Source organism: Lactuca saligna, chromosome 7 (assembly GCF_052625555.1).
Source record: "Lactuca saligna cultivar CGN05327 chromosome 7, ASM5262555v1, whole genome shotgun sequence".
Classification (NCBI taxonomy): Eukaryota; Viridiplantae; Streptophyta; class Magnoliopsida; order Asterales; family Asteraceae; genus Lactuca; species Lactuca saligna.
In genome coordinates, this window is record NC_136423.1 from 10,921,888 (window position 1) to 11,066,066 (window position 144,179).

Below are 144,179 nucleotides of genomic sequence, written 5' to 3' on the forward strand. Positions count from 1 at the left end.
GTTAGAAGTTTAACATCAAGGACAAATTACATACACCATTTTTTATAGACTCAGTTTACAATAAAGAGCCCAAATCTCCCAACACAACTGTCATTAATCAGAATCATTAATAAAACAAACAAATGATTAAAATGGAGTTATGAAAACAAATAAGTAGTTTCATTAGCAGAAAATGAACAAAATTAGATAAACAAAGTACCAAATCTACTGTCAAACCTACTGTAGATATTCGCACAACTTAAACGAAAACTGTCTGAATAAAGGGAATTGTTTGCTAAAACGTTATACACAAACTTTTTGAATTTGGACCTATCAAATTTCATTCCTCTGGAATAATCTATGTCGATAGATGGAATTAAAGTCCACAGATACCTCCATCGTGTCGACAAAATGCTGGTTCGAATTACTTCTTCGGTAGTTGGAAGACTTGAAAGAATCAAAGTGAAGGATGGGATCTGGTAAGTCACTGATCATATCAACACCATCTTCATGCTCTGATGCATTTGATTGCGTGGTCAGTTCCATGCCTCTTTTACTGAAAACTCATTTCGAAAAACAAACAAATTGTTAAAGCTTACACAGACATTTTATCAAACAGTTTGTGAACAACAAGAAGCTAAAGGCTTCTACATACAGTGAAAGAGTGTGCGTTTGTCATACAACATGTTTTTATGTTGCTTAACATCTATTTATCCAATCAATGAAACATAATAATACTTGTGTGTTTCATTTTCCTTGCAGTTCTAAAATTAGGGTTTCGCCGTCTTGCTGTATCTCACTTGTATTTAAAAAAAGTATATAACACACGAATAGAAACCGGAAGACAATCAGTTAATCCAAAATTCAGATCAGATGTAAAATCAATAAAAATCACATGATCCAGATATTCATTTTACCTGATTGAAATTGGGCAGTGGCTATTTTTGTGTATTTCAAGTTTTAAGAACAAAGTTCGCTGATTTCTTCCCATTGGACTTCTGGACGACATTCGTTGCTTCTGTAGGGACCTATTTGATATCCGAATGTATTTTGTTTCCCGCCTCTTTTTTTTTTTTTAATTATTAATATTAATAGCGCGTTCCTTCTTGATTTGCGTTTCGTTTTTTGTGAGTTTCAAACATATCAAATGTAAATTTAGTTAGGGGTGTTTGGATTGCTTATTTATTTATTAAGCAACCGAATTTAGTTAGGGGTGTTTGGATTGCTTATTTATTTATCAAGCAACCGGTTATAATCCACTTTTCCATTAAAAAAATATTATATCTCTTATACAAATATACAACCAAACAAATTTAAATTTTACCATTTAGCAGCATCTTAACATAACCAAAAATATATTTTTATATGAGAATTCAGAGATATTTGATAAATATATCGATATTAATTTGATCTCCAATAACTTTTTTTGCAAGATTAAAGTTAGCCTCAAATATGTTGCTATTCAGTATTGACCAGAATGTGCATTTAGCCTCAAACTTTTATACATCTCCCGACACAGTTGACCTTAATCAGAATCGTGACAACATCATAATAAAACAAACAAATGATTAAAATAGAGTTACGAAAACAAATAAGTAGTTTCATTAGCAGAAAATGAACAAAACTAGATAACCGAAGCACCAATCTAATACTTTCTACTTAATAAGTGAACATGAAGCAAAATAAAGTTGGGTGATGCAAAATTACAAATACAAAAGGCATCCAAGAAATCTAGTCATTCCATGACATATGAATAGGTAGGTACTATTTATGGTTTACCAGAAAACCGATAATAACTAATCTCATTAAGAGTAATGAGTTTGACATCTGAGGAAGCTTTGTGAAATTTTGACACCTCCTCCATTGTCTCCAATGACTTCTTATGGAACTTGGCTTCATCACAATCCCATCTAAAAATCATTTCCTCCAATGCATTTCCATGCTCAAGTAAACAACGTGCTAAATCTAGTATTAGCTTTTGTTTATAATAAATAAGAAACTCGACTCTTTTCAGATGGCGGGTCAAGATTCCCCTCGTTTCGGCTTCATCCAACTTCCAGTCTTCCCACCAAATATATTTCTAGATCATCAGAGTAAAAAAAAAAAAAAAAAAAAAAGTTTTCATGCTTAGGTGCAAAGATCCTAACTAAAGTGAGCTATGTGCTTCAAGATGCAGATGCATAAAAATACTATCTGCAATTTATATGAGAATACCTCTTCAATGATCAAATGGAGAGACTCCAAATGGGGAAGACGTGTGAGAAATCTGATGAATTTACTGATGACGGGAGTATCACTTCCTATGGTTAGCTCCAATGTCTTGAGATGAGGTAAAGATACAGGAACACCTGAATATTTAATCACATATTTTTAATTATATTTTTTTTGGCAAAAGTGCACAACTATAAAGGAATTGTTGGATAGAGCCTTTTCTGTAGAGGTGATGAATGCAATGGGGGTCTAGAATTTTCAACAAAGGCATGAACTATGACAAAACAGATATACTTTGGAAGATGCCAAAAAAAAAAATATGATAATTACACTGCATATACTTTTTCAACTAAAATTAAGATTTATATATGGAGATCGAGACTAAGCAACTACCTGATGGACATAGAGAGTAACAGAGGATGTAGATACTGGTGGACAAAGATTCTAAAGAACAATTTCCCTGAAACATGCAGTCCATACATTCAGATGGAAACTCTTCAGGATGAATCACAGCTTTCTTCACTAAACCCAGACTTCTAAAGATATACTTAAGAGCTAAAAAAGCTCTAAACTCAAAAAACAACAGTTTTGGGCAAACAATCTTTATGCAATCACAGAGAAAGTCAACATCATACAAGCCTTCAAAAGAGAAGAAATTCCTGTTATCGAGTCTGAGATTCTTGAGCTTCGGACATGATATATAAAGAATCTGGAGTTTGTTTATCGCACAGTCTATGAAACTCAGATCCTCAAGCAATGGCAAGCTTTCAAGGAAATTTTTTACTAAATAATCTTTGTATAACTCAACATTTTTCAACTCGAGAACCCTAAGTGCCTGAAACCCTGTAAACTTAGGCAAAATCAAACGCCTTTGTTCATACAAAAACACCCGCAATACCTGTAACGAATCACAGGTCACCAGACAATAGGGCAACTTGATGTGTTTAAACAAATCTTCAGAGCAAAACGACAAGTGAAGTTGTTTGATGTTTCTCGAAACGGCGGCTTGAATCCACTGATATACAGTAGATATACTGTAGAGATCCGAACAACTTATACGAAGACTGTCTAAATCAAGGGAACTGTTTGCTAAAACGCGATACACAAACTTTTTGAATTTGGTCCTATCAAATTTCATTCCTCTGGAAGAATCTATGTCTATAGATGGAATTAAATTCCACAGATACCTCCATCGTGTCGACAATATGCTGGTTCGAATTACTTCTTCAGTAGTTGGAAGACTTGAAACAATCAAGTGAAGAATGGGATCTGGTAAGTTACTGATCATATCAACACCATCTTCATGCTCTGGTGCCTTTGCTTGCTTGTACTTCTTCATGCCTCTTTGACTGAAAACTCATTCAGAATAACAAACAAATCATTAAAGCCTATACACTGAATTATCCAAACAACAAAATAACACTTGTGTGTTTTATTTTCCTTAGCAGTTCTTAAATTAGGGTTTCCATTCTGACCGCCTTGGCTGTATGATATCGCACTTGTGGTTGAAATTGGTATTTAACAAACAATAACACGAATAAGAATTCCATAGGATCACAAATAAATGATATAATCAATTAATCCAATTTTGAGATGTTAAATCAATAAAAATCACATAATCAAGATATTTATTTTACCTAATTGCAGCTGAAGTGATTCTTTTTGGTGTTATCAATTTTTAAGATCAAAATGCGCTGATTTCTGTTCGTTGGACCTCTGGATAATATGATTTCCCTAGAGCGTTCCTTCTTGATTGCGTTTTATTTGGGTAAATAAGTTATGAGGGTTTCAAAAACACCATCTAACGTTGTTATACAAAAAACACAACACACTATACAATTTTATTTAAGTTAATCGGGCTCTTTCAGATGAGCATATGAGTTAACATATTTTTGCTGAGTTGGCATATTTTTGTGGAGTTACCATATTTAGGTGGTGAGTTCGCAAATCTGCTCAACAAATGAAAAATCCGCCTTAATAAATAGATTTAGGGCACAATTGGTGCATACGGCTCCTGTTGATCGAATTCTTCAACTTTCTTAGGCTTCTCCCTGTAAATCGTTGAACTCCAGCTCAAGCTCACTCATTTCCAACACAAAGAGCTCAACACAACAATTGATCATGCAAATCATTGTTGTTGTGGGTAGCCTTCTCGAATATGGGCGTGATGATGCCTTCTATTGCTCTAGCAAGGTTCTGTGCTGGACAATTTTTCCCCTAATTGTGCATTGCTATTATTGACTTCCCTTACGTCAACAATAGTGGAGTCCATGGCATGTGGGCTTCCAACATTTGCCAACTGCCATGGTGGTCCGACTGAGATTATTGAATGTGTCGTGTCGGGTTTCCATATTGATCTGTATCATCCAGATAGTGTAGCAGTCACCATGGTTAATTTCTTTCAAAAATGCAAGGAGGACCCGAATTATTGGGTGAAGATATCTGAAGGTGGACTTAAAAGAATACATGAAAGGTAATATATATCTAATATAAAAAACTGATGCTTCTTCAAAACAGTTGACTAGTAGTAACACTTGACTTTAGAATTTTGTTAGGATATATTGCAGTGAAAGGGACTCTTAATGTCCCTAAATTAGCATCTAAAGTTCCATCTATCAAAAAAGAATCTTCAGCAAAAAAAAGCTACCAGAAGTTGCATTAGATTCACTGTTATAGCATTGTAAAATGGTCGTCATGGGCAATTTGGTCAACAGAATCAAAAGTACTTTGGTATTTCTTGCTAACTCTAAGAAAAAAGAATCAAAAAAAGATGGAATATATCAGCAAAAAAAAAACCTTGAGGTCTGTTGCTATTTTACCCTTAAGTTACCAGATCCAATGAAAATTGAATTTTCATTTATTTAGCATCGTTAGCTTCTGTGATGAATTGCTATTTTACTGATTGACAAATTTACTGAATTGCTACAAAGTACATTTTTATAACAAGTGCTTCTATAAAATGTGCATCAGAATTTTTACTGAATGAAAAAATTACTGAATTGCTACAACGTACATTGCTATAACATGTCTTTCAATAAACATAATTTTTATAACAGGGGCAATTTGGTCATGTGCTGCTATTTACATGGGCAATTTGGTCAGATTACAGCAGAACCCACAAACATGCTAAAAACATATAAATTCAACAAACAAATTAAATGGGCATAAAATCGATTTGAGCAGAGGAGGAATGATTGGTCGACTGGATGTAAAAATCGATTTGAGCAAAGGAGGGTTGATCGATCGAACCCTAGGGAGCTTATGTGCGCTTCTGTGCTTCACTCGCAATGTTAAGTCCTTCCCCTCACTCCACGTAAGAATGCCATGTCACTTTTTATTTTCCCTTAATTATTTTTTACAGGCAATATATTTTTTGGTCACATACATACATATGCCAGTTACTTGTTACTAGTAGGTGTGATTTGAACAAAACTTATAGTTTGTTGGTGTTTTTTGTACAAAGACCTTACTTGGATGATGTTTTTTGAACATACCAAACTTAAATGCTGGTTTTTAAATGATTTTGAAACATACTTTTACCATGATAAGTCATTTTCCCATTTGAGTTTAGTTTCAAAGCTGTCAGGTCGAGCAAAGTGGTTGTTTTTTGAACTCCAAAATGTTTTTAGGAAAAGTGTTTATTGACTTATAGTGATGGTAAATAAAGTTTTTAAAAAAGTGTTTGGATTAACTTTTATGGTGACAAAAGTCAATAAATATGATTTCTAAAAGTACATACAGATTTCGAAAGCAAAGCATGATAATTTTCTGAGAACTACGTGGGTGATTATGGTCTCTCCCTGAAACAGTTGAAGTTTATCATCAAGGACAAATTACATACACCATTTTGTAGACTTGGTTTACAATAAAGAACCAAAATCATCAATTACACAATAAACATTAAACAGTAAACGGGTACAAGTTAGAAAAACTTGATAGATGATTGGCCAATAAAGGATTATTACAAAATCCCAACATAGATTATTGCAAAATTCTAAACCATAACAGGATGTAAGTGACATGCTTAAGAATTCACTCACGTCCACCAAATTTGAAATAGGTTTTAAAGTCCTCGAGAAATTCAATAATAAAAGATAGCATCCACCCCTTTTTCTTTATTTTATGCTATTATCAATAAAATCATTACTAAACATCGCATACTTTTAAATCAGTGCTATCCCAAAACATAAATGCCATCAACATAGGAAAATTATCATTTTTCGTATTTATCACGACATGATATCAATTAAACTACAATAATAATTTTCTTATCAAATTGTAGATGTTTAAGAAATGGAAGTAGCAAGGATACAATATTCCCGCAAAAGTAAACAGCTTCATAGGTAGAACACTATATGTTTTATTTACCACACAGATGGATTTTGATATGTATTGATTCATCAGTTTAACAATTACAATTAGCAAAGTTCACAGATTTATTTCAAAATCAACTAGAAAGTTGTTGAAACAGATTATTTATCTATCTTGCTTGGATGCGAAAGATTTTAACATAATTATTAACCGGAGACCTAACATTACTAGTCAATGTGAATTACAATCTTGTATACACATGATTAAAGATTGTATTTTGAGGCAACTTAAATGAAGAGATGAGAAGGAAAAGAAAAAAGACAACATAAACATGTGATACCTAGTTATACCAAATGATGATGTTAGACATTACCATTCACAACAAAGTGTCAAAATATTGTGGACACCTAGTTCTACATACCATAACTCCATAACCATATCTGTAAATATTTATCGAGGTCAAGTAGTTGGATTGAGTAATGGGTCAGATTCATAATTTTTTTCACAAGATTAAAATCAGCCTCAAACATGTAGCTATTGACTAGTATGTGCATTTAACCCAAATTTTAATACATCTCCCAACACAATTGTCCTTAAAATGAAGCAACATGAAGTCATGTGGTACAAACATACAAATCACATGAGATCAAGAAATCTATTTACCTTGTAACATGAATAGGTAGGTACTACTTACGGTTTACCAGAAAGCTGATAATAACTGATCTCATTAAGAAAACCCAGTTTGACAGTTGAGGAAGCTTTGTGAAACTTTGAGACTTGATTCATAGTCTCCACTGACCTCTCATGGAACTCGGCTTCATCACAATCCCATCTAAAAACCATTTCCTCCAATGCAATTCCATGCTCTAGTAAACAACGCACTAAATCAAGTATTAGCTTTTCCTTATAGAAATTAAGAAACTCGACTCTTTTCAGATGACGTGTCAAGATTCCTCTTCTTTCAGCTTCATCCAACTTCCAGTCTTCCCAGAGAAAAACATTTCTAGATCATCATAGAAAAGAAGATTAAGTTTTCATGTTGAGGTGAATTCTTGGAAATTGTATTTAGTGGGCTCAATTGCTTTTTCATATTACTAGGATAATGCAAATGTCCCAAGTTGGAATCCTTTTCACTCCAAAAATAATAATAATAATAATAAATTTGCTTAAAACTTGTGTCTAGGGTTGATGAAATTTTGTCTAAAGTCTATCTGAGATTTGTGTATCTCCTATTAAATGCCTACGTGGCAAAATGGGTCAGATGATGAGACACATAATATAATGGGTTCAAAAATATAAATTTGATTGAAACGTGTCTTGTAAGAATAGGTCAACCTGGAAAAAAACTTCTTTGTCTAATTTTCTTATAACTGTAAAAACAATTAATACAGTTCAATATATTACAAATAAATAAAAAGATTTACAAGGTTGTAAGCCTTTAAGCACCTTAGGACACCAGATTATTTTATTTTACTGATTTGATAAGCTATAAGCAGATATTATATGAGAATAGTCAGAATACCTCTTCAATGATCAAATTGAGAGACTCCAATTGAGGAAGACGTGTGAGGAATCTGATGAGTTTACTGATTATGGGGATATCATGAATTCCTGTGGTTAGCTCCAATGTTTTGAGATTAGGTACAACTGCATGTTTTATCACAACTCAAGGATAATTAATATGTTATCACAATTTACAATGCATACACATTTTTAACTAAAATGAAGATTTATAAATAAAGAGAATAAGCAACTACCTGAGGGATATAATGAGAAACAGAAGATGTCAATACTGGTGGACAAAGATTCTAAAAGACCATTTCCCCGAAACTTGCGCTCCATATATTCATATGGAAAGTCTTCAGGATGAATCACAGCTTTCTTCAATGAAACCAGACTTTTGAAGATATACTTATAAGCTTTAAAAGCTCCAAACTCAAAAAACACCAATTTTGGGCAAACAATCTCTATGCAACCACAGATACTCTCAATATTATACAACTCTGAGATATTCCGGTTATCAAGTCTGAGATTCTTCAGATTCGGACATGAAATACAAAGAAACATGAGTTTCTTCATCATGCAGTCTATCAAACTCAATTCCTCAAGCAATGGCAACCCTTTGAGAAAATCATATACGTACACAGAGTCGTATGCTAACACAAAATTGTTCAACTCAAGAACCCTAAGTCCTGAAAACCCTGTCAACTTGAAAAAATTTAAACGCCGTTTGTACAAATACAACCTGAATACCTCTAATGAACCACAAGTCATAAGACAATCGGGCAAATGTATACTTTTAAGCCAATGCCCACAGCAAAACAACAAGTGAAGTTGTTTAATGTTTCTCTTAACAACAGCATGAATCCACTTTTGTACAATCTGCATACTGTAATGGTCCGAACAACATAAACGAACACTCTCCAAATCAAGGGAACCCTTTGCTAAAACCCCATCAACAAACTTTTTGAATTTGTTCCTTGAAAATTCCGATCATCTAGAACAATCTATGTCAATGGAGGGAATTGAAGTCCACACATACTTCCATCGTGTTGACAGAATGCTGGTTCGAAATACTTCTTCGGTAGTTGGAAGACCTGAAAGAATCAGCTGAAGAACAGGGTCTGGTAAGCTACTGATCTTATCAACACCATCTTCATGCTCTGATGCATTTACTTTCTTGGACAGCTCCATGCCTCTTTTACTGAAATTTCATTCAGAAATCAGAATAACAAACAAAATGTTAAGGCATACACAGACATTTTATCAAACAGTTTGCGAACAACAAGAAGGTACGGCTTCTACATACAGTGAAAGAGTGCGTTTTGGCAGAATACCAATTTCAATATGCAATTACAGTTACAATTGTAACAGAAGATGTTATTATGTTTCTTGAACATCTAATTATCCAAACAATGAAATAAAATAACACTTTGTGTGTTTCATTTTCCTTGCAGTTCTAAAATTAGGGTGCCCACTCTGGCGATCTTGGCTGTATCGCACTGGTGGTTGAAATTGATAATTAACAAACAAGAACACGAATAGAAATCAATAGGATCACGAATAAATGATATCATAATAACTTTAAAACCCGAGATAATCGATTAATCCAAATATGAGATGTCAGATCAATAAAAATCACTTAATCGAGACATTCATTTTACCTGATTGCAACTGAGAAGTGATTATGTTTGGTGTATTTCAAGTTTTAGAACAAAATTCACTGATTTCTGTCCATTGGACCTCTGGACGACCTTCGTTGCTTCCGTAGGGATCTATTTGAATGAAACTGGGAAGTAGTTGAAGTAGTTATTTTGTTTCCCGCCTTCATTTTGATTTTGATAGCGCGTTCTTGATTACCTCTATTTTTTATTTTATTTTATTTTTTTTGAGTTTTAAACCTGTTACCTGTCAATTGAATTAAAACGAAAATTATATAAAATAAAATAGCCAAATGACCTTTGTGCAAGTGGTATCACTTGGATCGAAAGAGGTTCGTAACAGACAAATGTGTAAATTAAGTAATAGGGTTAACGGGTGTAAGTCCTTTAAAAAATTGCAAAACATACATTACTATTATTATTATTTTATAATTATAATATTTATTTGTTTTTATAAATAAAACTTTGTGATCCAAGTAATATTAGTGTTTATTAAGAAATGTTTTTAGATTGTTATAATATTTATTACATTTGATACTTCTATATATAAATATAAGTATTCTATATATAAATATAAGTATTATGTGGCTTTCTAATTTTAAAACTTGAAAAAAAAAATCATAAATTGATATATGTATGTTATTTATTTAAAAAATATCACAAAATGATAAGTATCAAAACTCATTAGAGATTGACATGTGGCAAAATTATCTCTATTTATTATAGTAGACTATATGTAAAACTCGTGTATTAAAATGTAAATAATAAGTATTTTTCAAAATAAAATATTAAAATAAGGAATGAAGAAACATATTGTAATTTAATATAATATTTATTACATTTGATAATTTATATATGTAAATATAAGTATTTTGTGACTTTTTAATTTTAAAAATAAAATAAATAAACAAATAAATTGACATATGTATGTTATTATTAAAAAAATATTACAAAATAATAAGTGTTAAAAATTATTGAATATTGACATTTCGTTTGTTATAGGAAATTTTCTTAAATTTTGGTTAATTTCTAGAGTAAATTACTGAAATCGTTCCTGTGGTTTGGTCAAAATTGCACGTTTGATCCCTAATTTTTTTTTGCACTCGGATCGTCCTTGTTGTTTTATTTTGTTGCGTACATAAAGTTAGGGACCAAACATGCAATTTTTATCAAACCATAAGGATGAAAAACACAACAAAATCAAACCACAGGGACGATCCGAGTGCAAAAAAAAGTTAGGGACCAAACGTTCAATTTTGACCAAACCACAGGGACGGTTTCGGTAATTTACTCTAATTTCTATTAAAAAAAACAAATAACTATGATCATTTTTCTCGTACATTAATTGCCAAAAAAAAATGTTAGAGAAAACAATGAAAGGTGGCTTCTTTTTCTTCAAAACTTAATCATGGCGCCTCCATTCTTCCACCATCAATTCAACGCAAAATCCGCTCTGCTTTCGATTTCCTTCTTCTATGAATCTCTCGAAAATCTGTCTACAATTTATCAAAATCTTCTTTGACGACCCAGAAATTTTCAAGGGATTCTTCAGGAATTCGCAACAAGCATGAGCAAATTCATTGGCAAAAACCCAATCTGTGTATGTGTAGTGTGTTAATTCACGGATGTAATGCATCAAAAAATATCTGAAATTCAGATCGGAAAAGAAAGCAGCGGTGTCTCTTCCGATTTCAATCCCATTCCAGCATTCTCTTCTCCAATTTCCAACCATTCACCTCCATCACCATCTTCACCGTCTTCTTTATTAGTAGTCTTGCCATCACCCAATGATAACAATAATAATTTCAACAATTTCACGACAACGGTGACAAATGGAAACCCTAATCATCAACACGAAATCGTAATCAATGATGTTGATATCGATCTTACTCCAATTTCATCACCAGCTCCTAAATCAACACCACACAAACGGCCAATTTTCCCCCAAACCACTACCAATTTATCTTCGGATTCACCCTTTTCACCGGAAAAACATTACTCTAAGCGCGCTGTTGCGCTTCACCTCCTCGATCGTCTCCGCCACCTCCGCCGTCTTCAATCTCACATACGATTAATCCTTCTGTTATCTCTCCCGTTCTTCTACTTCTTAGTTTCTCACCCAAGCCAATCTTACGTGCTCGATTTCCTATCCGCTTTTGCATTCTCGGCTGCACTGTTATTCTCCCTCAATCTCGGCCTCCCTCAGCTCCCTTCCCTCCGAACACTACTCGCTAGATCCTTCCCAATTAAGCTATATTCCTCCACCCATTCTGCCAGAGCTCCATTGCCGGTGTTCTGGTCAATCGGATCAAAGCCAAAAGGGAACAAAAAAAGAGTGAATTCCGGGTGTTGGGTGCAAGCATACAGTAATGGCGATGTCTACGAAGGTGAGTTTCATAAGGGTAAGTGTTCTGGTTGTGGTGTTTATTATTATTACATGAGTGGGAGATATGAAGGCGATTGGGTTGACGGAATGTACGATGGTTATGGAGTCGAAACGTGGGTGAAGGGAAGCCGATACAGAGGCCAGTATAGACAAGGGTTAAGACACGGCCTCGGTGTATACAAGTTTTATACCGGAGATGTTTATTCCGGTGAATGGTCTAATGGTCGCAGCCATGGATGTGGTGTTCATTGCTGTGAAGATGGTGGTCGGTATGCAGGCGCGTTCAAATGGGGCGTTAAACATGGTCTTGGTTATTACCATTTCAGGTAACATCATCAATCACTTGGACCACCATACTTTTATATGCATTTGATTGTTCTTGTATGGGAATTTCAAGTTTCAAGTGGTCGTTTCCGTTTGTAGGAATCGGGATACATATGCTGGAGAGTATTTCGCTGACAAAATGCATGGATTTGGAGTGTATAATTTTGCAAATGGACATAGATACGAAGGATCATGGCATGAAGGAAGAAGGCAAGGATTCGGAGTGTACACTTTCAGAAATGGTGAAACGCAATCTGGGCACTGGCAAAATGGCGTTCTTGATGTTCCAAGCTCAAAGAATATAGTATGTCCTGTATCAACTGTCACTGAATATCGTTCAAAAGTTGTTAATGCTGTTCAGGTAATCTACAAAATCACACCCATCACCAATGGATTTATAGCGTGTGTTATCCTTATTGTTATCTACTTTATCAGGAAGCACGAAGGGCAGCAGAGAAAGCATATGAATATGATGCATCAGAAAAAATGGACCAAAAAGTGAACAATGTGGTGACATCCGCCAATCGGGCGGCTAATGCCGCTAGAGTAGCCGCCATAAAAGCGGTACAAAAACAAATGCACAAAAGCCGGAACAGTGACTGTGACAGTGACAAGCTTCCTATCCCTATCCCTGTTGTGCAAAACCTTCATCATCTACCCACGCAATTCACCATTTGAGTTTGACCCTGATTTTTTTACATCTTATATTTGCAGAAATCCGGGTTTCTTAATCTTATCATGATTTTTCTATCAGTTTAACGTCATGTAGCTGTACTTTGATGACTTTGACAAGTGCAAAATTAGGTAGATTAGAGCCTTGTATATACTAAATAGTGATCTGGAATCAGAATCATTTGTAAATCCTAAATCCTAAGTTTCCATGTACATTATATTTGGTTTTTAGTTGTAAATTTGTATACAAAACCATTCTTCTTCAGAGTTTTTGTTTTTTGCATCTACAATATCCATAAATTTATCTAATTTTTAAATGACTAAATAGGTAATATAATAAAAGTACACTGATTAGTTAGTTTAACCATGATATGATTATGAGCGGCTTCAAATATGAATGAATGCCCATTTCATTCTTTTGCAATTGCACTTGTTAATCTTTTCCAAAGTAACAACTAGATGGGTTTTTGTCATAAAAGCCCTCAATTTTACATGAAATGGTCGATTATGCCCAAAGTCGGATTTTTGTGCGATAATGCCTCAAAAACGTAAAGGGGCTGAGTCAGCGATGCTTCTTTGGAGGGAAAAACGCAACGAATAAACGAAATGGGGGCAGGAGGGATCGAACCTAGGTCTCCCAATCCATAAGGGAGAGCAACTTCCACTAATCTTGATGATTTCATCTTGCTTGTGTATCTTTTAAGTTTTAATGGTTTCATATTCTTTGTGGATCTTTTAACTTTTAGGAAGGTTTCATATTCTTTGTGGATCTTTTAACTTTTCGTTCCTAATAACAGACAGTTGATTAATAATTAGTTTTCAAATATAAAATGGTAATAACATTTGGGTCCTTCAAATCTGCAAAAGCTATGAATAGAGAATAAATAAAAAGTTGATGGAAATCGAATTTGAATGAAAGTTAAAAATATAAATTATAGCTTTGTGGTGCTTGTTTTTCTCCTTGTTTCTGTGACATTTGAGTTTCTGTAATGTTTATTTTTTTAGTTAATGAGTTCTACAGATAGATTTAATCTAGATGGATATACATAGATTTTTCTTTATTAGTCAATGAGTTATACATTTAATGGAAGAATAGATGTTTCTTTTATAGTCAATGAGTTAAACCCTTAACATGGACAGTTATACATCATTTTTTCTTCTTTTTTCTACCTATTGGATTAAGCAAAAAAAAAACTAGCTTAACGTTTTATAAACCATTTACCTATCTGTTCTTTTATTTTATTTTTTCCTTCCAACTTCTCCCGCATTAAAATTGATAAATATTGTCAAAGATGTTGAATATTATAAAATTTGTTTAATGCAAAAATAGCCTGGTCATTTAATCTAATTTATTAAAAAAAATTAAAATATAAAATTATATATAACACTTTATCCATAAACTGATAAAAGTACCATTACTCATTCAAATCATTATTCTTAATAATGGCTTCTAGTATAAGTGACATTTGAGTTTCTATCAAGATTTGCTTCTAGTAATAAGTTCATATGTTGAACACAAATAGATGCAAATATATGTTGAATAGAATAATGAAGTCAAATGACTCTGCAGTGTAGTTGACATCAACTATATAGCCCAGTCTACCATGACAATGGCATTCAGGTCTTTTATATAGACAAAAGAACAATAACAAATCCTCATTCCATGTTTCTTGGTTGGACAAAAAATTACAGTTTTTGTCACATTGACATTATTCGTTACTCCAATGCACACCACACATAGTAATCTATTGTGTGTCCAATCATGTCAAAGGTTAAAAAGTTATGTCATATTACTTTAAACCCTATTTGATCTATTACAGTATTACTTCATTATATAATCAAAATATCTCAACCACTAAATACCATTGAAAATTATTGTAACTTCAGGCAGTAAAAGGCTAGAAGCACATCAAATGATCATATACTACCTCTAGTAAAACATTTTATTAAAACTAATTATCTCATTATAATTGTTAAGTATCGCATAATCACTTTCAAAACACAACTCCAAACACCCTATTGTTTATGCTAGCAATATTGAATTAACATAATCTTGTTCTTTGTTCTATAAGAAGTCTTTGAAAGTGAGTAACACATATCTAATGAATTCACAGATCTTCACAAGTAAAGGTGAAAACATGATGAGAAATAAACAAGGATGACTAATCAACTTTTCTTTTTCTTTTTTTTTTTTTTTTGATAAGCTGCACATACCACACAACAAGATGGCCGACTCAAATAGCATATGGAGGTGCTCTGGAAGCCATTGTTGTAACTTGAGCTTGCATCTGAGCAGCCCTGACTTTTGCAGCCATTGCACGATGGAAGAACTGTTCTCTAGATAGTAATCTTACATTCCTCATATACAGATCAAATGGTATTGACCCTTCTTGAACAGCTTTATCCAATGCATAAACTACATCTTCTATAGCAAGATCAGATGAAGTTGACTCAAGCATCTGTTTTGATAAAGGATCTGATGGCTCAAAAGCTTCATCGCCATTAAGATTTGTTGTATTTCCTCCCAATTTCCCTTCATTCTCTCTCACCCACCCTTCTAACACGTCTGTATTCATCAAAACCATCTGTAACTGCTGCTCTAAAGCTTCCTTTTCGTATTGCATCTCTCTTAAACCTTTCAAAACCTCTTCTTCTCTCTGCCTCAACACCGCTTGAGCAGTAAACATCCCTTCCATTTCAACCTCCCTCTTCTTCCTCAACGCTTCAACATCAACATGAACAGTTTCCACCAATTTATTGATGGCATTCCGCTTGAAAACCTCGCCTGGATCCTCCGTTGTTGATCCTAACCGCTGTGGGGGAGACGGTGACGGAATTCTTCCACTGCCGGAGGCACTCCCATACGGTGACGGCGGATAAGACCTTGGTGGAATCGCTGGCCGTATAGAACCCGCTGAAATCGAACCAGAAGGCGATGCATTTGAAGATACAGATGGATTGTAATTAGGGTTTGGAGTAGGGTTTGTAGGGTTTGGTCGTCGTTGAGAGTATAAAGGGGGGTCGCTACCAAAATAATGACTCAAATTACGAGTTAATTCAACCAGATTAGAGCTTGGATAAACCCAATTTTGTAGGTAAGGGATGGAAACCAATCCCGATGGATTAACAAAAGAGTGTTGGGCTTTGATGATCATATCACGCGTGGGGTTCACGAAGACGAAAGGCGGATGACGAGGGTAAGTCTCCATGAGCCAGATCACGACGGGGATATTGTAGGTGATGTTCTGAAACACCATCGGAACTGTGCCTTCGGACTGGAGGAGGTTGACGGAGCGTCCGTCGTTGTGGGTGAAGATTGCGGTTTTGGGCTGGAGAGAGGGATAGGTTTCGGAGAGAGAGATGAGATGCTGACGGATGAGCCATTTGACATCTTCGGAGTAGGGAAGGGACGAAGGGCCGCGCTGGGAGAGGACAGAACTGAGGAATTGTTGGGTGTATTGAGCGGTGGAAGACGACGGAGACGGCGGCGGGTGTGCCATTTGATTGGAGAGACCGAGCGTTTGGATGTTTTGACTTTTGAGAGGAGACTTCTAGCTAGCACTAAATCAGATCATTTTTCTGTAAAAATCTCACAAAACCATTTACAATTCGAACGATACATTAAATCGATAAAATGAACCTTTATAAATTAGTTTTTGTTTTAAGACAAAATTGCAAAAATGTCGCTTTCCTATGTATTTTTTTCAAGGTTTTAGTAAAAACTTGATTTTTTTTTGATTTTGTAGTTCTTTCAAGCTAATTTCCTTAGACTTTTTGTCCTTTCAAATACTGAAATGATTGTAATGCCTTTAGGTATTTATTTTCCATTTTTCTTTAATTTCCTTTTAAATATAATACTAATTTATTTATTTTAATAATCAAAAGAATAAGAAAGGATTCACATCCTTTCTCTCTCTCTCTCTCTCCACAGCCAAAAGAAATTTGGCCTCAAATCAGAAATACATTCCTCTCATCCCTCTTCTCGACGGAAACCCATACACATAAAAAGCCGACAACATTCAACGCCTCCCAACTTCGCCACCATCACCTTCGTTTATACAGCTGGAGATGGAGGGGGGTCTGCATCTAATTCAACTCAGTGATGACAAATCCACCCATGACCTGTGCTTCTCCATCTACCTTATGCTCCCTACGCTACTCCCTCAAAATCCAATGGTGACTATAGACCAAGAAGCAAGTTTCTGACATCGAAAACTTTAGACCCAGATATGTGGAAATCGAATTATGATATGCATTTCAATGGCATGATAAAAATTCTGATTTTGTTTCGATTTGATGGAGTTGAAGTTCGGTTTGGCTGAATGAGATTAGAAAGAAGATGAAGATGATTGACTAATGTTTCAATCAGTGGATGGTTATACTACTTTGATTTTTGTGATGATCGTTCCTTATTTGTATTGATAATGTTTTGTATTGATAATGTTTTGAGCGAAATTGGATTCCATATGCTTTGATTTTGTTCCATCTCGTATCTGATTCGATGGGGAGATATTGGATCAAAGTCTTCTCAACTTTTAAGCTTTGAACACAATCTTGGTGTTAGAAATATGGTTTAGTGGTACTTGTAAATCTGAGAATCGTGATAATCACTTTCAAATCGAAGTATTTGGGTGGTACTCCCAAATCCTCAATTGGATAAGACTCAGATAAAATCAGAGAGAAAAGAAAAAGAAAATGAGATGGTGTAATTTCGTGAGTACCAGAAAAAGTGACTAAAATTGGTTATAAACCTTCCTTATCTGAAAAACTGTCAAAACTATCATATAATAGTTTTTCTCAACAGTAAAAACTGTTATAAATCCAGGTTTTATATAAGGATTATTACAAAGTCAAAATCGGGTCAAATATTCAAATTTTGAATTTTTTGATGCATTTTTAATACAACAATATAACCCACATAAAATTTTCCCGCACTAACCTAGCAGCTCGACCCCAGCCAGGGGCTCTGCCCCTTGGACCCTGCTCCCAGGGGCGTTGCCCCCGAACCCCCGTTCGTTCAGGGGCTTCGCCCCTAAATGACAATATACTTTAATACTTGATCAAACTTAAACAAGTGTGTACTCCACACCTTCCTTACTTGTTTAATAGTTATCAAGATCATTTTTAGTCAACAAAGTAATCCTATTACACTTAAATAGCATTGATGATAACAAATCACCAACAAACCTCCCCTATTTAAGTGTAATCTTGATTAACTTAAAATGAAACATAACACCAACAAAACTGATGCATAAATGAAATATCGTGACGATTGAATTTCACATTAGTATATTATATAATCCAAATATTCGAATATCAGGGTATCACTAAGGATTGAACCCTTTCTATCTATAGTGAATACATGAAGATAATACACACAACAGTTTACATTCTCATAAGTTCTAACTTGACACTATATTTTACTAGCTTGTGTCCCATCCTTCAATAAGCATATCAAAGTCAAGTCCTAACTTCTTGAAGCAGCTAAACTTCATGCTTATATATGTAGTTCTTTTATTCTTGCACCTACAAATATAATTTTTCAAAAGAACTATTAAGAATATAAATTCAACCTCCTTAACTTGTTGTACTGAACACCTACCTTGGGATGATGATAATAATGTGTTCCAATCTTCAAATATCAACTTTCCACATTGAATTCAGCATCTAATATTACATTAGATGGGAATTGGGTATCTCAATATGAAAGATTTTAAGTGGACTTTAAACCCATCCCTACAGCCGCCTTGTGCACAAGATCTCTTGCTAAACCTTTTGTTAGATGACCGACTAAATTAAATTGATTTCTTACAAACTCCACATGTAACGCCCGCAGATCCGGGCTAGTCAATTTAGAGGCAATATGGGTCAAAAATGACTTTTTGACAAAAGATTATTTAGAATAAATAATCTTAACCAAGTTGCAGAATATATCACGAGGTTTCCGTACATATAAAGAACGCCAAAATCCGAGTTATAACGAAGAAGTTATGGCCCGTCGAAGTTTCGCGACGGAACCGGCACGACACCGGGAAGCGTAAATAGTGAATTTACGATGGAGGACTTTTTAGCCTTAGTGATCTAAATGAAATTCGTAGAATATGTTAAACTAAGAGCGTCGATAAAAAGAACGCCCAAATCTGACTTCGTATGAGGAAGTTATGATTTTTCTAAGATTCAGCTTAGCAGTGTACAGTCCGAAACTTGAATTTTAATTCGAGCGGTTTTTGGATTATGCGACCTAAATGAGAGTTGAAGATCTCATTCATAGGAACTCAACGGTAAAAAGATAGACAAAAACGGAGTCCGTATGAAGGAGTTATGAACTCTTCGCGGTCATTTAACAGTCTAAACGCCTCCTACTGTTAAATTTGAGATCGGTCGAGAATTAGCCGATGGAGTCTAAACAAAAGTTGTAGATCTTGATTTTACCTACGTGTGGATATAAATAACGTAGAAAACGGAGCTCGTATGCGAAAGTTATGATTTTTCTAAGTTTGAGGGCTGATACGCGATAGGGGTGACGTGGCACCACCAGAATTGGACACGTGGCACCACCAGAAGGCCACCACATGGACCAACTCGGTGAGTAGGTCCCCCCTACTCGGCGAGTAGACCAGTCAGCACCCCTATAAATAGAGGTGTCGGGTTCCATTCATTCTCACACCTTCCAACTTCTCTTTCTCTCTCTAAACTCTCTTTCTAAGCCTCCCTAACCCCCTAAAGCCTAGGGTAACTCCCTAGCACGAGGCGGAAGCCCCGGAGCGCCCGACGGCTCCGAGAAAAGGGTCTTTCGGCTCGGAAACGCTGCTCCAGCGAAGCCCGGTTTTCGAGAAAACCCGCTGTAAGTGAGCTATGCCTACGCTATCTTTAGTATAGCTTATGTTTTAATATAGTAACATTATTAGGAACTTATAATGAGTATTTGGGCTATTATTATGAGTTATATTGAGTGTTATTTAACGCTTGTATAATAATAATAATAGTCAGACTATTAGTTTGTCGCGGTTATCGTTAGACTAAACCCTAGTGGTATTGATACTAGGTTTTATCGAAGGAATTTGCTTTGAGAGTATCGAAGCGCTGTCCGAGTGTTGAGTCACCACCTTTCAGGTGAGTGCATGGTCCCTTTCATCTTACACATAGATATGAAGTATTTATTATATAATTTACGTGTTGTGAGTGCATAGTCCCTTTCATCTTACACATAGATATGAAGTATTTTATATAAACTACGTGCTATGTGTGCATATTATCTGAATACTTGCTGTCTATGCTGGATGAACGTTTTATACATGTTTTAAAGGATTTAAACTGTATACGTATTTTATATATACGAATATGTTGGGTATGATGATGGGTAGATGAATGATGAGAGATAGAAGATGATGTGAGTATACATTGGCAGCTATAGACTTAGTGCCTATAGGACAAACACCGGTAGCTATGGACTTAGTACCTGTTAGACGTTGGTAGCTATGGATTTAGTACCTGTTGGGAATTGGTAGCTATGGACTTAGTACCTATTAGTTAGACGCTGGTAGCTAAGGATTTAGTACCTGTAGGAATTGGTAGCTATGGACTTAGTACTTGTTGAACATTGGTAGCTATGGACTTAGTACCTATTAGATAAAGACTGGTAGCTATGGATTTAGTACCCGGTGAATAGACTATAGCAGCTATGGAATTAGTGCTTTATGAACGAACATCGGCAGCTATGGATTTAGTGCCAGTCCTATAACCCTGGAAGTAAGGGACTCTGGAATAAACGAATGCAGGATAGATGACTCTTAGGAGTAAAGAAGATAACGGGGATGGGTAATTGGGTTAATTGTTTGCTGATTGAACATAACAATTATATTATTGTGGGTTGAAAACCCTATGTACTCACCAGGTTTCCCAACCTGACCCACTCAGTTTATTTACATCACAGGTGGCGATATGAAGTGACATTACACTGAGAGATTTAAAGAGATGTAGATCACTAGTGTAAATAATTGTAAGTTCTGTTTATGCTTATGTTTCTGTATTAACGATGGCATCCCAAACGTTTTAAGATGAATAAAAATACGTTTCTTCGAAAATGTTTTAATAACGTATTTATCGTGTTTTTCTGGGAACAAATTCCGCAACCTTTTTATAAAATGAAGTACTCTGATTTTCATAAAGCATAAACAAAATCGGTCTTTTCTGGCCGTGATTTTGGGGATGTCACACCACAGATATCACACCATTCATGATGAGCTCACGAATCATGCTATGTCTAACACCTAAATTTCTATATTTCCCATTGTACACTTGACTATAAGCCTTAGCCAAGGTAGCATCACTATCACATTTGATAGAAATGGTAGATATAGGTTTAGGCCATAATGGAATTTTATAAATCAAATTCCTTAGCCATTCAGCTTCTTTACCAACAGCAGACAATGCAACAAACTCATACTCCATGGTTGAGTTAGTAATACAATTCTGTTTCTTAGATGCCCAATAAATGGCACCTCCTCCAAGAAGAAACCCCCAACCACTTGTAGAGGAGTGATCCTTTAAGTTGTTAATCCAGCTGGCATCTGAATAACCTTCCAAAACAGAAGGATATCCACTATAAGTTAAACCATAATTTATGGTCCCTTTCAAGTACTTGAATACTCTACTCATAGCTTGCTAATGATGTGAACTAGGATTACTAGTATATCTACTAAGCCTTCCCACAACATATGCTATATCAATCCTAGTACTAATCATGGCATACATTAGACAACCAATAGCCCTTGAGTATTCAAGTTGAGACACTAGAGATCCTTTATTAGGTAGAAGCTTAAGACTAGGATCTATAGGAGTGCTAACAGGAGAACAATTCTCAAAGTTAAACTTTTTCAAGATCTTCTCAATATAATGAGACTGAGAAATTGAAATCCCATTGTTTCCTTTTCTAATTCTTATACCAAGAATTACCTCAGCCTCCCCCATATCTTTCATATCAAAACTAGATGATAAGAATTTATTGGTTTTATCAACTTCTTTTAAATCAGTACCAAAAATCAACATATCATCTACATATAAGCAAATCATGACTCCTTTACCAGAAGTATCAAATTTGCTATATACACACTTGTCAGCTTGGTTTAATGCAAAACCATTGGACAAGACAACATCATCAAACTTTTGATGCCATTTGTTTTGGTGCTTGTTTCAAACCATATAATGATTTCTTCAACTTGCACACTCTGTGTTCATTTCCAGGCATCGCAAACCCTTCAGGTTGTTTCGTGTATATTTCCTCATCCAAGTCACCATTCAAGAATGCAGTTTTCACATCCATTTGGTGAATCACAAGATTATGTATAGTTGCAAGAGCTAATAATAATATAATAGTAGAAATTCTTGCAACAGGAGTATAAGTATCAAAGAAATCAATGCCTTCCTTTTGTCTAAAGCCTTGGATAACCAATCTGGCTTTATACTTATCAATTGTGCCATCCACCTTCATTTTTCTTTTGAGGATCCATTTACATCCTAATGCCTTGCAACCAGGAGGTAAATCAGCCAATACCCAAGTATTGTTATGCATTATAGAATCAATCTCATCATGAATTGCCTCTTTCCATAAATGAATATCCCTAGAAGCCATAGTTTCACTGAAAGTCTTTGGATCCTCTTCAATATTAAAACAATATTGATGCTGAGAAATAGTCTCATTCCTTGTTCCTTCAACTAAATATAGTTGAAAATCAGATCCGAAAGACTTAACTTTTCTAGCTCTGGTGCTTTTCCTAGGTTCAGATACATAACTTGCACCACCAGAAACATCTTCAGCTTGAGTAGTACTCGTGCTGGAAGATTGATGAATCATGTCCCTTGGTCTAGGTATAGATGTAAATATTTCTTCATCAAAGATAGCATCTCTTAACTCCATCACTGTGTTTACAGACACAAAGTCATTAGATTCTAAAACATAGAATCTATATGCTTTGGAATGCTCAGCATATCCAATAAAGATACAATCTATACCTCTCTCACCTAATGTTTTCCTTTTGGGTTCAATGAGCCTTACAACTGCTCTACAACCCCAAACTATGAGATAACTCAGATTTGGTACCTTTTTATACCAAAGTTCATAAGGAGTATTCTTACTCCTTTTATTTGGAGTTCTATTCAAGATGTAACATGCAGTTAACATTGTATCACCCCAAAACCCCTCACTTAAACTAGAATATGACAACATGGAATTAACCATTTCTTTCAAAGTCCTATTCTTCCTTTCAGCTACACCATTTTTTTGTGGTGTATATGGAGCTGTCGTTTGATGTATTATTCCAGTTGATTCAAAATAAACTGGATCATAATACTCACCACCTCTATCAGTACGCAATACTTTTATTAATTCATTTTTATGAAGCTCAACTTGTTGTTTATAAATTTTAAATTTATCAAGTGCTTCATCATTAAAATGTAGTAAATAGATATAACAATAGCTAGATGCATCATCAATAAAAGTAATAACATACTTCTTGTTTCCAAGGGAAGGTGTTGCATGGAAATCACATAAATCACTATGTATAAGATCCAACACCTTGCTTTCCCTAACAACATCTTTGAAAGATTGTCTAGTAATTTTAGTTAGCATGCATGTTTTACATTTTTCATTATTTTGCATATCAAAAGCAGGAATTAAACTCATTTTAGACATGTCTTTTGATCTCTTGTAATGAATGTGTCCTAATCTAGCATGTCATAATTCAGATTTATGAAAATTATTGCTAGTACTACTAGAAGCCATGCAAACAGAATTATCAGTAAAATGATAATTAATATTAAGCCTAATCATTCCATTACACATATAGCCAAATCCCATAAAAAGAACCATGTCTTGACAATATATACTTGTCATTTTCTAATACTTGTTTGTCACTTTCTAATACTTGTTTGTAACCATAGTTATTTAAAGGATGACCATTTGCATTAAATACGTTTGGTTTCCTCGCGCCGGATGCGATGGAACTTCTCAATAAAGTACAACGGATCATACATAGCAATATTATATCCTTTAATCTATGGATGCAGTTTTCAAAAGAATTGATTTTACCATACAAAAAGGTTTAGCGATGTAGCTTTTTGCCCATTTTTACCCCACTCGTTGTACGATGATAACTAAGTTTTATTATATTAATATATTACGTTGTTGTGCATTTATTTATAATGACCAATCACATTGATATCCGATATCAACAAAACTTGTGATATGTTTTACATATAGTTCGAAATGACAAAAGTATATTGCCTATAATGAAAAAAAAACATATTTCTATTTTACATAGAAACTATACTACATAAAATAAAAACCGGTCTAAAGTACGTTGCTATTGTGTGCATTTAACACAAAATTTAATACATCTCCATAACACAGTTCTCCTAACCATCCGAGTAAAATAAAAAACCTTGTCCATAAACCGACAATTTGGATCTTTTTTTTTTAAACCAAAAATTTAGGCTCATTTGGGTTTATTTGTCATTAAATTGCCTCGTTTAGGTATATCATTTAACAATTATTAGTTTATATTGAGGGAGTTATAGTCCCAGTTACTAAAAACTACATTTAATTACAGAAAAGAACACATAGTTTCTAGTAATAATTGAAAATGAAACAACATGAAGCAGGGTACCACAAAACTCTAAATCCAAAAGGCATCCACATGAGAGATTAATAAAATCTAGTTAGTGCATAAGATGGATAGGTAAGTACTACTTATAGTTTAAGTATTTTAAAAGGAGGCCTTATAAAATTAATTAGTTTGACAGATGAAAAACCTTGTGAAAATTTGACACTTTCTTCATAATCTCCACCGAGTTTGAATTGTAACTGGCTTTGTTTTGCCAAATGAATACCATTTCCTCCAATGCATTTCCATGCTCCAGGAAGAAACAAGTTACTTCTAGTAGCCACTTAAATGAAAAGAATTCTGGAAATTCAACATTTCTCAGTTGACCAACCAAGTTTCTTATTGTTGCATCTTTAGCTAGATTCCAGTATTCCGGGTCAAACATATCCTAAGATCATCAAACAAAAGCATTACCTTTTTATGTTAAGGTGCAGAAATCAGAATAAATGTTTTTTTGTAATTCTTGAAATATTTACTTATTGGTTCAAGTTGTTAAAGCTTGAAGAGAATAATGTAAAAGACTCGAATTCAAAAAAAAAAAAAAAAAAAAAAATCACCAAAAAAGGGTTGTGTATAGGAGACATGAAAATTGAAAAATAATCTAAAGAGTATTTGTGATGTTTTACAATTGTGTTTTGTGTTATATGCGTATGTAAAGGTGGCAAAATGAATGGACGAGGCATGTGGTTAAAACTTATAAGTTAAAGCTGATATATATATATATATATATATATATATATATATATATATATATATATATATATATATATATATATATATATATATATATATATATATATATATATATATTACAATTACATTAAAAGGTAAAAAGCACTAAAAAAATTAAGTGTTATAGTTTGTGATTAATGTTCTAAGCTTAATACAACCTTCTTTTCACATCTTCACTTACACTTACATAAAGTGGTTAAGTAGGGTCAAGCATTAGAATTGATACCAGATGGGACTTCCAGATTTTGTGAGCGCTGTCCTAATGTTTAAATAAACAGTTTAAGACTTTTCGTGAATTTCATTTGGATTTGAGAATTTTTACATCAGGCAAGCATTACACAACCGATAAGGTTACTGGTTTCAAGTCATGTTGTATTTTTTCACAAACTATAAAGGAAAAAATAGTTGCATAGAGAGACTTTTCCATAGAGCTGATGAGTGTTGGTTGATGAACGCATGTCTCTCTTTTGTAGGCTAAGTCATATTTGAAAATGGGATAAATAATAATAGAATCCCTATCATAACACATGAGACATTGTAGACAATGATAATCCTGTCGGATCGACATCTTCAGCATGAATCACAACTTTCTTCAAGGAATTTAGACTTTTAAGGAGAAATCTATTAGCTATACGACCTACAAGCTCCAAAAACACCAGTTTTGGGCAAGAAATCCAAACGCCAAAACACATGTCCTCAACTTTGTCACCAAACCACTTTTCAAATTGTATCATTTCCCGGTTTATAATTCTCAACTTCTTGAGCTTAGGATATGAAATACAAAGAACATCAAGACTCTGTATCAAATAGTATATCAAACTCAATTCCTCAAGCAATGGGAGGCTTTTAAAAATAATCTTCTACTACAACATCGTCACATGCTAACTTTTATTCCCATTCATTTTTACACATCTTAATTTCCTAAAATAACAAAGGATATGTACAACATATAGTTCAAAATGACCATAATTATATCGCCAATAATTAATGAAAAAACATATTTCTATTTTACATAGAAACTAAACTACATATAATAAAAAACTGATATAAAGTACGTTGCTATTGTGTACATTTAACCCAAGATTTAATACATCTCCATAACACAATTGTCCTAACAATTCAAGTAAAAAAACAAACATTTTCCATAAACTGTACAGTTTGGATTTTTTTTTTTAACCAAAAGTTTAGGTTCATTTGGGTATATTGTTTGACAGTTATTAGTTTAAATTGAGAAAGTTATAGTCTTAGTTACTAAAAACTACATTTAATTACAGAAAATAACACATATATTTTCTAATAATAATTGAAAATGAAACAACATGAAGTGGGTACCACAAATCTCCAAATCCAAAAGGCATCCACATGAGACAAAATGAAATCTAGTTATTGCTTATAGTTTAACATGTTTAACCAGGAAGACTTGGGAGAGTTGATCTGTTTGACAGTTGAGGAAGCCTTGTGAAAATTTGACACTTTTTTCATAGCCTCCATCGACTTCTCATGTATGTACATGTCTTTGTTATCCCAAATGAAAACCATTTCCTCCGGTGCATTCCCATGCTCAAGTAAGCATCACGCTACATTTAGCTCCCACTCTAGTCCATCTTCAACAAACTCCACCTTTTTCAGCCGACGAGCCAAGATTTTCATTATTGCAACTTTTTCTAGATTCTAGTTTTCCCGCTTAAATATTTGCTAGAAAGATCATCAAAAAAATCATAAGTTGTTAAAGCTTACAATATAAAAGTCTCAAGGTAAAAAAAAATCACTAAAGAAAATACCATCTCATTTGTCAATGCAACTGGGGCATAGTCATCAATTGTTAGCTCCAAAGTCTTGAGATTAGGTAGAGATATCCAGATATCTACTTGTGACAAGCACTACACCATAAAGACAGCAAGTAAGGGTTTGGAGGTTATTACTCATGGCAATAAATAAACATGTAGGTGATCAAATGATAAAGATTTGACGAAAACCTATATATAGGCATGTAGGTGCTAAACTTTTTGCCATTTTCACTTCATTAAGAATTTTAACATTTGGCAAGCATTACACAATCGATAAGGTTGGATAAAGAGACTTTTTCATAGAAGTAATTGAGGTGTGTTAGTATGGATCTTTGTCTTTTTTTTTTATTGTAGGCCAATATGTAATTAAATCACTAAAGACAAAGATTTCAACAGAAAAAAGGAAACATTTTAACCGAAATGAAAAGTTAAGCATAAGTAGAGTAAAAATCTACTCGTAGAACGATGTAAAGGTTGAGCGGCAAAGATTCCACATGAGAAATTCTAGACAACGATAATCCTTCAGGTTTTATACTTTCGGCATGAATCATAGCTTTCTTCAAGCAATCTAGACTTTCAAAGAAAAAAAAATCAAAGCTATACGACCTATAAGCTCCAAAAACACCAGTTTGGGGCAATAAATCCGAACCTTAGGACACATTGACTCAAGTTCTTCTTCTTCTCCATCCCATTGCTCAAATTGTATCATTTTCTGGTTAACAATTCTCAGGTTCTTGAGGTTCGGGCATGAAATACTAACAACATCATGTTCATCTATCAAGCAGTGTATCTAACTCAATTCCTCAAGCAACGGGAGACTTTTAAAAAAAGTTCTAACTTTTCATCCTCGCATGCAAACTCAAGAGTGTTTAACTCAAGAACCCTGAGTGTCAGAAACCCTATCAACTTAGGCAAACGTAAACCACATCCGAACAAAAACAACCTTAATACCTCCAAGGAACTGCAACTCACTAGAGAAAGGGAAGCTTGATCTCCTCAAAGTCCCACCTATTTATCCAATGATCAAGATGGATGGTATGAGCATCCTTATACTGCTCCCTAGGCCGAAATATCAAGTCAATTACTTTGACGTTTCTCCTAACTACAACTTCAATACACTGCCTTACTGTTGACATATTGTAGTCATTCTCACAACATAAACGAAAACTATCCAGATCCAGAGAACTCTTTAATAAAACTGAATACACAAACTCTTTGAATTTACTTTTTTTGAATTTCTTCTGGGATGTAAGTCCTCGGAGATAATCTATGTCTATAGAGGGAACTGAAGTCCATAAGTATCTCCATCGTGTCGACAAGATGCTGGTTCGAATTACTTCTTCAGTACTTGGAAGACCCGAAAGGATCAAGTTAAGAATATGATTTGGCAGTTTACTGAACATATCAACCCCATCATTGGGTTCTGATGCTTTTGCTTGCTTGGATTTCTTCATGCCTTTGGTACTGTATGTCAAAAGTTATTAACAACAGTAATCAAAGGACATTTTATCAAGCACTTTGTGAACAACAAGAAGGTACAACTTCTACTCAAAGTGAAAGGGCATAAGTTTAAACATACCAGTTATAGTAGAGCATATAATAAACCCTAGATAATCACTAATGAAACGAAAGAAATTCAAATAATGTAGCTGAAATTAAAGATATTTAAGCGATATACCAGAATTCACATTTGTTTCCCAACGGATTGATCGATGTATCTGCGTCGTAATCGTCCCTCACTCCTTTCTACTATCCTTCTCCTAGCAATCGTCTAATCGACCGTGATTGTCTCGCTGATTCCAAATCGATGAAATTATCTTTTTATGGGCCTCCAAAATAGGGAGTTGGCGCTTGTCCGGGTTTAACAGGCCCTGGGCTGGGCCTGGTAGTAAAAAGAAGAAAATAAAAATATAAAATGATAGAAGATAGATAATCAATAATCCATGGTGAACTCAAAGAACATTATAACAAATTTCTTTTTGCGCAAATAATATTATTTGATATATCATTGTCAACAACCGATAATACTTAATTTGTTTTTTTAAGTTGTTTATTTTTTAATTATATTCAGTTGGATACTTTTTTTTAATCAAACCATTAAATAAGATTTTATTCCGGTAAAGTTCTTGTATCCATGGGGTGTTTGGTTTAGCTTTTGAGATGCCAAAAGTTCTTTTAAGAAAAAATCAAAGTTAAAAAATGCTTGGCAAAAGACTTTTTAAAAACTATTTTTGGATTTTGAATAGAAGGAAAATCAACTTTTTGGAAAATTCAGGAAAACATTGTAACTTTTTCAAAAAGAACTTTTGACCTCTAAAAAGCTAAGCTAAATATGTTGGAGAATTTGTCCATTTACCGGTTTTTAATTAACATAACATACCCATAAAAAACCTTTTTTTTAATGCAATTTCACTTCAAAAAAAAGCAAGTATAATTGAAACCGATTTTTTTTTTTTTTTTTTTTTAATGTTCTTAAAAAACCCGATCCAGTTTAAATCCATATACGTACATTTTGTAATGGATCCACTTGGTGGTTATTTAAAAAGAAAAATATTTTCACATTATTTTCTTTAGTATTAAGTTGATATATGGTTAGTTTAGTTAATTTTCGTAAAAATAAAATTTGGAAAGGATACGTATTCTTCCCCAAAAAATATAGGATTTTATAAACAAAGGTGCTTTTTACGAGCAATTGGAAATAAAAACTATACTAAACCCTACCCTCTATCGTGAGAAATCGAGCGAACGAAGGATGAGCGAAGGTTTTGAGTTTCGATCAAGATTTTTCTCCATTTAAGGTAAACTCGAGAATCAAAATTCGAATTAAGTACATTTATCATTATATTTTTGTGTTTAGTGTTGTTTTGTCGAGTCTCGTACCCTAATTCGACCAAAAACCCGAAGTTATCAATTGGTTTATGCTTTGAATTTTAGATTTTTAGGGATTATGTTACCTAGTTTCTGTTTAAATAAATTACAATATTGAAAAGAACGGCTGAAATCAATGCTAAAAGTTTTGGTTATGGCAGAAAAAGTACAGCTCTGCACTTTCGGGTAAAAGAGGCAAGGAAAACGGATTTGGTAGTTCTAATAGGATATCAGCTAGTGCCTTAATTAATCTGGGCTTAATCTAGGAATGTAGGCAGAAAACAAAATCAATGATGCTACCCAATGATTCACCACCCACCTGTCAATCTTACCATTCTTCTTCAGCTTGGTCTTGAAGACCATTTAACATCTATGGCTTTTGTTCCATGGGGCTGCATACCTCCCATATGTTGTCTTTTTTCGATGCTTTAGTTATCATCACATCTCCAACATTCTTCTTTGGTTGCATCATCATAGTTAGAGATGTGGTGATATAGTCAACATGGCATAGTTCTCTGATATTTCTTCTTCATCTCCTCCCCACTAAGATACACATCCATCTATCCTGCAATTATTCTGGTTATTCTTTCTTGATTTTCAATTGTGGTTCACACTCTTTTTTCCTAGTTATCATCTTCTACTAGCCTTTTTCCTTTTGATTGTTCACTTGAATTATTCTAACTTGAGTGTATATATAATTATATCGTCCTCTTTGCTCACTTAAGTGGTAGAATCATCCCATTCAAGTTCATCTTGTCTTGTAGTGTGATCACAATCCCAAATCCAGCTTGCTTCCTCTTCAAACTACTCAGACACTTTTGCATGAGTAGTTAGAAGCTCTGGATTTGCCAAGTGCTAATAAGATAATTCTTTAGCTTTGGTACTGAGTAGTTAGAAGCTGTACCATCTTGTTAACTACCATATTAACATATCTATACAAAAAGATTATCTATATTTTTAATAATTCCTAACATGAAAAACCATAGAGATTGATATCAATTTTGTTGCGAAAACATATGCCATTTCACTTTATGTAGAAGCTGTATCATGAGATATGAATATATGATTCAAGGATGTGTTTGCTTCTCTATATAATTTGTGTTCATGTCATTGTCAATTTGTCACCACAGTAACATAACAAAGGCATGGAGAATTCAAAGCAATCAAGAACATCAGAAGACAAAGATGGGGTCGATATGTTTAGTAAATTACCGGATCCTATTCTTCACTTAATTCTATCACATCTTCAAGGTACAGAAGAAGTAATTCGAACCAGCATTTTGTCAAGAAGATGGAGGAATTTGTGGACTTCACTTCCCTCTATAGACATAGATTATTCCCGACGATTGAATCCCCATCAAGAATTCAAAAAGAACAAATTCGAAGAGTTTGTGTCTCGGGTTTTGGGAAACAACTCTCTCGATTTGGATAGTTTCCGTTTATCTTGTGCGAATTACTACAATATGTCGACAGTGAAGCAGTGGATTGATGCTGCTGTTAAAAGAAATGTCAAAGTACTTGACTTGATGTTTTGTATTGGGGATGAGTATGATGAAATCGAGTTGCCTAATTCTCTCATGACTTGTGATTCTTTGGAGGTGTTAAGGTTGTATTTGTTTGGACGTTGTCTACATTTGCCTTATAGATGTAAAGGGTTTTCGCGACTTAGGGTTCTTGAGTTGAACGATATGATGTTATTCGATGGAGGTTTAGTAACAGATTTGCTTAAAAAGTGCCCATTGCTTGAGGATCTGAAGCTCAAGAAGCTCGTGTTTGGTGAAAAGATGGAAATGGTGGATGGAGATTTCCATCGTAGCATTCAAATTTCTTGCCCAAAACTGGTGTTTTTGGAGTTAACAAGTTATATAGGTAACTTTAATTTTACCTCGAAAGGTTTAGACTCCTTGAAGAAAGCTGTGATTAACCTGAATGGATCGCTACCTGAATTGATGAGGCGCAACATATGTGAGTTGTTTGCTGGAATTTCTCATGTGGAATCTTTATCGCTCAACCCTTTCACCATCCTTAAGGTAGATGATGCTGATTCTCTTTATAAAATGCACAGTTTTTTTTTTTTTTTTTTTTTTTTTTTTTTTTTTTTTTTTTTTTTTGGTTAAAACTTCAAACTCTTATTTTTTGTCATTATTGTAGTGCATTGATGCTTCATCTTTACCTAATCTCAAGACTTTGGAGCTAAGGACAACAATGGATGACTTCCCCATGGATGACCTCATCCAAACTCTTCAACAATATCCGCGTCTGGAGGCTCTACATTTGATCATTCAAGACGTATTCTCATATCAAAGGGTATTTTTTTATGCATGCTAGCTCACTTTCCTTCAAACTTTCATAGGCCTAATAGCGGGAAATTAACCTAAATAAAATAGAAAAATACCAATAGTGAAATGGGTCAAACTTATGTTTTTGTTTGACGATGTACTGTAGAGGAATTCGTGGCAATCTGCCCACCTGAAGTTGGATGAAGTTGAGGCAAGAAGAATCTTGACTCGCAATCTGAGAAGAGTTGAGTTTCTTGAATTCAATGGAGAAAATCCGAGTCTGTTGATGGCACGTTCGTTACTCATGTATGGAGATGCATTGGAGGAAATGGTTTTCATTTGGGGTGACAAAGACAAGTACCCTCGCAAGTCAATGGAGACTTTGAAGAAAATGTCAAAATATCGCAAGGCTTCTTCAACTGTCAAGCTCATAACGCTTCTAAGAGAATGATGTTACAAGTTTTTTTCTAGACTATGAGAAGTACATGTCTTGGGGTCACTAGATTTCTTCATCTCAGTTTAATCCTTTATCCTTTTAAATTCTTGCAACACCTATGCTAGAAAATATTTGCTTAGTTCCTGAATTCTGTTCATATTGTATAAAAACTAGCGGTCATGTTTTGGTTTGGTATTGTCCTAAAAACAAAACTAAATCATAATAATTTGTCTTGGTAACTCTTATCTTTTGCGCATGTTTGATTTTGGGAAGGAAAAAAATCATTCCATTGTTATTTAAAAAAATGATGTGATGACATTTGACAATTGTGCTTGGAGATATTAAATTTTGAGTTAAATGCACAACATAGCAATATACTTTACGTTAGTCTTTATGTAAGGTATAATATATATGAAAATGAATTTACCTAAAATTAGGGGTGGTAATCCTAACATCAACCTGCCAAGCCAAATAAATAGTAGGTTGGGTTGAGATTTAACTCATTTAATTAAATAAGTCAATCCATCTAACATGTTTAATTAAATGGGTTAGATTAGAGTTGAAATTCCTAACCAGTTAATAACTCACTAACCCGTTTAAAATTTTTAAATATTTTTTAATTTATATTTATTTAGTATTATTATTTAGTTGATCATTATATTTTGATTGGTTTTTATTTATCACAAATCATGGGTTAGTAGGAATTCGAGTTAGTAAAAGTGATAACCGAATTGCGTAGAATTTAAAAGTTAAACATTTATCATGTTTTATTGTTGTAAACACTTATATGTGTTTGTGTTATGGGCTTGTAAAGTTATTGTTGTATAATTTTCAAACTAATTATTATAACTTTTAAATTGTATGTAATTTTATTTGATAGATCATTTGATTTTTAAGGGATTTTTTCCCATGAAAATTTAAACGGGTCAACCTAGGTTTAACTTGTTTAGTAAATAGGTTGAGTTGGAAAAACAATAAACAGGTCAACCCGATTTCAAACCATTTACTAAAAATGTTGGATTGGGTTGGAAATTTTCAACTCAGTTGGGTTGGGTAGAGATTTTAAACCTATTTAATTAAATGGGTCAACCCATTTATGACTCAACCCAACTCGTTGTCACCTGTACCTAAAATAGGAACCAACTTTGTAACACCCTGTTTATTAAATAAATAAATAGATAAAATTAATATGCATAGTAGCTCTAAAATCCATAATTTTAGTGATGTGTTGGTTTTTAGGAGCCAAATGTTATAATTTGGATTATTCGGGGGTTAAGGTGTAATTTCGAGATTTATTTGGTAATGATTTTTAGAAGATAATGGGTGTTTGGTAACTATGGGATTGAATATGAAAGGATTTATGGGAGCAGGGCAAAAGAGTAAATTTTGGACCTAATTTGAAAAGGTTTTGTAGGGGGGGGGGGGTGGTGTTTGGTGAAATGTTGGACTTAATTTGAAGGAATTTAGGATGGCTGGGGTAAAAAGGGTAAATTGTGGACTCACTTTGAAAGAAAAGGGGTAGGGAGGGACTAAAGATGGCATTATGGGAATAAGTTTATATGGGGCTCGGGGTATATAAACCCGTCGCCCCTGTAAACCCTAACCCTAGGAGTCGTATATTAGTCGTCACCCCCACCCTTATGCCTCCCCACTGGCGTCGCCACCTTCATTCTCTCGACTTCCGGCCCCACACCACCACCTCCGTTGAGGTCGTCAACCACCGCTTTTGAAGCCGAAGACCATTGAGAAGTCGTCATCTCCGTTTCTACGATCTCCGGTGCTGCAACCACCATTGTGGAGGTCACAAACCAACCACCATGACCATCCTACCTTCTGGCGAGACCAAGTAGCCACCGTGAGCATCCGCTGCCACCTTTTCTTCTCTTTTTACTGTTAACCGCCGCCACCTTTCTTCTACTACATCATCGCCGACCGTCTTGTGGTTGCAGAGCGGGTTGCGTTACATATTATCACTAAGTAATGGGTTTTCTGTCGGGTGGAAGTTGTGAAGAACCACCATGGCGGCCAGCCATGGTGGTTGCCATCGATGGCACCGCTGTTGCCGCCTTCCCGTGAAGTTGTGGCCACCGTACGCCGCTAGGTGGGTGGCTGGGTCTAAGGCTGTTCACTATTTTGATAAAACCGAATTGTCCAATTGGACAATTTGGATTAGACAATTTGGTTAAGATATTCAAAATTTTGGATTTTGGATTAGTTTTAGTTTATAAAATAATAACCGAATAGTCCAAAAAAACCGAATAACAATTTATTATTTATTTATTTTGAATATATCTATAATAATTTATTAATTTTATAATTTGTTTTTTTCAAAAACTGTTCATTTTCTCTCAAAAGTATTTGATCTATTAAATATTAAATTATAATATACCTTCTTAGTAGTTTATAAATTTTAAATTACAACTAAATAATTTGTTTTTGTTTCTTCTATAAAAATTAGATAATATTATAATTATATGTCATTTTAAAATGTTATACCTTTTGAAAACTGAATTATAAAAACCAGTGTTCTAAAAGGCGCGCCATGGCGTGAGGCGCGGCGTCGCCGTTACGAAAAGTTTCATAACATTGCTGTTAGGCGTGGCGCGTGGCAAGGCGTGATATGGCGTGTCATGGTGCGTTATGGCGTGTTATGGCACGTGTTTTTTTGATTAAGACACGTGTTTTTATACCTTTTCTAATCGGACATACAAGTATTGTGTTTTTTATTAACTTTATGTTATTAGTTGTTGATATAACACTTCTAAAAACTAGGTATATTTGATATAAATTTATATTTATGCGGTAATATAATTATAAATTAATACAAAATCGCCGTTTTACATCACGCCTTGAAAAACGCCATGGCTCGCCATAATTCGTTAAGCTTGAGGCTTGGCCTTGCCACCACGCCACACCTCACGCCTTTTAGAACCTTGATAAAAACCGATCCAACCGAATTTTAATTGGATTGGATCGGATTTGAATTTTGTTTGGACAATTCGGGTCCATATTTTGAAAACCGAAATAAAATTTGATTTACTTAATTGGATCGGATCGAACCGATCTATCCAAACGAACACCCCAAGCTGGGTCCTTTTTCAAGTAACAAAACGTGTGTGTGGGTCTATTTCGGCTATGAGGCCGTGTGTATGTTTGGTTTGGCCGACTGCCGCCTTGTACCATTGTCGACCACTACAAGGGTGGATATGTGTGTGTGTTATTGGGATTTGTGTTGTAAATTATAATCGGTTTCAGAATAATAAAAAGAAAACTCATAACCACCACTGTCAGGTGGTGGCTGCCGCCTTCTGCCGCTACCAACCACCGTGTTGGGTGGCGGTGTGCTCTTGCTTGTGTTTAGATTTCGTTTGGGATGCTTGGACAAAAATGGACTAGAACCATAACCACCATCGTGAGGTGGTGTCCGCCACCACGAGCTGCCGTTGACCACCATTACCCGAGGTAGTAGTGGGTGGTGCCTGACTTATGAAATCCTAGTGGACCCAATGAAACTCTAATTGATCTAAAGACTTAGCTTTTGGGCCTATTGGGTTGTGATTGGTTTAGAAACCCTAATTAGGGTTTACAAAATCCTAAATTTGGATATATGGATTATGGGTTGTTGGGACCTGCATTTTTAGATGACCGGATTGGCATTCTGGATTAAGCCAACCACACTACATGATTGACCCGGCAGATTGGTGGACTTAATAGATTAAGTCCTTAATGGGTTAAGTGGGAAACACTTAACCCTAATCGTCATTTCAGGTGAAAACCCTAATTGTGTTGGGTTTAGAGTTGGGCTATTCTTTGGGCCTAGATGTCTGGACTCTTGATGCGCCAACTATTAACAAGTAAATGGACTAGAATATTTGGATTGTGCTTTAGGATAAGGCCCATTGGACATGCTTGGGCCCAATTAGGAAAATTGGGCCATAGATGGGCCATATGTTGGGCCTTAGTTCATTATTAGACTTTTGGGCCTTTGGACTGGGCCTTGGGCTTGAATCAAGCTAAGTTAGGGGTAAAGTAGTATTTTACCCTAAGCATGGACTTATGGATATGTGTTGGAACCTAATTATTAATTGGGTGTTATTTTGATGTTGACAGATTCGGGAATATGTCATCCAACAACTAGGGTTTTGTCCGCGGGACTTCAACAGTGTGAGGTGCGTTTTCCTCCAGTAGGAACGGGTCGAAAGCACCAATACCGATCCGTTTATCTATGTTAGCGTATACCGGACTTCGATCCGATGCCAGGGTTAGCCCGATGTAGATTATATTTTTTCGGACTTCAGTCCGATGCCGGGGCAAACCCGAGGAATGTTTGTATACTTGATGTCTTCGTGATTCTTGCATGTGTTTGTTTATGTGTTCCGAACTTTGGTCCGATACCGAGGCAAGCTCGAGGAATCTTTAGCTTATATGTTATGTGTTATGTGTTCTGGACTTCTGTCCGATGCCGGGGCAAGCCCGATGAATGTTTAGCTTATATGTTATATGTTATGTGTTCCGGACTTCGGTCCAATGTCGGGGCTACCCCCATGGTCTTTCCTTGCAATTTCAAGGGAGAAATCTTGGTCTTACATACAAGTGTTATTGGCTACCCCCACGGTCTTTCCTTCCAATGTCGAGGTCCAAATATCGGTCTTACATACAAGTGTCATGGGCTACCCCCATGGTCTTTCATACAATTTCCATGGGCTATCCCATGGTCTTTCACGCAAGTATCACAAAGACAATCATCATCCCACAACATAATCCAGTAGCTCGACATTGATGCCTTTGACCCACAAGTATAGTAAAGAGACTCACCTTATAGTTTGAAAGAATTGTTGCACCGATCACTGTTCTAAAAGCTATCTCTACATGTCACCTATACAATAACAAGAACCGAAAACTCAAAATATAAATCAAATCACCCAAAATGCCCTTAGGTCAAACTTGGTCAAAATCAGGTAAAAGTCAACATTCCAAAAATTCAACCTAGTCAACCCAGCTGAGTACACCCATCGTACTTAGCTGTACACCCAACATACGTGGCTAGCTGCCAACTCAACTCATTAAGAGCTTAATCCTTAAGCTCTTAAGCCCATTTTCCAGATCAAAGCCTAAAACGATGTCCTTGACCATAAAGTTTCCAACTTTATGGTCTTGCATGGCCATTAAGTGCTAAATGTCCAAAACCCTATGTTCTTAACCCATTAAGACCATCTAACATATGCATGGGTTACATGCAACACTCAAGATCATATTTTTATGGTTCATAATAGATCCATAATGGATAAGGTTTCCAACTTTATCTATTAGAATGGTCCCAACAAACAAGATCCAGTCTTTAACTCTCAAAGAGACCCAAAAAGTGCATCTTTTCGACTTAATCCATTAAGCACAAGTCTCTAATCTTTTGATCTGAATCAAAATGATGTTTAGATGGATAAAGTTTCCAACTTTATCCATAACAAGGTCACAAACTTTCAAGATATAAACTTTATGCACTTAAAATGACCAAAAGCTCATAACACTCAAAACTAGATAGATCTAACCATATCATCATAAAGATTCAAACTTTATACCTCTAGAAGGAAGATCAAGGTGAAAAAAGTCTAGATCTACAAGCTCCATGCAACCAACACTTATTCCATGAGTTCCTTCTTCTACTAAGTGCACCAAGAACACTCCAAAGCACTTAAAAACATCTTCTTTTTTGCTCAGAAGGCTCAATCTAGGGTTAGGGTTTCAAGAGAGGGTGTTGGAGAGGTGGAGGCTGAGAATGAAGTAGGTTTGGGGAAGTTAAGGAGCTTAAATATAGCTAAAACCATGAAAATAGGGTTTGGGCATTGATTACGTACGTCCTGCATACTCAATTTATGCCCATCTCACTAGGGATGCCCTAGTACGCCTAATGTATATGTTGAGTATGCCCATCATACTAGGGATGCCCTAGTATGCCCTGCGTACTCCTCGTACGCCCTACGTATGCGGCTGACCCAAAAATCGCCTAACTTCAAATGGTTGTAACTTCTTTGTTCCAACTCCGTTTTCGATGTTATTTATATCCATAGAAAGGTATTGAAAAGCTCTATAATATTATCTAAATGTCTTGGAATAAAAACTTCTTGAATAAAAATCCATATTTCATGTAGGAATCGGCCTATGACTTTTTCTTTTCTACCCTTCGGCCCAAAACACAATGCAAGGGTAAAAATCTCTTAACTAACATTACCTCTTTCCACAATGACTAAACTTTGCCTCATTAAGGCCCAAAGAGTTACACAATTGACTTCCGATCCACGGCCCTGAATCACAGAATGATCCTGAACAGGGTGTTACATCATATTTCTGACATAGACATTTTCCGAGCATTAAAAATAGTAGATTCTTTTTAACACCTCAACATGAAAACTTACCTTTTTGTTTGAGGATGTAGAGGAATCCACAACCATTTGCCCACCTGAAGTCGGATGAAGTTGAGTAACGAAGAATATTGCTAGCCATCTGAAAGAGTTAAGTTTCTTGAATTTGATGGAGAAGATTTGATCCTATTGACGACACATTCGTTACTTAATTATGTAAATGCATTGGAGGAAATGGTTTTCAGTTAGGGTAACAAAGACAAGTACCCTTGGAAATCAATGGGGACTATGGAGAAAGTTTCAAAGTTTCACAAGGTTTCTTCATTTGTTAAGCTGATTACACACTTGAAAGAGTAAGATGATTTTCAATTAAGCTTTTTGTTAGATTGTAAGTAGTACATATGTACTCATATTAGATTTCATGGTCTCATTTGATGATTTTTGGATTTGAAGTATCTACTGTTGAGTTCATGTTGCTTCATTTTTAATTATTAGTTTAAAATATATTGTTCGGTTTTCGAACTCTGTCAATATTCTTCTACTATAAAATTAAAGTAATTAAGGACCTGCGTGGTTTGGATTGGCTTTAGCATTAAACTAAACCAATTGAAATTATGTAATTAGGTTTATATAAGAAGGTGTTCGGTTTTAGCTATTTGGTTTTGTGGGTTTAAGCGGTTTTGTTAGTAATTAAACATGTGTCCAATAACTAGAACATCAATTCTTTTAATATTAACTAATAACTACTATTAATTTGTCAAACTCGTCCTATTTTCCTCCATAATTCGAAGAAATATTGTATATAAATATTTTGGCTTTGCGTTGATGGTTGAGTTTTTAGGTTGGTATTGCATAGATTTTTAATTATGTTCTTGGAAAAATGACACAAATGCCCTACAAAGTTTCTAGTGTTGGTCCATTCAGTCCCTAAAGGTTTTTTGTTGCTTTATAAGGGCATAAAGTGGGTGTTGACTGGTTTAAATGGTTCCCTTCACCTATGAAAACCAGTTTCTTATGCTAACTCTACATTTGAAGCACATGTGTTACCCATGCCATTGTCGATGTGGTCAGACTTGTATATGTGGCTACCTAGCTAGAAGACAAAAACCTGGTGAGATTCAAGAAAAAGAGCCCAGTTCTCCACCTCTGCTGCTACCATCCATCTTCCAACAACCCGCTTTCTTGACTTGGGTGAATGTTAGAAAATCGTGATGAACATCAATGAAACAAAATATGAGAAAAAAACTTATTTGTTGTTTTGAATATGAAATCGAACCCTACGAAAAGTTCAAAACCAGATGTCATATGTCTTTTCCTCCAACTCAATAACCCCTTAAACATTTGTATTTTCCTTTCGTTCCATTCTTCTCCTTCTTCCATCCCCTTCCTTTCATTAAAAAAACTCAAGAACAAGGCGTAAAACTTTACCACTTGCCACCATATATGTTATTTTTCATTCTCGTTTTCCATTAAAAACATTGTCTACCTCCGCATTACACATGAACACAACTAGTCTCAATCAAATATAATCTAAAGGAAAACTTATCAGCATTAGAAAACAGAAAACAGGTTAGATGCAACTTCATCACAAATTGTTAGTTACATCATAACCAGATTGGAGAACCAAAAATACATAGCCTAGTAAAAAGTGAAATAAGTAACATCAAGTTGGGTAATGCAAATATCCAAATCCAACAAGCATCCACATGAAACCATGAAATCCGGTTTACCCTGCAACACAAATATGTATTTACTATTTACAGTTTCAATTGATAGCTTGCAACATCCGTTCTTCCTTCCAAAGAATCATATGAGTTTGACTAAGGGTGTAACTAAGCCAAGTGAAGTCAATACAGTGTTGTAAAAAGGGTAAATATGTAACTTTGAATAATCTCATGAGCTCTACTCGACTTTAATTACACTTCTGAGTTTGACAACTGAAGAAGCCTTGTAAAATTTCGAGACTCGATTCATAGTCTTCATTGACCTCTTATGGAACCTGGTTTCATCACCCCAACTGAAAATCATTCCCTCCAATTCATTTCCATGCTCCAATAAAGCTCGTGCTAAATCTAGTTTCTGCTTTTCGTCATCAAATTCAAGAAACTCCACCTTTTTCAAACGACGAGTCAAGATGTTGATTTTTTCGGCTTCTTGTAGATGCCACTTGTTCAATCCATAAACATGCTACATCATCAAACAAAAGCACATGTGAGAAATGGGATAAGTGAAAGTGAGCCACATGCTTCAAGATTGTGATGCATAAAAAATGTTATTTCATTTGAAAATTTATATACCTTTGGAAAGATTAAATGGAGAGACTCTAGATCCGGAAGACATTTGAGAAATGGGATGAGCATATGCAAGGCATCAACTGTTATCTCCAAAGTCTTGAGATTAGGTAGAGATATAGGCTCATCTTCATCTGGCCAATAACACTACACCACAATCACAACAAGTCAAAATTTTAAAGGTTATTATTCATGTATGGCAATAATCAGTCATGTGATAAAGATTCAATGAGAATCAATACAAGGTACTTGAAGCCTTGATCTTGTTAACTCCATTAAGTCAAAAAGAAACAAAACCATAATGTTCTAATCTTAACTTTCAGAAGATGCAAAAAAGAAGAAACTCCACTGCAGAATGTTATAACCGAAAATGGATCAGTGTTTAAAAAGAGTATAAGCATCTACCTGTTCAACACAGAGAAGGCTGATTGACAACGATTCCACTTTAGAAATATCATGAAACAAATCATAAGTGGATTCTTCAAATCTAAACAAATCCTGAGCATGAATCACTGCTTTCTTCAAGGAATACAGACTGTCAAACAGAAATTTCATAGCTACATAACCAGTTAACTTCAAATACACAAGTTTTGGGCAAGAAATCTTAAGACTCAGACACATCTTCCAATCTAAGTCTAGGTCATCATCAATAGCTTTTTCTCTGTTATCAATTCTCAAATTCTTGAGCTTCGGAGATGAAATAACAAGAGAATAGGCACTGCAGTCTCTCAAACTCAAATCCTCAAGCAATGGGCAGCTTTCAAGAAAATATTTTAATAAATCATCACCGAATAAGTCAACTTGGGTCAACTCAAGAACCCTAAGTGCCTGAAACCCTATAATATTAGGCAAACATAGACGAAACCCGAGCAAACACAACTTTAACACCTCCAACGAAGCACAAGTCACTAGAGAATGGGGCACCTGAATATCCTCAGACTCGTCTATTGGGCAAAACATCAAGTCAAGTAGTTTGACTTTTCTCATAACAGCAGCATGAATCCAATGCCTTATGGTTAACATACTGTTGAAATTCGCACACCATAAGCGAAAACTTTCCAAATGTTGGGGTTTGTTTAGGAAAACCCAATACACAAACTCTCTGTTACTATTCCATTCTGGGAGATGATTCAGTTGATGGGCATAATTTATGTCTATGGAGGGAACTGAAGTCCACAAATACCTCCATCTTCTTGACAAAATGCTGCTTCTAATTGACTGTTGTGTACCTTCAAGACGTGAAAGAATCAAGTGAAGAAGATGATCCGGCAAGTTACTGATCATATCAACCCCATCTAGTTCGCCTTCTGATTTCTTTGCTCCCTTGGATTTCTTCATCACTCTGTTACTTTAGTGATTTCTATAGCAAATCATTGAGAAAGACATTTAACACATACAGAGTAGACATTTAATCAAACAGATTGTGAACAACAAGATGGTAAAGCTTCTACACAAAGCGAAAGGGTGTGCGTTTCGTGTCCTGATTGATCTCTCTTTCTATATATAGTTTTTCTTTCATATGTGAGGTTATCTATTTACACCCATTTATTAGATTAGGGACTAATGGCATAATATGGCAACTAAGTATGTCAATTTTACTTTCGTGCCATTGCTTACTAACTGTACATTTAAATTTACTGTATTTTGATGTATTATTTTATCACTAATGTTGCATTGAATAACAAAAAAATAAAGTTAAAAAAAAAAAAAGCAAAAACAGAAACAAAATTAATTGACAATCTAGAAATTAAATACTTTTTATGAAATTTAAGGGTTAGTGTCATGGGATGGGATTCTAAATTTGTACACTTTAACTGTATTTTGATCTCCGTAAGTTAAGCTTGACTCTCACAGAGGCCTCATAGGTATAAATCTTGTATCAGTATACTGTCACGGAAGTTGTAACCTTCCAAGCTTCAAAAACTTCAAACATTAAAAGCAAATAATAAAATTGAAAACTAAACCCTACATGATCATTAAACTTTCAAACTTCAAAAACTTTAGACATTACAAATATATAAATATAAACCGCAGATAATCATCAACCAAACAAATCGAAATCCAATAATAAAACTAAAATTAGAGATATTTGAGAAAAAAGAGTATACAAAGAACATATAAACCTTAGATAATAACAAACCGTATTCAAATTACAAACAAAATGAAATACATTTGAGAAAGATACCTGTTTAACGATTTCGTTTGTTTCCCGCCAATCTGAGCATGCAACTGCGGCGAAACCTGATCGTAGCCGAGTAATCGACCACGATTATTGATTTATTTCTTCCTTCTGTCTCGATTTGCTAATAATATGTTTTTTTGGCCTCAATTTGGGCCTAATTGACTAGGCCCAAGGGTTCAATGCTTAACTGACTCTGGAAACAAAAGAATAAACGTTGAAAACATAACCTTGTCATATGTGATCACAAAATAATTATTTACAATAGGTTTGATTACTTACAAATAAAGGTGCGTCTATTGTTTGTGAACTGAAATAAAAAATGTTATATTTTGTTTCTTTTTTAAATGGAAAACTTTTACTTTTTTTTTTCTTTAATTTTCTTGCAATAAAACCTCTTTGCTATACTTTTTTTTACAAAGTGAATGAACGAAAATTCTAATTTAATCTTTTATAAACCCAATTCTGTTTATTTGGTCATGTTTAACTCCCTACAAAAATATTCCAAACAAATTGACGCAGCAAATTTACACAATAAAAATGAAATTTAAGCCAAGTAGTGTACAAGATAATGCAATATGTTCATCCATTTTGGACAATATATTTTTTCATTTAAGTGCATATCTTAACTCCCTAAAATAACTAAATTCAACTCATATTGTGTGAAACGATGCGGTGTAATGTATCCCGTGAAAAAAAAAAAAACAGTACATCTCTTATGAAGTTTGTATCTAGTCCAGTCTATCTTATTGGACATTGTATTCAAGTAAACATTGGTTTTTTATTATTCCTAATTTTTCTTTTTTTATTGGACACAGTTGTATCTAATACATATGTTTAAAGATTGATGTAATCTTTTTATTTTTTTCATGGTAAAGAAGAGACCAAATCCATCTTCTTTGAATATCAGGTATAATCTTACTTTATACAAAGGTGAATATGTGTTTTTACCTTTTAGTCACATTTATGTATTGCATATCATGTGTTTTGTTTAAATTTGAGAACAATTTAGGATTATCATTCCATGACATATTTTGATAAAAGGATCATAGTATATCTTATCTTTTACTAAGTTTAATGCTAATTACTTAAATGGTTAAATGTAATAAATAACAACCAAAATCAATGGCATTTTTATGGTCACTAATTAGGTAAATCAGTGACCACTTTTTATGATCACTAATTGGACAAAAGAGTGACGACCTTTTATGGTCACTAATTATATAAAACAGTGACGACTTTTAGTGATAGTGACAACAATTAGTGACGAAATGAGTCATAATTTAGTGACAACAATTAGTGACGAAATGAGTCATAATTTAGTGACCATTAGATTTTAGTCACTAATTAGTGACCACATTTATATTTTGGTCACTAATCAACTTTTGTGACGGACCTATAGTTACGAAAAGTGACGACTAGAAGTTTGGTCACTAAATCATTTAATGATGACACCTTCTATTCTAAGTGACCATTTTGTTTTGTCACTAATTGTCTTTTTTTTTTTTTTTTTTTTTTTTTTTTTGTAGTGAGCTAAACATCTTAAAACATTATGACTGCCATAGGAAGTTCTAACCTTCCAAGCTTCAAAAACCTCAAACATTACACACAAATTATGAAACTGAAAATTAAACCCTGCATAACCATTAACCTATCAAATAAGTTATAAAACTGAAATTAAAGATATTTTTGAAAAATAGAAGAGTATACAATGAACATATCAACCCTAAATAATAACAAAACATACTCAAATTAATATATATATATATATATATATATATATATATATATATATATATATATATATATATATATATATATATATATATATATTTGAGAAAAGTACCTTGTTAAATAGATGCAACGCCTTGGAGTTTAAGAATTAAGGGAGGGTTGTGAACAATTTCATTTGTTTCCCATTGTTCCTTAGTGCTAGTAATCGACCATGATTATTTCCGATTTCAGGGCTATTTTGAATTGCTGAAAGCTTGAACCATCTTTTTTTGGCCTCAAATTGGCCCAGTTATTAACATATTTCTAGTATTTACGTACTTTTTAATGAGCTGAACCTAGTAGTATAGTATAATGAATTCGATGACAAATAGGAATCGTGATCGCTTTATGACAAAAGGATTTTTGCTCATGAAATGAATTTTTAAAAATATCACAAATATGCAGGGTGTTTGATAAATGAGTAAATAAATAGTTTAACTTCTATTTGTTGATCTATGAGTCCATGACATTTTTTTTTTGTTTTTCCAGTCCATCAACGTTTGTATTTGTTTCATCCATGTCATACAACCCTCCAATGCCATTTTAGAAAGGGTTATTGATATTATTGATCATCGGAGTATTGAAAAGTGAAGACACTTATTTGACCATTACAGATATAACGACAAAGTGTTAAATAGGTCACCAAGCATACAACTTCACCACCAGGTGTCATTTGCTTCTGAAATGGTGTCCACATGAAATGGTATAGCATAACACAAACAAATCTAGATTGGAGATAATTGGAAATGAAACAACATAACATTGGGAAAAACAAAAATCCAAATCCAAAAACACCCACATGAAACCAAGAAATCTTGTCTACCCATAACGTGAAAAGTTATTCATTCTACTACTTACACAGTTTATCGCAAAGCTTCTAACATCAGCCATTCATCAGTAGAATCATGAGTTTGACTAGGGGTGTAATCGATACAGGTATTAACATGGAAAAACAAAAATGTAACTTTGAAGCTTCATTCATGAGCTCGGATCGACTTGAATCAGGACGATTTCTGGTATTTTTGGGCCCAGCCATGGGTTGAGTTGGTTTAGGTTGATCACACCTGTAAGTTTGACAGCTGAAGAAGCCTTGTGAAATTCTGAGACTTGATTCATAGTCTCCATTGACCTCTCATGGAACTTGGCTTCATCACTCCAACTGAAAACCATTTCCTCCAATTCCTTTCCATGCTCCAATAAGGATCGGGCTAAATTTAGTTCAGGCTTATTTTCTTGGAATTCAAGAAATTCCACCTTTTTCAGATGACGAGTCAAGATGCTCATAGTTTCAGGTGTGGCTTCATCTTGATTCCACTTGTCCAATCCATAAACATTCTAGATCATCAAACAAAAGCACATGTGAGAAATGGCCCCTGTAGTTGACTAGTCCCACGTGAAATTACTAAAATAACCTTTCCTAGTCCTTTTATCTTTGATCTTTAATTGATTTCTATATCTGGATTCTGGAAGATGATGGGAGAGTGGGGTTGGGGTGGGAGTGGGGTGAGGTGTGTTTTGGTGGGGCCCATGAACTTTGATTTCTTTTTGAATTAATTTATATAAAAAATAAAAAAAAAACCCAGAAAATGGTACCAAATACCAATGCCATCAGGGACCAAAACAGTAACAAAATTCAAACTTAGGAACTTGTATGGTTAGAAAAAATAAACTGGACTGAGAGTGCAGTTTTTGGACAACTACAGTGACCATTTCTGTAATTTACTCCAAAAAATATTAACTCATATGAGAATACCTTTGGAAAAACCAAATGAAGATACTCCAGATCTGGAAGACAGGTGAGAAATCGGATGAGTACATGTAGGGCATCAACTGTAAGCTCCAACGTCTTGAGATTAGGTAGAGATATAGGGTCATCTTCATCTCTAAAGCCCATCTTTTCATATGGAAAAACAAAGATGACATAAAAAAAGAGTATTAGGGTTACAAAGACCAATTAGAAGTGTCATTTGCACAAAAAAACATGAAACATAAGCACCGGATGTCATGTTTCATGTTAAGTGCATAATCAGTGTTGACATGTTTAGATCCCTAGGTGCATAAATTCATATATAATACCTTAGCAGAGATTATGTGAGTCCTGATTTTAAAAGTGTGGTATGTAATTCTTGAAAGATTAAGATGTCAAAAGAGAAAATGTGCAAAATTTATACTAAACGATCATGCAATAGGTAAATACACAATTATACAAGGATGACAAAACATGACATAAGGGTATAAGTCTATAAGAATCTACCTGTTCAACAGAGCGAAGGCTGATCGACAAAGATTCCACATGACGCATGTCATAAAACAAATCATAAATGGGTTCCTCAACTTCAAACAATTCTTCAGCGTAAATCACAGCTTTCTTCAATGAACATAGATTGTTAAAGAGAAACTCGGTAGCTACATAACCCGTTAACGTTAAACACACCAGTTTTGGGCAAGAAATCTCAAGGCTTAGACACATGGCCCAATCTATATCTAATCCCTCCTCACTGTACCCATCATCATCAACTAGTTCTTGGGTATCAATTCTCAGATTCTTGAGCATCGGAGATGAAATAACAAGAGAATAGGCAGGGCAGTCTATCAAACTCAAATCCTCAAGCAATGGGCAGCTTTCGAGAAAATATTTTACCAAATCATTCTTCAACAAATCAACATCGTTCAGCTCAAGAACCCTAAGTGCCGAAAACCCTGTAAATTTGGGCACACTTAGAGGACCTCTCATCAGATGCAACCTTAATACCTCAAGCGAAGCGCAAGCCACCAGACAATCGGGCATCTCAATATCCACAGAATCATCTATTGGGCGAAACAACATGTCAAGTAGTTTGACTTTTCTCACAACAGCGGCATGAATCCATCGCCTTATGGTCGACATATTGTAGCAACTCGCACACCATAAACGAAAACTATCCAAAACAAGAGGTTTGTTTAGCAAAACCCAATACACAAACTCTTTGAATACGTCGCTTTTCAATATCAGAAATCCATATGAGAGACCCACTCCTCGGGTAAAATCTATGTCTATAGAGGGAATTGAAGTCCACAAATACCTCCATCGTCTCGACAGAATGCTGGTTCGTGTTAATTCTTCGGTACTTGGAATACGTGAAAGAATCAATTCAAGAATATCATCCGGCAACTTACTGATCATATCAACCCCATCTGATTCGCCTTCTGATGCATTTGCTAGCTTGGATTCCTTCATCACTCTGTTACTGTGATGTGAATATAATACCACTCAGACAGATAGTCAAAACACACACATACACACACATTTAATCAATCTCTCTTTTCTTGTGTAAGATCTTCTATCTACATAATGCACTTCTATTCTATTAAGGGTTAGTGTCATAATAAGGCAACTAAGTATTCCAAAGTTTAGGTACACTCATGTCAATGCATTTCTAATTGCACATTTTAAAGCATTATAGTTTCCAACTGTCTATATTTATCTCATATGAAAACTTAATGTTACACCTAAAAATTACACTAGTTTGATGTATTATTTTGTATACATTTATATTCTTTACTAATGTTGCATTGAATAACAAATATAAAGTTCAAAATTAAAACAATAACTAAAACCAAAAACAGAAACAGATACAAGACTAGAACTATAATTATATCAACATTCTAGAAAATAGAAATTAAATAATTTTTTTATATTAAAGGGTTAATGTCATGGGATGGGATGCCAATTTTTTACTCTTTAGCGGGATTTTGATATTTATAAGTTGAGCTTTCTTCTCATACGATGCATCGGTATAGATATCTTAAATCAAAGTTCTAAACTTCAAACATTACTCGCAAATAATCATTAAGCTTCCGATCATCAAACACTTCATACATTACAAAAAATATAGAAAACGTATATAATCATCAACCAAACAAACCAAACTCCCATTATAAAACTAAAATTAAAGACATTTCAGCAAAATACAAGAGTATACAAAGAACCCACAAACCCTAGATAATAACAAACTATATTCAAATAAAAAAAATGAAAAATACTTGAGACAAATACCTTATTAAATAGATACTAGTTTAAGAACAAATGGGCGATTGTTAACGATTTCGTCTGTTTCCCGCCCAATTTGAGGCTGCATCTGCGGTGTAATCATCCATGCTCCGTGCTAGTAAATGTAGTAGTAATCGTCTAATCGACCACGATTATTTCTGGATTTTGGGCTGATTCTCGATTGCTGGAACTAATAACATCTTTTTGGGCCTCAGATTTGGCCCAGTTCTCGAAGGCTAAGGCTTAACTACTTCTTGGCTGTATAAAAACTGTTTATCACAAAAATTTCTACACATATAATAAACTTCTGAAAATATCATAAATATAAGAAAACGTCCATATAGTAGAAAATGTCATTTATATTATTAATTATCAATTATCAATATACTGGCGAATTACATATTGACCATTAAAGATTAAAAGGTCTATCAACAATAACATACTACTAACATATGTAGCATGGGACATGACATATTCCGATCCAAGTGCCACTAATATGAAGTCCACATGAATTTTTTTTTATTAAATTTTTAAAAAATCTATAAAATTGTTATTATTATTATTACTATCATTTTTTTCTTAAATTATGAAACTTCATTTGTTTTTACTAGATATTTTTATATCCATGAACATGGATAAAAAGTCAATACATATTGACGGATAGCAAACAAGCAACAAGCTGTGTTGTTAGTCATTTCTGAATGACAAAATTAATTCTTTTGAAAATAACATTTGTAGATGTAGGAGATATAAAATTAATATGCATGACTCATTGGACTCTGTTGAGGAGCTCCACTGTCTCTGGTGCGAGAAAACAAAATGTATCAAATGCTAAAGGTATAAACATATGTTGATTTTCAATGTATGCATTCTTGTGCTTTGTTATTTTGCATGCAGCGGCTTTCACCAAATCTAAAAAAGGAACATAGATTGCATAAAATAAAACATCACCCAAAATTGAACACATCAACAAAATTTAATACCCATGATGATTTATGAGTGTAATCAATTCGAGCCAACTCATGAGGCACTAAAAATCAGTTAGGTTTAGATGGAGTTAAGTTTGGGCTACTCTAGTATATTATCAAGCCTAGCTTGAGTATTGAAATGCATGGCTCGTTAGCTCACAAGCTTTAAGCTTAACCTAGCTTATTGATATTCATTTATTCTTTATTTTATTCATATTTACATAAATTGGGGCAAGTCAAGTCATCAAGTCAAGATTGTGAGATTATTTAATGTTGTTTTATTTATTTATTAACTAATCTTGTCGGGAAGAACCGAGTTCAACATTGTCAATTACTTTATTGAGGTCGAGCCCAATCATGAAAATTCAGGCTCGATCGAGCTTGAGTTTTTTATTCAAGGTGAGCTTCAAAATTGGCATTACACAGCTCAATTACCCCTTACGAGGATCATGATGTACGTCATCTCCAAAAGAACAAACAAATAAGTACGTATTATAGCAAAACACAAACAAAACTAGACCTAAGAACCAGACTAATATTTTCTAGTAATAAGTAAAATTGTAAAAATGAACAAGTTGAGTAATGAAAGAAATCCAAATCTAAAACATATCCACATAAACCCAAAAAATATTGTTTACCCATACAGGGAATAGGAAGTTACAACAAACACAAATTTTGACACAAAGCTTGTAACATCATTCCATTCACAAGAGTCATGAGTTCTACTATGGGTGTAATCGACCTGAGTCGAATCGATACAATGTACCAAAAAGGGTAAAAATGTAACTTTTACAAAGCTCACGAGCTTCAACAGCCAAGTAGTTTAACACTCGAGTTGCTCGAGAAAGAGCTTGACTCAGCTTGAATCGAGTCGATTTCTAATATGTTTTGGGTTGAGTTCGAGTTGGCTTGGCTAGGGTTGATTATACATCTAAGTTTGATAGATGAAGAAGCCTTGTGAAATTTTGAGACTTGATTCATAGTCTCCATTGACTTTTCATGGAACCTAGTTTCATCACCCCAATTGAAAACCATTTCCTCTAATGCATGTCCATGCTCCAATAAGGCACATGCTAAATCTAGTTTCGGCTTTTCTTCATCAAATTCAAGAAATTTAACCTTTTTCAGATGATGAGTCAAGACTCTCATCGTTTCAGCATCATCTAGCTTCCAGTATTTCAACACACAAGCATCCTAGATCACCAAACAAAAACACATGTTGAGCTGCAAAAATCCAAACAAGTTTGGAATTTAAGTGTAGGTCAAATACTAGATATAAATAACATCATAAGTATGTTTGTAGAATATATATATATATATATATATATATATATATATATATATATATATATATATATATATATATATGATTAAAAAAACTAATATAAATATTTAGAAGACTATAAACATTTGAATACACATTTGGCACCTTGAATTGTTTTTCATTTTAGCTAACTTTTTGTATTTTACTCATTTGATAAAAATATAATCTAATTGATCCATTTAAAGGTAAACAAGTTGGAATTTTCCAGCCTTTATGAATTTATGAAAATGAGCCACATGCTTCAAGATTGTGATACACAAAAAAATATCATTTGATATGAGAATACCTTTGGAATGATCAAATGGAGGGACTCCAGATCCGGAAGACGTGTGAGAATTTGAATGAGAGTATCCATGAAGTTGTAGGCATGAATTGTTTGCTCCAAAGTCTTGAGATTAGGTAGAGATACAGAGATATCTATATTGCCATAATGACAACAAGCAAGGGTTTGGAGGTTGTGATTGATGGTAATAAACATGTCAAAACAAAACAACACCTACAAATCTTATTATATAGTTCATGATTAATGTTGTAATCTTAACTTAATAGTACATAAAATGGATGTCTAAAAAATACTACACTGCAAATATGTTAACCAAATGAGGAATTGTTAGGAAAGAGAATAGCACCTACCAACTTGATGCAGTAAATGTTGATCAATAAATACTCCACATGAGATATTTCATCAAAATATTAAAAAGTGTCTAATTGTTCTTTTGCCTCATATAAATCAGTAATGTGAATCACTGCTTCCTTTAAAGAGTATAGAGTTCCAAAGCGAAAACACATGGCTACATTACTAGCCTACTTCAAAAACACTAGTTTTGGGCAAGAAATCTCAATACGTGAATACTTCCTAGTATAACAGTATTCTCCAGTCTCTTCATAATGGTTCTTAATTCTCAGATTCTTAAGCTTTGGGGATGAAATACAAAGATCTTGCCATTCAAGCACTATGCAGTCTGTCAAACTTAACCCCTCAAGCAATGGGAAGCTTTCGAGAAAATGTTTTACCAAATCACACTTTCCTAACCCAACATAATTCAACTCAAGAACCCTAAGTGCTGGAAAACATGTAATGCTAGGCAAACATAGAGCACACCTGAACAAACACAACCTTAACACCTCCAGAGAACTACAAGTCACCGGATAATGTGGCACCTCAATATCCTCAGACTCCTCCCTAGAGCAGAACATCAAGTCAAGTAGTTTGACTTTTCTCATAACAGCAACATGAATCCACTGCCTTATGGTCGACATGTTGTAGTAATTTGAACACCACAAATGAAAGTTATCTAAATCAAGGGTTTTGTTTAGTAAAACCCAATATACAAAGTCTTTGAATCTGCTCTTTTTGAATATTTTTGAGGGCTTCAGTCAGTGGGTATAATCTATGTCTATGGAGGGAACTGAAGTCCACAAATACCTCCATCGTTTCGACAAAATGCTTGTTCGAATTACCTCTTTTGTACCTTGAAGACGTAAAAGAATTAATCGAAGAACAAGATCCGGCAAGATACTAATCATATCGACCCCAACTTCACATTCTGATACATTTGCTTGTTTTGATTTCTTCATGACTCTGTTACTTTGTTGATGCATAACAAATCATTGAAAAGGATTGTGAACAAGACATCACAACTTCTACACAAAAGCTAAAGTATATATCATTGCATTTCTAATTGTACATTCCAAAGCATTATAGTTTATAATTGTTTATATATTATCTCATATGTAAACTTTATGTTACACGGTATTACTTTGTATGCATTTATATCAAATATGAAATCCAGAACTTAAATAATTTTTTTAGATATTGAAAAGGTTAATGTCATGGGAAGGGATGCTAATTTTTACTCTTTAACCGGATTTTGATATGTATACGTTAAGCTTGACCCTCACAGGACACAGGTAAATTTCTTAAATCTATATGACTGTCATGGGTGTTCTAACCTTCCAAGCTTTAAAAATTTCAGACATTACATATAATCCGTATATAATCATCACGAAACAAACCAAATTCAAGTTAAAAAACTAAAATTAAGGTATTTGAGAAAAATAAAAGAGTATAGAAAGGACATCTATAACCTAAATAATAACAAACCATATTCGAATTAGAAAAAAGATAGATATTTGAGAAAGATACATGATTAAATATATAGTTTAAGAAATACTGGGGCGATTGTGAACGATTTCTTTTGTTTCCCGCCCAATCTGAGTTGAATCTGCGGCGTAATCATCCCCTGTGGCCACTGCACCCTGCTAGTCCACGATTATTTCTGGTTTATAGGTTGTTTCTCAATTGTTTGAAACATATTTTTTGGGCCGGCCTAGTTGTCCAGTGTGCAGTGCTTAACACTGCCTATGGGCTGAGCTAAAATTTCTTGGATCATGATCTTTTTTATAACAAAACATTTTCTAAAATATAATAAACTTTTGAAAATACCATAAAGATTAGATAAATGGGTATAAAACATGTATGGTGCATGTGGCTTAGCTATGCTATGAGTCATTACCAATGGATTTTTTTTTCTTTTCAGATTTACATAACTTCAATACCAAATAAAATTTACATAATTTCAGTAAAAAAAATCTACATAATATTTAACCACACATAATTAGCCTCATAACATTTACCAAAATTTTATAATAAAAACACATCAGTTGAGCTATAGCAAAAAGTTTATCTAAGATCCAAAATAGATGAGTTTTTTTTGTCATTTTGAAGGTATATAAAGTTGGCAATATGAACATTAAAAATCAAGTCAAATGTTATCAAATTATCTCATATTCAAAGGGTTCTTATATTTACTTTATGGAATTGCAAAGAATGAGCCTACAACGGATTATCAAACATAAGCTATTAGTATACATAGATGTGAAAAAGTTCACAAAGTCCAATTATAATAGTTTAATACGGTTTTTAATTGCTCATTTTAATCGGTTCAACTGGATTTTTGTAACAACCGGTATGTTCTGGTTGTGAAGTAAGCATAAAACGAATGCTAGTTGAACCATTCCATTCCTATGTTCGTGGTTTGACCGATCGGTTTGAACCGGCTTTTAAACCATTAGTGTTTTCATTTTTGTCTTCGACATCAACATTTTATTTGTTGTATCCATGTAACACACCGTAGGCCATTTTTAAAATTGGTTAGTAATATAATTAAGCATCAATGTATATGAGATTACTTATTTAGTGACGCATTCTATTGAACAAATACTTGTGTAACGATGAGATTACTTATTTAGTGACGCATTCTATTGAACAAATACTTGTGTAACGATTTGACCATTGTTATATGTTATAGTAATTTTACCTGGTCACCATCATATGTGGTTTGAAATCCCAAATGTAATGGCTACTAAGATATGCCACGTATGATGAATGGCTTGAAATCCCAAATGCCAATCAAATACATTTTACTTTGGACTCATGTCCATTTTTAGCATCGACAATTTTGGAGACAAATTTTGCAATTGAGAATTGCTTTAGGTTTCAAATGTGCAATAAATTAAACATATTAATGATATATCCCTAACTTTTGACAAAGCATGTGAACAAGATTTGTAATCTAATCATAATTAAACAAGTAAATAAGTTGTTATTAGAGTACCTTAACTCATTGTTATTTATGAGGTCATCTTTTACTTTCAATGTTGAAACTAATATTCACACACTAACAATGAATCTTAAGCCAAATCAAAATGTACACGTTCATCCATTATACTCGAGGTACTTTTTTTTCATTTGGGAAAATATATGAACTTAATAAAATAACGAAATTTAAATAATGACAGTGTATTGCCTATAGTGGAAGAACGAATATACTTCCACATATAATCAAATTTGACCTAAATTATGTTGCTATTGTGTGCATTTAACCCAAAATTTAATACATCTTCCAACAAATTTTCTTACTCAAGAGGATCATAATGGAAACCATTCCAAAAAGAAAAAACGAATGATTTTCTTTTTCCTCCAAAGATCACTCTTAAGAAAAAAAAAATGGAGTTGCAAAGACAAACAAGCAGTTAATTTAGCATAACACAAACAAAACTAGACTGGAAAACCAAACTGATAGTTTCTAGTTATAAGTGAATGAACAACATCAAGCAGTTAATTTAGCATAACACAAGCAAGAGTTTGATTCAATCCGAGTCGACTTCTGCTATTCTTGGGGCGGGTATGGTATTGGCTCAGGTTAGGTTGGGTTGATTAAAAATCTAAGTTTGACAGCTGAAGAAGCCTTGTGAAATTCTGAGACTTGATTCATAGTCTCCATTGACCTTTCATGGAACTTGGCTTCATCACTCCAACTGAAAACCATTTCCTCCAATTCCTTTCCATGCTCCAATAAGCCACGAGCTACCACTAGTTTCGGCTTTTCTTCATCGAATTCAAGAAACTCAACCTTTTTCAGACAACGAGTCAAGATGCTGATTGTTTCAGCATCTTTTAGATTCAACTCATCCAATCCATAAACATACTACATCATCAAACAAAAGGAAAATGTTTTACATGATGAGGTGCAAAAGTCCCAACTAGTTTTAAATTCTTGAAAAATGTATTTCTAGGCTCAAATCTCAATTGCTCTTTCATGTAACAGGATAATGTAGAGGTCCCAAGTTCAAATCCTTTTCATAAGAAAACATGATTTGCTTCATTATAAGAGAATATTTTTCGTGGGTCCCATTAATAAATAAGATAATAAATGACATGCTTCAAGACTGAAATAAAAAAATAAAACATTTGATCTGAGAATGAGAATACCTTTATAAAGATCAAATGGAGAGACTCTAGATCAGGAAAACATTTGAGAAATGGGATGAGCATATGCACTCCGTACGGGTCATCAACTGTTATCTCCAAAGTCTTGAGATTAAGTAGAGATATAGGCTCATCTTCATCTGGCCAATAGCACTACACCCAGGAAGTTTATTTTATAGCTTCTGATTAATGTTCTAATCCAAAAATAGAGTCTTCTATTCATATGAAATGAGCTAAAGTTTTCATCCTTGTAATTCATTTAACATCACACAACTAATAATATTACTTCATTTTGTATGGTTCCGATTTCATATTTGGAAAATAAGTGTATATGGGACCCACATAACGCAGATGACACGACATGGAATTTAATATAAAGGCGAGCATTAGACAACCCTGTCTTTTTGCAAAACTACTAAGGAAAGGTTGCATAGAACTTTTTCATAGAGTTAATGAGTAGTATTGGTATACAGAAGTCTTGCTTTTGTAGGCTAACATATTTTAAAATGGATTGAACAATATAAAACGATGTGCTTTATCATAACACTGTTTCAGAGCATACATCAAAAGAGGAAAGTACATTGCAAAATATAATAAATGAAATAGAAAATTTTATACCTGTTCGATGCAGTAAAGGCTGATGGACAAAGATTCCACTTGTGATAGTTCATCAAAAACATCAAAAGTGGGTTCTTCCAATTGAAAAAAATCTTTAATATGAATCACAGCTTTCTTCAAAGAGTATAGATTTTCAAATAAAAAATGACAAGCTAGAGAACCAGTTAAATTCAAAAACACCAGTTTTGGACAAGAAATCTGAATTTCGAAGCTCATTCGACAATTTATGAATTCGTCTACTTCATAATCAAAAGTTCTTTCCCGATTTTCGATTCTCAGACTCTTGAGCTTCGGAAATGAAATATTAAGACAATTAGCATCGCAGTGTAACAAAGTCAAATCCTCAAGCAACGGGCAGCTTTCAAGAAAATATTTTAACACATCAGTCTTTTTTAACGTAACATCATTCAACTCAAGAACCCTAAGTGCTGGAAACCCTGTAATCTTAGGCACACATAAACGATCTCCGAGCAAACATAACCTTAAAACTTCCAAAGAACCACAAGTCACCAGACAATGGGGCACCTCAACATCCTCAGACTCATCTATTGGGCAAAACATCAAGTCAAGTAGTTTGACTTTTCTCACAACAGCCGCATGAATCCATCGCCTTATGGTTGACATATCGTAGTAATCCGCACAACGTAAACGAAAACTATCCAAATCAAGAGTTTTTTTAGTAAAACCCAATACACAAACTCTTTGAATCCATTACTTTCCAATTCCTTGTCTGGATCCAATCCTCGGGTATAATCTATGTCTATAGATGGAATTGAAGTCCACAAATGCCTCCATCTTCTTGACAAAATGCTTGTTCGAATTGCTTCTTCAGTACTTGGAATACCTGAAAGAATCAGCTGAAGAACATGATCTGGCAAGTTACTGATCAAATCAACCCCATCTTCTCCTTCTGATGCATTTGCTTGCTTGGATTTATCCATGGGTCTGTTACTGTGATGTGAATAAAAGATCATTCAGTAAGACATTTTATCAAACAGTTTGTGAACAACAAGACATTACAGCTTCTACACAAAGTAAAAGGGAGTAAGTTTCGTGCCAAGATATATCTATTTCTCTATATGTTTTTTCATATGTCAGATTTTCTGTGTACACCTCTTTATTAGATTGAGGGTTAATGTCATAATATGGCGACTAAGAATTTCAGTTTTACATTCATGTTCTTTCCAAAAAAAGCATTTACATTCATGACATTGCATTTCTAAATGTACATTGTAACGCATTAGAGTTTCTAACTGTTTAAATGTTGTTTCATATGAAAGCTTTTTGTTACATCTTAAAAATGCAGGATTTTGATGTATTAACTTGTATGCCTTTACATAATTTACTAATGTTGTATGGAATAACAAAAATAAAGTAGAAATAAAAAATAATTAAACTAAATGCAAATACAGAAACAAAAGTAAAGCTAAAACTATATATATATATATATATATATATATATATATATATATATATATATATATATATATATATATATACTATCAAACATGACAATTTAAAAATTATATAATCATATTTAAATAATTTAAACTGTTTTAAGGGTTAATTTCAGGGGATTGAATGCCAGCTTTTTACTCTTTAACTGTATCTTAATTTCCATAATTTAAGCTTGGATAAGTAAATACATAAACCAACATGACTGTAATGTGAGGTTCTAAGCTTACAAACTTCAAAAACTTTAAACATTACACGCAAATAATAAAACTGAAATAAACTCTAAATAATCTTCAAAAACTTCAGACATCGCAAAAAAAAAAAAAAAAAAAAAAAAAAAAAAAAAAAAAAGAAAGTAGATTAAATCAACCAAACATTCCAAATTCAAACAAAAGAAAAACCTAAAATTAAAGATATTTAAGCAAAATGCAAAAATATATAAAGAATATACAAACCCTAGATAATCAAACAAACCAAATTCAAATAATAAAGCTGAAAATTAACATATTTGAGAAAAAAAAAATACTTGATTATATAGATGCAGTAGCTTGTGGTTTAAGTGTTAATCGGTGGCCTTAGCGATTTCATTTCCAATCGACGACGATTTGTTTTCATCGTTGTAAGTGAGTAATAATCCCCTGCTCCCTGCTACTCTGCTAGAGTGCCAGTAAGTCGACCATGATTGTCTCTTGCTTCTGGGCTGAAATCAGACTTGCTGAAAACAGTGTTTTTTTATTTTTTCGTTTCGGCCCTCAAAGCTCTGGGCTGGGCCTAGCAGTATAACACAAATGGATTCTATGGACTATGGGAATCAATAAAAAATGTATAATTATCTTTTTATCACAGAAGTTTTTTTGCACGTATTGGAATCTTGATCTTTTTGGGTTAATTTGGATATTTTATTTTTATTTTTACACATGTTTATGTTATCTCGATCAAATCCACTATAATTAGAGGGTGTAGCTTTTGAAAGCCAAAAAGTCTTTTTTGTAAAAGATGGAAAAGTCAGGATTCCGTGACTTTTCAAAAAGATGTCATTTACTCTATTGAAAATGTTGGAAAAATCAGGATTACCAAACATGTTTTTGACTTTTAGAAAAAAATAAAAGTTAAAAGTCCCTTTAAAAGTTATTCCAAACACCCTTTTAATATATCAACTACTAATATTTAGAAAAAGAGATTCACTGCAGTTTGTTAATTCCAACGGTTAACTTGTGGTTTTCTTTAGATCATGTACAAATCTATGTCATACTAAACCAGGTTGTTCATGAACTGTTTGAAATCGCAAATGGCAATCACATACATTTTACATTGAACTCACATTTTCCTTTGGACTCACATCTTAACGTTAACAATTCCATACACAAATCTTGCAATAGAGAATCACTTTAGGTTTCAAATGTGCGAGAAATGAAACATCTAAACGATATCCCTAACTTTTGGCAAACCAAGTGGACAATATTTGTAATTTAATCATTATTATTAAAGTATTTTAACCCAATGTTACTTATGTGATCTATCTTTTACTTCCTACTTCAACTATGAAACAGAGGAAATAGCTTAAGTGGGTAGATTAGAAAGAAGAATAAATAGAGAAGAGTCACGTTAGGGGATGTCTAGATTTTTCTTTGTTATTGTGATACTCTATAGCGGCTCTAGCCTTTGGCTGTGAGAGAGGGGTTTCCCCCTGGATCAATTATCTGATTGTGTTTTGCTTTCAATCAATTTCAACATCGTTTCCCTACTTTTCTTCTTTGTTCTTTTATTTTTGTAAGCCTTAATTTCCATTTCTCATCAGATGTCATGGGTTCATTTTCATACATATAATAACTCGTTCTAATATATATATATATATATATATATATATATATATATATATATATATATATATATATATATATATATATATATATATATATATATATATATATATAGAGAGAGAGAGAGAGAGAGAGAGAGAGAGGGGACAAAAAATTATGAACTTTGATGTATTCAACAAAAAAATCCAATAGAAAGTACGACTTGATGGTAAAAACAAAACAAGAATAAATAACTTTTACGTATAATCCGATAAATATATCCATAATATATAAAATAAATATACCGAAGGTATTTGGTTCATTAGTTAGTTATTTTGAAGGTATTTGGTTTATTAGTTAGTTATTTTATCGGAGAGTGATCATTGTTCAAAGATGGCAACTAGGGCACGTTGTAACGTTTTCTAACGACTGCCCTCAACATGATGTTTTATAAACACCAAAAAAAAAATTTAACTTTATCTAAAAATTTAATAAATGCCCAACAAAATTCCTAACTCAGGAGGATTAGTGGTGTAATGGAGTTGAGCCAACTCATATACTCGGGATAAGCTAAAAAATAATCAAAATTGACTCTGTTTAAGTGAAAATTAACAACATTCAACTAGGTAATGCCAAAATCCAAATCCAAGAACCATCCACATGAAACAAAGAGATCCGGTTTACCTATAACATGAATAAAGTAGCTACTACTTGCACGGTTTTTAATACAAAGCTTACAACATCAGTCCTTCATTGAGTAGAGTCATGAGTTTAACCTCAGTCGATACAATGTACCAAAAAAGGGTAAAACTGTAACTTTGACTAAGCTCACGGACTTCAACAGCCAAGTGGTTTAATACTCGAGTTGCTCGAGCACTTGCTTGAGTCAACTTCAAATCTTCTTGGGGCCAATATCGATTCGGCTTGTCTTGGGTTGATTACAAATCTAAGTTTGACATTTGAAGAAGCCTTGTGAAAGTTTGAGACTTGATTCATAGTCTCCAATGACTTTTCATGGAACTTGGCTTCATCAACCCAAATGAAAACCATTTCCTCCAATGCACTTCCATTCTCAAATAAGGCACGTGCTAAAGCTAGATGTTCTTCATCATAATCATGAAACTCCACCTTTTTAAGACGAGGAGTCACGAAGTTGATTGTTGCAGCATTTTTTAATTTGCACTTGTCCGCTCGATAAAAAAACTAGATCATCAAACAAAAGCACAAGATTTTCATGTTCAGATTGCCAAGAGTGAAAGTGAGCTACATGCTATGAATATGTGAAAGTGAGCTACATGCTTCAAGAGTGTGAAACATAAAAAATACCTTTTCCATTAGGTCCAAAAGTGAGGATTCGTTTATAAAGATCAAATGAAGAGACTCTAAATCCGGAAAGCATTTGAGAAATGGGATGAGCCTATGCACTGCATCAACTGTTATCTCCAAAGTCTCGAGATTAGGTAGAGATACAGGCTCATCTTCTTCTGGCCAATAGCACTACACCACAATCACAACAAGTCAAAATTTAGAGGATATTATCCATGCATGTAAAGGCATACACAAATGATAAAGATTCAATGAAAACCAATTTGTCACTAGGTAAAAAAGAAATACAACTGATAAGCTAAACTTTTCACCTTTTTCATTGAGAGTTTGTGTAATTCATTAAACATTACACAACTAATTCAGTTACTGCATTTTCCATATGGTGCTGATTTCCATAATTTGAAGATGTGTATATGGGACCCACATAACGGAAATAACATGAAATTTAACACAAGGCAACCATTAGACAGCCTAATCTTTTGGCAAAGGGATGTCATTTTTCCACATATGTTTTTGATTCATCCACTTAAAAAAAAAGGTTTAATCGAAGAGAGAATCATAATGAAATGTATAAAAGTCAAAACAACTTTTTTCAAGTGAATGGATTAAAAACCTTAAATAGAGCTGAGATGACTAATATGGGTTGAACAATAAAAAAAGAATATGCTCTATCATAACATAAAAGATTTCAGAAGATGGAAAAAAACAGTGCAATATATTTGAGCTGAAATGAAGAATTGTTTAAAAAGAGAATAAGCTTCTACCTGTCCCACACAGTAAAGGCTGATGGACAAAGATTCCACTTGAGATATTCTTTCAAAAAAATCACAAGGGGGATCCAACTGATTAAGAAAGTCTCTACAGAGAATCACAGCTTTCTTCAAGGAGTATAGATTGTAGAGAATAAAATCACGAGATACAGAGCCAGTTAAGTTCAAAAGCACCAGTTTTGGGCAACAAATCGTAACACTTGAACTCATCCTACAATCTATGTAATCTTCTATTTCATAATCAAAAACTCTTTCCCGGTTTTCAATTCTCAGATTCTTGAGCTTCGGACATGCAATAACAAGTTTATCAGCATAGCAGTGTAACAAACTCAAATCCTCAAGCAATGGGCAGCTTTCAAGAAAATATTTTACCAAATCACCCTTTTTTAATGTAACATCATTCAACTCAAGAACCCTAAGTGCAGAAAACCCTGTAATCTTAGGCAAACATAGATGATATCCGAGCAAACATAACCTTAACACTTCCAAAGAACCACAAGTCACCAGACAATAGGGCATCTCAATATCCTCAGACTCGTCTATTGGGCTAAACATCAAGTCAAGTTGTTAGACTTTTCTCACAACAGCAGCATGAATCCATTGCCTTATGGTCGTCATATCGTAGTAATCCGCACAACATAAACGAAAACTATCCAAATCAATGGGTTTGTTTAGTAAAACCCAAGAAACAAAATTTTTGAATCCAATACTTTCCAATACCATTTGGGGATCGTGTTCTAGACCTCGGGTATAATCTATGTCTATGGAGGGAATTGAAGTCCACAAATACCTCCATCTTCTCGACAAAATGCTGCTTCTAATTGCTTCTTCTGTACCTTGAAGACGAGAAAGAATCAATTGAAGAACACGATCTGGCAAGTTGCTGATCAAATCAACCCCATCTAATTCGCCTTCTAATGTCTTTGCTTGCTTGGATTCCTTCATCACTCTGTTACTGTGATGTGAACAAGAAATCATTCAGTAAGACATTTTATCAAACACCTTGTGAACAATAGGATAGTGCAGCTTCTACACGAAGCTAAAGGGGATAAGCTTCTAGACAAGATTGATCCCTCTTTCTCTATATGGTTTAACATATGTGAGGTTTTCTACTACACCCCTTTACTAGATTAAGGGTTAATGTCATGATGATAATATGTCAACTAAGTATTTCAATTTTGTACATCCTAAAGCATTAAACTTTCCAAGTATTTATATATTATCCCATATGAAAACTTTATGTTATGTTACATCTTAATTCTTAAAAATACAGTTTTTTTGTGTATTATATGTTTTACTAATATTGCATTGAATAATAAAAACAAAACTAATAGTATTTATAATATCAAATATGACACTCGAGAAATTAAATAATTACTTTTTAGGTATCATATGGACTTTAATCTCCATAAGTTAAGTTTGACTCTCACAGGACACAATATTTAATACTTTAAATCAATATGAGTTTCATGAGAAGGTTAGAAGCTTCAAAAATTTCAAACAATACACACAAATAAGAAAACTGGAAATTAAATCCTAGTAGTCGTTAACCTTCCCATCTTGAAAAACTTAAGACATTACATCAACCAAACAAACCAAATTCAAAAAATAAAACTGATGGATATTTGAGAAAAATAAAAGAAGATACAAAGACTATATAAACCCTAAATAATAGGAAAACATATTCAAATAAAAAAAAAAACTGATATTTGAGAAAAATACCTGATCAAATAGGTGCAGAACCTTAGGGTTTAAGAAGTAAGTGGAGGCCATGAAGGATTTCCTTTGTTTCCCAGCAAATTTGAGTCTGCATTGCTGCGTAATCACCTCTTGCTCTCTGTGCTACTAATCGACCACACTCTGATTCTTGATTTGCTGGAAACGTCTTTTGGGCCTCAGATTACGCCTTTACGTTGTTGCGGCGACCTGCACAAAAATCCGGACCCAACAAAAAAGACAGCGACCGAACCGGTTAAAAAAAGAGATCGTATCGAAAAAAATAGACCGATCCGGACCCATTTGAAAATACCGGACCGTTTCGGAGACTACTCCTAAAAAGAGCCGAACTGGTTTGAGACCGGTCTAAAAAAATAAATTTGTAACCAAACTTTATAAATATATAATTTTTTATGTTAATTATATAATTTTTAATCACAAACTATCTAATTAATTTTATTTTTTCCTTTTATGCAATTTAAATTATTATTTTTAGTAAATATTAATTTATTATTTTGGTGATAATCTCATATTATTAATGGAAAAAAAAACTCAAAACCAAAACAAATGAATCGAAAAATACCGAAACCGAACAAAAAAACACACATAATAAAATCATGAAAATAAAAATATCATAAATGTGTAAGATATTAGATAAAAGAGTACATAGTTTGTTCTTGTGGTTTTCTTATACCTATGTTGCCCGATATGGGCAACCATAAAAAACGTTGTTGAAATGCCACATAGGCAAAAACCCTCCACCACATGGTGTTTCAAACTTACAAGGCCATTGTGAGAGGAAGGGGAGAAGAAACTCCTGTTGTCCTTCGTTACGATCACAACGCCAAACCATATTATGCACAAAAACGTGAGGTTGGGGCGGTGTTTGGGTCGTGGTAACGGTGTTTTCCGGCGTCATGTCACAAAAACAAGAATTGGTGTTGCCCACACTGAGTCGTCTTATGGATCAATTCAATTTTTCCTACTCTACTCGGACCACTTTTAGGGTATGTTTGGCAATAATCGGTAGTTGGAAACTGTAATTTTTATTTGTATAAAAGTGTTCGTCAAAAGACAGTTGTAAGTTTTTTAAGGGTGTAAATTACATAAAATTAGAAACTAATGCAACTTGAATAATTTTTGAATTAGAAGATTTTTGTTTAAAATAAAAGTTATAAACTCGTATTTCCAAACAATTTTTTTTTCTTTAATTTAAGCTTTTTCTTATAAGCTAAAAAACTAAAAGCTCATATAAAACTCTCAAAAGCTCGCTACCAATCATGCCATAATCTACTATTTATTTTCATAGGACAACACAAATGAATCAAATATTTTTTTTTGAAAGCTTTATACTGTAATCTTAAATAGTTTTCATACGGTAACACAAACTCTGATACACAAAACTACTTATTTTCCCTCATAAAGCCATCATTGGAGTATATTGAAGAAATAATCCCTATGTTATAGCCGAAATCACAATGTTAGTCCAATTTTGCACATGGACAGTTCTCGTGGTTTATTTTGTTGCATTTTTGGTACTTATTATTAATTTTATTTGAAAAGTTGAACTCAAATGTTTGTAGAAGAAAACCATTTCTAGAATTTCTTCATACTCCAAAAAAATATTATGTAAACTCCATTATGTTGATTACTGTGTAATTCAGAAGATGAATGACATTTTTAATGATTAATTCTCCTATTTATATATTTATTTTGTATATTTTCATTGATAGATCATAGATGATTATGTAATCCACTAAGGATTTTGCGCAATTTGGAAGTCTTCAATTGAATCCTCTTTCTAAAATATTATATTTTAACAAATAATTGTTGAAAAATGTTGGTACATAACCATTATATCTGAATTATTTTCGATAAAAAATCAATAAGACTCATATATCTATACTAAAATTCTAAAGAAAAAAATTAGTTTTTTATATTAATATGGATCTCTATTTATAATTGACAAAAAAAATTATATTTGATATATTCATTTTTTTCCGATAAAAAATAAACCTAAAAATAAAAAACAAAACATAAAAAGATCAGGATTATTCAATAATCAGTTAAAGATATGTCCATTGTATACATGGTAAATATATGGATAATATTGGTTTATTGGTTCATTATTTAATCCAAAACCATCTTGGTAATTTAAAAAAATATGGCAACTCAATTTAGATTTAAGGCCTAAAAGGCCAAACATGCAACAAAATGAAATCATGAGAATTGGCATTTAATATAGTTGTCCTCAACATGATATACTTTTTGCAAACCACAACGACCAATCGGGAAAGATTAACTGAAAATTTAACACAACACCCAACAAGATTCCTTAATCAGGAGGATTAGTGGTGTAATCGAGTTGAGCCAACTCATTTATTCGAGATTGACTCAAAAACAATCGACATTGACTTAATTTAAATGAAAATGAACAACATTAAGTTAGGTATGGAAAAAAAGTGTTGTGTATAAAGTTGTACAATACAACACTTTAAAACACAAATTGTTGTGTATGGAAAAAAAATGTTGTGTACGAATCAATTCCCAATGCCAAAACCCTAATCCAACAAGCATCCACTTGAAACCAAGGAATTAGGTTTACCCATAACATGAATAAAGTGGCTACTACTTGCACAATTTTTAATACAGAGCTTGTAACATCAGTCCTTAACTGAGTAGAGAGTCGTGAGTTTGACTTAAGGTGTAACCGACTCGAGTTAAGTAGTTTAATACTAGAGTTGCTTGAGCACGAGCTTGACTTGACATTAATCGAGTCAACTTCTAATCTACGAATCGGCTTGGCTTGGGTTAATCACAAATCGAAGTTGGACAGTTGAAGAAACCTTGCGAAAATTTGAGACTTGATTCATAGTCTCCAATGACATCTCATGGAACTTGGCTTCATCACCCCAACTAAAAACCATTTCCTCCAATCCATTTCCATGCTCCAATAAGGCTCTTGCTACAACTAGTATCGGCTTTTCGTCATCAAAGTCACGAAACTCCACCTTTTTCAGACGAGTCAAGATGTTGATATTTTCGGCTTCTTGTAGATGCCACTTGTTCAATCCATAAACATGCTACATCATCAAACAAAAGCACTAGTTTTTCATGTTGAGGTGAAAAAAAATCCAAACTAGTTTTGAATTCTTCAACATAAATATTAAAACCAGTAAAACCTCTTTTTTGATATTTGGTAAATTTAACAAATTTCGCTAAAATAATAGAGATAATATATTTTCAAAATACCTCTAGGTTGATACCGGGCCCCATTAATATCATCAACTAATAATTATATAAACTTATACAAACATAACTAAGACAGACAACTTAGTGAAATATAATGTCGTTTGTTTTTTCTTACAACTCAAGTCTAACTTTTCTTATTGCAACCAAAATTTCTGGTGCCGTGTTCTTACACTACACCAAAATATTGTGAAGAGACAGTCATAACTGCATCAAAATTTAGCTTCAATCAACTACAAGGATCTTTTTAAATAAATAATAATAATTTATCAGTTAAAAAATATCTCTATAAAATGATTAAACATTTCCACAGCTTGGATACGATAAACCCATTGAGCTAACTTTTTTATTTTACTAGTTTACTAAAGTATAACCAGCTTGATCCATTCGTAGGTAAATAAGCAGGAATTTTTCATGATCATATACAAAATAACATTTGATATGAGAATGAGAATACCTTTACAAAGATTAAATGGAGAGAATCCAAATCCGGAAAACATTCGAGAAATTCGATGATCATATACAATCCTTGCGGGTCATCAACTGTTATCTCCAAAGTCTTGAGATTAGGTAGAGATACAGGCTCATCTTTTTCTGGCCAATAGCACTACAAGTCAAAATTTACAGGATGTTATTCATGCATGGCAATAATTAAATAGGCAAGTTAGTATGTAACCAAATGACAAAGATTCAATATCAAAACCCATAAAAGGCATGTAGCTACATTAAGCCCTGTTAGACAGTCCTTGTTAATTCCATTAGGTCAAAAGGAAATAACATCAAGAAAGTTTCTTTTATAGCTTCTGATTAATGTTCTAATCTAACATAAGGCAAGCATCAGACAGCCCTATCTTTTTGCAAAACTATAAAGGAAAGGTTGCATAAAGACTTTTTCATAGATCTAATGAAAGTTGGTACACAGCTGTCTAATACCGGTTAAACAATTAAAAAAAAAAAAAAAGTATATGCTCTATCTTAAAACAGAGATTTCAGAAGCTGCAATGCAAAATATTTTAGCCGAAATGAAGAATTGTTTAAAAAGAGAATAAGCATCTAACTGTCCCACAAAGCAAATGCTGATGGACAAATATTCCAAATGAGATATTTCATCAAAAACATCAGAAAAGGATTCACGTGAAAAGTCTGTACAGTGAATCATAGATTTCTTCAAGGAGTGTAGATTTCGGAATAAAAAACTAAAAGATACAGGGCCAACTAACTTCAAAAGCTCCAGATTTGGGCAAGAAATCTCAAGCCCCAGACAATCTAACATATCATCTACTTCTGGATCAGGTATCATTTCTTGCTTTTCAATTCTCAGATTCTTGAGCTTCGGACTTGCAATAACAAGAGATCCAGACGGAGTACAGCAGTTTAACAAACTCAAATCCTCAAGCAATGGGCAGCTTTCAAGAAAATATTTTACCAAATCACCCTTTCTTCTATAAATATCGCTCAATACAACATCGTTCAACTCAAGAACCCTAAGTGCAGGGAACCCTGGAATCTTAGGCAAACATAGACGACGATATCCGAGCAAACATAATCTTAACACTTCCAACGAACTACAAGTCACCATACAATGGGGTATCTCAAGATCCTCAGGCTCATCTATTGGGCTGAACATCAAGTCAAGTAGTTTGACTTTTCTCACAACAGCCGCATGAATCCATCGCCTTATGGTTGACATATCGTAGTAATCCGCACAACATAAACGAAAACTATCCAAATCAAGAGTTTTGTTTAGTAAAACCCAATACACAAACTCTTTGAATCCGTTACTTTCCAATTCTTTATCTGGATCCAATCCTCGGGTATAATCTATGTCTATAGATGGAATTGAAGTCCACAAATGCCTCCATCTTCTTGACAAAATGCTTGTTCGAATTACTTCTTCAGTACTTGGAATACCTGAAAGAATCAGCTGAAGAACATGATCTGGCAAGTTACGGATCAAATCAACCCCATCTTCTCCTTCTGATGCATTTGTTTGCTTGGATTTATCCATGGGTCTGTTACTGTGATGTGAATAAAAGATCATTCAGTAAGACATTTTATCAAACAGTTTGTGAATAATTTTTTTTAGATATAAGTTGGACTTTAATCACCATAAGTTAAGCTTGACTCTCACAGGACGCAATATTAAATACTTTCAATCAATATGAGTTTCATGAGAAGGTTAGAAGCTTCAAAACTTCAAACAATACACACAAATAAAACAACTGAAAACTAAGTCCTACATTAGTCGATAACCTCGGGTCTTCAAAAACTTCAGACATTAATCATCAACCAAACAAATCAAATTCATATGATAAAACTGAAATTTAACATATTTGCAAGAAGATATAAAGAATATATAAACCCCAGATGATAGCAAACCACATTCAAAAAAAAAAACCTGATATTTGAGAAAAATACCTGATCAGATAGGTGCAGAGCCTTATGGTTTAAGAAGTAACTGGAGGCCATGAAAGATTTCCTTCTTTTCCCAGCCAATTTGAGTCTGCATCTGCACCCTAATCCCCTTGCTCTCTATGCGATTATTTCGCTTCTCAGCTGATTCTCGACTTTCAGGAACATCTTCTGGGCCTCAGATTAAGCCCGAGGCTGTTCTGGGCTGGGCCTGGCAGTAAATCACATTTTTGTTCTTGTGGTTTTCTTCTACTTATGGATCAGTCCAGTTTTTCCTATTCCATTAGGACAATTTTTAGAGTATCGTTTGACAAGTGTTTGTTAAAAAGGAAAGGGAGCATTTATGATGTTATTTTTTTAAATTATAACGATCTCTTTTATCTCAATAGGATTTTTGCATGTATAATCAACTTCTGAAAATATCATAAGTATACAACATATTAGATAAAAGAGTAAAGTATGTAATTAATTTTTGTGGTTTTTGATCCGGTCCAGTTTTTCGTATCCATAGACTATTCAAGATCATCTTACATGAACAACTTCGTATACATTTTGATCCGCTCCATCTTTTCCTATTCATTTGGAATCGGTCCAGTTTTTCGCTACTTTTCTAACATGTAACTTTATAAATTTAAGTTGCATGGAAAATTGTGGCAGGGAAATAACAATATATTTTGCATTTATAACTGTATGGGCGATACCATATGTTTCGATTTTTGCCTTAGTTACAATTTATAGTGATTATATCAAATTTATTTTGAAAATCCAGTAACCCTTCAATTTTGTTGCTTATCAGGCATCCAATTAACACCAACAAGGTAATTCAAATACCAAATCCACATGGAAACGTTAAAAAAAAAGTCGTAAGAAATCCAAACCAAAATACTTATAGTTCTAACACCCATTAGTAAAATCTAGCAAACTATTGTTTTGATAATTAAAAGCCTTAGTTTATGTTTGATAATCTAATCATTGGATATGTAAGAACAAATTTTAAAAATCATTAAAAAAATTATAAAAAAACACATTGGCATGTTTGTATGTGGCATGTGATGTGGTGAGTGACACAACAACAATGGATGTCACGTCAGATTTTCATAAGTTTCATGTCACATATTGGTATAAACAACTAGAGAAGTTTTGTCCTTATTGTGTCCGATGTGTTCTACATCGGTTGACATTTTGGATCAAATTTTTGTTTCCTACGAGCTATCGATTAGCATTTGGAGAAAGGTCTTATGTTGGCTTGATATAGTGGTTTCAAGATGGAAGGCTATTAATGACATCATCTTGTGGTTGGATTCGGTTTTTAGTGGAGTGTAGAAAAAAGGCGATGGTTGAAGCTATTATTTATGTAGTTTGGACTGTTTGGTGTATTTGGCGATTCCAAAATGATCTTTTGTTTGGCGATAACTAGAGATTACTCAAAGAGAGAGATTTTTTAAAATGTTGTTGATTTTTCATTTAATTGGTTTGTTTTTAGAAACTCTATTGATTGACTTAATAACCTTTATCTAGTCGTGTCTTTGTGATTTTGTTATTTTTTGCTAGTTTTTGATATAATTCACTTGTTCAAAAAAAAAAAAAAAACGGTGGTAGTTTGTGTAGTTATGATACCACTGAGGAAATGTTTTTTGGATTTGATAATAGTTTGCATGGCTGTAAGCCTGAAAGTCTACTATGGATAGTTAATTGTAGAATAACACTTGATTAATTGTAACCTTGATTATTAAGGAATTTGCGTAATAACACTGAATTTGAGTGTATACTAAATTGTTGAAAGGCATTGTGCAAATTGTACTGATTAGCTTAATGATATATTAAGTTGTGTAACTAATTTATATTTTTAGTCATGGTTACTCACTTGTAGCTTATCATTTTGTTGTTGTGCCTTTTAGGTTTCAAGTAGACTTAGTAGAAAGATGCAAAGTTGGTAGCGCCAGGCTTTGAAGTTAGTAGAAAGATCCAATTTTTCCAAAAGGTCACTCTTGAACATATTGTTGGGTATAATCATGATGTTGGAAAATTGAAATAAAAAAAATATGGTTTTACATTTTATGCTTTAGTTATTAGTTTGTTATCTAGACATGGTCCACTATAGTTTGACCGAATTTTGTGGGGTTGGAACTTGGAAGAATGGGTCTTTGGTTGTACCACTTCTATAGGTAGAGACGTAGAATAGATAATGTAGCTATTTTCATGCAACATGGGGGTGTCTAGAAGACTACATAGTCTTTCCTCTAGTATGAATAAAGTAGAGTTGTTTGTCATTATTTTTCACACAATGCATATTTAATATGCAGATCAACTTTTGTTTCTTCTTTCTATCATTAAAATCGAGTAAACAAGCTGTCATTTTGGTTCTGCTTTTACAATACATATCCTAATGTATTATTTTATTTTCGTTGGGCAGCACAATCAAATCAAGCTGATTTTTTTTCAGCTGTAGTCTAAGAAGCAACATCATGTTAGATTATACAAAATTCAAGGGGTGTGTATGGGGCGGTTTGGTTCGGTTATTGGTCAAAACCGAACCATAACCATTATGATTGGTTAATACATTTTGGTAACCATTGGGTATGGTTAAATATTGGTTATGGTTAATGGTTTTTGTCGGTTAACGGTTTTGGTTAATGGTTAATATTGGTTAACCATAATGTTCAAAATAATATAAATAGCGAAAGTATATTGACATAAAAAATGAAAACGGAATACAAAAAAGTCCTCGACGCCAATGTTTGTACCCTAACTTATAGTAATAAAAAACATGTGTACATTTGATACTGAGAGTGAGATAACACATAATCACATTTAAAATAAAAAATATTAAATAAAAATATAAAACTTTCAAAAAATTGACATTAATAATTTCATATATTGATAATTAATATTAACATTCAAATAAAGCCATACATTCATACACGTTCAATTCGATTAAATCAAAAACTATAAAATAAAATAGCCAAACATTAATATTATGTGTTATCTGGATAAAAAAAAAAATTTCAATCACTCATATACATTCAATGTCATTAAGTCAAAAAATCATTCGAATAGTTCTATAAAATCAAAATGATCTTTGATTAGGATTAACGGTGTAAGAATCATCAATTTAGGATTATGAGTGTGAAGATTAAACTAATTGTGAATAATGTTTACAAACTGTAGAACTAGCCGATTAAGAATTACAACATTAATGAATAATCTAAATATTGGCATGATTGGAAGATTGTGTGTGTCTGCGTGATCAACCTTTGATGGTTTGATTTTCCGTTTGTCTCCTGATAAGTGAGGATTAATGAATTATATTTTGGAATTTTAATGGGTTTTAAATAAGTTTTAATATATTATTTTATAATTTATATATAATCTATAATTTTTTATATTAGAATATAAAGTTAACGGTTCGGTTAATAATGGTTCGGTTAACCTATAGAACCATAACCAAACCGTTAGTTATCGGTTAACAAAAATTAAAAACCGAACCAACGGTTTTTAAAATGGTTCGGTTATTATGGTTCAATTATATCGGTTAATTTGGTTTTGGTTCAGGTTCAGGTTCGGTTTTTCGGTTATTATGCTCACCCCTACAAAATTCCAAATCTAACAACAAGAAGCATCCGCCACAATTCACATAAGACCAAAAGATCTGGTTTACCCCATAACATGAATTGGTAGTTACTACGTACAGTTTACAAAAAGCATTTAACGTCAGTTCATCAAAAGAGTAACAAGCTCGATCTCAACTCAAATAAAAGACTCAGAGCTTGAATCGAGGGTGAGCTGGCTGAAGTACAGTTGTAAGTTTGACAGTTGAAGAAGCCTTGTGAAAATTTGACATTTCCTTCATAGCCTCCATCGACTTCTCATGGTGCTTGGCGTCCTGTTGCCACAAGAAAACCATTTCCTCCAATGCATCTCCATGCTCCATTATGGCACGAGCTATAGCCAGTTTCCGATCATCTCCATCGAAACCAAGAAACTCAACCAATTTCAAATGACGAGTCAAGATTCTCATTGATGCAATATCATCTAGTTTCCAGTCTTCCAACTGATCTACCTAAAAATACATGGTTCAAATTTTGTTATATACATAAATAAAAAAAGAACACCATTTGATATGAGAAACGAGAATACCTGTGTAATGAACAAACGGAGAGTCTCCAGATGTGGAAAACATATGAGAAATGGGATGAGATCATTCATTGCAAATGCACCAGTTGTTATCTCCAAAGTCTTGAGATTGGGTAGAGATACAGGGACATCATTTGGCGGAAAATAGCACTACCACAACAGTGTACAGGTTATTATTTAAGAATTGTTCATACATACAATACAAAGAGAATAAGAACCTACCATTGAGACACAGTAAAGAGTGATGCACAATAATTCCACATGACTTATTCCAACAAACCCATCGACAAGGGGCCTTTCATCTTCAGTCAGTTCTTCAGGGTGAATAAAAACTTCCTTCAAGGAGGGCATACTTGTTTCAAAGATAAATTCACCAGCTACATAACCTGATAGCATCAAAGACACCAACTTTGGGCAAGAAATTTTTAGCGTATCAAACATGCCCTTATTCTTCTTGAACACTTCATAACTAACCCCCGCCTTGTTGACAATTGTAAGACTCTTGAGGTTCGGACATGAAATACGAAGAGTATAAAGTTCGTGTATAAAACAGTCTATCAACCACAACTCCTCAAGCAATGGGCAGCTTTCGAAAAAATATTTAACTGAAAAATCATCGAACAAATCAACCTTTTTCAACACAAGAACCTTAAGTGCTGAAAACCCTGTAGTAATATTAGGCACACTTAGATGACATCCGGACAAAGACAACCTTAATTCCTCCAATGAACTGCAAGTTACCAGACAATGGGGCACCTTGACAACCTCAGATTTACTCCGAGGGCTTAACACCAAGTCAAGTTTTTTCACGTTTTTCATAACAGCAATGTGAATCCATTGCCCAAGTGTCGATTTATTGTAGTAGAATACATAACTTAGACGAAAACTATCCAAATCCACGGATTTGTTTGCCAAAACCCAAAACACAAACTCTCTAAATTTGGTTTTATCGAATCTTTGTAAAAGATTCATCCCTCGGAAATCATCTATGTCTACACAGGGAATTGGAATCCACAAATGCCTCCATCGTGTCGACAAGATGCTTGTTCGAACAACTTCTTCTGTACCTTGAAGACGTGAAAGAATCAACTGAAGAACATGATCCGGCATTTTACTGATCATATCAACTCCATCTTCGCTTTCGGATGCCTCTGCTTGCTTTGATTTCTTCATATTACTCTGTTACTTTATTGATGCCAATAAAAAATCATTACAAATATTCAAATCATACTGACATTTTATCAAACACTTTGTGAACAGCAAGATGGTAATACAACTGAAAACGCGTAGGTTTCTCGCCAAGATTGATCTCTATGGTTTTTCATGGGTGACATTTTCTATCTAACTCCCTTTATTCTATTAAGGGTTAATGTAATAATATGGCAACTAATTACTTCAAATTTACAGTAATGTCATTGCATTTCTAGTAGTACATCCTAAAGCATTAATGTTTCTAACTGTTTCTATATTATTTCATATGAAAGCTTTGTGTTACACCTTAAAAATGCAGGATTTTGATGCTTTTATATAGTTTGCTAATTTTGTATTAAATAAAAAAAAATAAAGTAGAAATTAAAAACTAAAAGCCAAAGGAGAAACAAAAAAACTAAACTGGACTTTAATCTCCATAAGTTAAGCTTGACTCTAACAGGTAGCATTAGTAAATACTTTCAATCAATATGAATTCCATTGGAATTTGGAAGTTTAGAAGCTTCAAACATTAAAATTAAAACTAGAAATCAAGTCCCGTAGATAACCATTAACCTTCCAATCTTCGATTACTAAGCATATAAACCGTATATAATCATCGACCAAACAAACCAAGTTCCAATAATAAAACTGAGATTAAGATATTTGAGAAAAAACACAAGAAGATGCAAACAACATATAAACCCTAGATAATAGCAAACCATACTCAAATAGTAAAACGGAAATATAATTGAGAACAATACCTGATTAAATAGATGCAGAACCTTGTAGTTTAAGAACTAATGCCTGGGCGATTGTGAACGATACCCTTTGTTTCCCGCCCAATCTGAGGCTGCGTCTATGTAATCATCCCTTGCTCCCTGCTCCTAATGTCCTAATCGACCACGATTGGGCCTTGGCGGTTGTCCGCATAACTGTCTCTGGGCTGGGTTATACTGTATAAAGTTATAGTAATCTCTTTTATCACAAGAGGATGTGTGTCCTACACAATCAAACTTCTAAAAATATCATAAATATACAAATAAAAATACAAGATATTGGATAAAAGAGTAAATTATGTAATTCATTTTTGTGATTTTTCCATACTTATGGAACGGTCCGGCTTTTGTATCTAATCGAATCTGGTCCAGTTTTTCTCGAATTTTTGTGGTTTTTCCTACTTATTTTCTGAACATATAACTTTGTACAAAACTACAGATTAAGTTATATGGAAAATTGTGGCAGGGAAATAACAATATATTTTGCATTCATAACAATATGTGCAATAGGCTTCAATTTTTACCATAATAGCAACATAGTTGCAAATTATAGGATTTATAGCAAATTTATTCCAAAAACCACTAAACCAGTAACCCATTACAAGTGTTTTTTTTTTTCAATTCTATTACTTATTTGGCATCCAATCACTGCCTAAGAGGCAATTCAAATATCAAATTCGCATAGAAGCATAAAAAAACAACAACAAAACAAAACCAAAATAGAAGTCAGAAAGAAATCCAAACCAAAATCTTTAAATTTCTAACGACCATTAGTAACTAAAATCTATCGAACTACGGATTTGATAATCAAAAACCTTAGTTTATGCTTGATAGTCAGATCATTTGATATGTAAGAATAAAACTTAGAATCATTAAAAAAATCCACATTGGCATGTTTGTATGTGACATGTGATATTGTCATGACAACGGATGCCACATCATATTATCATAGGTTTCATATCGCAGATTGCTATAAACGGTTGAGAAATGTATATATTATAACCTATATGTAAAAGGTAAAGTACATTGCCTATATTGGTTGGAAGAGTAAACTATGTGCTATTTCATGCAATTTGCCCATAACTTACATATAGATCTAGAAAAGGATGAAACTTGAAACTACACACAAATGAAACGATTCATGTCATATAATAATAAATATTATAAGCATCGCCCCACAAGACTAGTTTGTATTAGACAAGCAATCAACCCACCAGCACCCTTACAAATTAATGTTTCTTCTTTGCTTCCTTATACAACAGTTTTACACAGAAATAATATTGAATCAAACAGTTGGGGCATTTGCCATATACTAGTAAATAGTAAAAATCCATTTTTTGTAGCTAAAAGTGTTGTCAAATCAAACAGACTTAAACTGCTATCGGCTGAGAAGGCTGTAGGAGGGTATATCTTCCAGCCTTGTTACGTCTTCTTGCAGAAGCTCTCTTTCAAGCTGACGACGTGTTGACTTCATCACCGCCTGCAACACAAATCATATACGCCTCACTTCCCATTTATCTCTGTATTATTATTATTATTATAGCATCCTACTTTCATTTTACACAATCATAGCATTCTACTTTTAATTATTTTTCGTATCAATATAACACTGAAAATTGCTTTGTATTTGGATGAAATTTCTATAACTGGATAAAAAATTTCAATGTACAATACTATAATAGGAAGAAATGAAAGTAGGATTTTATGATAAACAAATCAATGCTTTTTTTTTTTTTTTTTTTTTTTTTGCATCTAACACCTTCTAGAAAATGTGGTCATGACCAAATCTATGGCAATCATCACAGATTTCTCAACATTTCTATTTTTTTTTTTTTTTTTACCATTTTCATATTAATGGTGTTTGATGACTTGATCTCTCTACAGAATGAAAAAAAAGAGTAACTTAATTTGTTGTCATAGACTTTCTCATTTTGTCAGTTGTTTTTCTAAAATACGAGAAAAAAAAAATCACATACATTGAAATCCATGTAAGATGCATGCATAGCAAGCCACTGGTGATCCATTAGCTTGAACGTTATGCAATAAAGAAGGTCAAATGCCAATTCGTTTTCTGTTTGGAAAATAGAGAAAATAAAACCAAAAAATTAAATTATTAGCTCCAAAATTAGTTTTATATAATAGAACAAATAAATACTTGTACCTGAAAGAAACTTCAAGAAGGTTGCTCCCACAAAACTTCGTGGTTTAACTGCAAAGTAGAAAAACTCTATTAGGCCCTGTTTCTTTTTTTCCCCATTAAGTGAATGAGGGCAAATCTGTAAAAATTTAGGACTCAAATGGGAAGGTTTCCTTTCCATAATTTTCTGTATCAAGTCAAAAAAGAAACACTAATATAAAGCTTACAGCCTAACAGGATTAAGTCAAAAAAGAACAACATCTTAGTCTGCAACGCATTAAACTCCTAAATTAATTATTATTTAAAATATCCTGGAAAACCTGCTTCAAGATCCAACATCTGAATAAGCATGAATGTAATGTTGACACCAGCTACAGCAAAAGGATATTCCCACATGGAACGGACGCCTTCTCGCTTTCTAAGAAGATCTTGAAATGATTTCTGCAAAAAAATGTAACCAGTGAATAACCTCCTTCTGGAGAAATAACGAAAATGAAAAGAAAATACAATTACATGGATGCAAGTGTATCATGTTTGACAAAGAAAAGAAACTTATTCTGTTCCTTCCAGAAAACATACGAACCAAACGGACCCTTAGTTTTACATACATGAAGAACTTCTGAGTATGTGTGTATGTGTGTGTGTGTGAGAGAGAGAGAGAGAGAGAGAGAGAGAGAGTACCGGGAAATTTCTGGCAAAATACAATAAGTTTTCCAGTGATATAAACCCACCACCCCTATCACAAAATTCCAGGTCTTAAAAACTGCATAATTTTGAATGGAAGATCTCAAGGAACAACAATAAAATGTGATTTACCGAAAATCAGTGGAAGGATCTTTCCCTTGCCACCCCATCTCCTTCCACTGTTCAGAAATTAGATCATGGAGTTCCTCTTCAGGAAAGGCGGCTCCCCATAATGCCCTCAATGCTTGCTACAACATCAATAAAATTGCAAAAATGGGAGATTAATTTAAACCTACTTCTTGTATTGTAGCCATAAATCTTAGTTATGAAATCTATTTAGTATTTACAAACATCAAGAATATGTGTTTCTGCAAAAGGAGGAAGACATTTACCTGATGTCCCGGAATTGAACTATCATAGGCAACATCTAAACGGATTTGCAGCCTCTGTAAACAATCTTCCTGGCAATGGCGAAAAGAAATGAACAATCAGATTCTTATCATATCATACACTGTTTAAAAGGAAATGATGGAAGTGGTAAAGATTTTAATCACAAAATATTTATACTTTCTGCCTACAATCCTAGCAAAGTCATGCTTTATAACCATCTTCTTATAAATGAATAAGAAAAAAGCCCATCAAAGTTTTAGCATATAGATTCTTTGGACACACTGGCTAGCCATAACTGACAATAGGGAAAAGTAGAAAACTAGAAATAGATATGGATAGGATCTTAGATAGGATCACGTGGAAGGATGTTTTTCATGTCATCTGCTGGGGTGTTTGGTTCGCATAATGTTTTGAAAGGAAATGGAATTGGAATCTGGAGGATTTGGAATATGAATGAATTGAATTCCGTCACAATTTGTCTAGGTGGAAACGAGATGGAATTTGTGAGCTACAAAAGGGAAAGAAAAGGAACATGCGAGAGGCATTTACTTACTTGTAAATTCTAGGTTTTAAAAGGGCTTTTGAGTATTTTGAACATGAAAAAATGATGGGAATTGAATTCCATGGTTTAAGGATGGAAAGTTGAAATCCATGGGTGGAAGGATTTCGTGAATTCCAACGGAATCCAATTCTGTACTCATTAGCCACCAATTACGGGATTGGAATGGAATTGATTTCCAATTACGTCCAAATCCACAGAATTCTGCAAGCCAAACACACCTTTAGTATCCATTTTTCACTTTTAACCTTATCTGGATAGTTTTGGGTAAAGGGCTTGTTACAATGTTTTCTACATTAATCTACCAAGTCCCATACTTGGTTGTCTGACATGGCTAGATCTTGGCTTTCATGGCATTGAGCAATTTACCAGATCCAGGTGTACTACAGAAAATCACATGCATCAATCATCTTAACAGGTTTAAAACGGTACCTGGGCAGGGGTCAAATCAAATGATGGGCGAGAGTCACCTTCTCTTCCCTGAACACAAACACATGAGAGGCCTCTGCCAAGCCATGCTGCTGAGCCTGCTGCAACCTCAGCTGCACATAAAAAAGAAACAGGGCCAAAAGCAGAGTTCCTAAGTTCACCAAATTCATGACTATATGATGGTTTAAATAATTAAACTAAAACTTAAATTTGATGGGAGATGCACTCTAAATTGTCAAAAAGGGCATATCCCAAGGCCAATTTGATTTAATTTTTAACTGAACCAAACCAATATATCAAATGTTCATGATCGTGTATGCACAATCAAACAATTTGTTTTGCCGAGGCTTTTGTCTCTTTCAAAAAAAAAAAAAAATCAAACAATTTGAAATGAAATTGTTTATAATTGATATTTGATTAAGGTAATTATACTAACAAGCAAGCTGAACTCATCACATATATCAATGAAAGCAATCATCTAATATCTAATTGCGACAGATCGGAATTTTCACAATTACCTCTTTACAGAGAAACGTATAATATGGTGCTACGATCATAATGAAGTTAAACAATGAGTCATATACCTGAAGTTGTATTACAGGTGTTGCTTCTATCAAGTCCATGTGAAATCCTCCTAACTGCAACAAATGATCCACCGCCGCCTCCTCCTCTGTCCTCCATTGCCGGTAACAAAAACTCAAAGCGCGCACACTAATTCACCGTTAATTCCACCATTACCGACCACAAACACAAGCGCAGAACTTCTTCAACTTCACAGCAAACTGCGAAATTAAAAACGAATCCTAATCCGTTCACGACACCGAATTAAAATCCGCATCAAGAAATAAACCTCCGATCACCACTTTCGCGATCAAACTGATGAAAAAAACATATCAAGAAGCAATTCATTAAAAAAGTTTACCAGTAATTCTTGAAGGCAAATGCAGGAGTTCTCTAGGGTTTTACTGGATCTAAAGTTCTAATAGAAGAACACAAAAAATGAGCTTAAATCAATTTCTCTCTTTGATGATTATATTGTGTATATTCAAATATATATATACAAGAATATAGAAAGTATTGGTTGTGTTTCTCTCCCTACTTTCTCTCTCTACATCTATGTCACGAAGAGAGGTTTATATATATAATATTTGTGCGTGTTCTTTGTTCGTTTGTTGGTGGCCATCTCGTCTGTTGGGAAGGAGTATGACTGTAAGAGAGAGAGAGAGAGAGAAAAAGGCGAAGGTTTTTAGGTACGGAGATTACAACTTAAAAAGGGAATATATGCTAAAAGTCTAAAATTAAGGGAGATTTTCACTTTTTTTTTTTAATTAAAATATCATATTTATCTAATTTAATTTTTAAATATTATATTTACCCTTCATAAAATTTTAAAATATTATATTTACCTTTCATAATAATCCAAAATATCATATATATCCTTTTTAAACATCAAAATATGATATATGTTCTTTTTAAATATCAAAATATGATATATACACTTTTTAAACATCAAAATATTAATGATAATATTTAAAATATCTTCCATCTAAAACATAATAACAATCAACAAAAACAGAAACGAAACAATCAAAATATACATTTCATAGAAAGGGTTGAAGATGAATCTTTTTGTTTGTCAAGAGGTCGACATTCCAACAATTTAGAAGTTCACATTCAATTACAATAGACGTAAATATGATATGGTTAAATTTCTTAATTATTATAATAATTCTAAGGTATAAAAAATGATTATAAAATATTAAAAACATTATAAAAAAGGATTTATGCAAATATGATATTTTGAAGGTTTATAAAGGATAAATATAATATTAAGAAATTAAGTTGGCAAATATGATATTTTGAAGTTTAAGAGGGGCATATATGAAATTCTACCTAAAATTAATAACAATTAGACAAAATTACATAAATGGTCTTTGACATAATAGACAAATTTTAGTCCTTATGACGAATTGTTTGTATATATGGTCCTTATAGTTTCAAAATATTGCAATTATCCTTTTAACTAACGGTTTGGTTCGGTTATTGGTCAAAACAAAAATAAAGTAGAAATTAAATAACAAAAATTCTAGGATTTTGATGCATTTATAATAGCCCATCCAATTATTCCAATCCAATTCCCATGGCCCAATATCATATAATCATAAAGGCCCAACTATGGCCCATTTATGGCCCAATTTCCCAAATTGGGCCTAACCCTTCATATGGGGTTTACCCTAAAGCCCGTCAACATATTCTAGTCCATATGATCATTCTTGGATGGTCCATTAATAATCGCCAACGCCTAATAGGAAGGCCTAACATAAAGCCCAAGTCAAACTAGGGTTTCACATAAAATGACAATTAGGGTTAAGTGTTTCTCACTTAACCCATTTAGGGCTTAATCCATTAAGTCCATTATTGCTTTAGATTAATTTACCAATGATTATTATTTAACATTTCAAGTTATTAAATAATCTCGTGTATGTCCCAATTAAATTCTCAAAATTAGGGTTTTATGCCACTAGGGTTTTCCAAACCCTAATTAAGGTTTTCCAACCCAATATTAGCCCATTAGTCCATTGGTTGGGCTTTTGGTTACATAGGGACTTATTAGGCCCATTAGGGTTTCATTGGTTCCACATTGTCCAAACATCCCCCAAACGAGGTCCAAACGCAATCAAAGCACACCGCCACCCGACACGGTGGCCAAAGGCGGCAACCACCACTCTACAGTTGTGATTAGGGTTCTTCCTTTCATTATTCCAATACAATTACAATTACAACAATGAAATCTACAATAACACCCTCACACACTAAACTAACCACACATACCCACTAACAGTCACCACCAAGCGGTGGCTGGTGGCGATAGAGAAACAAAGACAGCGGTAACCACCATGTTTGGCAGCTACGGTGGTCTCCCTTGGTTTTCGGCCAAACAACATCTCTATGGTAGGATCTCTAGTGGCAAAGTCGCACCCACACACTTGATTGGAAAAATAGTCCAACCACCCACCTGGTGGTTTCGACAGCATCAACATAAGTGCCCGAGAGTGGCCGTACACAGCCCCGACGTCGTCTTCAGCGGCTTCGCCTTGTCAGCAGCACCAATGGTGGCCATGGCTGGTGGTTCATGGTCTCTACTATGGAAAATACTCACGCCATCGCTCCATCCCAACTACAACCCCACGATGCATCTTCTTCACAAATCCAAGAGCTCAACCACCCTTTCACGGTGGCATAAAAGTATCCCCAACATCAGCTTGGTCAGAAATAGTGATGTAACAGTGGCGCCACTGCTCTTGGTTGGATCTGCTCCGGCCATTCCCGACGCCATAATAAAGAAGAGGAAGTTGGCTCTGGTGGTTTAGGTGGTTTAGGACCCCAACGATGGAGGTTGCAACCCGACGGCAGGGAGGGGCGTAGCGGCGCAAGAGATCGGAGATGAGAGGTTGACGACCGAAGGTGGTCACTTGTATGGCTGGCGGCTGCCTAGCGAATAGGGTTAGGGTTTTAGGTTAGATACCCGCCACTTAAAGAAATTCCCCCATATTAACAAGATTAGTCCCTCCATCCCCCAATTCTTTCAAAACTAATCCCAAATTGACCATTTAGCCCCCGCCTTTCCAAGATCCTTTCATCTTAGGTCCATAATTTACTTTTTAACCCCCAATTCCATAAATTCTTTACAAATTAAGTCCTAAAAATACACTTTTAACCCCTGGACTTCAAATCTTGTCATTTGACTTCCCAAAACCAACACATTATTAATTATCATTCGATTTTAGGCTCAAATAATATAGAATAATAATAATAATTACTTCCCGGGGTTCCTGATTTATTATCTAATTACTTTCCTTAAAACGGGATGTTACATAAAGTGTATGAAAAACATGAAAAGAGGTGGGGTATGAAGCTCACATTGGTTGATTTTCGATATGTTGAAGAAAAAGAAGGAAATTTCGAGCCTAGCTTGTCTTGGAGAGGTAACTCGAAAATGGTTTTCTAAAGGCTTAACATATAACAAAATGAGTGTGTAAATGGAATGTTCTTAGCATAAACATGAAATAAAACACTTTGAGTTTAACATGGACTTTCCAAGAAGCCTAAAATCGATTTTTGATGATGATGAACTTGAGATTTTTGAGAGAAGGAGGAGGATGTTTTTGAGAGATAAGTGAGGAAATTGAAGTTGTGAAGTGTGTGATCGGCCGAGAGATAAGAGAGAGGGAAGGAGAAGAGTTGACCTTGGGCTTTGATGATGTGAAGTTTACATTGATACATGGAGGATCATGGCCTTCTTACATGGGTGGTAATTATAAGGTGTCAATGTATTTCTCTATTCTTTTTCATTTTTTTGTGTTTAAGCCATAACCGAACCATGGGGTTCCCGGATTAAAGGGTAGCCCAAAAATAGTGGGCTTTGATTTTTGGCTTGGCCCAATAGGAACTCGGTCGAGTAAAGCCTAAGAAAAAGGTTTTCGGCCCCAAAGAGGCTCAAAGGAAAGTTCTCGGCCCAATGTAAAGCCCAATAGAAGTTTTAGGCTCAATAGGGCCCAAAGAAAGGTTTTCGGCCCAATAAGCCCAAGTGAAGAAGTTATTGGCCTAATAGAGCCCAATGAAGAAGTCTTGGTCCAATAGGGGTTTTGGGCTGAGAATTCTTGGGGTAAGGCCTAAAATTGATTGGACTTAGCTATTGGATCGAGTTTTTGGGCTTATACGATGTTGTTTCGACTTGAATCACAATATATGAACGTATGAACTTAAACAACATTGTAGTTTGAATATCACTAAATGGGATGTTGCAAGGTTACATGGAGGAAATTGTCTTGTACAAGGACCAAAATCTTGACCCTAATTTGCTAGTTGTGACATCATCCCCCCTCCCCCCCCCCCCCCCCGTTAGAGGGAGTTTCGTCCCGAAATTTATTCTAGAGTATCCTTCATGAACCAGGGAAAAGATGGGGGTGCTTTTGCATCATCTGGTCTTCGTGTTCCCAGGTGAATGCTTGGCACTTCGTCGGACCTTCACAATGGGAATGCGACTTTGCTTTATTCGTTTCACTTCTCTATCCATGATTTCAACTGGCTCCTGAGTGAAATGGATATTTTCATTCACTTCAATTTCGTCAAGCGGGACAACGAGGGTCTCGTCAGATAAGCATATCTTTAAGTTTGACACATGAAAGACAGGGTGTACATTGTTGACCTCTGGTGGTAACTGTATCTTGTAAGCCACCGGACCAATCTTGGCAAGGATTTCGAATGGTCCAATGTATCTTGGATTCAACTTTCCCCGCCTCCCGAAGCATATCATCCCTTACCATGGAGAGACCTTTAGCAGTACGCAATCGCCAACTTGGAATTCTAGGGGATTCCGTTGCCTGTCAGCGTAGCTCTTATGTCGGTCTCGAGATGCCTGGAATTGTTCCCTGATCTGAACGATCTTCCTGGTTGTTTCCCTGATAATATTGGGCCTAGTGAGAGTGTTGTTTGGTACCTGCCCCTTTTCCAATTGTGTCTCTCCTACCTCCGCCCAACAGAGAGGTGATCGACATTTTCATCAATAAAGGGCCTCAAAGGGAGCGACCTTGATGCTTGTGTGATAACTATTGTTATAAGAAAATTAGATTAGGTACAAATGGGTATCCCATTCTTTGCCGAAGTCTATCACACTGGCTCGGAGGATATCCTCCAATGTTTAGATGGTCCTCTCAGTTTTCCCATCTGTCTGAGGATGGTAGGCAGTGCTCATATTGAGCTGGGTTCCCAACAACTTCTGTATCGATTGCCAAAACCGGGAGGTAAACCTACTATCTCTGTCTGAGATAATAGATATTGGCACACCATGTAATCTCACAACACTTTTTATGTAGATCCGGGTCAGCTTTTCCATTTTATACGTTTCCTTAATTGGTAGGAAATTGGCGGATTTGGTCAACCGATCGACAATCACCTAGATAGCATCCAATCCGTCTTTCTTCTTGGGCAATTTGGTTATAAAATCCATTGTGATTCTTTCCCATTTCCAATTAGGTATCTACGGTTGTTGAAGGAGTCCCGAGGGCTTTTGATATTCTACATTCACCTTAGTGCAAGTCAGGTACTTGCCCACGTAGGTAACAATTTTTTCCTTCATATTCAGCCACCAATATTGTTGTTTGAGGTCTAAATACATTTTGTCGAACCTGGATGGACGGAGTACCTTGTCTTGTGTGCTTTATTCATGACCACGTCTCTGAAACCTCCAAATTTTGGGATCCAGATCCGATCCATGAGATAGTAAGTTCCGTCCTCTTTGATTGTGAGATTCTTGTCCATCACACGCAAGGCTTCATTTGCGATGTTCTCCAGCTTCAAGGCTTCCAGTTGAGCCTCCTTTATTTGTGAAGACAATTGGGAATGGATGGTCACTGTTAGTGTTCTTACCCGACTACCCGAGTATTCTTTTCTGCTTAGGGCATCGGCCACCACATTGGCCTTGCCCGGATGGTACCCGATCTTACATTCATAGTCATTCAGCAGCTCAACCCATCGTCGTTGCCTCATGTTTAGTTCCTTTTGGTTCATGATATGTTGGAGGCTTTTATGTCTGTTAAAATGGTTCACTTCGTACCATAGAGGTAGTGCCTCCAAATCTTTAGAGCGAAGACCACAACTCCCAACTCAAGATTGTGAGTGGTATAGTTTACTTCATGGGTCTTAAGTTGTCTAGATGCATAGGATATAACCTTCCCGCGATGCATAAGCACACAACCTAACCCTTGATTCGATGCGTCGCAATATACCACGAAATCTTATGTTCCCTCTAGAAGAGACAACACCGAAGCACTGCAGAGGACTTGTTTCAGGGTTTGAAAGGTAGCTTCTTGTTTCGTATCGCAGGTGAAGGGTACACCCTTCTGGGTTAGAGTGGTGAGTAGCTTGGCAATCTTAGAGAAATTCTAAATGTACCTTCGGTAATAACCGGCGAGGCCTAAGAATTTCCCTATCTCTGTCGGGGTTTCCTAACCCTCAATTGCTTTGATCTTGGATGGGTCCACTTGTATGCCCTCTTCACTGACCACATGCCCTACAAAATCCACTTCGCGGATCAGGAGTTCGCACTTGGAGAATTTCGCATATAACTTTTCCGCCCCTAGAGTCTACAAAACCTGCCGTAGATGTTGGCTGTGATCCTCCTTGATCAGAGAATAAACCAGTATGTCGTCAAAGTTGTCAAGGAAAGGTCGGTAGACTCGGTTCATCAGGTCCATAAATGCCGCAAGTGCATTTGTCAGACCAAAGGGCATTACCACGAATTTATAGTGCTCGTTACGAGTTTGGAAGGTGGTTTTGGGGACATCTTCTTCTCGGACTTGCAATTGATGGCATCCAGACCTCATATCTATTTTCAAGAAGTAACTGGCTCCTTGTAACTGGTCAAATAGATCGTCGATCCGAGGAAGAGGGTATCGATTCTTGACAGTGAGCTTGTTGAGTTCACGGTAATCGATACATATGCGAAACGAACCATCTTTCTTTTTGACGAACAAAACCGGAGCTCCCCAAGGAGAGAAGCTCGGTCTTATGAACCCTTTGTCTAATAACTCGATCAATTGGATGGAGAGGTCTTGCATTTCTGCAGGGGCTAATCTATACGGTGATTTGACAATTGGCGTGGCTCCGAGTATTAGGTCAATCTGAAATTCGACCTATCCTTCAGACGATATTCCCGAGAGGTCTTCAAGAAATATGTCTGGGAAATTGTATACCTCCAGGATTTCCTTGATGTTCTTCTCTTCCTTCTTTTTATCCACTACGTGGGCTAGGAAGGCATGGTCCTTTTTGTGCAAGCACTTTTTGTGCCTTGATGCATGAGATGAAATGGAGGTTTGCACCAGGTGTATCATCGTAGATAATTAGGGTTTCATCATTGGGTAGGTGAAGGCGAACGACCTTCTCACAGCACATAATATCGGCATGGTGGAGGCTTAACCAATCCATACCGATGATCACATCAAAGCTCCTAATAGTAACCGACATTAAGTTGATTTGAAATGAGTGATTATTTAGTGTTAACGTGCACCCTAGAAATACGCCGTTGGTTATTTCACTTTTCCCATTAGCCATTTCCATCGTGAAGGTTTCGTTTAACTTTTAGGGACTTTAATTTAGTAAGTGTTTAAATTTATGACTCACGAAACTTCGTTCCGCCCCACTATCAAATAAGATGCATGCATAGATGTTGTTGAGGAGGAACGTACCGGTGACTAACGTTAGATCCTGCACAGCCTCCCCTTGTCCCATTGCTAGGACTCTGCTTGATCCCCTGCACCCTGATTGTTGGCCGTGGGGCAGGCTCGTTTGTATTGGCCAGTCTCCCCGCACCTGTAACATGCTTGACTGGCCCCAACGTTGTTGAGTTGGTTGTTTTGCTGTGGCGGTGTTCTGCCATATCAGGCAGTGTGCTCTCTTTGGTTATAGTCGGTGCACTATAGTTCTCGGCATGTGCCGTTATGGTGGAAAATGCACTTATCGCATTTTGGGAGAGAGCATGCACATGGCTTTGCATGTGATGGTGAAGTTGTTGTTGATGTAGAAGGAGTATTAGTAGCGTGAAATGCTACAATTTGTTGCTTCTTCCCCGACTCTTGAGTTTGTTGTCCCTTTCTCTTCTTTCCCCAATTCTTCTTGTTATCATCCCCCTTCTTTGATTCTGTGACAGCAACCTTCGTGCCCTTCGGTTCTCCATGTCGTAAAGCTTTTGCGCCAGGTGCTTGGAACTATTGAAGGTTGAGGGGTTAGCAACAATCATATTTCCCCGAATTGGGAGAGTTAGTATCCAGATGAACCGTTCAACTTTCTTGATCTCATAGGTGATCATTCCCGGGCACAAGAGCGCCAGATCACTGAAGCTGGAAATGTAAGATTCAATATCAGAGTCCTTTACAGTGAGATTCCATAGCTCTTGTTCAAGCTTCTGTACTTCACCCCTGGGGCAATACTCATCAAGCATCAGGTTTTTGAGTTCCCCCCACGCCATGGAGTTTGCCACCGGTAGAGTTAGGGCCTTGACATGGTCGCTCCACCATGAGAGTGCCCTATCAGAAAATGTACAAGCTGCTAATTTCACGTTGCTTTCTTCAGGACAGCCGTAGATTTCAAAGGCAAATTTGATCTTTTTAAACCATTGGGTGAGAGCTATCACTCCTCCGCTCCCATTAAATGGTCTCGACTTTCCGTTTGTGAAATCCTTGTATGTGCAGGTTCTATGATGTCCTCGGTTGTCCCAGTGATTGGAACTCCCCGTTCCATTTCCATTTCCTCCTCCGTTTGTGCCATTATTGATGTGTGTAAGTGTTGCAGAGACTGCAGCTGAGACTGCCGCTTGAAATGCAGCAGAATTCATCTCTGGTGGTGGCGTTGTTTTGTTGTTTCTAAGAATGTACCTTCTGGGCATTTCCTGCTATGAACTAGGAATGACGATGAGTTGATGGAAACCCTTTGTTTTTAGTGGTTACGGTGGTTCAATTGTACTTATAATTGAAACTTTATTACATCAAATAAAAATGAAAAGAGAGAACATAGCAGATAACAACATCACAAATAAAACACAGAATCGCTTGATTAATGATTACATTTTAGTACATAATGCATGAAAATTGACCTTTGAAAAAGGTCTACAGTACATCAAGGATAAAATCTGACAACATAACGATCCTGCATGTAGTGTAATCACTTAAATGTACGGTCGATCCTACATACATAGAGAAAAGAAAAGGGGTAGCACCAACGCATACCCATAACCAAATCTACAACAAGCGGTGGGTAGGATAAGTCCTACTCACGATGAGTGATCCTTGGTTGTGTCTGTGATGAGGTAGAAGTGCCCTGAAGCTCGGCTAGTTGGCGCTCGATGACTCGCACCCTCACCTCCGGGGCAGCCTACCGCTCCTGATATTCCCTCATGAGCATGATAAATAACAAACTTTAAGAGTTAAGGTGCATTACATAATCCCACAACCCTAATTAGCCGTTTATCCCATGAGTCTGGGTTCCCCGCGCCGTCAGTATAATTCTCTAAATTTTCAGTTTTCAGATTTTTGCAATTAATTCTTTCAAGCTTCGATCTTCGCTTCTACCTTTCCTTGGACTTTAAAACCACTAATCAAAGAATTGGAAAATCATAATCGGGACCCGGGTACTACAATTAAAGACCTCTAGGGTGTGAATCCTCTAATAAACAATTTGGTAGGTGCATATGCCAAAATACCAAAATCAAGAATCAGGTGTTACAAAAAGGCAATATCGATGGTAGTTTATGTTTCCTACCATATACTTTCTACAGTGATAGTTTTTATTCTCATGCTTTGTAAAATGATATTTTCTATATTTATATTTTCTAAAGCGACAGTTTTCACCGATATATTTTTTTTTAATATTTTCTAAACTGATAGGTTATACCTACACTTTTAAAATACTTTGTGAAATGATATTTTCTACTTTTATATTTTCTAAAATAAAGTTTTTACTCTTATATTTTTAAAAGTACTTTGTAAAGTGATATTTTCACCCTCTACTTTTAGAATACCACTTTTCACTACGCTTTGAATTTTATAAATTGTCACTTTCACACCACATCCGTCTTTTTTTTTTAATCTTTCATGTTTATCCCTCGGAATATATATAATATGATTTTTATTAATAACTTTCGTTCGTTAACTTAATTTTTTTTTTACATGCTTATTTTAATTTATGTGTTGGTATAAATTTAATATGATCAACATTACAACGAAATTTATAGCTTTCATTTATTAATTAAAAAAAACTTACTTGCTTTTTTTAATGTTTGTGTCGATAAAATTCAAGGTTGTTTATGTATCGATGTCATTTATTTTATTTTATTTTTATTTTTTTTATGTTTTTGTGCTTATGTTTATCTACACTTCATACGGAGGAATCACGTCATATATAATACAATTTTGATTATTTGAATTTTCATTTGTTACCTTCAAAAATATTACTTATTTTTATGTATGTATCAGTATAAATTTGAGTTTCTTTATGTTTCAATATAAATTTTGTGTATATTTCTGTGCTAGTTTTTATGTATGTTTTCGACGTATGAATTCGGTCACATATAATGTGTTTTATCAATACAATAAGTTAATAATAAGTTTTAGAAGTGGTACCGACCATGTATATTTATCTACCAACATATACAACGGTATAAATTTGAGTTTGTCTACTTTTGACATTTTTTTGAGCTTATTTTTATGTACATTCCTTACGTACGGGCAGCGTCACATATAATATGTTTTTTTAATTATTTGGACTTCTATTCGTTAACTTAAAAAAATCCTACTTATTTTTATGCATGTTCGCTATAAATTCGAGTTTCTTTAAATTTCGATGTAAACTTTGTACACAATTTTATGCTAATTTTTATGTATATTTCTTTCGTATAACTTGAGTGGCATATAATACGTTTTTATATGATAATATAAACTAGAATTAGTTAGTGGCACTGATCTTGATATTTATCTACCAACAAATATAATAGTATTTAACTTTTATCAATACCAAGATATAACGGTGGGGTATATGTCAATATCAAAATATTTTTTTGAAAAGAAATACATCTTTTATGATATTTAGGGTTTTCTAATATCCGGTTTTATATCATTTAAAATATTTTTAAATGAGTATTTTTAATAATATACTTCATTCAAAAGATTAATTTTTAGTTTATAATATCTAATGAGTTGGATAACATAATAAAAATATGCCAAAATATGAAATTAGAGTTATATAAAACAAGATATCGATTGAAAAATCAATTAAAAAATGATTCTTCTCCACAGTTATTTTTTGGCTGAAATAAACTAACTTATATGGTAAAATCAGATAAATAATTTATCATATTTTGTAGTTTTTTGTAAGTTAGTTTACGATGACTTATTGATAAACTAACTAATAACTTAAAAATTCATTTTTTCAACTAACCCAAACAAACCCTAAGACATTCTAATTATAAGCAAACGTACTATGGTGGGTAGGATAAGTCCTACTCACGATGAGTGATCCTTGGTTGTGCCTGTGATGAGGTAGAAGTGCCCTGAAGCTCGGCTAGTTGGCGCTCGATGACTCGCACCCTCGCCTCCAGGGCAGCCTACCGCTCCTGATATTCTCTCATGAGGTCCTGAGTGCGCCTCTCTGCATGCTCCACTTCGGCTCTCGTCTTGATCATCTGGTTAGCGGTCACATGTGCCTGATCGCTAATGTCCCTAGTCTGTCGGACCATAACAAGGAGAGCTCGATCCTTCAGGCCTCCATGATGGAGGTTGTAGAAACCTCGCTCCATGCCGAATGGTGGGCGCTGTCCTTGGTGTCAGCTCCACCTCTTAATATCAAGTGCCCAAGGGGGCGTAGGTCTATTGTAGCCCATTCGATGCGCCGACACCCTAGCCATGTAGGGTGGATTGATGACCTCAGACTCTGCATCCGAGTCACCCTCATCTCCCTCCTCGTCCTCGTTGATATCCTCGTCGAGCTCCTCCTCCTCAAACTCTTCCGAATCCTCATCAATCCAACCCCATTCCCCTGATTAGGGAAGTATGGGTCCCCAGGGTGGTGGAAGCCAAACATAGTGTCTGCACGAGAATATATAAGTACGAGAAAACAGATAGAATTTTAAAATACCCCTATAGTATTTTATGTCTTTTTGTTTTGTTCTTAGACCCTTTTGATTTATAACTGATGAGTTTTAGATTTGTTGTCCACCTTGATTCGATTACATAACTGTCTAAGTTTAGTCACGATGTCCAACTCTTCTTATTTTTTTCTAATGTGCATGTATGTATGTACACTTGGGTAAAATGTTTATATTTTCAAAGTATACTTTTAGTCAGAGTGTTTTAGTCCCATTGTATTTATAGTTGTATATCTTGTATGGTTAGATTTACTAGTTCACTATAAACAATGCTCTGATACAAATCTGTCACACCCCGAACCAGGATAATGGAAACGTACGGGGGCGGATGACTTCATAGTATAGTATCATCACAATTTAATATGAATGAAACATAGCAACCAAACATTATACATTAAGGTAACATTCTTACATCGTTTACACATTGTATTTGGTCACAAATCATACAAAAGTGACAAAATGTTATATTTAAATTGTATCAAAATATCTAACATCCACAGTCTAAGTACCTGCTCACTGAGTCCTTGAGAATACAAGTCGTTTTGAAAAGCATCAACTAAAAAGTTGGTGAGTTCATAAGCATATTTGTATAAAAGCTTTGTTGATGGGTTTTAGCCATAAGAACTTTCCTATGTGCGCATGAAAAACCCTATTGCTCGGATCTAGGCTTTCTAATAAACATGCTTTGAATCCAAGACTTCTAATAGCTAATTAGGTTAAATAACAATGATGAAACAGATCTAGAATCACACCTTTGAGTTCCTTGTTGATCTTGTTGTCTTGGAGCTTCTAGAGTCACAAATGTCACTCCTCTAATGGCTTACAAACACCAATAGCAAGCAAGATGATTTAGGAGAGAGGAGAGGGGAGGAATTCGGCCAGAGGTTCCTTGCTTTAGGTTGTGTGTTGTGATTACCCGAATTCCCTCACCCCTAGGGCCTATTTATACTTGTAGACTCCTTAAGGATTACAACTTTAACCCTAATTGGATAACTTAGACTTTAAGTTGATCCATATCCTTTCCTTGATAACCCTATGGACGATTTTGGCTTATCCAAGCCCTAGAAATCGTCCATCCTATCTAGGATAAGGATTTATAGTCTAAAGTTTAACTATCAAACAATTGACAGTTTATACCCTCTTATTTAATTAATCTCTTTAAGTCACCAAATTAATTCCAATTAATCTATGACTTATATTAATCAAATAACCATATATTATTCCTTATAATATTTACTCTCTTTTAACAAATCATCCATCAAGTTGCTATGGTGAAGGCAACCCAAAAGGACCATGCACAACCGGATATAGTTATAGCCTTAGACACTATTCCAACAGTCTCCCACTTGGATAAGTCTAGTAACTATACAAGTACAATTCGGTTTGCAATTGTAGCTCTCAAAGACACTGTCAACTCTGATCTAATCAATCTTGTCCTTTAGATAAGGGATTGTATAGTCCTCTGTTAGATATCATGCTGACAATCCTATGGAATGGTTAGTCAAGCATTTAAATTTCTCGATCTCCGATTTATTCGACATAGAACTTAATCAAACACATCAATTTAGTTCTGACCAGGCCCGGCACATAAGTCAAATCAAATCATCGAGTGGCCAAGATATCTCTTCTACCCTCTTAGGATAAAATTTACAGATAAACTTCGACTTATATGCATTTACTTATTCATTAACCAACAATACACAACAATGCGTTTTATAACATCAAGTTACTGATGCGTTTTCGCATTATCAATGCACAATCAATTAACAAATAATAAACCATATATCTAGGTTTTAAGACTATATGATATTATCGTCTTGCGATCACCATTTATATCATATTCCATAAGGTGATTCCAGCAAGCGCAGGTTTATTCCAATGCTCAAAACCAGTTCATAAGCACTCATGAACGTTGCAGCAACCCTTGCTATGTCTAACACCATTTAGACATTCTACACACCAATTCATGACAATCTTCATTCATATCTACTCCCAACATATGAACGATTGTGGACCATTTGAATAATTCGATTATTCCTAATAAACTCAATTATTTTGGAAGTCAAAACATGCAAAGTGAAACAATAGTTAAACAACTAACATGTGACAATAACTCTACTCATAAATAACACTCCTTTATTTAATCATCAAATGTTAATTACATTTATCTATTATACGTTTCGAATACTATCTAATCTATACTAATATCATCCTTCAGCCCAATACTCCTAGCATGCTGCAAGTGCTTAACCCTACTCAGTCCCTTCGTAAGCGGATCTGCTGGGTTATCTTCTGATGATATCCTCTTCACTACGAGTTGTCCTTCTTCTACACGATGTCTAATGAAGTGATATTTTCTGTCGATATGTCGAGATCTACCATGATCCCTCGGTTCCTTGGTCAAGGCAACCGCACCTTCGTTATCACAGAAAATCTCCATGGGCTCCTTTATGGCCGGTACAACTCCAAGATCACCAATGAAGTTCTTTAGCCATATTGCCTCCTTCGACGCTTCGCTCGCTGCGATGTACTCTGATTCGCACGTTGAATCAGCTACGGTTTCTTGCTTGGAACTCTTCCAAGTCACTGCTCCTCCATTTAGGGTAAAGACCCAGCCCGACTGCGAACGGTAGTTGTCCCTATCGGTCTGAAAGCTGGCGTCACTATACCCTTGCACCTTCAAGTCATCACTCCCTCCAAGGACTAAGAACCATTCTTTCGTCCTCCGAAGGTACTTAAGGATGTTCTTCACCGCAATCCAATGTGTTTTGCCAGGGTTCCCTTGATATCTGCTAACCATGCTCAAAGTGAAGGCTACATTAGGGCGAGTACAAGTCATAGCGTACATGATTGAGCCAACTGCGGAAGCGTATGGTACTCGGCTCATTTCTGCTATCTCAGCTTCGGTACTCGGACTTTGAGTCTTACTCAACTTGGCATTTCCTTGTATCGGTAGTTCTCCCTTCTTTGATTTTTCCATACTAAAACGTTTTAGTACCTTCTCTAAGTAAGTATTCTGACTAAGTCCAATTAGTCTCTTACTTCTTTCTCTTACTATCCTTATTCCCAAAATGTAAGAAGCCTCTCCGAGGTCCTTCATAGCGAAGCACTTCCCGAGCCAGGACTTATCCTCCTGCAGAATCGGGATGTCGTTTCCTATGAGTAATATGTCATCGACATATAGAACGAGGAAGCTTACTATACTCCCACTGGCTTTGACATATACACAAGATTCGTCTTCGCTTCGTACAAATCCAAACTCTTTGACTTTCTCATCGAAGCAAAGATTCCATCTGCGAGATGCTTGCTTAAGTCCATAAATGGACTTCTCAAGCTTACACACTCTATTCGGATGCTTCGGATCCACAAACCCCTCTGGCTGAGCCATGTAAACATCCTCAGCCAACTTTCCGTTAAGGAAAGCGGTCTTGACATCCATTTGCCAAATCTCATAATCATGAAATGCGGCAATTGCTAGCATCACTCTAATAGATTTAATCTTCGCAACTGGTGAGAAGGTCTCATCATAGTCAACTCCGGGAGTTTGAGTAAAGCCCTTCGCGACCAATCGCCCTTTATATGTGTGTACGTTCCCATCCACGTCGGTCTTCTTCTTGAATATCCACTTGCACCCTACGGTCTTACGTTCGGGCACATAATCAACCAAATTCCAAACTTGGTTATCGTACATGGATTGGATCTCGCTATCCATCGCCTCTTTCCATTTCGCAGACTCCGGGCCTGCCATGGCTTCCTTATAGCTATTAGGTTCATCAAGATTTACTAGTGTACCATCACTAATATACGTGTCTCCTTTGGTAGTAATATGAAAACCATAAAACTGGGGATGAACTCTAACTCTATCAGAACGTCTAAGAGGTAAGGATTCGTCAATCGGTTCAACCGGAGTTTCCTCGTCGGGTTGAATGCCAGCGGTAGAGGTTCCTTCATCTATCGACTCTTGAATCTCTTCAAATTCGATTTGCCTCCCACTGTCTCCTTGGCTTATGAGTTGTCGCTCTCGGAAAACTCCTCTCCTCGCAACAAAAACAACATTGTCTTTCGGTCTATAAAAGAGATATCCAAAGGAAGTTTGCGGGTAGCCGATGAAAATACATCGCTCACTTCGAGGTTCAAGCTTGTCGTGAGTATCTCGTCTTACGAAAGCCTCGCAACCCCAAGCCTTGATTTGTGCCAACGAGGGAGCTTTCCCTGTCCACATCTCGTGAGGTGTTTTGGCAACCTTCTTAGTTGGGACTCGGTTAAGGATATGGGCGGCAGTCTCTAAGGCATACCCCCAAAAGAAGATAGGTAGTGAAGCACGACTCATCATAGAGCGAACCATATCCAAAAAGGTTCGATTACGCCTTTCTACCACACCATTCAACTGCGGTGTCCTAGGAGGCGTCAATTGCGAAACTATTCCACACTCCTTGAGATAATCGTGGAATTCAAGACTTAGGTACTCTCCTCCTCGATCGGATCGAAGCATCTTGATTTTCCTGCCCAATTGATTCTCCACTTCATTCTTGAACTCTTTGAACTTTTCAAACGTTTCTGACTTTTGCTTGATTAAGTAGATATACCCATATCTACTATAGTCATCGGTAAAAGTCACATAGAAGCGGTTCCCATCCTTCGTGGTTGATCTAAAGGGTCCACATACATCGGTATGTATTAGGTCCAATAGCCCCTCACCCCTTTCACAAGTACTCGTGAAGGGTGACTTAGTCATCTTTCCAAGTAAACAAGACTCGCATGTGTCATCTTCCCTAAGGTCGAATGACTCCAACACTCCATCCTTTTGGAGTTGGGCTATGCGTTTCTTGTTGACATGTCCAAGACGACAATGCCACAAGGATGCTTTATCCATACTAGTGGAAGAATCAATATTCAAAACATCATTTCCTAAGTTATCAACAATCATAACAGTTTCATATATTCCATTACATGGTATAGCTTCAAAGTAAAAGACACCATTTAGATAAGCCAAAATAGAACCATTCTCATTATTAAAAGAAAATCTAAATCCTTGTCTATATAAACCATGAAATGAAATGATGTTTCTAGCCATTTCTGGCGAATAGCAACAATTGTTCAAATCTAAAACTAAACTATTCCTAAGCACTAAAGAATACACTCCAATCTTGGTCACATGCGACGATCTTCTGTTCCCCATGATTAGATTGATCCTTCCTTGCTCCACATCCCTACTTCTTTTTAGTCCCTGCACATTAGAACAAATGTGATAACCGCAACCGGTATCAAGAACCCAAGAAATAGCATGGTTAGAATCGTTAGATTTGATTGTGTATATACCTGCGAAAGATGGCTTGATCTTTCCTTCCTTGATGGCTTGCAGGTAATCCGGGCAACTTCTCTTCCAATGTCCTATCTTGTGGCAGTGGTGGCACTCTGCCTCCCTTGGGTTGGAATAGGGCTTAGAGGGATCAACTTTGGTCCCACTAGAAGAGGAACCATCTCGGGCTTTCACCTTTCGATAGTTATTCGAAGAAGCTTTCCTCTTCTTTCCCTTCCCTTGACCAATAGCCAAGACAGGAGCAGCGGATGGATTGGGAGTTGGTGCAACAGACTTGTCCTTGAAGTTGCTCTCAGCAACCCTCAAGAGACCTTGGAGTTTGCTTAGGGTGACCTCCTCTTTGTTCATGTGGTAGGTCATCCTAAATTGGTTGTACATCGGAGGCAAAGAGTGAAGCACCATGTCGATCGCCAAGTCTTCGCCGAAGTCAACATTTAACTTGCGAAGGCGGTCGACATACCTTTGCATCTTTTGCAGGTGCATGGTAAGAGATTCTCCATGACCCATCTTAGCGGAGATCATGTTAGTGAAAATCTCGTAACGCTCTTGTCTCGCGTTTTGGTGGTACCTCTCCAACAAGTCTTGATGCATCTCGTATGGATACATGTCCTCGTAGGACTTTTGGAATTCGGAGTTCATGGTGGCGATCATGATGCAATGTACTTTCGTTGCATCTCGCTCATGAGTTTCAAAGGCGGTGATTTCGGCGGGAGTAGCAACTTCGGGGTTGATTTTCTCGAGCTTCTCGTCGAGGACATACTCTTTATCCTCATAGCGAGCAATGGTGCGAATGTATCTTATCCATTCGCTAAAGTTCGTTCCATCGAAGGTGACCTTTTGGCAAAGGCTCATCAACGTGAAAGAACTAGCAGCAGCGTTGTTTGCGTTTGACATCTATAGAAAGGACAAAGATAGATTAGAACAAGAATCCCTAATTATCACCCAATAAGAAAAATTAGGGCTAGGATCCAACAATAACATTTACATACTAGAAAAGGGATGCCGTAATCCAATATGCAAATAAATTGAAGGTAAGTGAATGACGATTCACTAATTCTCCATTACAAAACTTAAACTATTAGTCCTAAGTGTTTTTGAGAATTCCTAGATTCGGATGAGATTCATTGAACTATTCAACAACATGTTTAAATCTCGATATGCCCCTCTTGTTTGTGATTGGGATGCCGAGGATCACAAAGCGGGTGTGAATTACCATGCAAATTCACATGGTGCCTTCATTGTAACGATCACCTATTCGATGTGCCGGTAAACCACACACGCTCCATCGAACTATGATAAACAATGAATCACCCTTTGCCACCTTCGCTTAGAACCAATTAGTGTGCCGGTAAACCACACACGCTCCACTAACTTCTTAGCAAGGTGCAAAGTGTAATTTCATGGGATTGCATCAATTCACTTTTCCTAAAGTAACTAAGATTGGGAAAAAAAAATTTATTTTTAAAACGTGTAGTTACTTTGTGTTTCTTATTATACTTTTAATGAGAGGATGAGGTTGCCCTATCCTACCCGTTCGGTTAACGACCCTCCACCAATCAAGCATGCGGTGGGTGTGAGTGTACACCCATTAAACGCCATTTTATAGGCCGCAACCTTATACCCACCTTATAGATTGGCTTCGTGAATGAGGCCTACTAACGGTAAGACTAGCATTTAGTTATACATATATATATTATTCTAGTAATATCATATAAGTATAGGGTTGTATTTTAAAACCTTTTAAAATCTAGGGTTTGAAATTTAAGTTGTCTAAATTAAAACTTTTAATCACAAATATAAATTTCAAAACTTTGGGGTAGGTTTTAAACATTTAAAACATGGAGGATCAAATAACAAATAATTCCAATTAACAATTAATATCCTAATTATCTTTATTTGATTTATCTTTGATTTCTTTCAAGATAATTATCAAAATAATTAATCATTATCATATAAGGAAATTAAATATTTTATTAGATGATAAATATCTTTAATTAGATCAAGATAATAGTCATATTTATCAAAAAATCGGATTTAGATTGATCTAATATGATTAAGGTAAGTTTCCATAAGATAATTATGAAAAAATCCCGAATCTGGCCGTTCCTGACGCCTGGACTCGCCGAGTACACAAGGGGACTCGCCGAGTCCACCTTGGAACTCGCCGAGTCAGTGACTCATAAACCCAAAAAATCGAATTTTGTAGGTTTGTTTCCGTTAATCAAGCAACAATTTAAAGAAAACCAAGCTAGGCTCTGATACCACTGATGGGTTTTAGCCATAAGAACTTTCCTATGTGCGCATGCAAAACCCTATTGCTCGGATCTAGGCTTTCTAATAAACATGCTTTGAATCCAAGACTTCTAATAGCTAATTAGGTTAAATAACAATGATGAAACAGATCTAGAATCATACCTTTGAGTTCCTTGTTGATCTTGTTGTCTTGGAGCTTCTAGAGTCACAAATGTCACTCTTCTAATGGCTTATAAACACCAATAGCAAGCAAGATGATTTAGGAGAGAGGAGAGGGGAGGAATTCGGCCAGAGGTTCCTTGCTTTAGGTTGTGTGTTGTGATTACCCGAATTCCCTCACCCCTAGGGCCTATTTATACTTGTAGACTCCTTAAGGATTACAGCTTTAACCCTAATTGGATAACTTAGACTTTAAGTTGATCCATATCCTTTCCTTGATAACCCTATGGACAATTTTGGCTTATCCAAGCCCTAGAAATCGTCCATCCTATCTAGGATAAGGATTTATAGTCTAAAGTTTAACTATCAAACAATTGACAGTTTATACCCTCTTATTTAATTAATCTCTTTAAGTCACCAAATTAATTCCAATTAATCTATGACTTATATTAATCAAATAACCATATATTATTCCTTATAATATTTACTCTCTTTTAACAAATCATCCATCAAATTGCTATGGTGAAGGCAACCCAAAAGGACCATGCACAACCGGATATAGTTATAGCCTTAGACACTATTCCAACATTTGTAACATCTTTGATTATAATAATTTGTAAAACTTTAGAAAATCCGATGTTCCCTGTGAATAATGGTTTGTGAGTGTCGTTCCAAAATAATAAATAATTGCATATGTTTCCTTTGTTTTCTTTTGTTCGTAATTGAAAAGAGTGTGTTCCCAGAAAATCCTATATTTTCTATTTTATGAGAAATTGTAGTCTAAAAACCCTAAGACCAGGATGGTGATAGTAATGTACAAAATGATGCGTAGTTTTATAATTTATAAAACTAGTGAAGTGTATAATTTCGTAAATCCAAAATAACATTGTTAATCCATATGTGAGTCGTTACAACCATGCTTAATATGACTGATATGTATGTCATGACGTTCTTCAGGTGTCGGTTTCGGTAAGATATTTGTCACCCAAGACTGGCCTCATCTAGCTATAGTGAACAACTCAGGTGTGGGGGTGTCAACCCCGTATAGATCTATACACAATTACATCGCTCTCCTTGCAGGAGACTCTGGTTGTAACTACAGGATTTACGGTGTACGCTAGGTAGGTACGGCGAAGGAAAGTCTCACAAGTGCCTTAACAGATTTACGTGAATTTTGAATCCCATTATTGAATAATGAAAATGACTTTAGTAGTGTAAATTCGTGACTGAAGTTTTATGACACGCAATTTTCAGCTTTATGACTTACAGCTTATAATTTGTACTTTTAAAAGCTTTATGACGGACATGTTATGACACGCAAAGTTTTCTGTCGTAATAGTTCTGTTTTGTATACCGTTTTGAATATACTATTTATAAAAATTTTTATAAACCATCATTAATGGACTTGTCTACTTGTAATATATGTTATGCAAATAGCATAAAACTCTAATTTTCTAAACCATTAAAATGATGGCAACATATTACGACTATTTTACTATAAAAATCATTTTTAACAAAATAAACTAATTTTGTAGTTTGTTCAACACACCAAAGTTTAGTTTAAGAGATAATTTATTTTGTTTTAAATCCAATAAGTCCCCATTTTTACAAAACACAAATATGTTATCAACATATACTTTATGATTTTTAGCACACATTAAGAACCTTTTTAGTTGAGAACTTGTTTCATCTTCAACCCAAGACTATGATACAAGAAATTATCCAAAGGATAAACTTAATCTAGCAACATGAACCTTGTAAATCTCGAGTTTATGGTGGGTTAGCATGAAGTAATCAACATTTCAACCACAATATTTAAGATACATGCTATTATCCAAGGGTTAAACACATTACACACCGATACATGCAATTATCCAGTGGTTAAACGAGATTTTGAATTGTATTCCCCTCCAAAGAGTATGAAAAACACAAAAAGAGGTGGGGTATGAAGCTCACCTTGGTTGATTTTTGAGATGTATAAGAAGAAGAAGGAAATTTCGAGCCTAGCTTGTTTTGGAGAGGTCACTCGAAAATGGTGTTCTAAAGGCTTAACACACAACAAAATGAGTGTGTAAATGGAGTGTTCTTAGCATAAACGTGAAATAAAACACTTTGAGTTTAACATGGACTTACCAAGAAATCTAGAATCAATTTTTTTTTTATTTTTTTTTATTTTTTTATGATGATGAACTCGAGATTTTTGAGAGTAGGAAGAGGATGTTCTCGAGAGCTAAGTGAGGAAATTGAAGTTGTGAAGTGTGTGTGTGTGTTTGATCGGCCGAGAGATAAGAGAGAGGGAAGGAGAAGAGTTGACCTTGGGCTTTGATTATGTGAAGTTTACATTGATACATGGAGGATCATGGCGTTGTTACATGGGAGGTAATTATGAGGTGTCAAGATATTTTTCTTTTCCTTTTTTTTTTTTGTTTAAGTCATAACCGACCCATGGAGTTCACGGCCCAAAGGGTGGCCTAAAAATAGTGGTCTTCGATTTTGGCTTGGCCCAATAGGAATTTCCGGTCCACTAAAGCCTAAGAAAAAGGTTTTCGGCCCCAAAGAGTCCCAAAGGAAAGTTCTCGGCCCAATAAGGCCTAAAGAAAAAGCTTTCGGCCCAATAAGGGCTAAAGAAAAAGCTTTCGGCCCAATAAGGCCCGATTAAGGGTTTTCGGCCCAATTAAGGGTTTTTTGTCCAATGTAAATCCCAATAGAAGTTTTCGGCCCAATAAGACCAAGTGAAGAAGTTATTAGCCCAATAGGGCCCAATGAAGAAGTCTTGGTCCAGTAGGGGTTTTGGGCTAAGAATTCTTGGGCTAAGGCCCAAAATTGATTGAACTTAGCTATTGGATCGAGTTTTTGGGCTTATACGCGGTTGTTTCGACTTGAATCACAGTGTATGAACGAATGAACTTAAATAGCATTGTAGCTTGAATTTCACTAAATGGGATGTTGCAAGGTTACATGGAGGAAATTGTCTTGTACAAGGATCAAAATCTTGACCCTAATTTTCTAGTTGTGACACATAAAGTTTTTCAAATTACATATATCAATACATAAAGGAACCAAATCTTCAACCAATGACAAAAACACCAAATACTCTTAAATCACATGAAGAAACTCAATAAAGGATGGATCTTTGTGATTTACAAAGGTCTAGAAGTATGGAGAATTCAAGGATCTTCAAACTTTAAGCTCCTAAACACCACCTTTCTTGATTCCTTCACCAGAACACCCAAAATAAGCACCAAATGAGGTCCAAGGATAAGCTCACAACACTCAAAGGAGGATAGGTTTTCTCTCAAAGGATGCTTTACGACTAATAGAGCATGATAAATAACAAACCTTAAGAGTTAAGGTGCATTACATAATCCCACAAGCCTAATTAGCCGCTTATCCCATGAGTCTGGGTGCCCCGCGCCGTCAGTATAATTCTCTAAATTTTCAGTTTTCAGATTTTTGTAATTAATTCTTTCAAGCTTCGATCTTCGCTTCTACCTTTCCTTGGACTTTAAAACTACTAATCAAAGAATGGGAAAATCATAATCGGGACCCGGGTACTACAATTAAAGACCTCTAGGGTGTGAATCCTCTAATAAACAATTTGGTAGGTGCATCTGCCAAAATACCCAAATCAAGAATCAGGTGTTACAAAAAGGCAATATCGATGGTAGTTTATGTTTCCTACCATATACTTTCTACAGTGATAGTTTTTATTCTCATGCTTTGTAAAATGATATTTTCTATATTTATATTTTCTAAAGTGATAGTTTTCACCGATATATTTTTTTTTATATTTTCTAAACTGATAGTTTATACCTACACTTTTAAAATACTTTGTGAAATGATATTTTCTAAAATAAAGTTTTTACTCTTATATTTTTAAAAGTACTTTGTAAAGTGATATTTTCACCCTCTACTTTTAGAATGCCACTTTTCACCACGCTTTGAATTTTATAAATTGTCACTTTCACACCACACCCGTCTTTTTTTTTGAATCTTTCGTGTTTATCCTTCGGAATATATATATATATATATATATATATATATATATATATATATATATATATATATATATATATATAATATGATTTTTATTAATAACTTTCGTTCGTTAACTTAAAAAAATAATTTTTTACATGCTTATTTTAACTTATGTGTTGGTATAAATTTAATATGATCAACATTACAACGAAATTTATAGCTTTCAGTTATTAATTAAAAAAAACTTACTTGCTTTTTTTAATGTTTGTGTCGATAAAATTCAAGTTTGTTTATGTATCGACGTCATTTATTTTATTTTATTTTATTTTATTTTATGTTTTTGTGCTTATGTTTATCTACGCTTCATACGGAGGAATCACGTCATATATAATACAATTTTGATTATTTGAATTTCCGTTTGTTACCTTCAAAAAATTACTTATTTTTATGTATGTATCAGTATAAATTTGAGTTTCTTTATGTTTCAATATAAATTTTGTGTACATTTATGTGTTTGTTTTTATGTATGTTTTTGACGTATGAATTCGGTTACATATAATGTGTTTTATCAATACAATAAGTTAATAATAAGTTTTAGAAGTGGTACCGACCATGTATATTTATCTACCAACATATACAACGGTATAAATTTGAGTTTGTCTACTTTTGACATTTTTTTTGATGTTTTTGAGCTTATTTTTATGTACATTCCCTACGTACGGGCGGCGTCACATATAATATGTTTTTTTTTTTTAATTATTTGGACTTCTATTCGTTAACTTAAAAAAATCCTACTTATTTTTATGCATGTTCGCTATAAATTCGAGTTTCTTTAAATTTCGATGTAAACTTTGTACACAATTTTATGCTAATTTTTATGTATATTTCTTTCGTATAACTTGAGTGGCATATAATACGTTTTTATATGATAATATAAACTAGAATTAGTTAGTGGCACTGATCTTGATATTTATCTACCAACAAATATAATAGTATTTAACTTTTATCAATACCAAGATATAACGGTGGGGTATACGTCAATATCAAAATATTTTTTTGAAAAGAAATACATCTTTTATGATATTTAGGGTTTTCTAATATCTAGTTTTATATCATTTAAAATATTTTTAAATGAGTATTTTTAATAATATACTTCATTCAAAAGATTAATTTTTAGTTTATAATATCTAATGAGTTGGATAACATAATAAAAATATGCCAAAATATGAAATTAAAGTTATATAAAACAAAGATATCGATTGAAAAATCAATTAAAAAATGTTTCTTCTTCACGGTTATTTTTTTGGCTGAAATAAACTAATTTATATGGTAAATCAGATAAATAATTTATCATATTTTGTAGTTTTTTGTAAGTTAGTTTACGATGACTTATTGATAAACTAACTAATAACTTAAAAATTCATTTTTTCAACTAAGCCAAACGAACACTAAGACATTCTAATTATAAGCAAATCGTACTATGGTGGGTATTAGAGTAGGACACATGTGATGTGTTGGAGACAATGGCCTTATTAGGATGAAGGGGAGTATTCATGACCTACCATGCACTCGATCATTTTTCTGGTACTTTGCTTTGTGGGTAACATTAGCTTTTGATAAAAGAAAGTTACATGGCCTACAATAAAAGCATTGCTCAAAGTTATACATAGAGACTGCCTTCCTTTTCACTTTTGCCCATGGAAGGGACCATTCTTTCATGTGTGCTTTCAATTTAAGCCTCTTTTATCTAATTACATGCATGTGGTGTTGTAGGATGTGCTATCTACAATCACTCATTGTTTCGGAGTTGTTTATGGAAAGTAAATATCCCACGACGATGTGTATTTTTAAAGTCCATACAATATAATAAAAGAAGACAGATCTTTTGAAAAACTTAAAAACAGCTATTTTGAAGCTATTTTGAGTACGTAACTGATTTCGTTATTTAACTATTTTTTATAGTGATCATGAAACCATTAAACTCTATTTGATTTATTTAAAACTCTTTTTGTCAGTTTAATATGTAACAATGTGATGGCTTAGACACTTCAAGCGAAGCACATGAAAGCACAAGGTATTTTTCAAAACTTTATCTATTAAGTTTCTTAAAATTTTGATTAAATTTTTACACTTTATTTCTCTTATTCAAAAGTTTGTGAATATTGCCGGTACAAAAAAACATTATGATTTTTTTTTGGAACGACTGAATTTTATGAAAGCTAGAAAAAAAAAAAAAACCAAAACAATTAGTTCATAAAAAAGTTTTGCATCCACGTAATCTGTACTAGCCTTTCGATTTTTATAACAAAACCAATCAAAAACAGGAACCACATAGTAAAAAATTAAAAGCTAATCCTTCCAGATTTTGTCACCAAACAACAACGCGTTCTCATAAGTCAAATAGATTGAATCCCACATCAAGAGTGTAAAGTTGGCAACAACAAGCATATCCACCCAATTAAGCATACCCGATAAGTCCATATAACCCATATCAAAAATCAAAAATATATTATAATTTAATCAATGATAAAAATAGTCAAGTGACAGAATTAATAAATGGATGAATTTTCATTGAGATGTTCTATATTTTACCCATAAATACAAGGTTTGAAAGTAATTAGATATTGGATTTTATTTAGTTTTTTCTTAGATATGTTAAGTGTTAACCCTAGTTATTTTATTTATTTATATTTTTTCCTTTTTCATTGTACATATATTTTTATTAATGGTAAAAACCTTAGCTACTTTTATGATTTTTTGGCTCTCAATTTTTCATGGTATCATAGTACAGTCTAATCCATTTTGATTTTATGATTGTAGAGGGTTTCGTATTGACAGTTTCAGTTCGTTTTTTTTAAGTATTCATTGTTTTGTATTCATATTTGTTGGGCACGTGTCTTTATTTTCCTTTGGTATTTGATTCTCATCTCATATTATTTGGTGTCAGCTTCGATGTCAGATTTTTCTCTTTAATTGATTGATAATATCACTCGCAAAGATGATATATCTTCAATCTATTTACACTCAACTTGATGGTAATAATTATGCTTATAGGGATGTCATGAAAAAGTTTGTGCATGGGAAACATATGTGTGGTATCTTAACTAGATCTCTTGCTAGGTTACTTCAATATCCTGATGGATTAGGATTTGGATACATAAAATAGAAGCATTAGAAAAATAGCTAGTTTATTTTAGAGCATTTTAAAACAAAATCATCAAGGATCCTTTTAGATATGTTAAAATGATATAAAACAACCATAAAGTGTTTTAGAATGACAACTTTTGGAGCCTTTAAACCCATTTGGTTTTGGGGTGGTGAAATAGATAACAAGATCAAAGAGTATGATCTTTTCTAGAAGTATTCACCACAACGACTAAAACATTTGAAATGCTAGTTCCTTCTTGTATTCTTGAGTTTCTTAAGCCTTTAAGTGCTTAACAAAATAAGCACTAAAAGAGAAACAAAAGGGAGCACCAAACAGGGACGGACCCAAAATTTTGTAGTAGGTGTTGCCGGTCCGTAATAAGTGTAACATCCGGATTTTACCAGGTATAATGTAAGTTTAATTGTATTATTTTGTAAGAGGGACTCGGCGAGTCAGGGCTCAGACTCGCTGAGTAGGGACGCGGGATTGAGCGAAGGTGCGCGCTTGGACTCGGCGAGTCCAGGGTATGGACTCGGCGAGTCTGCGCTGTGTTATGGAACCCTAAATCCCCGGGTTTGTGGCCTATTTAAGGGGCCTTATGGCCGTCATTTGCGCTCATCCAACCCCCAGAGTGTGTCCCTAGAGTTCTTGAGCGTTTGGTGAAGGATTGAGAGCAAATCTTGACCTTGTGAGTGTTGTTTAGCAAGAAGAAGGAGGCTCTAGGCAAGAGGAGGCAAAGGAGGTTGCTATTTCGTCGATTTGGAGCTTGGATCATCACTTTAAAGGTAACATTTTCGGACCATTTTCTGTTTGGTGAAACTTGATGCAAGTTAGGGCTTAATATGATCATTTATGGGGTGATTTGGTGCCCTTTTGTTCCCTCTTTGAGTTGAGACCATGGATCTGGATCCATAGAGGTCCAGAGGGCCTCACTCATCAAGCTTTATGGGTGGAAATGGAGTCCTTGGCCTTGTGTTGAAGTAGTAGAGTCAAAAACATCATTTGTGATCATGTAGAGGTTATTTATGCATCAAGATTGTGACTTTACGTGCTAAATAAGCATGGGGGGACTGGATCTATGGATTAGTGGACTGGATCTGGCCTTTAGAGCGAGATTGAGTCAGTGTATGGCTCTGACTCGCCGAGTCCGAAGAACAGACTCGGCGAGTAGCTTGAATGCTGCACGACCACTCAGCGAGTGGCCTCGCCGAGTTGGGATGAGTGAACTCAGTGGGTCAAGGGGGAGTCAGGATGGACAGGTGGACCGAGTCAAACCGGACTCCCCGAGTCGTTCTTGAGACTCGGCGAGTTGAGTCGTGGTGGCCCCACAACTCGTGCCAGGTGGAGCTCGTCGAGTTGGGAAGGGATGCTCGACGTGTCTAGAGAGGATTCCAGGGAAATTGGTGATTGCGCTCAGACTCGCCGAGTCGCTATAGTGCACTCGCCGAGTCCGGTCAAGTTGACCGTTGACCAGCGTTGACCTAGATTGTCCTGTTATGGTATGGTCAACCCTAGTTGGGAAAGTGTTAATTAGAGATATATTGTGCTATAGGGGGACTTCAGCTCGGCAGATCGAGTGTTTAGCGATTTCAGGGTTACGGTTTACCAAGACACACGAGGTGAGTCTTCTCACTATACTTTACCTTGAGTAGGTAACCAGAGTTATGTGATAGAGTAATTGTATGCTATGTATGTTATGTGTTGTACTGCATTACTTTATATGTTTGATGCTGTGCATGTTTACAGAGTTAGAACCGGAAGGTTCACAGAGTTAGAACCTAAGGGTTCGCAGAGTTTGGGTGCACGGACCCACAGAGTTATAGCCTCGAGTGGCTAATATGTGTTATGTGTAGTATTTTGGGAAACTCACTAAGCTTTGTGCTTACAGTGTTGATGTTATTTGTTTCAGGTGCTAGTGACGACCGTGGGAAGGCGCCGGCTTGATCCGTACACACACGTTTGGAGCTTGACATTTTGATCTTGGGATTTTGTAATATCTTGTTGAACAATTAAAAGGGGTTGTTTCTATGAATATTGATGGGATTATGCTTTTATAAAAATCGAAAATTTTGTTTGAAAAATCAGTGTTACAAATTGGTATCAGAGCCTTGGTTTGAGGGATTCGGGTACACCTTCGGGGGTATTTGAACTCAAACTGAGGAAATGAAGAGATATTTTCAAAATATAAAAACCAAAATTTTCTAAGAGTAAAGGGTTTTCCAGGAAGAAACGTGTGTACGATCAGTCAGTGCCCGAACGGTGAATTCCCAAAATATCTTTTGTTATGTAATAACTATTATTGTGATGTGTGTGCATGCTAGAGTAGGCTAGGTATTGCTGATAGGGCTAGAGTGGCCTGTTTTGTGATGCCTTAGCTTAGGGAATGGTGAGCTGCTACGAGACGCTGAGAGTAATTAGGTAGCAGCTAGGGTTTTGTGTGAGATCTGTTCAGAGAGATTTAAGTATAATAGAGTACTTGGGGACTGGGATCCGAAGAGGACGATTTGGGGTGTGTACCGAGACGGTGCGGACAGTAGTATTGGGCCCGTACTACTAAAAGCACCGGAGCGGTACACAGTACAAATAAGAATCTGAGGATGCCAAGAATCAAGGAGGGGTGGATTGTTGAATGTAAGGGTGTTCGAGTGAATTCTAATTATCACATGTTGTATTTCAGAGGTTGATCATGGTGAGGACACGACACATGCCGGAGGATGCCGGATCTAGTGATGAGGACATTCGACAGATCATTCATGAGGAGGTGGCTGCGGTCATCAGAGCCGAGATACCAGAGATGTTCGGGTCCATTAAGACCGCTTTGATTGAGACGTTTGACGAGCGCTATGCCGCTCTTTCTGAGGCTGCGGTTTCAGCAGCTACCGCAGCGATTGCTGCGGCAAGACCCCAGGGAGGTGATGCGATGTTGTTCAGGGAGTTCAGCAACACCAAGCCGCCAGAGTTTGATGGTACACAGGACCCGGTGGCAGCTATGAGGTGGATATCTGATATGGAGGGATGCTTCTTCACTTGCTCGTCCCCTGAGCATTTGAAGGTTCGGTTCGCGCTGAACCAGCTTCGCTTGGGAGCGAAGGACTGGTGGAAGTTTGTGACTGCGCATTTCACACCGACCGAGCTTACGGCAGTGACCTGGGAGAGGTTCACTTCCATGTTCCGAGATGAGTATGTTCCTCAGGTGGAGAGGGAATGTCTGGCACAGGAGTTTCTGACCCTCAAGCAGGGTACCGAGTCAGTTACAGCGATTACGAGGATGTTTCAGGAAAGGGTGATGTTTTGCCCTGAGCACGTATCCACCGAGCAGGCACGTATGAGCCGTTATCTGAGCATTTTGAGACGGGATATTCGGGAGTTCGCTGCGAACTCCTCGTACCGGACATTTGCCGAGCTTCAGGCAAATGCTCGGAAGAGGGAGATTGAGCTTGAGACTCAGGCCAGGGAGGAGGCGGAGTCTATGGGGAGGGATCGGCGGCCGGCACAGTCCCAGCCGGCAGCCAAGCAGGCCAAGCCCGCTGATCCCAGACCCGGGAGCCAGAAGGGCCGCACTTGTGGGAAGTGCGGCAAGGGTCACGATGGCGCCTGTCGGGCAGGGTCTTGCTACAAATGTGGCAAGGAGGGGCATATGGCTAAGGACTGCCCCAAGGGATTTGCAGTGTGCTTCCACTGCAACCAGACCGGACACCGGAAGGCGGAGTGTCCACTGCTGCGCGGGGCATCTCAGGGGTCTGCCCCCGCTGCCATCAGAGCTGCTGCTGCAGAGAGTCGGCCCGTGAAGGCCGAAGCACCAAGGGCTCGGGGGAGAGCCTTCCAGCTGACTGCGGAAGAGGTCCGCGCCGCACCCGACGTTGTGGCTGGTATGTTTCCTTTTCATTATTGTTTATGATGTTGAGATATTATGCTTATATCATGCTATGCTTAGGTACCTTCCTTGTGAATTCTGTACCTGCTTTAGTGTTATTTGACTCGGGTGCGAGTCGATCTTTTGTGTCTTTGGCATTTAGTCAGCGTATCAGTGTTAGTCGTGGAGTATTGAGTCGGCCCCTGCGGGTTTCCATAGCCGCCGACAGAGTGATTTGTGCTTCAGTGGTCTTCCGAGGATGTGTATTGGAGATATTCGGGGTTGAGTTTCCGATCGACCTGATTCCGATTGCGATGGGTGATGTTTGTGTTATAGTGGGCATGGATTGGTTGAGCCGATTCGGTGCGGTTATCGATTGCGAGCGACAGCTGGTGACTATACGAGATCCTAGTGGGGGAGTTCTTTCAGTATACGGCGAGGGTACACGTTCTGGATCAGCCTTTTGTTCGGCTGCTAGGGCGAGGCAGTGTTTACAGCAGGGCTGTAAGGGTTATGTAGCGTATGTGATGGATACGCGAGTGATCTCCGAGAGACCGAACTCGGTGGAGGAAGTTCCGGTGGTGCGGGAGTTTCCAGATGTATTTCCCGAAGAGTTACCAGGTGTGCCTCCCGCGAGGCAAGTGGAGTTTGGCATCGATTTGGTTCCGGGGGCTGCACCTATTGCTAAGGTGCCGTATCGCCTTGCGCCTCCAGAGATGCAGGAGTTATCCTCGCAACTTCAGGAGTTGCTGGGGAAGGGGTTTATTCGGCCGAGTAGCTCGCCGTGGGGAGCACCCATCTTGTTTGTGAAGAAGAAGGATGGCTCGCATCGCATGTGTATTGATTACCGGGAATTGAATAAGCTGACGGTCAAGAACCGTTACCCGCTGCCGAGGATCGACGATTTATTCGATCAGCTACAGGGAGCATCTTGGTTCTCCAAGATTGATTTGAGGTCGGGCTATCATCAGGTGAGAGTGCGGGACGAGGACGTCCAGAAGACGGCATTCAGGACGCGTTATGGGCATTATGAGTTTGTGGTGATGCCTTTTGGGCTCACTAATGCCCCGGCTGTGTTCATGGACCTCATGAATAGGGTATGTCGGCCGATGTTGGATCGGTCGGTGATTGTTTTCATTGATGATATTCTGGTATATTCGAGATCTAGTGAGCAGCACGAGGAGCATTTGAGGGAGGTGCTTGGGGTTTTGAGAGCGGAGAAACTTTACGCAAAGTTCTCCAAGTGCGATTTCTGGTTACGGGAGGTCCAGTTTCTGGGACATCTCGTTAACCAGAAGGGGATATTGGTCGATTCGGCCAAGGTTGACGCAGTGATGAGGTGGGAAGTGCCGAGGTCACCTTCTGAGATACGGAGTTTCCTCGGGTTGGCAGGGTATTATCGGAGATTTATTAAGGATTTCTCCAAGATTGCGGTTCCACTCACCAGATTGACCCGGAAGGGTGTGGCATTTGCATGGGGTCACGAGCAGCAGACCTCCTTTGAGACGCTTCGCCAAAGGTTGTGTGAAGCTCCAGTATTAGCCCTTCCGGAAGGTATGGAAGGTTTTGTGGTATTCTGTGATGCATCGATCCTAGGATTGGGGGCGGTATTGATGCAAAGGGGTCATGTGATAGCTTATGCATCGAGGCAGTTGAAGCCTCACGAGACGAGGTACCCCACACATGATTTGGAGTTGGGGGCAGTGGTGTTCGCCCTCAAGATTTGGCGGCACTACTTGTATGGGGTTCGTTGTACGATTTACACGGACCATAAGAGTTTGAAGTACTTGATGGATCAGCCTAACCTAAATATGCGGCAGAGGAGATGGTTAGACGTGGTCAAGGATTATGATTGTGAGATCTTGTACCACCCGGGCCAGGCTAATGTGGTAGCCGACGCGTTGAGTCGCAGGGCGGAGAGTACTCCCCTGCGAGATGTATGTTTGAGATTGACCGTGATAGCTCCAGTTCTGGACGCCATTCGTGGGGCTCAGGCCGAGGCCGTGCGTCCGAGATGCAGAAGAGAGAGCGGGTTGTTGGGATGGTTTCTGAGTTTATATCGGATAGTCGAGGCCTTATGACTTATCAGGGCAGGATCTGGGTACCGTTTGTGGGCGGTACCCGTGCTACATTGATGGAGGAGGCTCATAGATCGAAATTTTCGATCCACCCCGGGGCCACGAAGATGTATTTGGATCTAAGGAAGGAGTATTGGTGGCCCTGTATGAAGAGGGATGTAGCATGGTTTGTCGAGAGGTGTTTGACCTGTCGAAGGGTAAAGGCCGAACACCAGAGACCGCATGGCAAGTTGCAGCCATTGGAGGTTCCCGAGTGGAAGTGGGAACAGATCACTATGGACTTTATCACCAAATTGCCGAGGACTGCCAGAGGAGTTGATGCAATTTGGGTGATTGTGGATAGATTGACAAAGAACGCTCACTTTCTTGCCATCAGTGAGAGTTCTTCAGCAGAGAAGTTGGCGGAGGTTTACGTGAGGGAGGTTGTATCTCGGCATGGGGTGCCGATCTCGATTATTTCAGACCGCGATGTGCGTTTCACTTCCCGTTTTTGGAAGAAATTTCATGAGGAGTTGGGTACTAAGTTGCATTTTAGTACCGCATACCACCCCCAGACCGACGGTCAGAGTGAGCGGACGATACAGACACTCGAGGACATGCTTCGAGCTTGTGTATTGGATTTTGGGGGTAGTTGGGACTCGTATTTGCCTCTAGCGGAGTTTTCCTACAATAACAGCTATCATTCGAGCATTGGTATGCCGCCCTTTGAGCTGTTATATGGTAGGAGGTGTCGGACTCCCATATGTTGGGGAGAGGTTGGGCAAAGGGTAATGGGCAGTACAGAGATCGTGAATCAGACGACAGAGCAGATACAGCTGGTCAGGCAGAGGTTATTGACCGCTCAGAGCCGGCAGAAGAGTTACGCGGATAGGCGCCGGTCCGAATTGGAATTTCAGGTTGGCGACTTTGTTCTCCTGAAGGTCTCTCCTTGGAAAGGAGTGATCCGGTTCAGGAAGAGGGGCAAATTGGGACCCCGGTTTATTGGCCCATTTCGTGTGATCGCCAGGGTGGGCCAGGTAGCCTATCGGCTGGAGTTACCAGCAGAGTTGGGACAGATTCACAACACTTTTCATGTATCGCAGTTGAGGAAATGTATAGCCGATGAGTAGGCAGTGGTTCCACTTAAGGATATTCAGGTTGATGCGAGCCTGAATTATGCGGAGAGACCAGTGGCTATTAGGGATCGGAAGATCAAAGTTTTGAGGAACAAGGAGGTACCTCTGGTATTGGTTCAGTGGCAACATCGGAAGGGATCAGAGATGACCTGGGAGCCGGAGGATATGATGCGGGAGCAGCATCCGGAGCTGTTTCAGAGTGGGACTTCGAGGGCGAAGTCCAGTTCTAGTGGGGGAGAGTTGTAACATCCGGATTTTACCAGGTATAATGTAAGTTTAATTGTATTATTTTGTAAGAGGGACTCGGCGAGTCAGGGCTCAGACTCGCCGAGTAGGGACGCGGGATTGAGCGAAGGTGCGCGCTTGGACTCGGCGAGTCCAGGGTATGGACTCGACGAGTTTGCGCTGTGTTATGGAACCCTAAATCCCCGGGTTTGTGGCCTATTTAAGGGGCCTTATGGCCGTCATTTGCGCTCATCCAACCCCCAGAGTGTGTCCCTAGAGTTCTTGAGCGTTTGGTGAAGGATTGAGAGCAAATCTTGACCTTGTGAGTGTTGTTTAGCAAGAAGAAGGAGGCTCTAGGCAAGAGGAGGCAAAGGAGGTTGCTATTTCGTCGATTTGGAGCTTGGATCATCACTTTAAAGGTAACATTTTCGGACCATTTTCTGTTTGGTGAAACTTGATGCAAGTTAGGGCTTAATATGATCATTTATGGGGTGATTTGGTGCCCTTTTGTTCCCTCTTTGAGTTGAGACCATGGATCTGGATCCATAGAGGTCCAGAGGGCCTCACTCATCAAGCTTTATGGGTGGAAATGGAGTCCTTGGCCTTGTGTTGAAGTAGTAGAGTCAAAAACATCATTTGTGATCATGTAGAGGTTATTTATGCATCAAGATTGTGACTTTACGTGCTAAATAAGCATGGGGGGACTGGATCTATGGATTAGTGGACTGGATCTAGCCTTTAGAGCAAGATTGAGTCAGTGCATGGCTCTGACTCGCCGAGTCCGAAGAACAGACTCGGCGAGTAGCTTGAATGCTGCACGACCACTCAGCGAGTGGCCTCGCCGAGTTGGGATGAGTGAACTCAGTGGGTCAAGGGGGAGTCAGGATGGACAGGTGGACCGAGTCAAACCGGACTCACCGAGTCGTTCTTGAGACTCGGTGAGTTGAGTCGTGGTGGCCCCACAACTCGTGCCAGGTGGAGCTCGTCGAGTTGGGAAGGGATGCTCGACGTGTCTAGAGAGGATTCCAGGGAAATTGGTGATTGCGCTCAGACTCGCCGAGTCGCTATAGTGCACTCGCCGAGTCCGGTCAAGTTGACCGTTGACCAGCGTTGACCTAGATTGTCCTGTTATGGTATGGTCAACCCTAGTTGGGAAAGTGTTAATTAGAGATATATTGTGCTATAGGGGGACTTTAGCTCGGCAGATCGAGTGTTTAGCGATTTCAGGGTTACGGTTTACCAAGACACACGAGGTGAGTCTTCTCACTATACTTTACCTTGAGTAGGTAACCAGAGTTATGTGATAGAGTAATTGTATGCTATGTATGTTATGTGTTGTACTGCATTACTTTATATGTTTGATGCTGTGCATGTTTACAGAGTTAGAACCGGAAGGTTCACAGAGTTAGAACCTGAGGGTTCGCAGAGTTTGGGTGCACGGACCCACAGAGTTATAGCCTCGAGTGGCTAATATGTGTTATGTGTAGTATTTTGGGAAACTCACTAAGCTTTGTGCTTACAGTGTTGATGTTATTTGTTTCAGGTGCTAGTGACGACCGTGGGAAGGCGCCGGCTTGATCCGTACACACACGTTTGGAGCTTGACATTTTGATCTTGGGATTTTGTAATATCTTGTTGAACAATTAAAAGGGGTTGTTTCTATGAATATTGATGGGATTATGCTTTTATAAAAATCGAAAATTTTGTTTGAAAAATCAGTGTTACAATAAGTGTTGCCGATCCATAGTAGGTGTTGCCGGTGACACATTTTATAGTATAAAAAAGAAAACAAATCGAAAATTTTGCACTACGTCGGGAAAAACTAGGTGTAGCCGTTGCCACCGTTGGCACCATACTAGATCCGTCCCTAGCACAAAATCACAACAACTTACTTCAAAAGAGAGGGAATAAAGAGGAAGAAAAAGCTATGTCTTTTTGAGAAGAAATGCAAGACCAAAAACTAGCAACTTTCATGTATATGACTTTCTTGTATATCACATGCACGCAAAAGGCCATAGCTTATTTTAATCTAAAGTAATACTATAGAAATGGAGGTATGTGAGACAAAGCATGGAGGTTGAGAAGCAACCTCTACACTTCTTTTAAATGTTGCGACATTATGGTCAAAGGAAGGGTACAAGAGTTAGGCTAGTTTTTCTAACTAAGTAAGCTAACTAACTAGTAAGTCCATGGTTAGCCAAAGCGTCCAAAACTTTTTTTACATGACTTATTAATCATATCATATGATATAATATCTAGTTTCCTCGTTCTTTTATTATTATTTTCATAAACTAATAATTATCTTCTAATTAAATACAAGAGTTGAATTTATTTATTAATAATAAAAAACTTAGTAAATATTCAATAAGTACCAACTTGATTAAGGTGGGACCCTATAAGATCATATGTTATTAGCAATATCACTCAATAATGATTCTTGAGCATATAGATCTAACAATCTCTCACTTGCACAAGATTCATTACAGATTATCATAAACAGTAACTGACGTCTAGGAATAAACTACTGCCCTTAACAACACACGAAGGGGTGCCATCAATCAACATCCAATTCCAAGAGCTCAAAATCTGCAATTGAAGTATAAGGTAAGCGTATCAATATTCTCTTTGTTACAAATATCATGTTGGATATGAGACATGGAACGTAATCATTCTCATTTGACATCCAACTTTAAGTAAGGTGTCTTAGATATCTAACTCTCAACACATAAGAGGAACAAATACCATCTTGACTACATACACACTCTTTATTATAGTTCATGTTATACCCAACAAAGGCCTTTATGACTGAACGGTTACGAACAACGTTTAACCATGTCAAAGTACAACAATTACCATAATTGAGTATCCAATATGTATCTCAGGTCGAAAGACGTAAATATATTTACCAGTGTTCAAGATTCACTTATGATAACTATCCATGAAGTGACTCTTGACGCGTGTCATATCCAATAGTTGTTCTCTAACAAGTACATATGAATTTGGATGCAACACTTTGCTATTTCACCACTTGAAATCAACCAATCCGGTTTATATTAGTCTTAATTCATAATTTCTCCCACAACAGTGATTGACTATAGAAAATTTTGAATAATCAGATTATTCAAGGATTAAATTAACATGCTAACATAGAACACATTAATATTTAACAAAAAAGAGATATATCATATATCAACAGAGATAACATATCTTTGCTACATTGTTTTAAATATCCAGATTTTATTAAAGTAAATATTTAAATCCAATCACTAGCTAATCGAAGACCGATTCCTTTTGCATGACCCTCAAACTTATTTTCCGAAAGAGGTTTAGTGAATGGATACGTTAGATTATCATCTGTATGTGTTGGATTAGGTGTATAAGCCCATAAATATAATTGGTATGTACTTGAATTGATAGGAGCACAGTCCTTTTGGGTTGCTTTCATATTAACAACTAGATAGGATGACTTGTTGAGAAAGAGGAAGACCTATTATTTGGAATAGTTAATTAATATATAAAATGATTTATTAATGCATTATGAAAATAATATATTAATTAGTAATCATGTTATTTAATTAATATTAATTCAGTAATTAAATTGGAATTAATTTTGGGATTAAATGAATTAATTAAAAATGCAAGGATTATTTAGCAATTAATTAATAGTTGTGGTTTTTGGGCTCTTGGACCACCCTATAAGGGTTGGACAAAAATTTCTAGGGAGGCCTTAGAATTTTCGTCCAAGGCCTTAGGGATGGAGAGTCCATGGGCTACTTAGGCCTTAAGCTAGAAATTAGGGTTTCCTCCAGCAAACCCTAGCTTTGGTTCTAAGCAACCAACAACTATTTAAAGAGCCTCAACCCTATGGATTTCAGCCATGCCATTAACCCCTAAGGATAGCCAAAATCTTGAAGCATCTTCCTCCTCTCTCTTCTCATCCTCTTGCATAGTGTGTTTGTGAGCCATTAGAGGTGTTACACTTGTGACACTTGCTCTCAAGTCCAAGATCTTCAAGGATTTCATTGTTATTACAATATAATGATCAAGGTATGTATCTAAACCCTATTTTATTCTTATTTTTGAAAAACATAGATTCCTCCTAGGGTTTCTTGTTTTTTGTTCAATGCTTGTATGTATGATAAAGAAAACATAGATCCAACAAATTAGGGTTGCATGCACACATAAAGATTGTTTGCTATGCTCAAGACCCATCAGTGCTATTAAAGCTTTTGGTTTTTTCTTTTCAATTAGATATGATGAAATTGATTGAACTTGACAAAATTAAGGTTTATTGCAATACCCCAGGCCTTATAATTTTCGCAAATTTGGGTTTCATAACCATGGTTTTCGAAAATTTAGTAAGGGGTTTTAACCCTTTCCTTTGGCCTCCTAAATTTTGAAATCTAGGGTTCCCCAACCCTAGGGTTTTTCGAAATTAAGGCAAGGATTGAAAGCCCTGCCTTCCACCCTAAGTCATGATTTCGAAAATTGAGGAATTAGATAGGGTTGTTAATTTTGGTAATTATCTTCTTAATTGCTTAATTAGATAATTAAAGATTTTTGATATATCCCTCCCATATTTCCAAGATTTAGGGGACAAGGATTAGGTTAAATTAATTTTTTAAATTTAATTTATAATCCTTAATCGATTTAATAAATTAATTAAATGTTGATTAATAGATAATTATTAAATCAAAGGTTTTAAATTTTTAAATTTTAATTAAAATTGTTTTTAATTTTTGAAATTTTAATAGATTTAAAAATCCTAGTATTTTGAAATGTTTAAAATACACCCTTATACTATATGTAAGATTAAAAGTTTAATATTTACTATATGTATAAGACAAGTCAGAACCGCTAGTACGTCTCATTCACGATGCCGATCTATAAGGAGAGTTTAAGGAAGCGGCCTATAAAATGACCGTAATTGGGTATCCACTTTTACCTACCGCTCTCTTGATTGGTGGAGGATCATTAGCCGAACAGGTTTGATAGGACACTTAATTCTCATTAATAAATATAATGGAAAAATAAATTAACTAAAAGTCTTTATTAAATTCCTAATCTTAGCTACTTTAAGAAAATGTGAATTTGATGTTATTTCATGAAATTGCACATTGCACTTTATAAAAATTGTTAGTGGAGCGTGTGTGGTTAACTGTGTTGGATTAGGTGTCTAAGCCCATAACTATTTTGGTATGTACTTGACCCGATTGTGAGCATGGTCCTTTTGGGTTGCCTTCACCATAGCAACTGATAGGATGAACTAAGGAGAAAAATGATTAATTATGATTTATTAATATATTATATGAATAATATATTAAAAGAGAAATCATATTGTTTAATTAATATTAGTCAATAGTTAATAAGAATTAATTGTGTGGCTAAAAGAGATTAATTAAATAAAGGGGATTGATTATGTAATTATAAGATGGATTCCATAGAAGTTGGAGTGGACAAAATCTATGGGGAAACCCATAAGAATTCATCCAAGGCTTCTAAGGAGAGAGTTTATGGGCTTCTTAGGGGCTAAGCAGTCAAATTAAGGTTTCATAGTTGAAAACCCTAATAGCCTACCTTTATAAGGAACCCCTAAGGCCCCAAAAACACGGGGAAGTAATCCCTAAGGGTTCTTGGACGTTTTTTGGTGCTTCTCCTCCCTCTCCTAAGTTATCTTGTTGCCCATGGTGTTTGTGACTCCATTAGAGGTGCAACATTTGAGGCACTAAGCTTTCAAAGGTCAAGATCAAGAGGAATTGAGATTGTTATTACTCCATAATAATCAAGGTAATATCTAAACCCTTTTATTATGATAATATCGATTATTATATGCTAAATCTAGGGTTTATGAGCTTTAGATGATTATTGCATATTCATTACACAAACTAGATCCAAAGCTTTAGGGTTTGCATGTAGACCATATGACTGATGTAGTGCTCATAACCCATCAGTGGTATCAGAGCCTGGGCTGTTTGTTTGATGCATTTGATGCTTGTCTAATCATTCATTGCCTAAAAATCGAAGTTTTTGGTCCTCTGCCTGATTGACTCGGCGAGTCAAGATGACTAGGCGAGTCCAGACTCTAACTCGGTGCATCCGAGGGTTAGATAGAGGAAACTTCGGGATTTTTTGCTGATTTGGCTTGGGAAGGTTACCAAAAACATTTTTAACACTTAAAATTCGATTTTTTATGTTTGGTATTGATTATCCTAACCCAAATGGAAGATAATTGTCAAGTTAGTTAGATAATCATTGCCTTATGTGATAAACTTGATTTATTTGAATTATTTGATGAATTATCTTGCAAGTATTTGAATTAGGTCAAATTTAGATAATCACTAATTATTTTATTAATTAAATTTATTTGTAATTTGATCTAGGAAGTTTTGAAAGGTTTCAAAACTTTCCCTCAAGTTTTGGAATTAATTTTTTTTGATTAAAAGTCTAATTTTGAAATATTTAAATTCTAATCCCTAAATTTTTGAAAAAGTTTCAAAATTTGTCCTCAAGTTTTGGAATTTAACATTTAATTAAAAGGTATTAATTTTTGAAAATATTAAATTCTAAACCCTAGTTTTTTTTAACGGTTCAAATTACACCTTATGATTTTATTAAGTTAATTAAATGTATAATTAAAGAGAGTTAATAAATTCATAATTGTATGGTTTGTATTTAATTAAATTAAAAGTATAATTTTATTAAATTAAACCACTTAGTATTTTCAAAGTGTAAAATACACCATTATACTATATAAAATTAAAAATCTAATATTATATATGTATAAGTAAAATGCCAGTCTTACCGTTAGTAAGCCTTATTCACAAAGCCGGTCTATAAGAGGTGTTTAAGGAAGCTACCTGTAAAATGATCGCCATTGGGTATCCACTCTTACCCACCGCACTCTTGACAAGTGGAGGATCGTTATCCGAACGGGTAGGATAGGACACATCCTTCCATTATAAGTATAATGAATATGAAGTAACTAAACGCTTTTATAAATTACCAAATCTTAGTTACTTTATAAAAAATGTGGAGTTGGTGCTATTCCATGAAATTACACTTTGTACCCTTGATAAGACGTTAGTGGAGCGTGTGAGGTTAACCAGCACACTAATTAGGCTCTAAGAAAAGGTTGCAAAGGGTGACTCAATGTTTGTCATAGATCGATGGAGCGTGTGTGGTTAACCGGCACGCCGATTAGGTGACTGTAACATTGGGGGCACCATGTATATTTGCATTGTTATCCACAACTTGCTTGTGATCCTCGGCATCACAGTCACAAATGAAGGGCACACTAGAGATTTAAACATGCCATTGAAAAGTTCAATGAATCTCAAAAGATCTAGGAGTTTCAATTCATTTAAAACTTAATTTTCAATTTTCGTTTTTCATGGTGGAAATTGGTAAATCTTCATTTACCTACCTTCAAATGTTTTGAAATTTGGATTACGACATCCCTCTACCATATTGTAGGATATTGTGTTGGGTCCTAGCCTTGATATTTCATTTGGGTGTTATTTCAAGGATTCCAATCAACTAACTTGAATCTCTCCCGTTTTGTAGATGTCAAAATCTATCAACTATGGTCTTCCTGAATCCGTTGGACAAGGTTTTCCACTTGAAGATGATGTTCCACGATTGGATTGTGGAAATGGAAATCATGCTTCACTTCCTTCACCTCCTCCAGTTATTCTCCCTGACCCACATGTTCGTAGACTTGAAAAGTTCAAGGTCACTCAATCTCCATTGGCAAACAAACACGAAGATGGAAAGTCTGTATGTGCTCATGTCTTGGATATGAAGTTGCATATTGATAGATTGGGAATGTTGGGTGTCGATGTCTCAAGAAAAGAGAGGAAGCCTAAAGGAATAAGTGAGCTGAGTCTGATCGTGAAGAAATGGATTTCGATCGCATGATTCGATGATCGGGTTTTTTTGGAGCTACTACTTTTAGAGTTATGATAGATTGTTTAGGAATATGAAATAGCATAGTTTTCATTTGAATTTAGATCGTAAGGACAAGTTTTTCCGCCTTTTTATAAATTAAATAAATTTTGATTTTTGTCTTATTTATATATCCTTGTAATGTTATTTATGTAAATTGATGCTTGTGTGTTTCTATCGTAAGCAATATTAAGTGGATGTGATTCTTAGTTATGTTATTTATGGTAGTGTCATAATTGTCTAAGTAAGGAAAGATTCCCATCGCCTAAGTCTCAAATGGATAGAAGCTTGGAATTCATATGATTTGAATCATGTGATGTATGGAAATCTTGGTACTTAGGAAATTAAGAATAATTCCTTGATCACACAAGTATGTGAGTCAAGTGAAGGACTAAAGGAGTAGAACACAATGTTATGCATTGGTCAAGTCCACCACAAATAACAATAAGACTATTCATCATGATTTACTAAAAGTCTAGTAAACATGGTTATGCTTACAAGATTAAGTATAATTCTGAATTATTGAAAAGTCTCAATAATAGCAGAATGAATAAGAAGAATCAATTAGGCAGAAAGATAAAAGTTTCTCCAATCTGAAAAGATGGGAGAGTACTTTAGTATCATGTTTTATGATCGTCTTATTGATTGTAAAACCAAATTACAATTGATCATCTAGGTAAACCTTAGTACACTGGTATGGCTAAGAAGAGGAATCAAAAATTGTTGAAATGATTAAATCAATAAGTGAATCATACTTCGTTCCAAAATCAAGTCTTAGAGTCATACTCCAAGATTGTGACTTGAGTGACACATCTTAAGAAGTTTTAACACACTCATCAGATGTAGAGTAGAAAATTGTTGTTCTTACTCTTGCATGTTTGAAATTGGTAAGTTGTGATGTCTTGGATAAGAATCCAATGAACGACTAAGACCAATTGTGTGTAGTAGTTTGTCTTGATAATACAATGAACGACTAAGACCAATTGTGTGTAGTAGTTTGTCTTGATAAGAATCCACACTAACTCTTGAATATTTGTTTGTCATGAAATGTTTATTGGCAAGAGAATCTTATATGTCAAGAGGTCAGTGGGAGTCTAAATGATCTTGAAAAGGTTCAAGAACAAATCAAGAATAAGCCTCGTTAAACACTAGCACACGACTTAAGGTTTGTGACCTATCATATTGACATGTTCTTGTTTCTGTGCCATTCCAGTAAAGTTACTTATGCATATGAGCTCTATGAGTTCTCATTTGAATGCATAAAGTCAAAGGACCTTGTTCAATGAAAGTACATTGACTAGTATAGGTAAGCTTCTAAATAACTTGGAAGCAATGGTGGGATCCTTGATGACAATAAATTAAGAATAGACAAGTTCTGTCCATAAGAGTTTGGATTTTACACAAACATTATCTTATGATTATGGTTATGACAAATTCACATGGATAAGAGCACATACACCATAAAATCTAAGTGTCATAAGGTTTCTCTCCTTCTTGAAAATGATTGTGAGGAAACGCTTTCACTAGGAAGAATTTTAGGAGTTAGCCATTGTGTAAATTGCATTCTCGAATTCGATTATGATTACGCCATCGCTCTTCATAGTTTGAATTGTGAGATTTGACAATTATTTTAAACAATTAAGACTTGTTGCTATAAGTGCTGAAATTTTTTAGACACACATATAAGCTTTCTAAGGAAAGGTGTGTGAGGTTGAGAAGCTTAGATAAAGGTTTATCAAAGGATATCGTATTAGAAATATGAACTGTGGAAGCCAATAAGTATTGGTTTCTAGAAGTCCAAATGTTTTCTGAATATGTGTCAAAGCTAGTGGGAGCATAAATGTTATGCTGGTGTGGATATAATTATCATGTTAGTGGGAGCATGATTATTATTTTAAGTATTGCAAGTTAGTAATATTAATTAGAGAAAACAAAGTTTTAATTTGCAAAGATTGAATAGTTGTTTTGCTATAATTAAGGGAGAGAATATTATACTTGGTTTCGAAATCTAAAAGCTTAGATCGAGAAATTTTAATCAAATTTAGTCAAAAGACATATATGGACGTTATGTTGAAAAGATTCAACTTAAAAGGATTCTATATATCGCAATATCATAGAAAGGAACTAGTAAAGCATCAAGTTTTTCATTATGAATCATGTCCTTTACGCTTCGAGTATAGGACCAATTGTATATGCTGTAATATTCGACCATTCTAAAAGATGGAAATAGGGACTAGAACCAGATTTGACTAAAATAATTAAACAACTATCAAGTACAATCTAAGGTTTGCCAAGGATTGTTCACTTGTGGGAAGTTGGAAGTATAGTAACGAATGGACCATAATGGCATTATTATGATTAAATATGATTCTATTAATAATGATTTGTCATATGGCAAATATGTAAATGTTTTCATATTGGGAGTTGGATATCGAGAATCTATGTCTAGATTAGAAACTTTTATGCAAGAAGGATGTTCGAAGGAATGTACTTTGAATGTGAGACTTCACATCTATGGAATTGTCTTGTAACAATCTTCAATAGAGAACTTTGTAATTTCATTGGCAAAGTCTTGGTGACTTTTGTGCAATAATATTACAAAAGGATCATTGCATAAAATATTAGAATCTAACATGTTCTAGTAGTGGCGAGGATTTTGTGCTCTTACACTAGCGATAAGGATTAGGGATTGTGAAATGAGCATCGTGGAAATGTTTTCAATTGATATATTTCACAAAGTATGGATCGTATGTAAACAGAGTGTGCATGCTTGGTGCATGGGACAACTTCTGTTATGATTCAAGTAATAAGTTGATTATATAAAACATTATACAATGAATAATGTTTAATCAATATGGTGAGTAAATAAAAGGAGTTTTATTTATACTAAAAGGTTTGGGGCCATATTGGATTCGATTATTACTGTGTTTCACTTCATGGATTGTATCACGAGTGATTGGTGAGACGATAATATCTTATATTCTTGAAACTGAGATGTGTGAGTTGTATTTTGCAAGTTGGTTGCACATTTATAATATGTAAACGCACCAGTAACTTGGTGTTATAAAACATATTGTTGTGTGTGATTTGATGAGTAGGTACAAGCGAGCATTGAGTCAAAGTTTATCCATTCCTTTTACCCAAAGTGGGATAAAAACGATATATGTGGGCCCCTCGATGATTTAGTGATGACACCCTAAGCGCTTGGCCAAGCCGGGACTAAGTTGATGTGTTCAATTGTAGTCTGTTGTCAGTCGTCATAAATCAGAAATAGGGAAACAACATATAGACTGAGAGAATGACTATAATCCATGTATCATTTCTATACTATATCTAGAATGGAGGAATATATGATCCCTTATCTAAAGGACACGTTTATGATATGATCAGAGTTCGAAAGCGGCTTTTAAAAGCTACAATTGTTGATCAGGTTCCAAAGTCATACACAATATAGTTATTAGACTTATCCAAGTGGAAGGCTATTGGATTAAGTGTCTAAGCCCATAACTATTTTGGTATGTACTTGACCCAATTGTGAGCATGGTCCTTTTGGTTTGCCTTCACCATAGCAACTGATAGGATGAACTAAGGAGAAAAGGGATTAATTATGATTTATTAATATATTATATGAATAATATATTAAAAGAGAAATCATATTGTTTAATTAATATTAGTCAAGAATTAATAAGAATTAATTGTGTGGATAAAAGAGATTCATTAAATAAAGGGGACTGATTGTGTAATTATAAGATAGTTGCATAAATCGGCTAATGGATTCCATAGATGTCAAATTAGGGTTTCCTAGTTGAAAACCCCAATAGCATACCTATATAAGGAATCCTAAGGCCCCAAAAACTTGGGGAAGTAATCCCTAAGGGTTCTTGGATGTCTTTTTTGGTGCTTCTCCTCCGTCTCCTAAGTCATCTTGTTGCTCATGGTGTTTGTGACTCCATTAGAGGTGAAACATTTGAGGCACTAAGCTTTCAAAGATTAAGATCAAGAGGAATTGAGATTGTTATTACTCCATAATAATCAAGGTAATATCTAAACCCTTTTATTATGGTAATATCAATTATTATATGCTAGATTTAAGGTCTATGAGATTTGGATGATTATTACATGTTCATTAGACAAACTAGATCCAAAGCTTTAGGGTTTGCATGTAGACCATATGACTGATGTAGTGCCCATAACCCATCAAACCAACACACTAATATGGACTAATAAAGGGTGGCAATGGATGTCTCGTAAATTATCATTGATTAATGGAGCGTGCGTGGCTAACCAGGGACATTTATTAGGTGGTAAATGACATCGAGAGTACCAAGCTAATTTGCATGGTTATTCACATCTTTTTTGTGATCCTCGGTATCCTAGTCACAAATGGAAGAGCGTAATCGAGATTCAACATGCCATTGAATAGTTTAATGAATCTAAAAAGATCTAGGAATTTGGTTTAAAACCTAATTCATTTAAATTTTGTTTTTCGTGGTAAAATTGGTAAATTGTCATTTACCTACGTTTAAATAATTTGCAATTAGTTTACGACATCCCACTTCTGAATTGTGAATTATTTAATTGGATCCTAGCCTTAATATTTCTTTTGGGTGTTATATTAAGGATTTTCTTATCTAATCAAAACTCATCCCTTTTCTTTTTCAAGATGTCAACTTCCAACAATGCTTCTGGTTCCTCTAACAACAACAACAACAACAACAACTCCTCCTACCACTTCTCGCTCTTGAGCATCTGCTCAAAAGTCACTTTTGATGGCACCAATTATAATGATTGGATATGAAACATCAATATGGATTTGCGCTTCGAGGACAAGGAACTTCATATCGATAATGTGATACAATAAACTTGAGTGGGTCAGGTTGGGAAACCTGGTGAGTACATAGGGTTTTCAACCCACATAAATATAATTATGTTTAATCAATAAACAATCAACCCGATTGTCCATCCCCATTATCTTCTTTATTTCATAAGGATCCCCCCAAAGAATCATTTATCATTCACTCATTCAGTCCTAAGGATTGTCCTAAGGAGTAGGCACGAAGTCCATCATTGCCAATGACACAAATGTCAATATTATCTATTAAGCATATCTGCTAATATTATCATTTAGGTGCAGCTGCTAGAATTATGACATTCTCTATTAGGCGCAACTATCGATATTGTCCTTTGGGCGCGGCTGCCAGGGTTATGATGCCCTCTCTTAGGTGCAGTTGTCGATACTATCCTTATGGCGCAACTGCTTGGATGTTTAAAGTAGATCAAAAAAATCAACAGATTATGGCACAACTGCCATTGCTCATCTATAGGGTACTAGGTCCATTGCTGCCAATGTTCACCTGACATATAGATATGAAGTATTTTATATAAATTGTGTGCTATATGTGCATATTATCTGTATACTTGTTATCTATGTTGGATGAACGATTTTATACATGTTTTAAATGATTTAAACAGTATATGTATTTTATATCTACAAAATATGTTGGGTAAAACATGGGTAGATGAATGATGAGGGATGAAAGTTGATATAGAGGAAGATTGGCAGTATGGATATAGTGAAAGTAACTATGCACTCACATGTTACAGTGACGACTCGAAATTCGAGCAATGCTTCACTTCTTAACGATATGATTTCCTTTGACGAAACCTAGTATTATTACCACTAGATTTTAGTCTAATATTTATTACGGATAATTATTAGTCTAGATTCATCATTAACTTAGAGTCTACTTCATGATCTATCAAGTAAGGATCAGCCAGGTAGGACAGTTGGGAGGCATGACCATTTCGACATATAGCTTTTCTGAAATCCAACAACCAAACCCAACGTGACCATTCTAGACACCTCTCCTGTAAGTAGTTCAATCAGTATAACGACTTTGAATCACTGATAAATCTTATTTATATGTTCATAATAATGATATTATATTTATATATAAGCTATATTTAAAGTATGGTAGACGTATCTCACTTACAGCGGGTTTATATTAAAAACAGGGCTTTGCTGGAGCAGCATTTCCGAGCCGAAAAACTCTTTTTTCTCGGAGCCGTCGGGAGCTCCGAGGCTTCCTTCTCGTACTACGGGGGTACCCTAGGCTTTTGGGGGGGTTTGGGGGTGTTAGAGAGTGTTTAGAAAGAGAAATAAGTGGGAAAAGGTGTGAGGAATGAGGCAACCCCGCACCTCTATTTATAGGCTTCCTAGAGCGACTCTACGTCATGGTTTTGCATAGGCTCCAAGGCTTCGCTTGGTGCTGACACGTGGCACTAGGCGCAAGTAAAACAACCAATCTTTAAAAATTCATAACTTTCGCATACGAGCTACGTTTTCGACGTTCTTTATATCCATGTGTAGGTAATGACAAGATCTACAACTCTCCTTTTGACTCCGTCAGCTAATTCTCGAACAATTTTAAATTTAACAGTGTGAGAAGATTAGACTGTTAAATGACTACGTAAATTCATAACTTCTTCATACAGACTCCGTTTTCATCTGTCTTTTTATAGTTGAGTTCCTATTAATGACATATTAAATTCTCATTTAGGTTGCGTAAGTCAAAAATCGATCGATCTAAAATTTGAGTTTGGGTTGTGCACTACTATGCCCAAAAAGTCTTCTATCGTAAATTCATTATTTACGTCACGCAGTGTCGTGCCGGTTTTGTCGCGGAACTTCGACGGGCCATAACTTATTCGTTACGACTTGGATTTCAGCATTCTTTATATGTATGGAACCCTTGTGACATATGCTACAACTTTTATTAAGATTATTCATTCTAAAATTATCTTTTATCAAAAAGTCGTTTTCGACACTTATTGTCTCTAAATTGACTAGCCCAAATCTACGGGTGTTACAATTATCTCCTCCTTAGGATGATTACGTCTCGAAATCATCAACAAAATATGGACTGTATAATGACTCCATACATTATCTCTTCATCCCAGGTGTTAACCGTAACTTCTATGCTTCTTCGAATTAATATCGAACTCTTGGACTTCTTTAACTGTAGGTAGTGATCGATCTTGTACTTGCTCTCTACCTCTTGTTAGACTTTCAATGATGACCTTTAAGTCACAATCTTGATCCTTATTGGAGACTCCTTCTTCTTCACAAACATAAGATAAGTTCTTAGATTACCACCATGGACCAATGGGTCATGTTCTAATGACCACTCATCGTATGATGCGACACTTAGACTCAGGTCTTTTAGATTTAAATTCCATAACAAACTATACCTTCCTTCATGTTCTAATGTGATATAATCACATTCTAGCATATAACACTTCTAGCCACAATCTTCTTACTTTAATAACAATTGCAGTACTTCTACTGATTGATTCATTTATCCTTTATTTCAATCTTTTATCTTAAGTCAAATGCGAAATCAAACTTGGTTCTCTGAACCATTTAACATACTCATCTTAGCGGGACTTGATTTGGTATGACCACTTGGTTCGGAGCAACAATCATCTTTTTAGTCATTACCGAAACGATGGTCACGACATACATGAACAAAACGGAATCAATTACTAGCGCCTTGGTAACCTTGTGACTTTCCCTAATCCAAGTACGAGTCATGTGCTTCCGATAGTATAGGCCTCTACTACCATCCACACCTACTCATACTCGTCCCAAGTATTGTCTCACAGTTTTCCAATTCACCATAAAAGAAAATCATATAACAACTTAACACACTAGATAACAAAACCAAGGTTTATATTACTTCTTGAAACGATTGCATAGATGTTCAAGTTTAACCTATATTATGCCTCTAATAGGCTACACCACCGGATACTATCCGCATGGCTACTGCACAACTTGATCTTCAGGTATCAATCCTCATTCTTGATTCCTTGCATTGTCATCTGCTTCATCAAGGATCATATGGAATGCTTTTGCTTTTGGCTTTGGTGGTGCATTTTGCTTTGTAGCTCCTTCCCTCTTTGGGCAGTCTTGTTTGAAGTGCCCTTCTTCATTACATCTGTAACATATCCTTTTGTTGAATGTACACTCGTTGGCATAATGCCCATGCTATCCACACTTTAAACAAGTCACCCCATCACCGCATTTTCCAGAGTGTTTATTTTTACACTTCTCACACCATCTTGCTTCACTTCCTCCTCCAGACTTTGAAGATTTTCTCTTCTCGTTGGACCTTGAAGATCCTTCAAGCTTTCTCTTTTCGCCAACTTTGACCTTGTTGGCAGCTCTACTCTTGATCATCTCTTCAACAGACTTAGCAGCCCAGATAGCCACCTCAAGAGTAGGTGTCTGGCGTACGGGCACAACATATTCCCACGGTAGTCCCTTTGTATACTTATCGACTTTTGTTAGTTCTTAGGGGACAACGTGCAAAGAAATTCCATCTTGTCGGTGAGGGAATTGGTGTATTCGTCAATAAACATGTCACCCTTCTTCAATGTTAGGAATTCGTTCTCTAGCTCTAGCAAATTCTGGTCCGAGCATAAATTTCGTTTGAAATGCACCAGGAACTCTGCCCAAGTCAGTTGCAGTGGATCATTAGGGCTCATGATCTTTCCCAAAGTGTTCCACCAGCGGACAACACCACCCCTGAACTGACGCACTATATATGTGGTTTGTAGCTTGCCTTTGCATCCACATGTTATGAAAGCCAACTCCATTTTCGAGATCCAGTCCATAACTCCGTCTGGATCCTCTTTCCCAGTGAAAGTTGATGGCTTGCAATTTTTGAAGTCCTTATACTTGCAGTCGTTCCTCTCGACTCCATCGTCTTGGTTGTTCCTTCTAACGACTAACGGTTCAGCTTGACCAATAGTCCTACTATAGCTCCCTTCCTCCAACTGCGCATCATTCAATTCGGGCTATTCAACAGGCATTTTAGGTTCATCCCTATTAAGAAACATTTTCCTCATCTCCCCCCTTTGTCCAGCCATCATATCCCGTATCATTTCCTGGAATCCTACCATTATGATTGGCTTGGGTGTAGCTGCTATCTCCGACACAAGCTCAATCACTTGTGACTCAAGCCGATGGTTTCCATTAGCATGTCCTAATCCACTTTGAGTTCTTACCATGTCGATCTACGGACCAATTTAAACGTCCGGCGTGTAGTGACGAGAATTAAGATAGGAAAGATTTTATTTATGATCGACATGTAAATCTCCATATCACTCCGAAACGTTTCATGTCAGTTCTAATACTGTAATTAAACATTTAGAAATCTGAACACATAACGTTTCCATATCCGGTCGGCAATAGACCATAGATTCAATCATATAATGCATATCATAAATCATTTAGCACATAAAAGCAATTGAGGCATCTTCCCTAAATGAGCCAATACTCGTATTTATTTAGGTTTACTAAAATATATTAGACACACTCCTCACGATCATCACTTAACATTCTAAGTTTAAGTCTAGAAATCCTACAAATTGGTAGTTCTCTTAAACTAATGATCAAATACCAACTGTGACATCCCCATTTTCACGGCCAGAAAAAACCGATTTTGTTTATGCTTGTTTAAAAATCAGAGTAACATTTTAAAGAAAAGTGTTGCGGAATTTTTTCCCAGAAAAACATGATAAATACGTTATCAAAGAATTTTCGAAGAAATGTATTTTATTCATTTTAAAACTTTGGGTTGTCATCGTCAATATAGAAACATAAGCATAAACAAAACTTACATTCATTAAAACTAGTGATTTACATCTCCTTAATCTCTCAGTGTAATGTAACTTCATATTGATACCTGTGATACAATAAACTTGAATGGTTCAGGTTGGAAAACCTGGTAAGTACATAGAGTTTTCAACCCACATAAATATACTTATGTTCAATCTCCCCTAAGAATCATTTATCATTCACTCATTCGGTCCTAAGGATTGTCCTAAGGAGTAGGCACGAATTCCATCGTTGCCTATGACACAACTATTAATATTATCTATTAAGCGCATCTGCTAATATTATCATTTAGGCGCAACTGCCAGAATTATGACAATCTCTATTAGGCGTAGCTGCCGATATTGTCCTTTGGGTGCGGCTGCCAGGGTTATGATGCCCTCTATTAGGTGCAGTTGCCGATACTATCCTTATGGCGCAACTGCTCGGATGTTTAGAGTAGATCAAAAACATCTACAGATTATGGCGCAACTGCCAATGCTCATCTATAGGGTACTAGGTCATTTGGTGCTAATATTCACCTATAGGGAACTATGTCCATACTACCAATGTTCCTCTATATCAGCTTTCACCCCTCATCATTCATCTACCCATCTTTTACTCAACATATTTTGTAGATATAAAATACATATACAATTTAAATCATTTACAACATGTATAAAATCGTTAATCCAACATAGATAACAAGTATACAGATAATATGCACACATAACACATAATTTATATAAAAACTTCATATCTATTTGTAAGATGAAAGTAACTATGCACTCACTTGTTATAGTGACGACTCGAAATTCGAGCAATGCTTCGCTGCTTAACGATATGATTTCCTTCGATGAAACCTATTATTATTACCACTAGATTTTAGTCTAATATTTATTGCGACTAATTATTAGTTTAGATTCGTCATTAACTCAGAGTCTACTTCATGATCTATCAAGTAAGGATCAACCAGGTAGGACAGTTGGGAGGCAGGACCATTTTGACATATAGCTTTTCTGAAATCCAACAGCCAAACCCAACGTGACCATTCTAGACACTTCTCCTGTAAGTAGTTCAATCAGTATAATGACTTTGAATCACTGATAAATCTTATTTATAGGTTCATAATAACGATGTTATATTTATATATAAGCTATATTTAAAGTATGGTAGACGTATCTCACTTACAGTGGGTTTTTATTAAAAACCATGCTTTGCTGGAGCAGCGTTTCCGAGCGGAAAAGCTCTTTTTCTCGGAGCCATCAGGAGCTCTGGGGCTTCTTTCTCGTGCTAGGGGGTACCCTAGGCTTTTTTTTGGGGGGGGGGGGGTTGGGGGTGTTAGAGAGTGTTTAGAGAGAGAAAGAAGTAGGAAAAGGTGTGAGGATTGAGGCATCCCCCACACCTATATATATAGGCTTCTTGGAGCAACTCCACGTCGTGGAGCTTCTCTCTACGTCGTGGTCTTGCGTAGGCTCCAAGGCTTCGCCTGGTGCTGACACGTGGCACTAGGCGCATGTAAAACAATCAATCTTTAAATATTCATAACTTTCGCATATGAGCTCCGTTTTCAACGTTCTTTATATCCACACATAGGTTTCATAGGTCAATAATCGATCGATCTAAAATTCAAATTTCGGGTTGTGCATTGCTATGCCCAATCTTAGAAAAATCATAACTTCCTTATACAAAATCAAATTTGGGCGTTCTTTTTATGCACGCTCTTGGGTTAATGTATACTACAACTTTCGTTTAGATCGATCAAGCCAAAAAGTCCTCTATCGGAAATTCACTATTTACGTCACGCAGTGTCGTGCCGGTATTGTCGCAGAACTTCGACGAGCCATAACTTCTTTGTTATGACTCGGATTGCGGAGTTTTTATATGTACAGAACCCTTGTGACATATGCTACAACTTTTATTAAGATTAGTCATTCTAAATAATCTTCTATCAAAAAGTCATTTTTGACACTTATTGTCTCTAAATTGACTAGCCCGAATCTACGGGCGTTACACCGTATGAGATGAACAAGGAATTGGATGAAAGGTACCACCAACGAGCTCATCAAGAGAGATATGAGATGGTAAAGTCCATCATTACCAACAATATGAAGGATGAAGAGTCTGTTACGACCCACTTGTAATGCATGCAATGTTATGTGGATCGTTTGTTGAAACTCATTGTGAACTTTGATGAGGAATTGGCTATTGACATTGTCTTGCACTCATTGCCAAGTTGTTATGACGAGTTCATCATGACATATCATTTGAAAGAGGTGGAAACCACATTGAGTCAATTCAAATCTCGCTGAGAACTGCTAAGAGTGGAATGAAGGGAAAGAGTATTGTCTCCACTCCTACTGTTGTTGATCCCATCTTGGCCTTTGGGCAAGGGAAGGGGAAGAAGAGGAGAGCTCCTCCAAAACAAAACTGGAAGGGAAAGTCCCAAGCAGGGTCCTCAAGTAATGGACCAAAAGGAAAAGCCAATGTTGATGCTCCTCCTGCCTCTGATCCTAAGGAGGCTACTTGCTTTTACTGCCATAACAAGGGGCATTGGAAATGAAGTTGCCCCAAGTACTTGCAAGACATAAAGGATGGAAAGTTGAAGACAACCTCGACAGGTATTTACACTATCCTATCTAAAAACTCATCACATTCAAATTCTTGGGTCCTTGATACAGAATGTGGTTTTCACATTTGTTGTGACTTGTAGGGAATAAAAAGAAGTGAGGATATGGAGCATGGGAAGATGAACTTGATTATGGGCAAAAGGAGATCGTCACCTGTTACCAAGAGTGATGTTTATTCTTTAGTGCTTAGTAGTTGGTTATGTTTAGATTTGAACAATTTTTGCTATTCGTCAGAAATGACAAGAAATATTATTTCATTTCATGGTTTATACAGGAAAGGTTTTAGATGTTCTTTTGATAATGAGAATGGTTCTATTTATGCTTATAAAAATGGTGTATTTTATTTTGAAGCATTTCCTTGTGATGACGTGTAAGAAACTATGATGGTTGTAGACAGTTATGATCATAACCCATCAAGTATAACCATAATAGATTTAATCTTAGCCACTGGTGAGAAGGTCTCATCATATTCAACCCTTGGGGTTTGAGTAAAGCCCTTCTCAACCAGTCGAGCCTTGAAAGTGTGTACCTTTCCATCCATTTCGGTCTTCTTCTTGAAGATCCATATGCACCCAACTGTCTTATGACCATGTACATTGTCAACAAAATTCCAAACTTGGTTGTCTTACATGGGCTTGATCTTACTGTCAATTGCCTCTTTCCACTTGGCAGACTCAGGGCTCGCTATGGCTTCCTTGTAATTAAAAGGCTCATATAAATTTATCAGTGTATTATCACTGATAAATATATCACCATCTGTAGTAATATGGAAACCATAAAACTCTGGTGCCATTCTAACTCATTTGGAACGTCTAAGAGGTAAGGACTCATCAATAGGTTCAACCAAAATTTCTTCCTCGGGTTGAGTGCTAGTGTTAGAGGTTCCTTCATCATTTGACTCTTGAATTTCTTCAATGTTGATTGTACTCCCACTGTCCTCTTTTCATATGAGCTCTCTCTCACAAAAGAATCCCCTTCGTGCTACGAAGACCATGTTTTCACTAATTTTAAAACAGATATCCAAAGGGCTTTTGTGGGGAGCCGATGAAAATACATCTCTCACTTCGAGGTTCAAGCTTGTCGTGATTCTCTCGTCTAACGAAAGCTTCACAACCCCAAACTTTGATATGTGCCAACGAGGGAACCTTCCTTGTCCACATCTCGTGAGGTGTTTTGGAAACCTTGTTTGTTAGGACAAGATTAAGAATGTGGGCGAAAGTCTCTAAAGCATACCCCCAGAATGAGATTGGAAGTGAAGCTCGACTCATTATGGAATGAACCATGTCCAAAAAGATTTGATACGCCTCTCAGACACACCATTAAGTTGTGGTGTTTTAGGAGGTGTTAACTGTGAAACAATTCCACATTCCTTGTGGTAGTCATGGAACTTAATACTAAGATACTCAACACCTCTATCAGATCTGAGCATCTTGATCTTCCTACCTAATTGATTCTCGACTTCTTGTTTGAACTCTTTGAACTTTTCAAAGGTTTTTGACTTATGCTTAATTAAGTAGATATATCCATATCTGCTATAATCATCATTAAAAGTCACATAGAATCAATTTGCATTCCCTGTGGTGGATCTGAAGGGCCCTCACACGGCTATGTGTATCAGATCCAACAATCCTTCACCTCTTACACAAGAACCAGTTAAAGGTGATTTAGTGATCTTTCCAAGTAAACAAGACTCACATGTATCATATGACCTTAAGTCAAATGATTCCAACACTCCATCCTTTTGGAGTTGGGAAATGTGCTTCTTCTTGACATGTCTAAGACGACAATCCCATAAGCATGCTTCGTCTAAACCATTAGACGAATCAATATGAAACACACTATTTCCTAAATTTTCTATTACTATCAAAGTTTCATATACACCATCACAAGGCAATGCTTCAAAATAAAATACACCATTATACTAAGAATTAATAGATCCATTCTCATTATCAAAAGAATATCTAAAACCTTGTATGTACAAACCATGAAAGGAAATAATATTCCTCATCATTTCTGATGAGTAGCAAAAATTATTCAAGTCTAAATATATTCCACTACTAAGCTTTAAAGAATAAACGCAGATCATGGTAACAGGTGACGATCTCCTATTGCCAATTATCAGGTTCATCTTCCCAAGCTCCACATTCCTACTTTCTCTTAGTCCCTGCAAGTCATAGAAAATGTGAAAACTACATTCTATGTCAAGGACCCACGAATTGGAATGTGATGAATTTTTAGACAAAATAGTGTAAATACCTGCGGAGATTGGCTTGATCTTTCCATCCTTAAGGTCCTGCAGGTACTTGGGGAAGCTTCGTTTCCAATGCCCCTTGTCTTGGCAGTAGAAGGACATAACATCTTTTGGATCGGTGGTAAGTGGAGCAGAATTGATTTTTCCTTTGGGTCCACTACTAGAATACCCATCATGAGACTTTCTCTTCCAATTTTGCTTTGAGGGAGCTTCCCACTTTTTCCCCTTCCCTTGTCCAATAGCCATGACTGGGGTAGCAACAATAGGATTGGATTCAACACTTTTTCCTTTCAATCCACTTTCAACGGTTCTCAACAAGCCTTGAAGTTTAGTCAATGTAACTTCCTCTTTGCTCAGATGATAAGTCATCTTGAACTGATCATAGCAAGGAGGTAATGAGTGCAAGACTATGTCAATAGCCAGCTCCTCATCAAAATTCACATTCATCTTGAGCAAACGATCCACATATCTCTGTATGCGTGGCAGGAGGGTCGTGATGGACTCTCCATCCTTTATCTTGGTGGTTATAAATGACTTAACTATCTCATACCTTTCTTGACGTGCTCTTTGATGGTTATTCTCCATCAAATAATGGCACATATCGTAAGGCCAATAGTCCCCATAAAACCGTTGTAGCTCAGGAGTCATAGTTGTAACTATAATGCATGACACCTTAGTAACATATTTTCATTGGGCCCTATACTTAACTATTTCTTCAGGAGTAGCTTTATTTTTGTCTATCTCATTCAGCTATTTTTCGAGGATGTATTCCTTATACTTGAATCGCAAGGCCATTAAGATTCTATAAATCCAATCATTAAAATTGGTTCCATCGAATGTCACCATGGCACAAATGCTCAAGAGTGAAAAAGAGTTAGCAGAGTTGTTGTTGGAGGAACCGGAAGCGTTATTTGAGGTAGACATCTGAAAAGGAAGAAAGAGAAGTTTTTGATTAGATAGGAAATCCTTAATATAACACCCAAATGAAATATTAAGGCTAGGACCCAACATAATAATTCACAATTCAGAAAAGGGATGTCGTAATCCAATTGTAAATTATTTGAAGGTAGGTAAATGACGATTTACCAATTCCACCACTAAAATGAAACTTAAGTGAATTAGGTTTTTGAATTTGGAATTCCTAGATCTTTTAAGATTCATTGAACCATTCAATAGCATGTTTAATCTCGATTATTGTCACACCCCCGGACCGTCAGAAAAACAACGGCGAAAACGTCCGGGGGCGGCGACGTCATATGTAGTATCACAACCATCGTATCATAGCAATCAAAGCAAACACAACCATTACATTACAATATGAATATTTACATATGTTATATATTTACATATGTTATAAGCATAGTTTGTACATATCATTATATAGCAAAAGATAAAGACGAGACTCCAAAAATGCTTCGTCTTCTCCAAAAGCTGGCTAGGTACCTGTCTATCGTTGCCCTGAAAATACAAGCAGTTTTGAAAAACGTATCAGCATAAAGCTGGTGAGTTCATAAGCATGTTTTATATTGAAAACTAGTCACTCAGTTTGTATAAATAGTTTCTTTTCATTATAAGTAAACATCGTTTATATTGAAAACCGTTGTTACCGAATTCTGAAATATGTGTGCATGCTTACCAAGAAAATCCAATATTTTCTAACATGTGTGTTGGTTTTTGTATTAAAGGTACATTCTATCTGAAAACCCTAGCTACCACCAGTATGTAATGTATGATCGTTCGAAAAAACCCTGGTTACCACCAGTATGTATAGTAGTTTTATTACTTAAAATAAAACTATAGATCGTTCGGTTTATTTCAACCGGATAGCTGCCTAGCATATTTGGGTGCTGGCCTCCACTTTTGTCTGTTTCAACCTGATAATAGGGACTATTTCACCCCTACCACATAATAACATAGCATAACATACATAAATCTACTATCAGGAATATCTGGGTGCTCGACCTACCCCTTCGAAATCTATCAACCAGTATCCGGGGACTATTTCACCCCAACTACTACTATCACATATATCATAGCATCCTAGCACATAAACCATATCAGATAGTGGAAACCCATACAATTATCACAGAGACAATCATCTCAAACATAATCACCTACTGGTGGGCCGACATTAGTGCTTCAGACCCACCTCTACTGGATAGTAACTCAACTCAATGTTGTGCAGTAACTGACGGTACTCGGTGTTGGAATCGACTCCACTCTAACTCCTACACATAATACCATTCCTTATTTACCATTTCATACACATAACCCTTCCAAGGGTCAACTCAGGTCAAAATCCAAGTCAAGGTCAACGCCCTGGCCAAAGTCAACATCTGGTTGACTCAACTCACCGAGTTGGTCCACCAACTCGTCGAGTTCCATAATCCATGAAAACACTGGGACTTCACTCCTACTCATTGAATCTTTCAAGAAATCATCGAGTTCTCTTTCATACAAAATTGGGAGCTTTTGCTCTGGACTCGCCGAGTTCTTCTTGAACTCGTCGAGTCCTTCTTCATACACGTTGAAGTGTTTAGCCCTTAACTCGCCGAGTTCTTCTTGAACTCGTTGATTTCTTCTTCATACAAGTTGGGACATTTCCTTAAACTCGCCGAGTCCATCCTTGAACTCATCGACTTCTTTGATCTTCGGGTCCATAATCACGTTCATCTTGTTGAGTCCTCTTCTAGACTCAACCATATCGACCAGGCACAGAAAATGTTGGGGAACCATAACCCGACTCGTTGAGTCCTATGAGCGACTCGTCGAGTCCCCCAAAGTCCAAGTTTAGCAAGTCGATTTTAGTTGGGCTCAATGCATTTGGAACACTGATCTGGCCTCCTAGGTTCGATATGGCATGTAAAGTTATAAACTTTACGTGCATGCAAGTGTTAAATAGCTCATAAATGAAGTCTACATGGTGCATGGGACTCCCATGGCCATAAAGTTGGCACCTTTATGCCATGGGAACCCTTAAAGGCCCAAGATTTGATGTACAACTCCACTGATACTCATAATCCCGAATATGGCACCTTTATGCCATGGGATCGATATAGCATGTAAAGTTATAAACTTTACGTGCATGCAAGGGTTAAATAGATCATAAATGAAGTCTACATGGTGCATGGGACTCCCATGGCCATAAAGTTGGCACCTTTATGCCATGGGAACCCTTAAAGGCCCAAGATTTGATGTACAACTCCACTGATACTCATAATCCCGAATATGGCTTCACTAAGACTTACAAAAGGTAGAAAATAGCCCTAAATGGAGATCTCAGAAATGAATAGCCAAGGAGCCAACTTTATACATCAAATGAGCTAGGAATGTGTTAAAACCTCTATATCTACTTGCTTCCTCTTGATCTCTTAAGCTTCCTTCTTCTTCGCAAACTTCAAATCCACACAAATGACACAAAAAGTTCAAGAACACTCAATATTCGATTAGGGTTTCGATAGAGTCTGAAGGTGATTAAGGTTGAAGTAGAGGCCAATTAAAGTGTTTAAATAGGGTGCAAACCCTAAATTTTAAGGTTTCATCCAGATAGGTTTACTCATCGATTTGGGGCATTCCGACTTGGCGAGTAGACTCTTCCACCCGTGTCCAATCCTCCGCATCTACTCAACGAGTCGGGCATCCAACTTGTCGAGTCCATATATAAATGTGAAAAACTTTTAATAAAAATACGTACCGAGAATCGGGCATTACTAATCTCCCCACTTATTTTACACATCGTCCTCGAAGTCTGTTGCTGCTGCATCTGGAAAAAGCTCAGGGTAGTGCTCCCTCATCTCGTCCTCTGGCTCCTAAGTCCATTATGAGCCCTTGTGGTGCTACCATTGCACCTTCACCATCTCAACCCTTTTGTTCCTCAGATCCTTTGACTTCCTGTCAAGGATAGCTATTGGCCGCTCAATGTAGTTAAGGTTGTCACCTACCTGAATATCCTTTATAGGCACCACTGCAGAGTTGTCTACCAAGCACTTCCGCAGTTGGGAGACGTGAAAGGTACTATGAATCTGACTTAACTCAGTTGGCAGATCCAACTTGTATGCCACCTTGCCCACCCGGGCAGCAACCCTAAAAGGACCAATGTACCTGGGACCTATCTTGCCCCGCTTCCTGAACCGGATGACACCTTTCCAAGGTGACACCTTCAAAAGAACCATATCCCCAACCTGGAACTCCAGGTCCGAACGATGCTTGTCGGCATAACTTTTCCACCAATTCTGAGCAGTTTGAAGCCTGTTCTGGACCTCTTGGATCCTCTTTGTCATCTTGAGTACCACTTCAGTACTCCCCATGACTCTTTGCCCCACCTCTCCCCAACAAATCAGGGTCACGCACTTCCTCCCATACAACATCTCGAATAGAAGGCGGTCGATACTCGCATTGTAGCTATTATTGTAGTAAACTATGCCAAGGGAAGGTAGGTATCCCAGTTACCACCGAAGTCTAAAATGCATGTCCGTAACATATCCTCTAGATTATGGATCGTGCCCTCTCTGCATCAGCACTGCCCCCTATGGACGCATTGCAGTATACTACGACATCCTCCACGCCCTCTGGCAGGGATAAGCTCGGCGCCTCGCATAACCTTTACATCAATGTCTCAAACGTCGTCTGCTGCTCAGGCCCCCAACGAAAGAATACGACATTCTTCGTCAATGGGTCAAGGGTACTGCTATCTTGGAGAAGTCCTGAATGAACCTCTGGTAATAGCCTGTCGATCCCACGAAACTCCGAATCTCAAATGGATACTTCAAAACCTCCCATCTCATCACGACCTCTACTTTGGTTGGGTCAACCAAAATATTGTTCTGGCTGACAAGGTACCCAAGAAAATGCATATCGCGTAACCAAAACTCACACTTGGAGAATTTGGCATACAAGCTCTCCCTCCTCAAGAAAATGCATATCAGTGTATTATCACTGATAAATATATCACCATCTGTAGTAATATGGAAACCATAAAACTCTGGTGCCATTCTAACTCATTTGGAACGTCTAAGAGGTAAGGACTCATCAATAGGTTCAACCAAAATTTCTTCCTCGGGTTGAGTGCTAGTGTTAGAGGTTCCTTCATCATTTGACTCTTGAATTTCTTCAATGTTGATTGTACTCCCACTGTCCTCTTTTCATATGAGCTCTCTCTCACAAAAGAATCCCCTTCGTGCTACGAAGACCATGTTTTCACTAATTTTAAAACAGATATCCAAAGGGCTTTTGTGGGGAGCCGATGAAAATACATCTCTCACTTCGAGGTTCAAGCTTGTCGTGATTCTCTCGTCTAACGAAAGCTTCACAACCCCAAACTTTGATATGTGCCAACGAGGGAACCTTCCTTGTCCACATCTCGTGAGGTGTTTTGGAAACCTTGTTTGTTAGGACAAGATTAAGAATGTGGGCGAAAGTCTCTAAAGCATACCCCCAGAATGAGATTGGAAGTGAAGCTCGACTCATTATGGAATGAACCATGTCCAAAAAGATTTGATACGCCTCTCAGACACACCATTAAGTTGTGGTGTTTTAGGAGGTGTTAACTGTGAAACAATTCCACATTCCTTGTGGTAGTCATGGAACTTAATACTAAGATACTCAACACCTCTATCAGATCTGAGCATCTTGATCTTCCTACCTAATTGATTCTCGACTTCTTGTTTGAACTCTTTGAACTTTTCAAAGGTTTTTGACTTATGCTTAATTAAGTAGATATATCCATATCTGCTATAATCATCATTAAAAGTCACATAGAATCAATTTGCATTCCCTGTGGTGGATCTGAAGGGCCCTCACACGGCTATGTGTATCAGATCCAACAATCCTTCACCTCTTACACAAGAACCAGTTAAAGGTGATTTAGTGATCTTTCCAAGTAAACAAGACTCACATGTATCATATGACCTTAAGTCAAATGATTCCAACACTCCATCCTTTTGGAGTTGGGAAATGTGCTTCTTCTTGACATGTCTAAGACGACAATCCCATAAGCATGCTTCGTCTAAACCATTAGACGAATCAATATGAAACACACTATTTCCTAAATTTTCTATTACTATCAAAGTTTCATATACACCATCACAAGGCAATGCTTCAAAATAAAATACACCATTATACTAAGAATTAATAGATCCATTCTCATTATCAAAAGAATATCTAAAACCTTGTATGTACAAACCATGAAAGGAAATAATATTCCTCATCATTTCTGATGAGTAGCAAAAATTATTCAAGTCTAAATATATTCCACTACTAAGCTTTAAAGAATAAACGCAGATCATGGTAACAGGTGACGATCTCCTATTGCCAATTATCAGGTTCATCTTCCCAAGCTCCACATTCCTACTTTCTCTTAGTCCCTGCAAGTCATAGAAAATGTGAAAACTACATTCTATGTCAAGGACCCACGAATTGGAATGTGATGAATTTTTAGACAAAATAGTGTAAATACCTGCGGAGATTGGCTTGATCTTTCCATCCTTAAGGTCCTGCAGGTACTTGGGGAAGCTTCGTTTCCAATGCCCCTTGTCTTGGCAGTAGAAGGACATAACATCTTTTGGATCGGTGGTAAGTGGAGCAGAATTGATTTTTCCTTTGGGTCCACTACTAGAATACCCATCATGAGACTTTCTCTTCCAATTTTGCTTTGAGGGAGCTTCCCACTTTTTCCCCTTCCCTTGTCCAATAGCCATGACTGGGGTAGCAACAATAGGATTGGATTCAACAC

At 35.8% G+C, this 144,179-nt stretch overlaps 10 protein-coding genes, 1 long non-coding RNA gene and 3 pseudogenes across 17 annotated transcripts; 2 read left to right on the forward strand and 12 right to left on the reverse strand.

Moving 5' to 3' along the window:
• Positions 1-187: 187 nt before the first annotated feature.
• LOC145006114 (uncharacterized) lies at positions 188-1,111 on the reverse strand. Its single transcript, XR_013662797.1, has 2 exons — positions 897-1,111; positions 188-535 (listed from the first exon to the last, which is right to left on the reverse strand). It is a non-coding gene; the product is annotated as an uncharacterized LOC145006114 (long non-coding RNA).
• Positions 1,112-1,558: 447 nt separating this feature from the next.
• LOC145003954 (putative FBD-associated F-box protein At5g56560) lies at positions 1,559-4,633 on the reverse strand. Of its 2 annotated transcripts, none has more exons than XM_078962853.1 (4): positions 4,114-4,633; positions 2,584-3,539; positions 2,194-2,327; positions 1,559-2,059 (listed from the first exon to the last, which is right to left on the reverse strand). In XM_078962853.1, exons 2-4 carry the CDS (start codon positions 3,527-3,529, stop codon positions 1,748-1,750), a joined length of 1,392 nt encoding a protein of 463 aa, XP_078818979.1. In that variant the 5' UTR covers positions 3,530-3,539; positions 4,114-4,633; the 3' UTR covers positions 1,559-1,747. The 2 variants fall into 2 exon arrangements, with proteins under 2 accessions (XP_078818979.1, XP_078818978.1); XM_078962852.1 differs by having other exon boundaries at positions 3,828-4,633.
• A 6,376-nt stretch (positions 4,634-11,009) lies between these two features.
• LOC145006466 (uncharacterized) lies at positions 11,010-13,297 on the forward strand. The gene is made up of 3 exons (XM_078965547.1): positions 11,010-12,374; positions 12,472-12,733; positions 12,808-13,297. The coding sequence occupies exons 1-3, from the start codon at positions 11,293-11,295 to the stop codon at positions 13,048-13,050; spliced, it is 1,587 nt and encodes a 528-aa protein (XP_078821673.1). The 5' UTR covers positions 11,010-11,292; the 3' UTR covers positions 13,051-13,297.
• A 1,688-nt stretch (positions 13,298-14,985) lies between these two features.
• Positions 14,986-16,653, reverse strand: LOC145006089 (protein ELC-like pseudogene; annotated as a pseudogene).
• Positions 16,654-29,846: 13,193 nt separating this feature from the next.
• Positions 29,847-33,045, forward strand: LOC145006607 (putative F-box protein At3g58860). The gene is made up of 4 exons (XM_078965686.1): positions 29,847-30,021; positions 31,222-32,121; positions 32,243-32,398; positions 32,537-33,045. The coding sequence occupies exons 2-4, from the start codon at positions 31,237-31,239 to the stop codon at positions 32,819-32,821; spliced, it is 1,326 nt and encodes a 441-aa protein (XP_078821812.1). The 5' UTR covers positions 29,847-30,021; positions 31,222-31,236; the 3' UTR covers positions 32,822-33,045.
• A 7,731-nt stretch (positions 33,046-40,776) lies between these two features.
• LOC145005630 (FBD-associated F-box protein At2g26860-like) lies at positions 40,777-43,750 on the reverse strand. The gene is made up of 4 exons (XM_078964745.1): positions 43,639-43,750; positions 41,859-42,813; positions 41,460-41,600; positions 40,777-41,349 (listed from the first exon to the last, which is right to left on the reverse strand). Exons 2-4 carry the CDS (start codon positions 42,789-42,791, stop codon positions 41,065-41,067), a joined length of 1,359 nt encoding a protein of 452 aa, XP_078820871.1. The 5' UTR covers positions 42,792-42,813; positions 43,639-43,750; the 3' UTR covers positions 40,777-41,064.
• A 2,455-nt stretch (positions 43,751-46,205) lies between these two features.
• LOC145006614 (F-box/FBD/LRR-repeat protein At1g78750-like) lies at positions 46,206-49,599 on the reverse strand. The gene is made up of 4 exons (XM_078965693.1): positions 49,442-49,599; positions 47,660-48,632; positions 47,159-47,299; positions 46,206-46,740 (listed from the first exon to the last, which is right to left on the reverse strand). Exons 2-4 carry the CDS (start codon positions 48,620-48,622, stop codon positions 46,384-46,386), a joined length of 1,461 nt encoding a protein of 486 aa, XP_078821819.1. The 5' UTR covers positions 48,623-48,632; positions 49,442-49,599; the 3' UTR covers positions 46,206-46,383.
• Positions 49,600-52,435: 2,836 nt separating this feature from the next.
• LOC145006312 (putative FBD-associated F-box protein At5g56440) lies at positions 52,436-53,305 on the reverse strand (annotated as a pseudogene).
• Positions 53,306-55,762: 2,457 nt separating this feature from the next.
• LOC145006358 (putative F-box/FBD/LRR-repeat protein At1g78760) lies at positions 55,763-59,260 on the reverse strand (annotated as a pseudogene). Its single transcript, XR_013662877.1, has 4 exons — positions 59,098-59,260; positions 57,117-58,067; positions 56,502-56,651; positions 55,763-56,217 (listed from the first exon to the last, which is right to left on the reverse strand). The product of XR_013662877.1 is annotated as a putative F-box/FBD/LRR-repeat protein At1g78760 (transcript).
• Positions 59,261-60,966: 1,706 nt separating this feature from the next.
• On the reverse strand, positions 60,967-63,035 carry LOC145006578 (F-box/FBD/LRR-repeat protein At1g16930-like). Its single transcript, XM_078965660.1, has 3 exons — positions 62,461-63,035; positions 61,697-61,867; positions 60,967-61,573 (listed from the first exon to the last, which is right to left on the reverse strand). Exons 1-3 carry the CDS (start codon positions 63,019-63,021, stop codon positions 61,208-61,210), a joined length of 1,098 nt encoding a protein of 365 aa, XP_078821786.1. The 5' UTR covers positions 63,022-63,035; the 3' UTR covers positions 60,967-61,207.
• LOC145006656 (F-box/LRR-repeat protein At5g02910-like) lies at positions 63,034-63,411 on the reverse strand. Its single transcript, XM_078965734.1, has one exon. The coding sequence runs from the start codon at positions 63,409-63,411 to the stop codon at positions 63,034-63,036; it is 378 nt and encodes a 125-aa protein (XP_078821860.1).
• A 3,186-nt stretch (positions 63,412-66,597) lies between these two features.
• LOC145005165 (F-box/LRR-repeat protein 13-like) lies at positions 66,598-69,999 on the reverse strand. Of its 3 annotated transcripts, XM_078964215.1 has the most exons (4): positions 69,850-69,998; positions 68,652-69,449; positions 67,889-68,038; positions 66,598-67,265 (listed from the first exon to the last, which is right to left on the reverse strand). In XM_078964215.1, the coding sequence occupies exons 2-3, from the start codon at positions 69,437-69,439 to the stop codon at positions 67,978-67,980; spliced, it is 849 nt and encodes a 282-aa protein (XP_078820341.1). In that variant the 5' UTR covers positions 69,440-69,449; positions 69,850-69,998; the 3' UTR covers positions 66,598-67,265; positions 67,889-67,977. The 3 variants fall into 3 exon arrangements, with proteins under 3 accessions (XP_078820341.1, XP_078820340.1, XP_078820339.1); XM_078964214.1 differs by lacking the exon at positions 66,598-67,265 and having other exon boundaries at positions 67,891-68,038; positions 68,581-69,449; XM_078964213.1 differs by lacking the exon at positions 66,598-67,265 and having other exon boundaries at positions 67,891-69,449; positions 69,850-69,999.
• A 3,448-nt stretch (positions 70,000-73,447) lies between these two features.
• LOC145006235 (F-box/FBD/LRR-repeat protein At5g56420-like) lies at positions 73,448-76,139 on the reverse strand. 2 transcript variants are annotated; one of them, XM_078965324.1, is made up of 4 exons: positions 75,930-76,139; positions 74,200-75,156; positions 73,981-74,127; positions 73,448-73,903 (listed from the first exon to the last, which is right to left on the reverse strand). In XM_078965324.1, exons 2-4 carry the CDS (start codon positions 75,148-75,150, stop codon positions 73,604-73,606), a joined length of 1,398 nt encoding a protein of 465 aa, XP_078821450.1. In that variant the 5' UTR covers positions 75,151-75,156; positions 75,930-76,139; the 3' UTR covers positions 73,448-73,603. The 2 variants fall into 2 exon arrangements, with proteins under 2 accessions (XP_078821450.1, XP_078821449.1); XM_078965323.1 differs by having other exon boundaries at positions 74,200-75,162.
• A 925-nt stretch (positions 76,140-77,064) lies between these two features.
• On the reverse strand, positions 77,065-81,369 carry LOC145004949 (uncharacterized). Of its 2 annotated transcripts, none has more exons than XM_078963980.1 (10): positions 81,066-81,369; positions 80,728-80,925; positions 80,147-80,256; positions 79,158-79,226; positions 78,898-79,013; positions 78,763-78,817; positions 78,402-78,522; positions 78,106-78,153; positions 77,921-78,015; positions 77,065-77,424 (listed from the first exon to the last, which is right to left on the reverse strand). In XM_078963980.1, the coding sequence occupies exons 2-10, from the start codon at positions 80,822-80,824 to the stop codon at positions 77,323-77,325; spliced, it is 813 nt and encodes a 270-aa protein (XP_078820106.1). In that variant the 5' UTR covers positions 80,825-80,925; positions 81,066-81,369; the 3' UTR covers positions 77,065-77,322. The 2 variants fall into 2 exon arrangements, with proteins under 2 accessions (XP_078820106.1, XP_078820105.1); XM_078963979.1 differs by having other exon boundaries at positions 80,728-80,946.
• Positions 81,370-144,179: the final 62,810 nt, after the last annotated feature.

Bases quoted from the DNA above. Each gene is read 5' to 3' on its own strand.
- LOC145006235 (XM_078965324.1), bottom strand. From the start codon at position 75,150: ATGAAGAAATCAAAGCAAGCAGAGGCATCCGAAAGCGAAGATGGAGTT. The intron at 74,128-74,199 runs GTAGGTTCTTAT...CTGTTGTGGTAG, and splicing joins CTCTTTACTGTGTCTCAATG to TGCTATTTTCCGCCAAATGA. The intron at 73,904-73,980 runs GTATTCTCGTTT...ATGTATTTTTAG, and splicing joins TCCGTTTGTTCATTACACAG to GTAGATCAGTTGGAAGACTG.
- LOC145004949 (XM_078963980.1), bottom strand. From the start codon at position 80,824: ATGGAGGACAGAGGAGGAGGCGGCGGTGGATCATTTGTTGCAGTTAGG. The intron at 80,257-80,727 runs GTATATGACTCA...TTTTATGTGCAG, and splicing joins CACCTGTAATACAACTTCAG to CTGAGGTTGCAGCAGGCTCA. The intron at 78,818-78,897 runs GTAAATCACATT...ATTTTGTGATAG, and splicing joins GATCCTTCCACTGATTTTCG to GGGTGGTGGGTTTATATCAC.
- LOC145006607 (XM_078965686.1), top strand. From the start codon at position 31,237: ATGGAGAATTCAAAGCAATCAAGAACATCAGAAGACAAAGATGGGGTC. The intron at 32,122-32,242 runs GTAGATGATGCT...TCATTATTGTAG, and splicing joins ACCCTTTCACCATCCTTAAG to TGCATTGATGCTTCATCTTT. The intron at 32,399-32,536 runs GTATTTTTTTAT...GATGTACTGTAG, and splicing joins ACGTATTCTCATATCAAAGG to AGGAATTCGTGGCAATCTGC.
- LOC145005165 (XM_078964213.1), bottom strand. From the start codon at position 69,439: ATGGATAAATCCAAGCAAACAAATGCATCAGAAGGAGAAGATGGGGTT.
- LOC145006466 (XM_078965547.1), top strand. From the start codon at position 11,293: ATGCATCAAAAAATATCTGAAATTCAGATCGGAAAAGAAAGCAGCGGT. The intron at 12,375-12,471 runs GTAACATCATCA...TTCCGTTTGTAG, and splicing joins CTTGGTTATTACCATTTCAG to GAATCGGGATACATATGCTG. The intron at 12,734-12,807 runs GTAATCTACAAA...CTACTTTATCAG, and splicing joins AAGTTGTTAATGCTGTTCAG to GAAGCACGAAGGGCAGCAGA.
- LOC145006614 (XM_078965693.1), bottom strand. From the start codon at position 48,622: ATGAAGGAATCCAAGCTAGCAAATGCATCAGAAGGCGAATCAGATGGG. The intron at 47,300-47,659 runs GTAGATTCTTAT...CCATATGAAAAG, and splicing joins GCCTTCGCTCTGTTGAACAG to ATGGGCTTTAGAGATGAAGA. The intron at 46,741-47,158 runs GTATTCTCATAT...TTGATGATCTAG, and splicing joins TTCATTTGGTTTTTCCAAAG to AATGTTTATGGATTGGACAA.
- LOC145003954 (XM_078962853.1), bottom strand. From the start codon at position 3,529: ATGAAGAAGTACAAGCAAGCAAAGGCACCAGAGCATGAAGATGGTGTT. The intron at 2,328-2,583 runs GTAGTTGCTTAG...TTAAATATTCAG, and splicing joins TTACTCTCTATGTCCATCAG to GTGTTCCTGTATCTTTACCT. The intron at 2,060-2,193 runs GTATTCTCATAT...CTGATGATCTAG, and splicing joins TCCATTTGATCATTGAAGAG to AAATATATTTGGTGGGAAGA.
- LOC145006656 (XM_078965734.1), bottom strand. From the start codon at position 63,411: ATGAAGGAATCCAAGCAAGCAAAGACATTAGAAGGCGAATTAGATGGG.
- LOC145006578 (XM_078965660.1), bottom strand. From the start codon at position 63,021: ATGTTTAGCCCAATAGACGAGTCTGAGGATATTGAGATGCCCTATTGT. The intron at 61,868-62,460 runs GTAGAAGCTTAT...ATTGTGGTGTAG, and splicing joins GCCTTTACTGTGTGGGACAG to TGCTATTGGCCAGAAGAAGA. The intron at 61,574-61,696 runs GTATTTTTTATG...TTGATGATCTAG, and splicing joins TTTTGGACCTAATGGAAAAG to TTTTTTTATCGAGCGGACAA.
- LOC145005630 (XM_078964745.1), bottom strand. From the start codon at position 42,791: ATGAAGAAATCCAAGGGAGCAAAGAAATCAGAAGGCGAACTAGATGGG. The intron at 41,601-41,858 runs GTAGATGCTTAT...ATTGTGGTGTAG, and splicing joins GCCTTCTCTGTGTTGAACAG to TGTTATTGGCCAGATGAAGA. The intron at 41,350-41,459 runs GTATATAAATTT...TTGATGATGTAG, and splicing joins TCCATTTAATCTTTCCAAAG to CATGTTTATGGATTGAACAA.